The 140,559-nt window shown below is 37.4% G+C and overlaps 2 protein-coding genes across 10 annotated transcripts; one reads left to right on the top strand and one right to left on the bottom strand.

The window, feature by feature from the left end:
* Positions 1-7,676: 7,676 nt before the first annotated feature.
* clcn1a (chloride channel, voltage-sensitive 1a) lies at positions 7,677-49,164 on the top strand. Its single transcript, XM_066674803.1, has 23 exons — positions 7,677-7,873; positions 10,619-10,886; positions 12,068-12,199; positions 12,915-13,043; positions 13,691-13,824; positions 13,913-13,990; positions 15,142-15,220; positions 15,775-15,900; positions 16,323-16,407; positions 24,495-24,596; positions 25,396-25,480; positions 26,071-26,226; positions 27,595-27,664; positions 34,351-34,461; positions 37,771-37,984; positions 39,802-39,935; positions 40,473-40,660; positions 41,503-41,584; positions 41,774-41,859; positions 42,047-42,091; positions 42,844-42,948; positions 44,861-44,947; positions 48,214-49,164. The coding sequence occupies exons 1-23, from the start codon at positions 7,829-7,831 to the stop codon at positions 48,676-48,678; spliced, it is 3,006 nt and encodes a 1,001-aa protein (XP_066530900.1). The 5' UTR covers positions 7,677-7,828; the 3' UTR covers positions 48,679-49,164.
* A 5,357-nt stretch (positions 49,165-54,521) lies between these two features.
* On the bottom strand, positions 54,522-124,831 carry fam131ba (family with sequence similarity 131 member Ba). 9 transcript variants are annotated; one of them, XM_066674854.1, is made up of 9 exons: positions 124,680-124,831; positions 84,888-84,925; positions 80,481-80,516; positions 74,953-75,055; positions 73,398-73,616; positions 70,470-70,610; positions 60,261-60,559; positions 58,432-58,689; positions 54,522-57,385 (listed from the first exon to the last, which is right to left on the bottom strand). In XM_066674854.1, the coding sequence occupies exons 1-9, from the start codon at positions 124,705-124,707 to the stop codon at positions 57,146-57,148; spliced, it is 1,362 nt and encodes a 453-aa protein (XP_066530951.1). In that variant the 5' UTR covers positions 124,708-124,831; the 3' UTR covers positions 54,522-57,145. The 9 variants fall into 9 exon arrangements, with proteins under 9 accessions (XP_066530951.1, XP_066530953.1, XP_066530952.1 ...); XM_066674856.1 differs by having other exon boundaries at positions 74,962-75,055; XM_066674855.1 differs by having other exon boundaries at positions 80,481-80,513.
* Between the last annotated feature and the right edge of the window lie 15,728 nt (positions 124,832-140,559).

Below are 140,559 nucleotides of genomic sequence, written 5' to 3'. Positions count from 1 at the left end.
CCATATTCTCCAGCAGGATGAAAGGATGTGTAGATGTAAAGATGCTTTTGCTATGAACACAAAATAAGATTTTCAAACCAAAAGAGCAAATCTGAGAAATCAATGAAATGTAAGGCCTATTTGTATAAATTTGTAGTTGTCATTATTTGGGGACTGGTTCGCTGAATGGCAACAAGGTTCTAAATATCCTGAATTTGGATAATGGAACTATTTTACCTTGTAAACTGTTGATAAACACAATTTTTCCTGTCCTCTTCATCTTAAAAACTAAAAATAAACAGCAATAATGAAACTGTTTATAATAGCAATAATACACTCAAGGTTTGTGCTAAAATATGGGATATTGGCACTAGTGTACTTTTTGGTTAGCACTACCTCTTGTGTATTGTTGCTTAAATATATTATACTATAATTTAATACATTGCTGTTAAACATATAAGCCATACACTTTTCACAGACATCAGACATTCCCAACAGAGTTGGATGAGAGGTAGGTTTGGGCATTGTTGTAAACATGATATATCTTCATGTTGCATGATAACTCTATTTTGAATGTTTTCGTTTGCCATGGATTTATACATTCACCATTACTTTGTTTGTAAACTACTTCTGCCTTAAATGTACATTTGTTTGAGAGACAAATGGCTTTGTCTATTTTACCCCATCCTTTGTTATTATTATTATTATTATTATTTTAACATTTCTACATCGAATATATTACATTTTTAAACATACTATTTAACAGATCTGTGTTGTGTAGTGAACCTTTAGTACTGCTATAGCCATACCTTACATACTCTCCATAATACTATGCATTCTATGATTCTCCTCCTCATGATGCAGCATTTCTTTCAGTGATGCATCATTTCTCTCTAAAGTCCCAGTATACACATATGCAAGTAATTCATGCTGTGGGCACCTCCAAACCATGACAGATGTTAGCTTTTCATCTATCACTTAAAACAGTCTGGATCATCCATCTGATCTTTAGCAAAGAAAATTCAATGTTCATGTTTTCCAAAAACAAGCTAAAACGTGCACTTGTATGACCGCAGCACATTTTCAATGTCTTTCAGAAATGAACTTCCTATTTCCTAATGCATCAGTGGATTGTGTGACCATTTGAAAAAGGTTTTTCAAAGTACACCCAAACCCATGTAGATATATTGACAGCAATAGCATTAAAGTTGCAATGGCATTTGAGGCCTCAAGTGTTAAAGCTAATTTAGCAGTAGTGTCTGAGTTTGCCCTACACAGACTGAGATTTCTATGGATTTCCTGAATCTTTCACAATAATATGTATGGTAAAAGGCCTAAATTATTTGCAGTCTTGCATTGAGCATTTTTGTTTTCAATTTTTTAATTTTATTCACCTGCTTATAGTAACATGTTTTACATTATGTATATTGAAAAGTATATGAACTGTTATTCACTATTATTTTTGCCCACTTATTTGAGTGTTAATGCATCAAATTTCAAATATTTTTATAATCATAAAATACTATAATTTTTCTGATCCAAAACCTTTCTAGAAATGTGCTTTGTAACTGCACAATTTGAAGTAAATGCTGATATTAATATTAACTTTTAAAAAGTTCATAGTAGTATCTTAACAATTCCTTGTATTGTTTTAATATTCAGCCTTCAGATTATTAAATTGTTTATATTGGTTTAACTTTAATTTATAATATATTTTTTAACTTATATAATTCATAGGTATAATATGGATTCAAAAGCCTTTATATAATAATAATAATAATAATAATTCATATTATCTACAGAAGACTTTTCATCTACAGAGCATCTCAAGGTTTACAGTTGAAACATAAAGTTAAAAATATAAGCAAAACATACAATAACAAAAAAGCTAAAAATAAATAATAACAATTATACACTTAAATAAAATGAGAAGAAACAACTGAATTTTAATTAATAACTTAGTTGAAAAAATAATACACAATTAGTGGGAAAATCATTTTAAAAAGTTAGCGAGATCAGTGTATGATGAGAGCAAGAGTGAGCGTGAGAGAGAGAGAGAGGTGAGAGAGAGAGAGAGAGAGAGAGAGAGAGTCAGACAGACTAGGTGGGGAGGTGTATGCTGGGTCACACAGAATCTATTAATAGTTAGGCGGGTTGGGTTACAGAGAGTAAAGGGGTAGTTCCAATGAACAGAGGGTGGCAAGGGGAATGGGGGGGGTGTCCCGAATGGAGGTGTAGGGGCAGACGAGCAAGAGAGAAAAGAGGCGGGGGGTGAAATATGGAGAAAGTAAGGGATTAAATGTACTGTGGGAACGGGTCAAAGTAAGAGGATAGACCTTGAGGAATGAAAAGAGAGATGTGTTATGAGTGAGAGCGATACATGATAAACCTATCAGCGGACCAGTTACGATTCCACAGACGAAAGCTGAGAACCTAAATCCAACGTAACATCCCCTTGCAAATGTTTATAAGTATTAAAATAGATCAGGATTTCACTTCCATAAGCAGTTACTATATTGTGATTAATCTGCAAAAAGCATCAAAAACTTATCAGCATGTTTTATGTATGTAAGTTATGTACGTTGCCCATTAATTTAAAGTGGCTGGATTTGGCCTACCATATCTAAAGAAGCAAATTCAGCTTGCAGACATGTAATTACTCTACATTTTGTGTGATATTTAGCCCTGCTATAAATTGAAACTAAATGTCTTTATTCTAAAATATTATTGACAACTCATTGACAGATTTTTTTGTGTTGTTCTCTTGGGGCTTGAATATTTATTATTTGCTGAAATTTTTTGTGTTGATGTATTATTTTTGAAAAAATGTTTTTGTTGTTTTTATTAAACATTTATAGCCTATTGGAGCCAATTGTTCCTTCTAATATAGGATTGTGAATCACATAGGCATTCACAGCCCAATGACTGAGGAACCCTGATGTTCCTCCACTCAGTTATTCGGGCCTGTCCTTTAATTTGCCTCTGATCTATAGTTCAGATTCAAAAAATGGCTTCCTGTTTCTACACTACTAGTTAAACCTGCAAGGCTACATTTCCTAAAGTTGCTTCAAAAAAATGTAAGGAATTTGTCCATTGTTCCAGGAAACAACGCTGAAGCAGTCTTTCAGCTCATTTAATACAACAGTGCTGTGTGACTCAAGTGATACACAGGAATCATATGTGTAAATATATAGCTATTATTATTTTTTTTAAATAATTCAGTGTTTAATGAATTATGCAAATTATATAATGTCTATGAAAGAAATGACCTAAGCAGTTTAGATTATCTCATAAAAGTTGCTCAATTATGCATTGTAGTTACGCAATAATTAAAAGTATTTACTAAATAGTTTGATATAACAAATGAAAGACAGTTAATGTTACCCTCTGAATAATTTGAAGTAGTTAATGACTAACACATTCTTGACTAAGTGGCCTTAAAGGAGCAATCTGTAGGACATTTACTGTACTTGTAAATGTCCAGGGTGTGTGACCATAGCTTAATGACACAGTCAAAGCTAAAACACAGCTGTCTCAGCATTGCTAAAGCAGTATATTCTCATTGTGAAGTGCCCATTCCAGTGGGGAGCTCCTATGATCCCACCCTCCAAGGTCTTGCCTGTGATCCTGCCCTCTGTCCAGTCATTTTACAGTCCAACCTGTGGCTAGGTCTACAAACAGTGTCTCTCAGCCATGAAATGACCTAGTGAACATAGTTAATATTATATTTTACCGGACCCAAAAAGCCCCATTGCCCTTCTAAAAATCTCCATGACCACAGAGAGTAAAATGAAAGGGTAATATTGGCCTCATGTTTAAAAAGTGGAGGCAGTTTACAGTGTTTTGTGTGTTTTATACGATGAAAGTGAATAACAACATCTTGTTTGAAAGATACTGATGCAGATTTGTGTGTATTTCTCTGTGGTTTGTGTGTGTGTGTGTTTAAACAAATTAAGAATAAAAATTGTGTTTGAAAAGCCTCTCATATTCTATTTAAGGTGGAACAGAGAACTCAAGCTTGGTAGTACACAGCAAATATAAGCGTTTCTCTAGTAGGTAGATGTTTTTGGTGACATGATGCACACTTGGTCGTGCATCTTAAATGGATAAAACGGGAAATGTGTATCAAAACAAGTTTTGTTCATAAACCTAGCGCTAGCTTAAGGTTAGCATTAGTTTTTTAATGCCTAGTTGAAATATTATAGGTCGATTTGGACAATAAAGACAGGGAAATGGTGGCCGAATGTTCACTTTTTTACTTTATTGCTTTATATTTACACACTTTTCTGTGTAAATATGTTTTGGCACATTCTTCTTAGATATTATGGTCCAAGTTCTTTAACCTGTCTCTTGCTTGTTCGTTCAGTTTTCCTCAACTGGCAACCTGAGCTTTGTGTCTGGGGAGGAGGCAGACAGCTCTCTCCACTGTTTTGAAACTATTATAGTTCTGATTTTAAATGCTTGGTGTCAGTATTACATATTGCTCCTTTTTAAAATTATGTGTTTACCCTGATTAAAAATGTGTTTCGTAAATTTTTAACAAGAACTGCTTTGTTAGGAATATTATGAATAGAATGAATTCAGAGTTCTTGATGAAGCAAACTAACTCTAAGGGCTTAGTTTAAATGCCTTTTTCCAACCATGGTGGCAGGTTTAATGTCTGTCCCAACCTCTCCTTACACATGCCAGTCTTAAATACAGTTTTAATTAAAAAAAGAGGTTTTAAAAAAAGTTGAGGTGGGTCGATCGTTGAGCAGGAATACACTCTGGGGAGGGCGCTACACTGTAAAATCTAATTAGTTAACCTTACTTAAAAAAAGCTTGCAAACCGATTGCCTTAAAAAAACTAAGTAAATTGGAATAGGGACTGTATCTTGTATTAACAAATGCTTATGTAGTATAGTTTACTTACACTTAGGTTTAATTAACTTAAAAAAAACTGTATATACTACTTAATAATATGTTTCATGTGTACTTCAGATTTAGTATAGCCTACTCAGAATTACTATTTCAAACAGCTAAATAATTTCAATTAAAATGTACTATGTGTATATTCAAAATAACTCATTAATCAAAGTTGGGCTAACTACAGTGACATTTTCTGCAACTTAGAATTTATCAGTCGTGTTTACTTGAACAGCAATCTGAATTACTTATTAAAACCATGCAAACCGATTGCCTTAAAAAGACCAAGTAAGTATTACTTGTGTAACTTAAGTACTTTACACATCCATAAAACATGAATGAAAAGCAAATTCCGTACACTTTAAAATAAGCCCATTTACACAATAAATCAAGGTACTGAGATTTTAAAGTTCAATTATATGTGTTTTTATTTATTTATTTATTTTTTAGAATAAGAACAAAGGCTCAAGATGACAAGATGTGTACATACATGCCAGCAATTAAATAAATAAAATAAAACTACAAAATTAACATATACAGACATAAACATAAATTGCTGGTAAACCCGGGGCTGTTTATTTGAAAGGAGAGCCTTAATTTAGTTTAAACATTAGAAACGACATTAGAAAAAAAAAGAATCCACTTAAGTGAGCTGTCCTAGACTCACACTTGATTAGCCATTTAACTCAACAGGAGATTTTTAAGAGTTTGCAGCTTAGGTGGAAGTTTGTTCTCTCCCAAGCCAAGCATCACTCTTTGAATGAAATTGAACGTGTTTTTCATGGCTTTAGGGTAATCTAAGTGCAAAGCATATGCCAACCCAAACAAGAGGCACATGGCTTGAGGCAGATTCTGTAAATTGTCCATTACAATATCTCCCTCAACAATGATGGCAGTAGACACTGAGTCAAGGTGGAGATGATTTGGAGAGGGAGGCATATCTTCACTGATGACAGTCAGCACCCCAACAGACACTTGTGCCCAGGCCTCATCACTGTCAGAATCCTGTATAAAAAAAACAAACAAAAAATAACATTACATCAGGGAAATGTTGATAGGCATAGCCATTTCTCAAAATATAAACTGCCCTGCCTATACAGCCTTCCAGCCTTTCCCATGAAGTTGTCATAAGCAACAAAAAACAAATGTGAGGAAAGTATATCTGGTTATTTGTTTATTGAAGAATTTGATCCAATATATATATTTAACATAAAGTGGCAACTGTATTTGAGCATTTATTTTCAGTGGTATGACCCCCTTGTGCAAATCTGATGATAGTTTAGGTGAAAATTCTAAAAGGTTCAATCTTACCTTCAGTGTGATATGGCCAACTTCAAACCAGCTTTTCAGTGAATAGCTCACCAACAGCTGCCACATCCACTTCTGAGAAGGACAGAAAATGTTTTGGTTAAAACACACCACTTGTAGTGTTGTAATTTGTAGATTAGTAGAAATTTGTAGAAACATTCCTTGATATGTGCATGTTTTAAAAGTACTAGTGAAAAATAAATGTTTTGATATGAATGTATATTTTTTAAAATATCTATTCAAGGTCATAAAAAATTTAAAGTAGCATTTCACTTGTTTCACCAGTACACAAAAGTAACAGTTCAGGGAAAAAAGCAACATAAAAGTTAAAAATTAAACTTCTTATTTACATTTCAGATGCTAATTACGACCTTGCGACGCAGGTCGTAGATTACAGGAGAACTTTGGAAGTGTGGCTAACCAGTTTTAGAGTGGAACCCCCCCTACAGTGACTATTCGGGACGAATACACGTTGCGTTGTGAATAACTCTGAATACGTTGTGAAAAAACATTGCACCTCCCCATGGAAAACTCATTGAGCTTAAGCCTTACAGGTCTTCTCAGTCTATTTCCCTTGGCATATCTATAAGACCTGCTGTTGAAACTAAATTTAATACTGAAACTAAAATGTCTTTCATAGCTAAACGTACTCTAATCAGTGGCGGAGGGCGGCGGGTAAACAAGTTATAGGCGGCTAACGTTTAGTGAATTTACTATCACTAAGTCGCATATGTAAGAGCTTAAATTGTTTCGCTTTATAAGGTACAATATTCAATAATTTCCTAAAATATAGTAGATCTTATGTGAATAAGCGGATGCTGGAATCTAGTCTGTAAAGAATTTTAAAGCAGTTAAAAAAATGACCAACTTCACACAGTCTGGGGGAAGTTTTCCTTTAAATTTGGCTAAACGTATTCTCCGACTTGACTCCAGCATCTTATTCACAGGCAATCTACTATACTTAACTTTAAAATGTGTATTTTTCGTTTTATATTCTACAGTGCGACGATACGATAGCTAAACCCGTTTATGCTAGCTAACACATCCACGACTACCTAGATAGAGCTATGAGAGTATTCAGAAATAAAGTCACACAATTTTATTTCGTTAAATAAATGAAAATAAAATACATTTAAATTCGTTGCTTGCTTGACAACTTACCTTACTTCAAAAGACAAAAGCAGGCTCCACCGAAGTCATCCACCGGCCATTAAACCAGTTCTGGGCGGGAGACTGAACGTTGAGTCCTGCGCATGCTCACATCGCAGCCTTTATTACTACTTGATTGTTTTAAGCTGTCTGCACTCAAGACAATAATTGTTTTTTTGTCTCTACAATTAACTGTAACTTACAAAAAACTAGTAAGAAGTGCATTATCTTCATAACCAAGTAAAGTTAACTAATTAATTAAAGTCATCACGGCTATTACATTTTACAGTGTAGTCCTTCACAGGGCAACACACACACTTTTGTGAGTAGCCAATCCACCTACCTGCGTGGGTTTCGGACCAGGGAGGAAACCGGAGCACCCAGAGGAAACACTCATGGACACGGGGAGAATACACCAAACTCAAAATCAGTCATCCAGAGCGGGATTTGAACCCACAACCTCCAGGTCCCTGGAGAAAAAAAAGGCATGAACCAATATGTGGATGTTGCTCTATTTCTGCTCTACAAATGGGTAATACTGACTTTATTTTTGCTGTTTTGGATAACTTAAGATGGAATGGCCCCAAATGTGGGAGACAGTTAATGCATTAACAAAAGTGCTACAAAACTAAACAACTGAAGTTACAAATGAGATTCTGTGGTAATTCATACAGTGAATTAAAAACTTCACTTAAACATAAATTTCCACCTTAAAAAACGGGGAGCTTTTGAATGCAAACAAAGAGAACAGCATTTCCTTACCATCACAGATGTCCTCTTTAAATGCTAGCATACTTTTACTCCATTAACATTTACCTGTTTTCTCTCTCTCTCCCGCCTTCACTCCATCCTGACAAAAGTTGCTTCCTATTTGCATGAAAATGTATGTATGTCAGTATATATATGTGTGTGTGTGTGTTTGTGTGTTAGTTGGACATATTAGTGTGAGGAGACTGAATGTGAAGTGGGAGGCTATCTATTTCCCAGACGTCAGAATCCAGTCCAACTTGTACATCTAAATGGAATTGGATCCTCTTCCGCTCTTTGCTAATTTTCAACCATGTTTCACTTTAATTTTGAACTGCCCTTTTACTGTAACTTTAACTTTAAAATACAAACCAGATTCCAAAAAGTTGGGACACTAAACAAATTGTGAATAAAAACGGAATGTAATGATGTGGAGATAGCAAATGTCAATATTTTATTCATAATAGAACATAGATGACAGATCAAAAGTTTAATCTGAGTAAATGTAACATTTTAAAGGAAAAATATGTTGATTCAAAATTCCACAGTGTCAACAAATCTCAAAAAAGTTGGGACAAGTAGCAATAAGTGGCTGGAAAAAGGAAATTGAGCATATAACGAACAGCTGGAAGACCAATTAACACTAATTAGGTCAATTGACAACATGATTGGGTATAAAAAGAGCTTCTCAGAGTGTCAGTGTCTCTCTGAAGCCAAGATGGTAAGAGGATCACCAATTCCATCATTGTTGTGCAGAAAGATAGTGCAGCAATACCAGAATGGGGTTACCCAGCGTAAAATAGCAAAGACTTTTAATTTATCATCATCAACACTGCATAACATCATCAAAAGATTCAGAGAATCTGGAACAATTGCTGTGCGTAAGGGTCAAGGCCATAAAACTCCACTGGATGCTCGTGATCTCCGGGCCCTTAAACGTCACTGCACCTCAAACAGGAATGCCACTGTCAAGGAAATAACAGAATGGGCTCAGGAACACTTCCAGAAAGCATTGTCAGTGAACACAATCCACCGTGCCATTCGCCGTTGCCAGCTGAAACTCTACGGTGCAAAGAGGAAGCCATTTCTAAGCAAGCTCCAAAAGGTCAGACGTTTGCACTGGGCCAGGGATCTTTTAAAATGGAGTGTGGCAAAATGGAAGTTCTGTGGTCAGATGAGTCACGATTTGAAGTTCTTTATGAAACACTGGGACGCCATGTCATCTGGACCAGAGAGGACAAGGATAACCCAAGTTGTTATCAACGCTCCGTTCAGAAGCCTGCATCACTGATGGTATGGGGTTGCATGAGTGCTTGTGGCATGGGCAGCTTGCATTTCTGGAAAGGCACCATTAATGCAGAGAACTATGTTCAGGTTCTAGAACAACATATGCTCCCATCTAGACGTCATCTCTTTCAGGGAAGACCCTGCATTTTTCAACAAGATAATGCCAGACCACATTCTGCATCATGGCTACGTAGGAGAAGGATCCGGGTACTGAAATGGCCAGACTGCAGTCCAGATCTTTCACCTAGAGAGAACATTTGGCGCATCATAAAGAGGAAGGTGTGACAAAGAAGGCCCAAGACGATTGAACAGTTAGAGGCCTGTATTAGACATGAATGGGAGAGCATTCCTATTTCTAAACTTGAGAAACTGGTCTCCTCTGTACCCAGACGTCTGTTGTGTGTTGTAAGAAGAAGGGGGAATGCCACACAGTGGTAAAAAATGGCCTTGTCCCAACTTTTTTGGGATTTGTTGACGCCATGAAATTTTGAAACAACATATATTTCCCTTAAAATGATTCAACATCATTCAACATTCAAACATTCTCTCAGTTTAAACTTTTGATCTGTGATTTGTGTTCTATTCTGAATATAATATTAGATGTTGGCACCTCCACATCATTGCATTCAGTTTTCATTCACAATTTGTTTAGTGTCCCAACTTTTTTGGAATCCGGTTTGTAAATATAAATCCTCATGTAAAAGGAGGACTTGAGGTGTTGGTCCATCAAAAGTCTAAGGATACCATGGCTTACCTTGAAACATTTAGAATTTTCACTGTAAGTAAGATTTTGCATAAAGAAAGTTTAGTCAATGTACAAACAGAATAATTAAATGTGATGATAATGTGTAATGTAAAATAATTTAAAGAAAACATCAAAAAAAATTCTCAAAATTATTTCTGAAGCACAGAATGAAAGTATTTAGATGTAAGCATGGAGTAACTAATGTAATCCCGCTTAATGTATTGAGAAAAGCATTAATAACAATTTATGTTTCCATCATGTCAGTTCTGCAAATACAATGGTAAGATCTGGTAAATGTGAAACATTTAATATACTAGGGTATTACATAAATAAAAAGTTGCTAACAATTTAAATATTTAAAAAACATTTCGACAATCACAACACACATTCACTAGGAATTTCCATAATTGTGATAAATGTATTATAACACAAACAATGATTTTGCAGTTTGCATTTTTACAACTGTATTATCTTAAGATTTCTGTTATATTTGTCTAGCTTTATGGAGAGTACCGGGAGCACCCTGGAGGATCCCGTCGGCGAGAAGCCACCCGCTTGCTGACAGAGAGGCAGCTGAAGAAGCATGGTGGCCACCATCACGGACACCATCACCATGGCCATCATGGGCATCACAGTCGGAGTCACAGCCGCCACCACAGTCGCCACCATGAGGAGGTGGAGATAGGAAGTACGCATGATAGAGAAAAACCAGAGGAGACCCACACATCCTCTTTAAAGAAACAACGTTCATTCTCCAAGTGTAGAGGTTTGAGTCCATTAATAATCTTCTCTGAAATGACAAATAATAATAAGAGTGTAAGTTCAAAGCAGAGGGAATGTGAGCAAAAAGTGCCTCTGTAACAGTTTTTGATGTATTCATGTATTTGATGCCTGCAACATATTCCAAAAAAGTTGGGACAAGGGCATGTTTACCACTGTGTTACTTCACTGTTAATGTTCAGTAATAATTTGGAAACTATTTCAGCCTCTCAGTTGTCTTAGATTGAACTTTGTTATGTGCCACATTGTCAGTGAGAGACTGGTCGAAACTGCAAGCAGGCCAGTCTAGCAACAGCACTGTTGAGTTAGCTGAACTCTCTTAATACACATCCATAACGTGGTAACATGTAAACCATTTATCTTGCAATTGTCTTGCCAGGGACATCCCTGAAAAAGATGTTGTCTAGATGGCTATATACTGTATGCACCCCAGAAACCAGTGTAGGTGAAATTTCTTAATTTCTGGAAAGAATACATTGAAAAATGTTGTTCTTTTTCTAACTTCGCTCGGCGTTTCACTATGGGAATCGCCTTCGGCGTGACCAACTACGGAAGCTCCAATTGCATCACGTCTGTCCATGACAGACAGGTCGACTCGTAATGAGGCTCCGCCTCTGCCCCTTAGCCACAGTCGGCCTCCCTGAAAGGGTTATTCGCGCTTTCTTCCCGTGAAGGACTACAAGCTCCCTCAGCGCTCTAGGCAAGGCTGTGCTCGCTAAACAGTTCTTAGACGGGCCGTCATTAGACAATTGATCTTGGAATCTAGTAGGAAAATGTTTTTCACAAACTGACTCAAATTCAGTGATTAATTTTAATACCTTTACAAGACCACACTAAAATTCAGTGAGCTTATCAAAATGACACATTCTTTCACAAAATATTTGAAAGGTGGAGCACATGACTAGATCCTTGATTTTACACATCTGTGGCAAATGGCCTGAATATATATTAGGAGGTGTTCCCCCAATAGTTAATTCATAGAGTATTTGTGATGTTTTACAATATGTACAAGACACCTTAAAATAATTGATTATACTCATATGCAATATCTGCATTTTTTTTGTCTATTACATAAAGGTATTTACATATGTTGGTTTATATTTATCCTGCTAGACTGTCCCAAAACTAACTGTTACTAAGTTTAAACTCATGTTTTTGTTCATGCAGACTGTGTGGCTCGTGTACAAAGGTTTCTAGTAAATAAATTAGGAGAAGACTGGATCTTCCTAGTGCTCCTGGGTATTTCTATGGCATTAGTCAGTTGGACTATGGATTATGCCAGTGCTAAGAGCCTCCAAGGTATGAAAACATTCCGTTTCTAGACTTCCCAAATTAACATTCTCATTTGTCATCATCAGCAGCAGTGGAGTGCAGCACAAGATGATCCATGAAAGGGTGTGTTGGTATACAATTCCATGTGAATTAAGCAAGTATGCTGTTGGAATCAGACCTCAGATGCTACTTTATGCAGTGTAACTGCTGATATGTTGTCCCCAAGTGACACAGCAGCCTAAGCATTGGGTATAATACTGGGAGATCAATGGTTCAATCCCTGGTGATGCCTCAGCCTTTTGAGTGCACAGTTGGTCTCACTCTTGTGTGCGAAGTTTGGGATGCCTTCTCCTCTCTTCACATGCAAAATGTTTTCAGCTAGTGTGTCTGTTAGCTGCCATAGCAGATCTGGATATTTAGAATTCTCCTTCAAACATGTTAAGCATTAAAGAGCGTTGGGTTACCGGCAGTTTAAAAAAAAAAGAAGCTGTAGTTGGCTTTAGCTAATGGGAACTTTAGTTAGTTATTGGAACTGGCAGCAACTAACTTCTGCCAGTCAACTGCGTAAAAAAAGAAACGTTAAGGTTTTTCATATTGTCTTCATTTATTTTATTTGCTTAATGTTCTGTTCTATTTTGATATCTGTCTCCATTTGTCTGTCTTTACAGCCTGCAAAACTCCCACTTTGCACTTTTGCCATTACTTCTCTCTCTCTCTCTCTCTCTCTCTCTCTCTCTCCCAGCATATAAATGGTTTTATGGAGAGCTACATTGGAATGTGCCATTGCAATATTTGGTCTGGGTCTCCTATCCCATGGTGCTCATCATGTTCGCTTCCTTCTTCTGCCACTTGGTTGCTCCTCAAGCCATTGGTGTGTACATTTTGCCAATGCATTCTTTATTCCTACTGCTTTTTTTTGCTTTAATATGTATATATATGTATATATATATATATATATATATATATGAGAGAGAGAGCAAAAGTTAAGAGACACTTAATTTTCACATACCAACTTCATGTGACGCCAATGTTTTACAGATTTTAACACATGTAACCCAGCCTGCAAGGAGTTTGTTAATTAATTAAATAGAAATAATTAGTCTACAGTGTCACCAGGAATGGAACTGGAAATCCCTGTTTAAATTATATCCACTACAAACTGGCAAACTACAAATGAGTCTTCCTCTTTTTTTTCTTAATTGTGTGTCGTGATTGTACAGACCAATATAAGTTTTAGATGAATGCAGTCTGTCAGTGTTTGGATAAATCAAAGTAATCATGTCCAACCAAATTTACCATAAACAGATCAAGATAATACAGGACAATTGTTAATAAAGTATTTGGCACTCATATTTAAAGCATTGTGCATTTTTATTTTGAATGTTTCGTGATTTTATTCCATCCATATTATCTTTATTTGTGTTAATGAAATGTATTCATTATTTATCATCATTAATTTGGTTGGGTCAATCTTACAGCACAAATCTCTCCCCCTATATTTTCTGCTTATTCCCTGAGGTTCTGGTATCCCTGAGCTGAAGACCATCCTCAGAGGAGTTGTGCTGAAAGAGTATCTCACCCTCAAGGCATTTGCAGCCAAAGTAGTTGGACTAACTGCTGGACTAGGCAGTGGAATGCCAGTTGGCAAGGAAGTAAGGTTCTTGCCTCTAATCTTACCTCATGCTGGTTGTTGTGTGTGATATGTTATAACTTGTCTGACATTTTTCTTCTTGTTCTTAGGGTCCTTTTGTGCACATTGCCAGTATTTGTGCCGCTGTGCTTAGCAGGTTTATGTCCTTCTTTTCTGGAGTATATCAGGTAAGCATATATGTGTTTCAGCAATATATGTTTCAGATTATTATTATTATATATTATTATATTATTATTATTATATATTATATATTTAATAATTATATATTATTATATATTATATATGTCAGATATATGTTTCAGAATATATGTTTCAGACTAATAGTCTGAAGACATCATGAAAAAATGAGATTGCTTAGAATTGAGGCCTTTTTCTTATGTTTTGTACTGATGACACAACTGAGTTGTGTTGCCATACAGCTCACCACTAGAGGGGAGTGCTTATTCACTGTGTAGGTTAAAATGTTTTAGTTCAGTCATGGGTTATTGTTGTGGTTTATGGTGCAGTTTGTGGTCTTGACAGTGTGGTATTATAATGCATTTAAAGTCATTTTGTGGAAAATGAATTATGCAAGTATAATATATAGTGGCGCAGCAAGTAGTGTCGCACTCCGGGTGACTGTGAGGAGTTTGGTGTGTTCTCTCCGTGTTCGTGTGGGTTTCCCCACAGTCCGAAAACACACGTTGGTAGGTGGATTGGTTATTCAAAAAAGTGTCTGTAGGTTTGAGTGAACGTGTGTGCGTGTGAGACACCCTGTGAAGGACTGGCAACCCCTTTAGGGTGTGTTCCTGCTTTACGCCCTGTGATTCTGGGTAGGCTCTGGACCCAATGTGACCCTGAGCTGGATAAGCCTTTACAGACAGTGAATGAATATTATACACTGCAGTTTAATATAACCAGATATTATTTTTCAAGTGATTTTGATTAGTTTTTCATCTTTTCAAGCATCTTTATTTGAGCCATTTTAATCATGTCCATTCAGTAAGAATATTCACACAATATAAAATGCATCCAGTATTTTGAATTCATTTTTTTAGTACATAAAAAAAGAAAAAGAAAATTTGAAATAGTAGGGAGTAAATGTGTTATTCCTAATGTGAAGATTAGGTATTTCAAAATACAGTGGCAGTGATTAACAAAACCGCAGTATACTGATAGTTAATGTTTTTTGAGCTTTATAATATTGTTATGTAACAACAGTACAGAATACATCTTTAAAATATGAGAGTTTACCTGTGATATATATTTAGTATTTGACCATTGCCATTATGCCTGCTTTATCTGTAAAATCCTCCTTTTTGTTCTTCTGTGCCAGTAGAACCCATACTGCTATACAGACATCCTCACAGTTGGTTGTGCTGTGGGGGTCGGCTGCTGTTTTGGAACCCCCCTTGGAGGTAAAATTTTAAGTCCTTATATACAATGTAAAGATATGTAATAAAATAACAACAATAACAATAATAATAATGTATTATTATTATTATTAAGTGGCTAAATGTGCCACATCTAAGCTTGCTTCCTGTAAAATATAAAGTTACATTTTAAAGTACAGTCTACAAAAGTATATATTTGTAACTTAACCAGGTGTGTTCTTATTCATTACTATTACAAGTGTACTTATTATACATTAAATTATTTAGGTTAATTCACATGTTTTTTTATCTTTCACTGAAAAAACTGCATGGATTAAATTCAATGGATTTTAGTGTTTCTTTTAGGAGATGTACTGATGTGTTGACTGTAGTTGAATAACCATTATTTAAATTATGTGGAAATTATGAGCTCATCTGTATGAAGTCAATACATAACTTGTTTTTTTAATGATGCTGTCATGGCAACCAGTTGAATAACAGCTCACAGGACTGTACATCCTAAAACAACCTACACTGTGTATTTATATTAGGCATATTATAAGTAACCCTGATATTTTTTTTTATAACTTCTCTTCCAGGAGTACTGTTCAGCATTGAAGTAACATCAACATATTTTGCAGTGAGGAACTATTGGAGGGGCTACTTTGCTGCAACATTCAGTGCCTTCATATTCAGGGTCCTTTCAGTGTTCAATAAAGATGCAGGTGAGACATTACATCATGTTTTTCTATGTTTTAGACACCCTTTATAATTAATGCTGTTATAAGGCAAACCCATTGCTGACACAGGTCTACAATGTTGCATGCTTGTATAATCACCAAACAAAAACATGAAATAAAACAGGATGCTCTTGTTATGCCATCATTGTGTTCTCTGGAGTGAAGCTTTCAATAAATATTGATAGAGATGGAGAATAATTTGCGATATACACCCAACTTACATTATCTCATTAATGCTGTGGTAGCTGAGTTCCATAAAATCCTCACCGAAACATCTTCGTAAAGCCTTCTCAAAAAACTAGAACAACAAACTCCCTATAACTATCCTTCATTTCATTGTTGATACCTATTGTTTTTTTTCTTTCTTAAAATCCTCCATTCCTCATTTCCATTTTTTTTTTTACCAGTCACCATCACTGCTCTCTTCCGTACCAAGTTCCGCATGGACTTCCCTTTCGATCTGCAGGAGCTGCCAGCATTCGCCATCATTGGGTGAGAGTGCGGGGCAAGAGCGTGCTGTTCGTGGTGAGGGCACAATCCTGGAGCTATGTGTGCTGTAGTGTAACCCCAGTATAATCACGTTGACACAAATCCATTTCCAAAGCACACAGCAAAATCTTTGTGTAGTTTTGTCATATTTGCTTGTGGAAAGCCAAGTTTCTTAAAACCTTTAATTGCATTTAATTTGGTATTATTAATATGTTTTGCCTTGCATGTCTGTTTACTCATTTGTGTGAAATTAACACCTGGCTCATGAAAAAATGCTTCATTTTACAGCTCGTAAGGAAAAATATATTGGAAAAATATATTGATTATATATATTACAGAAATAATGTAAATTTGACATAACTTTTTCCCTTATATATATATATATATATAGAGGCGATTGCTCTAAGACTGCAAGAGAAGCTCGGCTTCCCCTAAAATGTCAAAAAATAAGTGATCAAATATATATTGTTGTGTGTATATTGAATAAATATGCACTACAACGCACTCAACTTTTGTTCAGAATCAGCTTCTTATCACTGGTAAAGACCCGGCTTTCCTCTCAATCATTCTCACAGTGCTTTAAACAGTGTGGATGCTCAGCATTCAATTGCGAAGCAGTGAAGTGCAGCGAAACGAGACAAGTCATTGGATAAATGCTGGGCTTTGTCCTGCCCATCGGACGTTCAGCGTCTCTGGGGGTCTATGGGGCAGTGGGCTGGCCTCGGCTGGCCCAGACGCTCAGCTTCTGCATGATGATTAGATGATCTGTCTGAGGCTTAATCCCTTTTTGATTGACAGCGAAATGAGCGAATCAGCGATCCTTTGGTGTAAAGCTCCGTGGGAGCATTACATTTTCATTCTGTTCCGAGTTGAACTGGAGACTTTCTTAAACCTCTTAGCAGCATTTTCTTTGTTAAAAACGACTAGCGTCAAATCGAGCTTCTATTTCTGGTGGGTTTTTGTAGCTCCTTGTGTTTGGAGACTGACTTCTATCACTCTTTCTGACTTCTATCGCAGTTTCTGTCCAGCGGGTGCTGCTGAGCCCCTCCACCATCACAAAGCACTCACAGGCGGACACACTTCACATGGGCCAAGGCCGTTTAAGCAGCTTAGCTCTGCTGGCCATTGAAAGGACACTAGTCAAGTCCCTGGAAAAAACGCCTTGTTGGTACAACAGGGTCACAGATCATTTTCTTGAAGAGGAACGGAGGGTAGAATTTACGTATAAATAAACCGACACATTTTATGATGTAGGCCGAAATTGAGCTTCCCCTCCTTGAAAGACCAGCATCCGCCACTGATATATATCCTGCGAATTCACACCCTTTCGGGGTGGCATTTGGCTCAGGAGTTGGACCTAAATGCTATAGAGAGAGATTAGTCTCAAAACACTTGACAAATGCATATATGTTAATCCACAAATTAAGTCACATGTTTAACTATTCACAAACAAATACATCAATCTGTGTCTCATGGTCTGCAGTTTGTACAAATACAGTTAAATTCATAAATACTTATTTTTGGTTTTCATAGATATATCAGCATTTTATGCAAAAATTACCTGCCAAAATAAAAAAATAAAATTGGAAATTATAAAACCAAAAAACAATTTGGGTGTTAATAATATAATTTGGGCAGCACCGTGGCCCTCCCAAATTACTTTATTTGTTTTTTGTTGTTTCTTTCATTTCAATTTTATTAATTAATTATTTATGTGTTGCAGTCTCACCTCTCCAGGATCCTGGGGTTGTGGGTTAAAGTCCCACTCTTGGTGACTGTCTGTGAGGAGATTGGTGTGTCTGCATTAGTAGGAGGATTGACGAATCTAATAGGTGTGTCCATAGGTGTGAGTGTGTGTCGCCCTGTGAAGGACTGGTGCCCCGTCCAGGGTGTGTTCCTGCCTTGCACCCTGTGATTCTGGGTAGGCTCTGGACCTGGGGTCATTCATTGTCTTTATCTGCTTATCCAGTTCAGGGTTGCAGTGGGTCCAGAGTGATCACTGGGCACAAAGCGGGAACACACCCAGGAGGGGGTGCCAGTCTTTCACAGGGCAACACACACACACACACACATGCACACACACACACACACACATTTACTCACACCTATGGACACTTTTGAGTTGCCAATCCACCTACCAATGTGCGCTTTTGGACAGTGGGAGCACCTGGAGGAAACCCACACAGACACAGGGAGAACACACCAAACTCCTCACAGACAGTATCCCGGAGTGGGGCTTGAACCCACAACCTCAATGTCCCTAGAGCTGTGTTACTGCGACATTATCCTGCTACGTCACCGTGCTGCCCTCGGACCTAGGGTGCGTTTCCCAAAATGTTCTTAATGCTGAGTACTTTGTAACCTCAGACTTAAGAACATTCTTAAAATTAAGAACATTTCCCGAAAGCATTCGTAACTAACATAGTACTTAAACTCGTTCGTAAATATAACAGTAGTCTGACCCACTCGTAACTCACTAAGTTCTTCTTAACTTGAAGTTCATGTGCAGTTCTCTCTTTAAATTCAGTTTTATTTCAGTGTTGAAAACAGTGTATTCACATGAAATAAACAATTGAAATTACTCAAAGTAAAATACATAATTTATTGATAAATACATATAAGAATGACATCAATTCAATTTTTTTCCAGTTTAACTTTAAGTATACATATTTTCTAAGCAATGGTTACAAATTGGCCTACTGAGCTTGTTAACCCTTAACCAAACAAACTGACTGATTAATTATGTACACATGTAAGTAATCAAGAGGAAGGCTGACAATTGTGCTTATATGATGAACATGGCGGCAGTATAAAGAATATTGTTCCTTAATCAGAGACACCATTAAAGAAGATGCTGTAATCTACAAGGACAGGCAGTTCCTCTGGACCAACTTGATCATCTTGATGACGTGCTGTGTGACAGATACCAGCTCCTTGCCATGGTATCTCCTTGGTCTAGAATGGAAGGAGTTGACAAGAGGCACTCAGTGTCTGTAACTGCCTATCCAGTTCAGGGTTGCGGTGGGTCCGGAGCTTACCCGGAATCACTGGGAACAAGGTGGGAACGCACACTGGAGGGGGCGCCAGTCCTTCACAGGGCGACACACATTCACTCACACCTACGGACACTTTTGAGTCACCTACCAATATGTGTTTTTGGATCATGGGAGGAAACCAGAGCACCCTGTGGAAACCCACGAGGACAGGGGGAGAACACACCAAATTCCTCATCCAGAGCGGGACTTGAACCCACAACCTCCATGTCACTAGAGCTGTGTGACCTGCTGCACCACCATGCCGCCCATTGACAACAGGCACCAGGAGATATTTTGCACTTAGTCCCACCATTCAGCTACTAACAGCTCTTCGTTTTTATGCCACTGGTGGATTTCTGCAGACTCTTGATGATGCCTATGGCCTAAGCAAAGCTGCTATATGTAAATGTGTGCATGCTTTCACTAAAGCTCTTCTGCACCAAGCACCAACATACATAACATTTCCACAAACAAGGGATGCATCGCAATTAACCAAAATAGGTGTTCATACAATTGGAAACATTCCTCGAATTGTTGGTGTGGTGGATGGTACACTTATCCCCATACACACTCACAGCCTCTTGAGCCATTCACCTGTCATAAAGGCTTCTCTGCACTGAATATTTAAGTGATATACAACCACCAAGGCCTCTTTATGGACATTGTGGCCAAGTGGACTGGATGTACTCATGACTCGGGCAAATTCTGGAGTGCGTCACATGGCCAGGGAGGGTGCATTTTCTCCAAAGCTTTTTACGTATTTCTGTCCTGAACCCCCAGACAGAGACTGAGGAGAGATATAGCATGGCACAATGAAGAACACACAGTGTTGTGGAAAGAGCTTTGGGCCTTTAGAAAACGCATTTTCTGTGCCTTCACAAGTCATCAGGGGGGCTTCAGTGTTCAGCAGACTGCAGCTGTATCATAATTGTTGCATGTGCTATGCTTCAGAACATTGCAGTGTAGGTTGGCATATAGCTTCCTGATGAGGAGAGAGGATGATGCGGAGAGAGAGGAAGGACACATTTCTGGTGCAATTGCTGCCTGCAAACCACAGGTCTGGTGCACACCAACACAGCATTTGAGCACAACTGTGAAACACACAGGTGGAAATGTCATGGTTTGGGGCTGATTGCTGCACCAGGGCCTGGCAAGCTCTCCATCATAGAATCTACTATGCATTCTTCACTTTATCAGAGGGTGCTTGAGGAAACTGTGAGAATATCTTTCCAAAAACTGAAACTGACCATGCAACATAACCATGACCCAAAACATTCCTGTAAATTCACAAGTAGTTGTTCAAAAGTAAGAAATTGAGTGTTCTTAAATGGCCAATTCAGAGCCCGGGTCTTAATCCTACTGAAATGCTGTGGGGTGATCTGTGCATTCAAGAAACCCCTCAAATATGGAGCAATGGGAAAACTTGCCCCAAATGTTGGAGTCTGGTAGATGGTTACAGGAAACATCTAATTGAGGTTATTTCAACCAAAGGGGGGGATACCAGCTATTAGGGTATAGGGTGTCCTAACTTTTTCCTCTCAAGAAATGTAATTTTTTGTGTTTATTACATTTTACAACTTATATTTATAAATAACTTCTTCCGTTTAATTTGTTTAATTATATAAGCTCAATCTAGGGTTAGGGTTATATGGTCAAATGTTTAAATATTTTCAAAAAGACATAGATTTCCATGGGGTGTCCTAACTTTTCATATGATTGTAGCTGCCAATTAAGGACATCTTTATTCATTAATGATGCCCCTCTGTAGTATTTGATGTAGTATTGGATGCAGGCAATTTGTTTCTTAATGCAAGTTTATTTGAAGTGTACACTGTGTAACAGTACTATCTAGGAAAATGTAAGTATTGGGATTGGGGCAAAAGATCGGGACACTATTTCTTAGACATACAGTTTGATAGTTACGGTTAGATAATGCAGCATGTTCTTTTTGGTGTAAAATGCTTTAACATTACATTTTCTTATGGTTTTCATAATATAGTATCGTATATCTCCAATTTTTTAGACATATCACGATATGAGTTTTTTGGTCATATCGCCCAGCCCTAGTTTCGTGGTTATGGGAGCATTTCTCCACTTTTTGAGCCGGCGCCATGCTGCCATATGTCCTCTTTTTGGAAAACCGAAATATGGTCAGACAACTTTGGAATATTTACAGCTTTAAGGCCTTTTCACACCAAGAACCGATGTTTGAGGCAGATGAAAAGATGCACGTCAGGTTTTGAAAACAAACAAATATATATTAACAGTGTCCTTCACACTGAAAGTGATGGACTGCGACTCTGCGTCAGATTTTGAATTACGATGCATTTACACTGCTCCCGCTCATTGACGCACAGCAACGAATCCCATTCTATTTCAAAGGGAATGTTGCTACCCGATTTGTGCCGCTGTCTGATTTGGACGGCGCTTATACAGAACATCATTCTTGTGTACACTTTACTGATGACTCCGATATTTTACTAATTTCTTCTTCAAGCATATTTTTAAAGAGACACTGCCCTCTTTGGTTGAACGTCATGTGTCCCACCTCGTTATTCATCATGTTTTGTTTAAACAGAAAACTACTTCAACACGGATATTATCAATTGTTGATGAACACACTTTGCAGGTTCTCCAGTTGTTTAAAACTAAGGGACAGTGAGGAAATGCTAAGTCATGTTGCACACATAGTTACTCACTCTTGAAGATAAAGCTCTCCTTTGCTTTGGAAAACAGCCTCCGCTGCTATAAGCTATATGCGTGAAGATCAGCGCATGCGCCATCCAAATCGGGTAGGTTGTGCAAATTGCCAATAACGGTAGCTCTACAGTCAGTACAGGCTACTTCACCACTCCCCCTTCTCACTCAAGCGAACCAAACGGAGTAGGGGAGGGCGGGACTAGTTTGTGAACAAAATGCTTCTCGAAATTCTATGTAAGATCTAGAAAAACAAAATCCCAGACGTTTGTGAAATTCCGCCCGGACATTTTTTTTAAGTCTAAAAAAGAGGACATGTCCGGGTAAAAGAGGACGTCTGGTCATCCTAGGCATACTTACATATTCATAATAAGGCTAACATCACACATTATATCTAACAACGAAACATAAATAAATGTGAACCTATACCCTACGTTTTTAATTATTCATAACATAGTGAACTAAGCAATGACCTACGGCTACTTCAAGCCCTATGTGAGCAGTGTTAAGGTAGCAACACTATGGCAAGCCATTTTAACCTTAAATCGCTTTCTCCTGACTATCTTTAATTAAATACTGGATATCTACCACAGAGTTTTGACTAGTAACAATTATATTTTGAATAGTCAGACTCACAATTTAAGGTATCTGCAATATTTCCAGTATTTAATTAAAGATTTAATGTAAATACGACTTGCAAGTGGCAAGTGGAAGTATATTTTTCAGAATAAAAGACACTGGCATTAAATACTTTAATATCTGTGAACATGCATATAATTATATAACTTCATTAAATGTCCTAAAGCATTTCATAATTTTGTATTAAACAAGCATCACTATCCTCTCACACTATGAGTATGAAACACCTTGAGGCGTAATGCATTCACATTAATAAATTATGTACATTATTTAAATGGCATACTCCCTAAACAATAGTGTCCACACAAAGCCATAGTGAAATGAACTTTCCAGATCCTCCTCTTTCTGAAAACATTTTTTATTAATTTATGTATATTTACTTCTATATATCCATTAAAAACATGAGAGGGTTATATCTAATAGAAAATGGAATTGAACAAAAATCTCAATAAATAATTTTTTTTCCAGCAGTGAATTCTGTGGTCATCTTTGCAGTGAGGGTGTTAAACACCATATCATACACCATAAATATATGTATGTGTGTGTTCATGATATATGAGATATATATAAAATACATTGCTCAGAACATTAAACACTGGAATTTTTATATTTAATATTATTCTGCGTGTTAACATTGAGAATTCAACATGCCCAACAGCGTTTTATATAAATGCAGCATTAGAATCCGTTCTACCTTTTGCATTTCTCTGAGGCGTTAAAAATTAGGACAACCAAACAGTACAGAGTAACTTTGTCATGGTTACAGACCCTACAAATGAGCAGGATGGTGGCGGCTGAACAGCATTTCTTGTTCATAGCAGAACACAAAAGCTAAGCATAACCAACATGCTGAGAACTAAATTGAGGAGGTTAAAGAAACTAAAATCCTATTTAATAAGAGGAGCAACACGCAAAAGCAGATCCTCAATCTCCCACAATAACCTTTGGAAACACTGCTAACCTCCCCGTTTTGTTCTGGAGACAGGAGCGGATTCAGAATTTGTGTTTACTTGCAGTGTTTAAAGCAAAATTATAAATTCATCATTGTTCCTACTCAATAAACACATTTATTCCTCCTCTTCCAGCGTCTTCCCCTGATTTCATAGCACTGAGACAAATATCGCATGTGAAGGTGCGTTAAAAATCACATCTGTTTTTGATGTGCGAAAAATCAATCGTACTCGGTGTGAAAAGGCCTTTTGGTTGTGGTTGTTAATGCTAGTTCTAAGATCCTGGAGAGTCTAGTTCCCACCTCATTATTCATTGGCATGTTCTTTAGTTTTAGTAGGTGTGGGGTGGTGAGCATGTTTCATGCAAGTTGGAACTAAATACTCCAGAAGGACTGTTGTGTGATCACTGACTTAGGCTAACTGATACAGGATAAATTTAATAAAGATTTTACTAGTGGGAATGGTGCTGTCTAAATGCTAATATTGATAACAGTGTATGGAAGCTGCCTAATGTAATTTGCAATATGCAAATTTGTGGCAAATCTCATTAATTTTTGGCAGCATTAGCTTTAGCAACATTTATGTATGTCATTTTATAGTCCACACCATTTCTTAATTTCAGTGTATTTGCACTTCATTTTGTACATCAGTTATGATGCCATTGTGTATCAATCACTATGTTAAAATCAATGTTTTCAATAACACATGATTCATTAAAGCTTTCTTTTACAACTGATCAGACGCTTGTATTTGTTGCTTTTCTACACAGAATTTCTTGTGGCTTTCTTGGAGCTTTTTTCGTCTACTTCAACCGGCAGGTTGTCCTGTTCATGAGAAGACCTAATGCCCTTACACGTTTCCTTACCAAACAGTAAGAAAGAAGAACAGTGGGAAGGGATGGTGGGCATAATCAAAGTGGTTTATACTCACAATGGTTTGTTTAACATAATGTAAAATGGATTGGGTTATTTTTTTGACAAATATAAATACAACAGTATAAATATAACAGTATTACATTTTTTTCTCAGTCACTTTGGAGCATTTCTCAGATCAGAACTGAATTTCCCAAAATGAATTGTTGAAACAAGATCAAGTTACTTGTGCATGTCATAAAAGCCATTTACATTCATTTTGTACATCCAATGTGATGTTGATGAGAATATGTGGCCCAACAGACAGGAGTGTCAGAGGTCTAGAAAGACTCCAGTGTAATTCCCCAGGCAGCCCTATATGTATATCTCTGCCTCAAGTGAGTTTCACATGTTTATATTTTTGATTTGTCAGATTTTATCACTTTGTGATAAACAATCTTGTCTTTCATTACTGTATCATAATGACATGGTCATTTATCTAGATTATGCATGAATATGAATATTGTAGTGCATTTCTGCTGTCATCAGAACATTTAGAAAACATTAAATGTTCATAGGTCTTGTTCATAATCAATGAAACAAGGTCTTGTCATTCGAATGGCAGTGACATGATCATTGACATAAATACTTAATTCTGTTTGTAAAAATGTTTTGGGAAATGCACATAATGCTGTGCAAATATTAATTATGATTTGAGAAATGCTCCAAAGTGACTGAGAAAAACTGTAAAACAGTATGATAAATGTCTTTACATAATTGTATTTCGAAACTGACATAATTATTATTTTTTCCTCACAGCCGACTGATTTTTCCAGGTGTTGTCACTTTTGTGATCACAACGTTAACATTCCCTCCAGGATTTGGTCAGTTCATGGCAGGAGAGGTTAGACAAAGACATATAACAATTAGTTCTACTCTGCATATTTTTGTTTGTATTTTTAAGATGATCATCATATGCTCCCACTTTGTGCCCAGTGATTCCTATTCATATAAAATATTATCAAATATTTAGCTGCATTTTTTTTTATTCATTGAAGTTCAAAAAGTATTATCTTTAGATAAAATCTCATTTTAATGGCCAAATTACTGGACTTAGTAATCCTTTTTTTCCCCAGTGTATAGTGTATTTAACTGAAATATCTTTATTATCCAGAATGTCCAGTTGCTCCTAGCATTCTATGTATATACTTTTTAATATTTAAAAATAAATATTGAATGTTCTTGACATTATACAGTCTTCTGCAGCTATTTAAATCTTTCTGGATACATCTACATTTTTTTTATTTTGTCAGCTCTATAGTATGCAAATAACTACTTGAATTTTGTGAAGTTGCTCTAGTGTAACTCATTGAATAATTTATGTACATTTATTGCAACCCTGAATTGGATAAGCGGTTACAGATAATGAATGAATGATTCTAACTTGAATGGAGATTGAGAATTTACATGATTCATTTACTTTTTCCAACACAGCTAATGCCTCGAGAGGCCATCAATTCTTTATTTGATAATTTCACCTGGACTAAGATTTGGGGCTCTCCTGCACCACCTGGGTTGGGAAAATCTTCTGCCTGGTTTCATCCTGATGTCAATGTCTTCATCATATTACTTCTCTTTTTTGTCATGAAGGTAAAACTTCTATCATTTGCAGTCACACTCAAATTTTTAAATCTACTTTTATGTAGAACTGTCAATGACTGTCAAATAATGATGTAATTTTTTGCACTCACATATTCCTGTATAGTAATAATAATAATAATATTAGTAATAATAGTAATAATCATGGGCGGCACAGAGGTGCATCAGGTAGTGTTGCAGTCACACAGCTCCAGGGTCCTGGGGTTTTGGGTTCAAGCCCCACACCAAGGAGTTTGGTATGTTCTCCCGTGTCTGCATGGGTTTCCTCCGGGTGCTCTGGTTTCTTCCTGCGGTCCAAAAACACACGTTTGTAGGTGGGTTGGCGACTCAAAAGTGTCTATAGGTGTGAGCATGTGAGTGAATGCGTGTGTGTGTTCTGCTCTGTGAATGACTGGCACCCCTCCAGGGTGTGTTCCCACCTTGTGCCCTGTGATTTGGGTAGGTTCCGGACCAACCACGACCCTGAACTGACTAACCTGTTGATGGTGTCAATCCATTACTGCTTTAACACCCAGCAGCAGTACTTCAAAATCTATCCTAAAAGACACTGGAAGTCTGTGCCATGATGCTTGAACTGGTGTGATTTTCTCTTGTGTGTTGCTGTTAACACCCTGGTTACAGCATTTTGGAGGAGCCGTAGTTTATCAATCATTTCTGTGACAGCCCAGTAAACAATGAGTTATATTAGTAAATTTGTGAATACATAAACGCTTGTGTATGTTTCTTAGCATTGTGTAGACTATGATATGGTTTAACACAAACAATGTTCCACAAGTTTAAAAGGCAGATTGAGTAACATTGTGCACTTTAAAACCTAGGTCAGAATCTAAAAGTACACAGAAATTTCTCACCACTGGTTAGTGAAACCAGACTTCTCAATTCTACATTTTAACTGGACCAAAACAGGAGAATTTCTGTTTCTTCTTCATTGGGTAAAGGACATTTCTGTTCATCCAGTTAACAATAGCCTAGTAGCTTCATCTTGTTTTTCAAATCACAAATGTGTTTGACACAGACCTATGCTGACAAAGCTAGTAAAGGATTATATGATCCATACACCAGATATCATCCTTCAAGAGACTTGCTGAGACTTGCACGTAGAGGATTACTCTATGCAGTAGCTGTTGTCCTTCGTAGGTGACTGGGGTCAGCCACAGTGAGCTACATGAGCCATTCTGCAACATCAGTGCCTGTAGACATAAGCTACAGTATTTAAAAATATATCATTTAGTAGTTTAGACATCTGACACTAATGCTGACACACAAAACAAGTGCAGTATGAGACATTTGGCAAACTGCTTCTATAAAAATTTTCTGTAAAAATATATTGAATCTAATACCATTTTTTCTATCTTATAGTTCTGGATGTCAGCAGTTTCAACAACAATGCCCATTCCCTCTGGAGCTTTCATGCCTGTGTTTGTACTTGGTAGGTGTACACCTGGTCTATTAAGGAAGAAATGGCCCTGTCTTACAATTGCAATTTTACAAGTCTGAAGTAGATCTTAGTGTGTACTGTTAGATTCATACATCATGCCAATTTTGACCTCTGTACAATGCTTATTTTCATAAACACATATTCTCAGCTCTTATGCACCACCTAATGACCTGCATGCACCTAAATCAGTGAGCTGCTTGAAAATCTATTCCTTTATTACTACAAAAAGGTTTGTTAAATTATTATTTTAGCATACCCTGTAAACCATGGTGTTCATCACATTTTTAATCCATTTAATCATTAAGCACTGAACCTGCATAAGACGTTTGATATAGATTTAGAAATGTATACTTATCTCACAATTTTACTGATAATATATGTAAATTTAAATATTCAGTTGTTTATAATATTTAGTAATCGTATATATTGACAAGTTCCAAAGCAGTTTTGAGTAATTTTCTTTAATGCAAGATTATTCAGATATATTTTAATTTGACCTAATTAAAAAAAAATTTTAATGTAGCACCCCCATGTGTTATTCAAGCTAATTCAGAACATTATGATACATTTCTGTTCAAGTTTAGCTAAAAATCCTAATGTAGTTAATTTTTTTATTTTGGATCATATCAATTTTGAATGCATTATATTTAGGCATTTATTAATATATTTTTTTTCTTTAATTGGTCTTTCATTTAGTTCACTGCATCAGTTCAAACTGTTCTTTAGACTTCTTTACAATTTTTTCTTAATTTTGATTGATTTCAATTTAACAGTTAATAGCAGATGATTGTCTCAGTTCCTCAGAATTTATCAGGAAAACATACCATTGAGCTGATGAGAAAAACTGCTCCAGAGGTCCTTGACCTATTAGTACTCTGTTAATCTCTTTGATCTTTTTACATTTCATATATTTTTTTGTTTATCTGCCAACCGTTTCCATATTTAGAGGAACTACAGTTGTTTCTGTTACTGTCTGAACATAAAAATACTTTGTAAAATTGACTAATATCTTACAACTATCTTCTCAGTTCAGCAGCAGCTATTTTTCTACCCTCAATACTGTAAACCAACAATATGTTTCACAGATTATTAAGCTCTCTAGGGCAACTTCCTTTTCCAACACAGCAGGTGAAAGCCTGTTCTCCATTTATCTGTCCTCTTATTACCAAGGTTATCAATGCTTCACTTAGTTCAGGAATGGTCCCAGCATCTTTGAAACTGGCAGCTATTACTCCAGTTCTCAAGAAGCCTGGCTTAGATCCTGAGAACCTCGCAAATTATAGGCCCATCTCTAATCTCCCTTTCCTTGCTAAACTGTTGGAGCGAACAGTAGCTACTCAGTTAACAGAACATATTCAATCATGTGATCTGTTTGAGGTCTTCTAATCAGGATTTAGGAAGAATCACAGCACTGAAACTGCTCTTGTTAGGGTTGTCAATGATTTGCTGATGTCAGCTGACCAAGGACTGCTGAGTCTTCTTGTACTATTGAACCTTACTGCAGCATTTGATACAGTGTGTCATAGCCTTTTGCTTACTCTGCTCAAAAACATTTTTGGCATAACTGGTACTGCATTAGTTAGTTTCAATCGTATCTTTCTGGTAGGCAGAAGTTTGTTTCACTGGGAAGTTTTCGATCTGACACATGCTCCTTGTCACATGGTGTCCCCCAGGGCTCTGTTCTTGGGCCCCTGCTTTTTATTTTGTACATCCTTCCTCTTGGAGACATCATTAGACATCATGGGCTGCAGTTTCACTGTTTTGCTGATGATGTCCAGATATACATTTGTACAAAACCATCTCACAGCTTGCCACCTAGTGCCTTGCTGAATTGCTTAACTGATGTGAAGGCTTGGACGATCAAGAACTTCCTGAGCCTAAATAATAAAAAATCTGAAGCCATCATAATTGCTTCTCCTGCAACAGTCAGGAGGCTTAGTGACACTGCTGTTTGTATCCCTGGTTTTGTTGTCTCTATCTCAACACTAGTGAGAAATCTCTGAGTAATTTTTGATTCTACATTATCATTTGAATCACATATTAACAACACATGTAGGACAACCTTCTACCATCTTAAAAATATCTCTAGGATTCGCCCTTTTCTCTCTTTCACTGCTGCCGAGACCATAGTTCATGCATTTGTTACTTCCAGACTTGGCTACTGCAATGCTCTGTTGTGTGGCCTCCCTGCTCGGGCTTTGAGCAGGTTGCAGTATGGGCAGAATTCTGCTGCTAGGGTGCTGACCCATACAAGATCATGGGAGCATATTACTCCAGTACTAAGTCGTCTTCATTGGCTTCCAGTGAAGTTCTGTATACAATACAATTTGCTTGTGTTGGTGTTTAAATGCTTGCATGACCTTGCCCCTTCTTACCTAAGTAGTTTACTTCAATCATACTCTCCAGTGCGTACTCTTCGGTCCTCAAGCCTCCATTTGCTTGAGATCCCACATTTTAAGCTAAGCACCATTGGAAATGGAGCATTTTGTGTTGCGGGTCCAAAGCTGTGGAATAGTCTTCCTGATGAACTGCGAGCTTGTTCATCTGTAGATGTTTTTAAAACCAGACTCAAAACTCATCTTTTTAAACTAGCATATGGATGATATTATGTATATGTCTTTATGGTTATGTATGTATTTGTGTGCATTTACCTTTTATTTACATTTTATTTTATTTTTAATTTTTTTTTATTTTTATTATCTATTGTACAGTGTCCTTGGGTCTCTTGAAAGGAACTTTCATATAAAAAATTATTATTATTATTATTATTATTAAATGTGTTTTGCTGCTGTAAAGAACAGTTTGATTTTTCTGACTATTTATTATATATAATTAGCATTTGACACACTACATTTGAATACACTACATCTATGAAATGGAACAAAAATTCGTTTTTTCTACATGTAACATCATTCAGATTGTCACACCCTTGTCCTGTCGTGTCTGTTTTCCCCGCCATGTGCTCACTTAGCACATGGCTCTGTTTGTTATTGTTCATGTCTCTGCCCTTGTCCCGCCTTGTTCCTCCTCCTCATCAGTGTCTCATTTGTAATCCGTCCCCCTCATTATCTGTTCCAGGTGTCTCTTGTCAGCTTTATGTATTTAAGTTCCCATGTCTCACTTCGTGTTGTCGGTCATTCGTTTCCTCTGTTGTTGTTTCATTTTCAATGTCATGTCATTTCCAAGTATGTCTGTTTCCTATGTCATGTTGCTCAGTCTAGTCTGTCTGTCCCCGCAGTTTCACCGTTTTTGTTCCGCTCCCTAGTCTGTGTCTTATCTGTCCCTCGCTTTGGTTTGCTCTCTTCTCGTTTCATTTCTCAGTCATCGTGTGGCCAAATCTGTCTGTCTCTGCTGATCCTCGTTTAGGTTTGTTTAATACTCCGTTTAGCTCTCTGTCCAGTGTTAGTCTGTTTATCTCTCTAGTCTGTCTGTCCCGTTTTCCCTGTTTAGCTCTCCGTATTCTAGTTTAGTCTGTTTAGCTCCCTTTGTCTAAGTCTTTGTTAGCTCCCTTCAGCATTCTGGTAGAGTCTCTCTGTATCTGTTTTGTTATTTATCTTTTGTTTAAATAAAGTTCGCTTTGTTTTAGTGAGTGCGTCCTCCTCCGCCAGTCCACCCCGCGATCCTGACATAGATCATACCTGGAATTGCTTCAGTTTAGCAAAAAAAAAAAATAAAGAATTATCAAAACAAAATCTTCCAGAATTTAATGTAAAAAAGTCACAAACTCATACTTATGATCAATTACTTACATCATTTTACATGGCCAGTCCACCAAATGTATTGTATTGTATTTTTTGACTGTGGGGGGAAACCAAAGTCTCTGGACCAACGGTGACCATAAACTGGATAGTGAATTCAGAAAATGAATTAATGCATGCTTTCAGTTTTAATCTTTTGTAAATTTTTTAAATTAACAAAATGTTTGGTCTGTGTTTAGCTTCATAAGTCTACCTCAAAACCATTTCACAAACATGCCTGAGAAGTTTTAGCAAAATTCACAAGTTGCATATGTTCAAGTAGAGTATGGAATCATTCATTAATTTATTCATTATCCGCTTATCCAGTTCAGGGTCACGGTGGGTCCAGAGCCTACCTGGAATCATTGGGCGCAAGGTGGGGATACACCTTGGAGGGGGCGCCATTCCTTCTCAGGGCAACACAGACACACACACACTTTTTGAGTCGCCAATCCACCTACCAATGTGTGTTTTTGGACTGTGGGAGGAAACTGGAGCACCCGGAGGTAACCCACGCGGACACGGGGAGAACACACCAAACTCCTCTCAGCCAGTCACCCGGAGTGGGAATCGAACCCACAACCTCCAGGTCCCTGGAGCTGTGTGACTGCGACTCTACCTACTGCGCCACCGTGCTGCTAGTATGGAATCAGGAAACTTGTTTTACTTTTGTTTACAACTGACTTTTAGAATCAAAGTAATTCTTTATACATAAAAATCACATTAGATAATAAGGTTAAAAATAATATTAAATTATGTATATGAACTGTTTGTGAAGACACCATTTGTTTATTTTGTTATTAAAAAAATTAAGCAGCAGCTTGGATGCAGGCAGTTTGTTTCTTAATGCGAGTTTAGTTGAAGTGTGCATTGTGTAACAGTACTAACTAGGAAAATCTATGTACAGTGGAACCTCTACTAACGAACGCCTATACTAACGATCTTTCCAAGATACGAACCAGGCATTTGAATATTTTTTGCCTCCACCAACGAACCATGACTCTAGAAACGAACCCGAGCCTCCGCCAAGCCGGCAGCTAGAAATGGTCACTGGCCCCAATAGGCGAGTCTCCCAGCGCGCCCAAACTTGAGTGAGCTTTTAAGATTAGCAAATTGTAGTTTTAGCAATTTAGCATTAGTGTAAATAGCAGACATCGAAATTCGTGCTAAGTTAAGCTGTATCTACACTTCGTCTCCCCACATTCACCCACCTACTCTCCATTATTCCACCCACCCCCCGTCATACAGCTGGTGCCTGGGTTACTCCTCCAGCCAGTCGTCACATCTTCAAGGTAGCGATATGTAACCACTTAAAACTTTTTTATTTCTTTTTTATTACTGTTTCCACTGTATTTCTTTTTTATTCTTAGTAATGCTACATGTATTTTTTTTTTACTAATTTGAAGGTTTTGTAAACATATATCAGTGCAAAAAGGGTGAATTTCGGGGTGGACTGGAATGCATTAATTGCTTTTTCATTATTTTAAATGGGGAAAATTGACTAGAGAAACAAACTTTTCTACTTACGAACCAGATCACGGAACGGATCAAGTTCGTAGGTAGAGGTTCCACTGTTTGGATTGGAGCAAAAAAAAAACTTGATCGGGACACTATTTCTTAGTCATACATTTTGATAATTATGGTTAGATAATGTTGCATGTTCTACTTGATGTTAAAAATAAACACTAATACTTTGACATTATATTTTGTTATGGTTTTCATAATATTTTATCTTATATAGCCTTTTTTTAGCCATATCGAGATAGGAGTTTTTTGGTCATATTGGCCAGCCCTAATCTGCACACATTTTGACACTGGATTTGTGAGAATCAGATAAGAATTCAGGGACTGCAGAATTATTAATGATAGACAACAGCAGAGAAGAAATGACACTTTGTAAGTTGTGACCATAAGGGAGTGTAAGCTTGTAAGGTTACTAATATAACACTGTTTCTCTGAATCTTGAGTGAGGTGATGCGCTATAACAAATGCCTTCTATGGCAGTATACCTGCCAGATGTTGGACAGACCACTTACAACAGTAAATCTGCCACCATACAACCCAGATATTATAGGTCATTTTAACACTGCAGGTGAATGTGTCCCAAATACAAATGTCTGACCAAATCTGGTATTTGTTATGCTCTTCACAGTATCTTTACAATGTGACAAATATTAAAAAGCCTTTATCTGTTTCTATTTTATTGTCATTTGTAGTCTAATTTGTAGTGTATTTTGAAGAAAGAACCAACATATTTTTTATTTCTGACAATGAAAGCTACCCTAAATGATATTCCTGAAGAAAGCTATTAGGTTGCACTCTCTTTACTCTGCCTTATACCTACTGGACATTTCCATACAAGCCTTGCAGCTTAATTCTGAGTAGAAATATTAATAAGAATAAGAAGTGATACTTTGTTAATGTACTGAGACTCATCATTTAATCAGTTTGTGGCAGTGAACAGGCAAATTAGTGAGCAATTTTTGCACACCCACACTTTGAGCCATGACATATCTGAGTGGTGGGCAACCAGCCATGGTGTCCCGTGAGCCTTTTAGAGTATTGTGCCTTCCACAAGGGCACTTCAGCCCAGGATGCTGATGGAGGAGAAATCTTAAACTCTATTTCTAGAAAATGCTGTTCCCTATAGTGTTGTCAACTTGGCTTGCCAGGTCCTTCTGGTACAAACAAGATAAATTCAGTTTTGCCTAACAAGATAATATGCTGACAGTGTTAATGAGGCTGTCCAGATGTTATACATCAGCACACAGACATCCATGCTAGTTTGAAATGTAGGAAGTGGTGGGGACTCTCAGCCCCCCCCCCCCCCCCCCTTGAGTATAACCTTATATTTATAGTCTTGCCTGATTGGCATTTTGTTCAAACTATAGTGCATGTGTCATTTAAATGCAGTAATATTTTGCCTTTGGTCTTTTTTAGGTGCTTCATTTGGTCGCATAGTAGGCGAGATCATGGCTGCGCTCTTCCCTCATGGCATTTTGTTTGATGGGATACTCTACCGCATCATCCCCGGAGGGTATGCTGTTATTGGTCAGTCTTCGCCTGTACTCTTATACTCTTGCTTTAATTTTTAGTTATGCCTTGAATAACAAAGTGCATTAAAATATACGCATTTAACAGTGGATTTAAACAAAAGGAGATTATTACTCAAAAATTATTATAGAGTTACTTTGGCTTTATCACCAGTAACAACCTAGATGCAACAGATGAGAGCTGATTAAATTGAGAGTGAGCATGATAAAAACTAGGTCATCAAACAATGAATATCCTGTTGTATCTCGTTTCTAAAATTTACCCCAGATTCCAGTCATCTTAGCAAAGCCTGAGCTAAAGAAATAGATGGTGAAATACCTAAGGATATATGGGAGGAAAGTCTCACCAGAATATTCGACTGCTCTATAAAGTCACGTTATTTACTAATTCAATTCAAAATATTGCATTGATTACACTATTCTAAAACTAAACTACACAAGATTTTTCTTGCTATCTCTCCAGTATGTGATGTGTTCAATAGGCATTCTGACTCATTTGTTTATTACATGCCCAGCTTTACAGCCCTTCTGGAATAATATTTTTAAACCACTTTCCAATGTTCTCAAAATTCCCTTGGAGCCAGATCCTATTCTCTTAATATGTGGCTGTTCTACTTCTTTGTCTATGTTTTCATATACAGTTCAACGTATAGTGATGGCCACCATGAGGGTAACTAAAAAAATTATCCTGTTACATTGGAAATCATCTTCAACTGCTTCTTTCAAAAATTGCCTAACGGAAATCTATACATTTATTTCAAAGGGTCAATTGCACACCCGGAAACTGCACTCTCAGGGGCATGTTATTAAATTTTGGGAACCCAAACTTCACCACCTTAAAGAATCTCAAGCATGAGAGAAATATAAAAGAAGTGCTCTCTCCCCCTCTCCTTTTCTTTTCTTTCTTTCTTTTTTTTTCTTTGTGTTTATTTATATGTAATACATGTATCTCCTTTTTCTTGAGAATGTTCTAAATGGATTGGGACAGGGATATGTCTGTTATGAGTATGTTTATGAAAAATTCAATAAAACAAAAAAACAATTATATATATATATATATATATAAAATGAGGTCATTTTAAAGTTATGACCATTTAAGACATGGACTCCAATTCAGATCTCTGAATGTGTTCTGTGGTGTCTGGCACCAAACTTTAGTAACAGATCTTTTAAGTCCTGTAAGTTGCAAGGTGATGCCTCTATGGATCAGTCTAGTTTTTTCCTCTATTTAGTCATTTGTTCCCTCTGTTTAGTAATTTGTCTCTGAATTTAAATTTGTCCCCTCAATTTAAAAATCTGACTGACATGACAGAGGCTATGTGTTCACACACATTTGATCTCTAGTGTTCATTCTTTATTTACATGTTACAACCACATTTTAATAGACTAAAACATTAATAGTTCAGGTAGAGGAAGGAATGAATATACAGCACCCTCCATAATTATTGGCACGCCTAGTTAAGAAGTGTTCTTTGGCTTCTAATAAATTCTTTTTAAAAAAAAATAATATAGGACAACAATGCAAAAAAAAGAGAAAAATCTAAGCTTTAATTCAAGTGCTTTTATTTGGTGGGGGGGGGGGGGGTCACACATTAACAAATAAATCTTTTGAATGAATCATTCAATTATTGGCACCCCTGGTGTTAGTATTTTGTGCAACCTCCTTTTGCCAACAACACAGCACTTAATCTTCACCTATAACTCTTCACAAGGTGGGAGAATACAGAAAGAGGGATCTTCGACTATTCCTATTTGCATAACCTCTCTAAATCATATAGAGTCCTGGGTCTTCTCCTATGCACTCTCCTGTCTGGGGACTGAGGTGGCCATGAGAGGAGCTTGATTTTGTGCCTTGTGAACCATTTTTGAGTAGATTTGGTCACATGTTTAGGGTCATTATTTTGCTGAAAAACCCAGTGACGACTTATCTTTAGCTTTCAGGCAGAGGCCAGATTCTGATTCAAAATGTCCTGATATTTCAAAGAGTTCATGATCCCATGTGTCCTTACAAGGTCCCCGGGTCCTTTGGAAGAGAAAAAGGCCCAAAGCATCACCGATCCTCCCCCATACTTAACAGTGGGTATGAGGTGTTTTCTGTGTACTAATCCTTGGTGTTACACCAGACCCACTTAGAGTTTTTTGGCAACAAACACTCTATCTTGGTCTCATCTGACCAAAGCACACAGTCCCAGTTAAAATCTCAGTACCGCTTGGCAAACTTCACCTGTTTACGCTTATGAGTATAACTCAGAAAAGGCTTTCTCTGTGCATGCCTCCCAAACAGCTTGTTGGCATGTAGATAGCGCCTGATGGTTGTTTGGAAGACCTCATAACTCAAAGATGCTACCATTTGATTAAATTCTCTTACAGTGAGCTTTGGAGAACTTTTTACTTCTCTTACCATCCTTCTCACTGTGCATAGTGGCAAGATACACTTCCGTCCTCTTCCATTATTATTTGTCACAGTTCCAGATGTTTTAAACTTTTTGATGATTGCTCTGACTATAGATATGGGCATCTGCAGGTGAGTGGCTATTTTCTTGTAACCATTGCCTGATTTATGAAGGTCAACGCACATCTGCCTTACTTGAATAGTGTGTTCTCTTGTCTTTCCCAAGTTTAAGGGTGAGTAAGAGAAATAGGCCTCTGTGTAATGCCATATTTATACCCCAGGGAAACAGGAATTGATGAATTACTAATTAAAGGTTCCTAGATACTTTGATCCACTTTATACACTACGGTAGAAATGACATAAATATTTCAAATACATTTATTTCCAAGAAATTGTTAAGGGTGCCAATAATTGTGGAACAGGTGATTTTATGGGCATTAATTGTTTTTTAGTCAAGTTTTTTTTCTTTATTTTTTTTCCACTTGAGTTGAAGGTTGCTAAAGGTTTTCTAAATTTTTTCAGAGTGAATTTATGCTTCTGCAATAAAAACAATAATTTATTTTAAGGCTTTTAACAATTGGATAGTGGACTCCTGTTGCGCATACACACTGTTAGTAGAAAAAAATGTTGACTTGTTTGGTCTGTAGTGATGTTTAGGTGGAACATGTCAAAGTAACATTCACATGAAGGCGAGTACCAAAGAACAATGCAAAAATATCAGATTTTCTTGTTTTGGGGCAGTTTTAGAAGGTAACAGCTGCATAGATGATGCATCACAAAAGTCATGACATTTTTTCAATTGCAGTATAATATATTCTTTCTTTCTTTTGACAGTTGCCACTGTAATCAGATAATCAAAGTTATTCACTTCACCACTTAGTGCTGTAATGTTTTGTATATATGATCCTCTTACAGGTGCAGCTGCGCTGACAGGGGCAGTCACTCACACAGTCTCCACAGCAGTGATTTGTTTTGAGCTGACTGGTCAGATCTCTCACATTTTGCCCATGATGGTAGCAGTTATTCTTGCCAACATGGTAGCCCAGGGGCTTCAACCTTCACTGTATGACTCCATAATTCAGGTCAAAAAGCTACCCTACCTTCCCGAGCTTGGGTTCGGCCATATCAGGTGAGATGACACGTCTGCACAAATGTACTGTTCAGAAACCTTTTTGCATGTCAGTGCAGGATGCATCAAATGCTATGTTCATATTAGTAGGCTAAAGTGGCACTAATACAGTTTATTTTTCTTAATGTGACACAGAGCAGACGGTTTCAGATCTGTGTGTTTTAGAAGTCAGATCCAATGCATTTTACTATGAGATTTCAGGAATTTGCCTGTAGCACTATTTAAGAACAAGCGGAACCCACAGATCATGATAACTATAACAACATGGTAAATGGAACATATCTGATGATCATTGTTGTATTATATGCCATATATTATAACATTTTTGTTGTGGTACCATAAGAATATTGAGCATTGTATAACTGTACAATGTTATACAGCTGTTACTGGCTGAAAAACAAAACCTTGATATATATAGTCAGGTTAAACATAAACACGTTAATGAGTTTTTTCCCCATAATTATATTGTCATGATCTTGCATTGTGGCTGTAAATTTTTAAATCTCCCTCCACCCATTGTTTAAAACTCTAAATTATTCATTAGAATTATATATTTAGATGTTGTTTGCAAGAAAATAAATCCCCTAATGCTTTAAAAGTAACTACACTTATGCCTTCATTCAACATATGCATATCTCTTACATAATAAATAGCTTGCAACCTAAATAATCTTTGAAATGATTTATGCTATTGTTGTTTGTGATTATGTGCTCTTGTTGCTTATAGATTATGCACTGAATGTGGGCAAGTGGGCCATTTAAGGTCTGCTCACACTGAAGACAAATGTGGGTTTAAAGCATGAATGTAAGCTGTCAAAACAGATGTACTGGGCTTGAACACTCAGTTCGAGATTTGAGAGTAAGGCTTGTAATGTGATGGTAGCCAGTGTGTAGGAGGCACCATCTGCTCAGAGGGCTACAGAGCACTTGTCACACATTATCACACCACCAGGATTTACACTTGTCATCAGCATATAATGATGCATGGCCTTGGAGCCCAGCCAGAAAGCACTGAGCAGCTGTACACATATTAGGCTTGTTTGTTTATTATTGTTTTTATTGGTATGCATGACCTTAGGGAAGGCTTGTATGTATGCTGTTAAGCACTACGCAGACACTAAGAAAGGTCTAATGTTTCTGCACTTTTTGCCAGGCAGGATTATATAGGGAATAGGACTGTAAAAACCACTAACTGCCATTTCCCCAGCCTGAAAGATATGCCTGTCTGCCTACCTATATTACCTGGCCACATGCACATGCATTGTATGTGCATTCATCCATGTATTCACAGATGAAATTCCCTGAAAATTCAAAGAGTTCACAACAAACTCTAGGACTATGATAATTTGAGGTGTTTTCTTACATGTGAATGAGACAATGAGGTAGTAATAGTGTTTGAAAAAGTGTTGTGCAGCTCTTTCCAACATTTTCTCCCTGTTACTAATCAAACCATGCCTGTTCATGTGTTTTAAGTAAGTGGCTTTTGAAGGAGCACTGAAAGTAAAGGGTAGGATGTTTTCAGGTTGGAGTTTTCAAAAACTGGCTTATATGTACTGGGTTCTACAAAATCCCATACTCCAACTGTAATAAATTAGACACAATCATTTCTACATATACAAAAGGTACATAATGTTAAACAGCTCTACTAAAAAAAAAAATTGGCATAAATTATATTAAATGACCCTAATATAAAGTGGGACATTGTATTGCGTTAAGAAATGTTCCTGCTTTGGCTATTTGTATTTTGTGCATGCATCTCTTAAGTGTTCTTAAATCTGTTTTGTTTAGAAGTACACTTTGTTTTCTCCTCTGTTACAGTCAATATAATATCTTTGTTGAAGACATCATGGTAAGAAAAGTGAAGTTTCTGTGCTCACAGTCCACATATCGAGAACTGCTTTATATACTTGAATCTACCTCCCTCAAAACAATCCCACTGGTGGATTCAAAAGGTGAGATACTGGGAGAAACACATAATGTTGTTTGACAGTTTGTATGGTCATATATCAAAATATTTATTCATATCTCTACAGTATTATAGGTGCTACAATTTAAATATAGTGTCAAAAAATGCAAACAGAAATAAAAAATAAATCACGTTGGCAAAATATTCCTTCAGTCCCTGCAGTTTTCTTTTGTCACTTTTAGTAATCAAATTCAAACTGAGAATCTAGGTTCATTGTTGCACAGCAAATAAGCCTTTTATGTTTACAATTATTGCGTTTGCCAGATATTTTTATCCCTGGAGCTGTATGACAGCGACACTGCAAGCTGTACCACCATGCTGCCCATTTACAATTCCAATTATTTTATTTTGGTATGCAAATCTAGTGTTTGGATTCTTGCCCAAGGATTCTTATTGGTATAGTGTAGTGTGCTTGTCTTGTAAACTCTAAGGTCCATTGAGCAATGACATAGAAGAACCACTCGGAAGAACCACAAGTGAATATGTTCTGAACCAACTCTCCCCCACCTGTCTCTCAACCAAGAATCAATGATCCTGTTGGGCAGCATTGACCGGTCTGAGCTTCTTGCACTCTGTGACTGGTGGTTGTCAGCAGAGAGGCGTATCCTAATGGAGGGACAGAATTTGCAAGATCAAGGGTTATGTACCAAGGCCAGCTGGGAAACCTTTGCCTTTGTGGATGAAGAAGGAGAAGAAAGTGGAGGTGAAAAGGTATGTGGAAAGAAAAGGGGTTTATTCTGTTTGTACAGACATTACATTATTTATGTCGCAACTACTAGAAACAGTGGTTTAGAATCTGCCTTTATTTCTCTTTACTAAGTTTTTGCATTTTGTGTACTTCCTTTACTGTTTTTTGTCTATTTTTTTAGATTTAGAATCTGCTTTTACTGTGACTTTTACCATTTTATGCAAATATACTTTCTTAAATCTAATATCAAAACATCGCTGGACAGCTTAATAACTTGTACACAATGGTCATGTGGGTTGTCAGCTGGAAATGTAATAATTGAAGTTATGTAATAACACAATTTTGGGAGTAGGACCATGCCCAAACTCCTCCTCTCAACCCTATATATACCCCGCAAACTCACGTCATTTCCACGTCGGACAAACTCGCTTCATTTAGTTCAAGAGACAGATCTCGACTTGACTGCTTCACTACGTCAGCTCGCTCCTCCGCGCTGGGACATTCCTGCTGATCCCCATATTCGGAGCCGTGTTCGGCCATTATCAAACCCACCGAGCCGACTGTTTTAAGAAAACTTGCTCCCAGCTCCACCCTTTTCTCATATTCATTTATCCAACGGGGGGGGTCCGGCTTCATATGCATTCATAAGCCACCCTGAACTCCTCCTCAAATACTTCTGAGTTCACCTCCCCATTTCAGCCTCTACGGGCGTGGTCTGTACTAGCAAAATGAAAGTTAGTTTAAATATCTGCTCAAAATAACATTTTGTGACAAACCTACCATGTCAGAACTCTACAGCATTGAAGAGTAAAGCTGTAATAGCTGTATTAAAGGACACAACCACTATTTTGTTTTTATGTGTTAGAGTACACCCGTACAAGAGGAAAGAAATGGCCCTTTACCTTCTTCCAAAGCACCAGAACCTTCAACAAAACACACCACTCCACGTAAGCTGATTTAATTGTTGTGAGATGAACATGATAAAATCAATATTATGCATAATTGGTCAGAAATATTGTGTTTTTTCTAAGCATTCAGTTTGATCTGGTGTGTACTAGAGTAGAATGTGTTGTCATGTTTCTACTGTCAGTACCACATATTTTCTTTGACTTTCTCACTTTTGTATTTTCCTCTAGAAAAAGGCCCGCTTCAGTCTTTCAGGAGAACTATACGCAATCTGTTCTCTTCCTCTTCAGAAAGTCAAACAGAGGATCAGTCACAGGTGCATAACCTTAAATTCACAAGTAATGTGAAGCAGGCATTATACTGTATTGAATTTTTATTGTGTATTACATTTTGTCTATTACCTTTCATTGCAGAAATGTGTTACAAATTCAGTAACAAATATTATTAATTTGGTGAGGGATTTTTAACATTTTGACCAATGATGTACCTTTCTTTCTTCACAGGAGTCAACCCCTCCACCTCTTACTGATACTATGACACGTGAAGAGGTTGTGGCTCTTTTTTAAATGCATTTTACCTTACAGCTAGGGCTGTTGCAATAACCACAATACGTTAGTACCGCACTATTAAACAACCAACTTCAAGGAATGGCATGAACCATCACCACCGCAGCGTATACATGTTTTCACTTTTATTGCATGGTCTTTCTCGTTTTGCACTTTGGTGTGTGTGTGTGTGTGTAATGAATGTTTTCCCAAATGTTGGCATCTGAACGGTTGAGTGTCAGTCTTCATTTTACAAAATGGACACAATAGCAGCAAGCCTAGTCATAAAACCAAATGCAACCGATAGGTTGGGAGCATTTCAGCATTCAACCAAATGAAAAGTGTGAGCCAGGCAATTCAGATGAGGCAATATGTAAAATCTGTACCAGAAAGCTCACTGTAAAACAGAGAAATCAGAAATTTGAGATTTCATCTAGATACCTATAATCCTGCTATTGAAGCCCAACTGCCTCCACAAGCACAGAGTCATGGAGAAGCCTCAGAAGGAACAATTCAGGCTGGTTCCATGTGGCAATTAGGAATGTAGCACTAGAATCAGGATGAATTAAGTAATTGGGGCAATAATATTTCATATCTCACTTTTGAACCATGTTAAAACATAGCACAAGAACATCTTTCAAAGCGAGAGCCCTACTTACAGCTAACTTGCTTGTGGTTTTGGAGGAATTTTTCATTTTTTGGAAATTAGTAGAAAATACATGACAGTATGAGCTCATATAATGTTGTTTAACCAGATAAAAGCATGGGAGGAGTCAGAGATGGATAAGTCACTGGACTTTGACCAGATCAGGATAGATCCTTCCCCTTTCCAGCTGGTGGAGAGAACGTCACTCCATAAGGTGAGCTGAACATTTATAGAATTTGGGTTTCTTTCCCTTTGAGTTGCAGTTGTCCTTTTATATATATATATATATATATATATAAAGATTAATACAGCCCGAACCGCTTAACATAACGTACAGACTCTGTTCAAATTGAATTTCGAAACTCTCGGCTCTGAGAAGTGTGCTTTGTATTTTTGGAGTCAATTGGATTTGTCCTTTTTAATAAAATTGCATTTAAAAATAAAAATCCTCCCATTGAGATGAATGGCCAAAATGTTCAGATTCAAATCTTAAATGCCATCGATGATGTCAATCACTCTAACTGCCACTGAGTCTCACAGACACACAGCTAGAAACAGTCACAGACACACACATGCATACATTCATTCTCTGAAACCGCTTATCCAATTCAAGGTCACGGTGGGGCCTTACCCAGAATCACTCGGCACAAGACGGGAACACCCTGGAGGGGGGCGCCAGTCCTTCACAGGGCAGCACAAACACACCTACGGACACTTTTGAGTCGCCAATCCACCTACCAACATGTGTTATTTATGATGATATGATGTGGGTGGTGGAGCATTATCAGCACTGCAGTGACATTGATGTGGTGGTGGTGGTGTTAGTTTATGTTGTACTGGTAGGTATGGATCAGACACAGCAGTGCTGCTAGTGTTTTTAAAACCCTCAGTGACACTGCTGGACTTGATGAACAACACACAATGTGCAGCAACAGAGGAGCTACTGTCTCTGACTTTACATCTACAAGGTGCTCCAATGAGCTTGAACTGCCTCGCAGAGCAGACAGTGAGTGGATACCGTATTGCACCAGGTGCATGGCTGTGTCTGATCCACTCATACCAGCACAACACACATTAACACACCACCACCACCACTTGCAGCGCTAAGAATGGTCCACCACCCAAATCATACCTGGTCTCTCACACACAATAACACACACACACACAGACTTCCAGCTCTATTCAAGCACTCTGAATTTTCTTCAGGAAATGCAAATCTAGTTGTTACATTGTCTTTCTGAATTCTTTAAAAGCTATGGATTTTACAAGGAAAGTGTCATTTTTCCCAGGAGACACACATAATTTGAAGGAAATCACCATCAGTTACATTTTTGACAACACAGTTCCATTCTTTGCATTAACCTTTGACTGTTTCAAATTATATTAAAATATTAATATAATTTGTGTTGTACAAAGCCCTGAGTGAAAGCAGGGGAGGAAGGAATTACTGATAGCTTAATTAACAAAACAAGAGTAGACATAAACTGAACTTAAAAACACAGGGTTGCACAGACACACAAACTCACAATGAACCACAGCAACAAACTGCACAGGCAGCTTATATAAAGAGACTAGAGAAGCAGCACCTGTGAGCTGCAGTCACATGACATGCTAAACAGCCCACAAGTACAGGGGTGTGGCTGTAAGCAACAGCAGGGAAAATAAGGCACAATGCAAATACAACACAAAAACAGAAAAACAAAACCAAAACCCATAGTGAGGGATGTTTAACCTAAAGCGTATGTAACTGGGTTGCACACTATATCTTAAGTTGATCCTTTTTACAATATTCACCTTTCAGTTCTATTATTTTGTCCACAATAAAAAGGTAAAGTTAATGGGCAGAACCAGAGTTACATTTACTGTTTTGAGTATGTGTCACATAAATAAGAAGCATCGTTTACCTGCATAGCTCTTTGGACATGTTCCTTCTAATAGAATTCACAGTTTTGCTTTTGGATCAGATAGTATGTATTTGGTTGTATGTTTTTTGTTTTGTTTTGTTTTGCACCATGACCCTGAACTGGATAAGTGGCTACAGATAATGAATGAATGAATAATGAATGAATGTTTTGTTTTGTTTTTGTTTTGCTGGTGACTTTTGAACTTTCTTTTTTCTACCACAGACTCATACATTGTTCTCCTTATTGGGTCTCAGTCATGCCTATGTGACCAGCATAGGCAAGTTGGTTGGAGTTGTGGCACTAAAAGAGGTATGAGAGCAAGTTACAACAAAGGAATATAAAAAAAGGAATATAAAAGGAATATAAAAGGAGTATATAAAAGGAACTTCCACCAAAAGCTCATATGCGCTTGAGATTATTGAAAACTATTATTATTATTTAACACTGTCCAGCATTGCAACAGGAAATGAAACCTATATACAGGTGCATCTCTATAAATGAGAATATAATCAAAAAGTTAATTTATTTCAGTAATTCAGTTCAAAAAGCAAAACTCATATAGATTCATTACAAAAAGAGTGATCTATTTCAAGTGTTTATTTCTTTTAATGTTGATGATTATGGATTACAGACAATGAAAACCCAAACGTATTCTCAGAAAATTATAATAATCAAAAGAAAACACCTGCAAACATTTCCTAAGGCTTTAACATGGTCCCTTAGTCTGGTTCAGTAGGCTACACAGTCATGGGGAAGACTGCTGACTTGACAGATGTCCAAAAGCCAGTCATTGACACCCTCCTGCTGTATTCAGGCATATTAATGGAAAGTTGAGTGGAAGGAAAGTACAGTAGAAAAAGGTGCACAATCAACAGGGATAACCACAGCCTTGATTGTCAAGAAAAGTCCATTAAAAATCTGGGGAGATTCACAAGGAGTGGACTGCTGCTGGGATCAGTGCTTCAAGAACCACCACACACAGACATATCCAGGTCGCATTCCTTGTGTCAAGCCACTCATGACCCAGAGACAACACCTTAAGCTTCTTATCTGGTCCAAGGATGAAAATGACTAGACTGTTGCTCAGTGGTCCAAAGTCTTGTTTTCAGATGAAAGTAAATTCTGCATTACATTTGGAAATCAAGGTCCCAGAGTCTGGTGGAAGAGTGGAGAGGCACACAATCCAAGCTGCTTGAGTCTAGTGTGAAGTTTCCACAATCAGTGATGGTTTGGAGAGTCGTGTCATCTGCTGGTGTTGGTCCACTGTGTTATATCAAGTCCAAAGTCAGCGTGGCTGTCTACCAGGAAATTTTAGTGCACTTCATGCTTCCCTCTGCTGACAAGCTTTATCGAGATGCAGATTTCATTTTCCAGCAGGACTTGGCACTCATCCACACTGCCAAAAGTACCAACACCTGGTTTAATAACTATATTATCACTGTTCTTGATTGGCCAGCAAACTCGCCTGACCTAAACCCCATAGATTTCGGTCAAGAGGAAGATGAGAGACACCAGACCCAATGATGCAGACAAGCTGAAGGCTGATATCAAAGCGACCTGGACTTTCATAACACCTCAGCAGTGCCACAGGCTGATCACATCCATGCCACGCCACATTGATGCAGTAATTCATGTAAAAGGATCCCTGACCGAGTACATATACTGTACATACTTTTCAGTAGGCCAACATTTCTGTATTAAAAATATTTTTTTAAATTGGTCTTATAAAATATTTAAATTTTCTGAGATAATGACTTTTGGGTTTTCATTGGCTGTAAGCCATAATTATCAACATTAAAAGAGATAAACGCTTGAAATAGATCACTCTGTAATAAATCTATATAATATGTTTTATTACTTTCCCTTTTCATACATATTACAAAGTGTAGAAATATAGGTGTCAATGAAATAATTTTTATAACGCCTTTCCCTCAACCCCCACCCCCCGCCCCCCTACCCCACTGGAGTCAGTGTAACATTAGAGCATACAAAAGAAAGGAAACAGGGCATGTCTGCTTTCCACCATACTTAACTTCTATAATATTATACAATTTTCATGTACTGTTCCCAAAATATATTTGCATGTAAAAGAGTATCGCCACTCCAGAAGCCTCAAGAATCCTGTAAATATTGCAGATATTTTCCCCACTTCCACCAATATATATCTAATTGCTCCATCATCCTATATGACAACTTCTCATATGCTGCAATTTTACTCAGCTCTGTAACTCAATCCTGAAATGGTGTTGATCCCACTGTTCTCCAACCCCTTAATATAATTCGTCTCTCAATCATTAAGCTGGTTTGAATCCAACTTTTTAAGTATTCGTCCTGAGTATTCAAGACCGAGTGGTCAGCTAATATAAACAGCCTAGGACATAACGGGATTTGACAACCCAGGATACCACATATATACAGTGCCTTGCGAAAGTATTCGGCCCCCTTGAACTTTTCAACCTTTTGCCACATTTCAGGCTTCAAACATAAAGATATAAAATTTTAATTTTTTGTGAAGAATCAACAACAAGTGGGACACAGTCGTGAAGCAGAATGATATTTATTGGATGTGTCAAACTTTTTAACAAATAAAAAACTGAAAAGTGGGGCGTGCAATATTATTCGGCCCCTTTACTTTCAGTGAAGCAAACTCACTCCAGAAGTTCAGTGAGGACCTCTGAATAATCCATTGTTGTCCCAAATGACGATTTCTGATGTATATATATACATTCTGTACAAGCTACAACAGTGCAGCTTCATAATCAAAGAATTAATGTATTTGACTCTGTGTTTCAGGCTCAAACTGAAATTAATTCATACACACCAAGCACAGTTTATTTGCTCAGTGTTATCTTTGGTTAGTTAGTTTTTATTTGGTCAGTTAATTCAGTGTGAGAGAATTCTTGTATTAATTGCATTTTATGAAATTTGCTTATAATTTAATCTCCTCAGGTTAAAGGCATCACTGATGATTCTGGGGAACTGCTGCTTTCCTCTGTTTTGTTTTACATTCAGAAGTTCTGCGTCTTTTATGGTGTTCCGGTATGTTTGAGGGAGAAAAAAAAACTGTTGTTTGAACGTGGCCGAAATGTAACTTCTCTGTAAATTACCACAGAAACTCATTTGTAACTCGAGTTTAGTTCAGCACTTGCTTTGCAAGCTTTGCTTGCTTTGTTTACTTTCATACAGGTAGTGCTCTTCTGAATAAGTGAGTTCCATCTTAAGTAATCTGAAAAAAAAAGTCAATATTACCCACCTATTGGGCATGATTAAAGCAATATACTCATCTTTTTTCACTGCCTTAATGGATCAATACTCTGTTTTTTTTTTACCCATTTACTGACACTGGGGCTTTGTAAACACATATTAGACCAGTTTCCAGTGCACAAACAGACTGGAGAGCAGCAAATGGTGAGGAAACTCCCTCTGAATTTTATAAAAGGTGCTTTTTGATTAAAATAGTGAAAACATATACTATACAAGAGGGTGCCAAATAGCAGTCAAACAAACTTTGATGCCTCATTAGAGCACTGTTTCTTATCAAGGATACACAGTGAAATCTTCTCTTCTTTTTTCAGCTTCAGAAAGCAATTGAGGGCTCCACAAGGAGTGGTGTCCGTTTGCGTCCCCCTCTGGCCAGTTTCCGCAACACTGTCCGCAAGTCCTCAAAGCCATCACAGACTTCACCAGCTCAATCCTCCCCCATCTCACCACCAGGCTCCCCCTCTTCTCCCATCCAGGCCCAAGTGGTCACTCCTCAAGTCTCCACTGCAGTACCTGTGACTCCAGCCCGGCAGCAAGAGGAGATGGAGGTCTGGATTGAAGGAGTGACACGGGAGGTAGTATTGCAGAACACCAGCAGTTCCACTACAGGAAGCAGCAGCAGTGAGTCTGGAAGTAGCAGCAGCAAGGAAGGAAGTCCCAACAGCAGCCCACAACTTCCCACTTCCTCTCCTCCACCCATCCCTCTCTCCACCCTTCCACCTACCCCTGGGGACAAGAGTGAGGGTGCAGAAGAATTTGATGACAAGGAACCCATTTAAGAGCTGTGAAAAGCGATTTTTTTATTTTTGTATATTTTCTGTTGGTTTTCTATGCCTTTTCTGAAAGTTTGATGTCTTTTGTTTTATTTAGTTTTTGCCTTCTTTTTTCAAAGCATCTGTGAATCTGTAAAAAATTATTTTGGTTTATTCTGTGAAAAGTTTTGTTTCAAGAAATAATATGGCATAAGAGCACACTATTGTATACATTAGGTTTAACAGTTCTTTTTTTCCCCACACTGAATGTTTTCAACAGCACAGACAAAAATAAGGATGTTTTGTCTTTTCATATTTTACAGTAAAAATTGAGAAATATGTTGCACTTGTTCCCAACATTTATGCCTTTTTTACCTACTAGAGCATATAATATTTATAGAAAAGTAAATGTTACTCCTGCTGTATTTTAGCATGAAATCAATTGCTCAAAATCATTAAAGTGGAAAGCATTTGCTAGATTTTATTGCTACATTCTTACAGTTTAACTTTTTTTCTGCACATTTATTGCCTCTTTAAATAATGAAGATGGGATCTACTGTCTTCAATTCATAAGCTGCAGCTTTTGCAATACAATAACATGGAATTACACGGAGAAGGTGTTGTGCTTGCATGTTTGTACAGAGACCACTTTATTTATTTTATTTGCAGTCATGATGGGGCGGCACGGTGGCGCAGCAGGTAGTGTCGCAGTCACACAGCTCCAGGGGCCTGGAGGTTGTGGGTTCGATTCCTGCTCCGGGTGACTGTCTGTGAGGAGTTGGTGTGTTCTCCCCGTGTCCGCGTGGGTTTCCTCTGGGTGCTCCGGTTTCCTCCCACAGTCCAAAAACACACGTTGCAGGTGGATTGGCGACTCGAAAGTGTCCGTAGGTGTGAGTGAATGTGTGTGTGTCTGTGTTGCCCTGTGAAGGACTGGCGTCCCCTCCAGGGTGTATTCCCGCCTTGCGCCCAATGATTCCAGGTAGGCTCTGGACCCCCCGCGACCCTAAATTGGATAAGCGGTTACAGATAATGGATGGATGGATGGATGGATGCAGTCATGATGGCCTTTATGTAGACATAATACATTTTCCAGGACCAGGAATAAAAATAGAAAACACAGATGCCTTGAAAATTTGATATATTATCATTCATTATCTGTAATCACTTATCCAGTTCAGCATCACGGTGGGTCCAGAGCCTACCTGGAATCACAGGGCACCTATGGATGCATTTGAGTAGCCAATCCACCTACCAACATGTGTTTTTGGACCATGGGAGGAAACCCACGCGGACACAGGGAGAACACACTAAACTCCTCACAGACAGTCACCCAGGGTGGGACTCGAACCCACAACCTCCAGGTCCCTGGAGCTGTGTGAGTGTGACACTACCTGCTGCACCAACGTGCCGCCCTCATATTTTAGCAGTTACTTGTATTTAGTATATCATCTCCTTTGCCTTACAGTTTCCATTCTTTTCAAGAGATTTGCTTTTCATTTTCCAAATAAATCTGCAGGGCTATTTTTCCACATCCCCAAATTCACAAATTATTTGCATTTGTGGGTTTGTATAATCCAAGCAGTCCTTTGACAATTCTGGGGTTCAACCAGATCTTCCACAATTCATTTATTTTGATAATTTTTGAAAATGTACTCTGTCCCTGGCTGTTTCCTGACTTTACCCTTCCTGCTTTGTCTTTGCCTGCAAATCAAATAAATAAAGGGTGGTCTCTGGGGCATCATAAATCAGAGTAATTAATTTAACGTGATCTTTTTCAAAGGCAAATATAATAAATTAAACAGAAGTTGTTTGTCAAAGACATGACAACAACATCTCCTGGGACATGTTTGACAAGTATGATTCAAGTTCCTTTTAAGGACCAGTCAAGCAATATACCCTCTCCCTTTTAGCTCTTTGAGTCTTGGGCTTCGTATTTCCAGCCACCAGGTGGTGCTCTAGGAACTCTCCTGCACTGGAACTTTCGCTTAAATTTAGGGTGTGTTCAAGTGCTGCAGTTGCACTGCAGATCCTGGAGTTTCCATACAATATGCATGCAGTATTTTCTGCTAATATTTATGTGGCAATCAGTGCGTCTTAGCAGATCTGCATGACATTTCCATTTCAATTGGGCCATTTATTCAGCCTCTTCTGACTCTTTCCCGTAATGATCCTATTATCATTAAGATTGATATGTATGACTTCTTTATATTTTCACACATATCTCCAACCACCTCATTTTTTTCATCCCCCCATCCCTCTCAGTCTCTCAGGTCGCTCTCATGTCTTTAAACCTTGGACACTAAGAAATAATAAGCATAGTCTAATTACATTTTATATGCTGCTATTGTTGATTTTATTTATGTATTTATTATTATTATTATTTATTTTTACTATTATTATTATTATTTGCAATGAAATATCTCAAGGATATAGTTTTAAACAGGACAAGTGTAAACAAGAATGAAATAAAAAATTAGCACTTGAAAATTATTACTTAATTTCTGTACTTATTTGATTCAATCTCCTACTATGTTAGGTACCAAACACACAGGTTTATTAATTGTTACTATTTCATAGACATGTAATTCATACTTTTTTTTTCCTTTTATTATTATTGTTATTTGTTTGACTATAATAATTACTGTAGTAACTAAAATGTGACATTTCGATTCACATTTAAGATGGAGATTTAGCTTGTAAAGATTTGTTGATCAGTTGAACTATGCAATAAATTATGACTGTTAAGCCTGGCTCTAAGGGTCTGGACATTGATAGTGCTGGAAGCTTCTTTGTTTGTTATAGATTAATCTCTTATTTTTGTTGAATTTCTTTTCGTTTAGAAATGTATTTTTTACAAGGCATCAGAAATGTTCCCAAATTGCTTTATGCAAGTCTAAGCCAAATCTCAGGTGTAAAAGTGTTGAGTCTCTAGTGTTATCAGTTTGAGGCAAATCTTGAGTTTGCTGTGAAAGTATGGAATCAGATTTGTGCCAAAAAGAATCAAACGTAAAACTTATAATTTTCAAACAAAATATCCAGCTCTGACCTTTGTGCTCCATGGTTTTAGTGCGTGAGCTCTGAGTTCTGCGCGCTCTCTGAGTTTTGTGCGCCTGATTCCCGAGTTTTGCGAGCAGTTTTGGCACAAAGCTCTCGCGTGGGCGGGACTTCTCGGTGGTGCCTTCCCATTGGCTAATGAGTTTTTGAGTGACAACTCAGTGCCCAAGGCATTCGCTCAGTAGTGGAGAGACAGGAAAGATTTCAACACTGTGAGAAATTTTACACAAACACGAATTCTCTTTGTACTTTACTGTTTAAAAACTATGAAATACCTGCAAACTCCGACAATAAATGTAGATATTGAGGTAATGTTCTGTCTAAATCAAAACATTAAAGATTTTACTGTGAAAACAAGCCTGTTTGTCTCTCGTTACCAGATACTGACGGTGTGTAAATGCACACCGATGTCTGTTTACTCAGCGTGAAACAGAATAAATGAGCATTTATTTGTAAAATATTATTTATGAGTGCTTGATTTTCTGTTCAGAAACCTATCGTGTACTAACATAGAGGGTCTTCCCTTTCCCCTAATCACTGTTAGACGGTTTAAATGCTCAAATTTTATTTTCAAGATCACAATTTGTTAATCTGTTTTTAACAAATGCCTTATGTGCATTTTGTTACAGGAGGTCTCAGAGAAAAGAGAAACATCACAGACAAGAGTGTTCCTGCTCCTTTAATGACTACAAATTTAATAAAGTTGTATCAAACTTTTGCAAATTGTTATTTTTGGATTTTGAGAGGAAATGTGAATAATTAATAAATCATTAATCATTATTAACCATAATGAATTATTAATAATAACAATGATTATTAATACTAATATTTATAAACAAGAAGTCAAAATGTTCTAACACTATACAGTTCAAGCAAAAGAACTATCTGTTTAAATATTATGAAAGAGGAAATTTTATCACAGCTATTCAGCGCGTAAATGCGTTATATTCTACAAAAGCGGAATCCAAAAGCCGAATACACACGCTTCCTGCACTGAGTCGTGAACAATGTTGAGGGCACTGAGTTGTCACTCAAAAACTCATTAGCCAATGGGAAGGCACCACTGAGAAGTCCCGCCCACGCGAGAGCTTTGTGCCAAAACTGCTCGCAAAACTCAGAGAGCACGCGCACAAAACTCAGAGAGCACGCGCAGAACTCAGAGCTCACGCACTAAAACCATGGAGCACAAAGGTCAGAGCTGGATATTTTGTTTGAAAATTATAAGTTTTATGTTTGAGATGAATTTTTTGTGCGATTCTTTTTGGCACAAATCTGATTCCATATGAAAGTCAAAGTTAACTTCTGAGTCCCAAATTTAGTTGACTCTCGAATCACTGGGGTGCGAATCTGATTAAATCTTGAAACACGTCAATTCTTGAATCCATAAAGTTAATGCCGGCTTTACACCATACAACTTTTCAAGCGATTTCACTGTCGCAGACAAATATCCAGTGTCAGAATATAACACACTCTTGCTAGAGTTGCAGTGCACTCCTGTCATCTCGATCGTTTGGTGTGAGTTGTTCAGGAGAGATGTCTTAGTCTTTTTTTTTTTCAGGTTTTGACGTTCTGACAAAAGCATTCATCCATTATCTGTAACCGCTTATCCAGTTCAGGGTCACAGTGGGTCCAGAGCCTACCTGGGCACAAGACAGGAACACACCCTGGAGGGGGCACCAGTCCTTCACAGGGCAACACACATACTCACACCTACGGACACTTTTGAGTCGCCCATCTACCACTACCTGCTGCGCCACCGTGCCTTCCCCTGCCAAAATCAGCCATGTTTAATATTATTTTTGTTTTTCGTATATGCTCATTCAAATTGTGACCCCAGAAGATTAACAAGACCTTTGCAAAATCACAGTCTGGGACTTAAAACTAATTATCTTTAAATTTAAGAGGGTATCAGATTTTAGTCTTATACAAGTCTTTGCAATGTCTTCTAGTGTATGTTTCATGCGTCTGTGGTGTGACTATGATTAGAGTCTGAAGTCTTTTGAAGATATTTGTTCAGTCTTGTTATTAGCTTCAGCCTTTGCATTGTACAAATGTGACCCCCTACTTAACAAGTACTCCCATAAAAAGTATTTTTTCAGTTTCAACATGGCTTCAAATGTGGTGGTTATTTTCAAGACAGCAAAAACCTAAAGGACAAGGTTGTTGTGTTATATGCAGTAAATTTGATGTATAATGTGACAAGCAAAGATGCCAAAAGGCCTGGTGTTTCTTTATTAAAATGCTAAAAATTATAAGTCATATGTAATCCTGCAAAGTCACACACATCATCTAAGAAAGAAGTGTTTTATATTATTGCATGAATTGGTTTTCTTTATTCATTCTGATGTTGAATTTTAAAAAATTATTAATTAATTAGCTACAGACACATCTACCAGGTAGTGGGGTCGAGCTGTAAGACTGTTATGAACAAATAAGAGTTGTGTTATGGACTAATTCAACGTAAGTTGTGAGTAACTTAAGTCAAGACAGTCAATTGATGATGCAGAGTTGAGCAATAACAAAGCCGATTCGTCATATGTTAGATATGGATGAATGTGTCAAGTTCAGAGTTATGTCAAGAAACTTGTCAGTAACTTGAATCTGAGTCACTGACTCAAGCCTTAATACATACAAATAAATTGTTTTTGTGTTGTTGTTGTTTTTTTTTTTGTTTTTTTGTTTTTTTGTATGTGTTTCGACAGGTTGATTTTGCTTTAGTCTGTTCTGAAGACTTCCAGCCATACAGATGCCATCCTCACAGTAAGTTTTTTATTTACACATAACACATGAAAGTACACACATATTGGATATGTGGCTACAATTTAGCATAATACTTTAACCCATAGTCCTTATCCATTGGACTGCAAATCTCTTTTGGACCGTATTTGTTCAATTCAAATTTAATGTTGAAGCACAATTGCAATGTTGGAACTATTCACCCCATTACAAGGCTGAGTCCATTCATTATATTATTGTTATAATTTTCATCAAAACTAAAACCAAGAAATATGGGAGTGGTACTGACTGTTTTTTGCCATTCGTTCATGTTAATTCTCATGTTTATAAAAAAAAAAATATGGACAAATACAGCTTCACCTTTTCCACCACCTTCTGACAAATATCAAGATAAGTGTTAAAGACAACTTAAATGAAACAGTTCAAATGTGTCTCTTTCCTTTCACAATAATGGCATGCTTGTGAGACCTTTTCCACCTTCTAAGACATTTACATATCATAGAATATATTAGGAATATAAAAATAAATGTTGCTCCAGTTGCATAATGTGTTTAAACACTGAAAAAGAAACTCATCCATTCTTGGTAAGATCATTAGAGAAAATTATTCAGAAAGTCAAAATCCACACCTAACCTTAAACAAACCTTTCACTCTGCATGACCCAAAAGCCTTAATTTAACCAAAATGTTTTTTGGAGATATTTACTAGCAATCTTCACATCAACTCATTTTAATAATCAGAGGAAAGCCAGCAAGCAAAAACGTAACAAGCATGTTCATTTCTCCTGTTCTCACTATGACGCCCACAGTCATGCAGACTGACAAGACATTGCACAAAATGTAAGTTATAGAGATCAAATCTCAATGCTGTGATCATCCTTATGTTTACAAATTATTACAAATACCCATATTTTCTAAGCAAATTCTGAATATGATTGCGTTTGTTGGAACTTTAAAAAAGATTTTGCTATGATTCACATCCACACCATGCTATGTGTAATATTAAGAGGCACCAAAGGAAACTTGTTATTTTATGGTTTGTGATATGAAATGCTCAGTGTTTACATAGTCCTCATTTGGTTATATATTTGTTATTATTACCAATTCCTTGTTTTATTTGTCACTGCCAGTTCTATCTACCAACTAGGTCTCCACATATCACATGATGCCACCAATCTGGGAGTGTGAGGGTTAGTATATTTTTGTTGTAAGAGAAAACATCATCTTATCTTTCAGTGGAAGTCTATGTAAAGTGTAAAGTTTTTTATTCCAAGACATTATGGAGAATTTCTATTGGTCCATTAATTATGAGATTTGATTTGACAATATGAAAGACAGCTGCTGTGCTCAAATGATGTAGTAAACTAAAATCTACAAAAATTAATAGACATGTTTTTCTTTGGACAGCAATTATATGCTTCCTCTGAAACCTGTGAAGCAAGCCACTGCTTCTTTTGAACTGCTACAGATGCTATATCAATGCACAGCTCAACACACTGGGAGGAGAGCACTAACTGCCTAGTTTTGTTGTTAGTGCACAGACACCTATGTTGGCTAGTGTCTTGCTAGGTGATGGGGGGGGATGAGGATCAACTGTACTCTCTTTAACTTCCATCAAGGCCTTGCATGACTATGGCATTAACACTTGGCATCCCTATAGCAGGACCAATACCTAGAAGCTGCACCACTTAGAAACCTCCTGTGATAATTGTGAAGATTGTTTGTCATGTCATCCTGCTCAATAGCACGGTGAGGCAAAATGAAATACGTAGACAAACTTGGGAAAAGTGCTGATGGAACAAGAAATGGAATCATCACTCAAAAAGACAATACATTCTTTTATGTCCATAATAGTGCATAATTCTTATAAATAGCAGTTCAGTATGGATATTGAACAGGGCAGCACTCTTTCCAGTTGGGCAGTATTGTGCTTGGTTATATAAAGAAGAAAAATAGATTTGTTTGTGAGTGTGTGTGTGTGTGTGTAAAAGAGAGAGAGAGAGAGAGAGACAAGAGTGCCTTTTTGTGTGCGTTTGTGTGTGTAGATGCTGGAGGTAAAATACATAGGAGACACTTCACACAACATTATTGCCAAATGGCGAATTGATAATAGGTTTTTTCCAGAATATACTTTTATACATACATACTGACATACGTTCATACATTCATACACATACATACATACTTATTGTACGTACATACAAATTACATACCATTTTATTGGCTTTTAGTTTTATTACAAAAATTAATGTATTTCTTATTACTATATGGATTACTGGTAGTTCAGTCACTTAAATATTCAAAATGCATGCACTTTCTTTTGGTTGTCTTGGTATCTTTGTATTGCACTCGTTATTTTCTGGGTTTTTTTTTTTTTTTTTGTCTTTTTTTTTTCTTTTTTGTATTTTTTAAGTGTCCTCAGCGTCTTTATCTGTCTCACTCTCTCACTGGCCATAAAACACCATTCTTCTCTGGAAACTTGTCACGAATTATCTCCACTTCATTGGAGCCTGTTCTAATATTATATCTTCCAGCACTCTTTAATAATGTATAAGTCAGTGCCTCTCTCGATGCCAAAAGTCCTTTGCAAGGTTTGTGGGGACAAAAAAGAAAATGAATACACCTCGGGACAGGGGTTGGGTATATGTTAGCTTAATTAGTTGATTATTTTGGTAAAGACAGTTTCCTTTCCATGATTCTAGCTGTCAATTGGTTGCAACGACAACAACAGTCCCATCCTCCACCACCTCTTCTTCCTTGTCCTCCAGTGATTGGACTATGCAGGATGTGACCTCAAAGGCCATGTGCTCAGCCATTGGCTCTGCTGGTGCCTGTGCTGGACTCACGCCGCCAGGTGGGGTGGGGTCCTCTCTTGGAGGTGGGGGAGTCAGGACAGGGGTTACGGATGCTGGCTCTGGTTCAAGTGTTAATGTGATGTCATCGTCCTTTAAGAGAAAGATGAAAGCAAATATTATCCAAGCGACAAGTGGATCAAATACCTAAGTTGTTGGAGATGATGGTATAAGAATATGATACTTTTGCCTACCAAATGACAGACTACAGTTTTGTTATGCAAGAAAACTATTATACCATTATGTGTCCTTTGGCAAGACTCCTAACATGGCATTACCCATCTTTGTAACGATTAAAATTGCAGGTTTTTCTGGATACAATTGTCTCCCAGAATGCATAAATATATGCCACGGTAAGAAATTAGAGCACGGACCCAAATATGATTGCCTTACCATGCTGCACTCAACAACATTATTATTATGACAAATGGTCCAGACCTGTTTGTCTCTCCCAAGATGGGGGGATAATTTGCCCTATTTCACGTATGAACAAGCAAAGCAGGAGGGGCCATGACATCTCACTGTGTGACCAGAGGGGGTAATCAATACTGAAGGAATTTTATTGGTGAGCAATCAACAGCCATCACAGACAAAGGGATCTATTCTAAACATGAAGGTGACAGAACTCAAAATATATTGAGTTCCTCATAGTCAGAGCTGGCCTTTACCCAGTGAAGTTACCTGAGTTACCAGAATAACAGCATGTAACTCATTCATTAATTCACATTTAGCAAAACATGTTACAAAAGGCACTATTTAGTGCTATTTAGTAGAGAAAGCCATGGCCTGGTGGTTAGGAAACTGGGCTTGTAACCGAAAGTTTGCCAGTTCGATCCCCATAGCTGACAGGTCATGACTTGAGTGTCCTTGAGCAAGGCACCAAACCCCCAACTGCTCCCCGTGTGTCATGGTTAGGGCTGCCCACCACTCTGGGCATGTGCTCACTGTCCCCTAGTGTTTATTAGTGTGTGTTTCACTGCACGAATTGGGTTAAATTCAGGGAACAAATTCCTCTGTGTGCAAGCACTGTGGCCAATAAAGTGATTCTAATTCACATCTGTGACATGTTATGTCTTTTTTACTTTTTATATTCATTCATTGTTTCATTTGAAGTCATTAAAAAAATATTGCAAACACACCTTGGCTTCCTCCTCCTCTTGTTGCTCAAGGATGCATTCATTTTCTGTAACAAACTCCTCCCCATATGATTCCGGCATTCCCATTTCTGCCAAGGTTACACCCATATGACCCATCATCTCCACCTGATGGGACTCCACCTGAGCTGCCGCCCACAAATCAGCCAATCGTGGGTGTGTGGGTGGGCCCAGGCTGTGAATGGTGCTGTTAGGTGTGGCTTGCAAGGAGTGGGAGGCGCTGTGTAGACGATGTTCCAGCGACTTGAAGAAATATAGTTGAAAGAGAAAAAATGCTTATTATTTTTCACTTAGTCAAAAATTTTTACGGAAGCCCTGAAGGGCCCGATGGAATTAAAAGAATGGTGAAAATCTTAGTTCCACATTATTTATTTTTTCTGCAGATGAAAAAACTTCAAGCTTCTCTTGTACAATTTTAGTTATCAAAAGCATAAAAAAATTCTTCCTCATTTTTTTTCTACTAATGAGGTACACCAAAATGGTAATAAAATTTTTAAATTGCTAACATTTATAAGGAGCTAGGTGCTAAGAACTGGCATGTTTGACCAGTTATGACCACAACAGACTGCCATTGCAGAGTAAGAGTATAGCCACAGATAAGATACATTGATCACCTTTTCTTTATTATTTATGACTTCTAAATTTGTAAATGAATTCAACTGAACTAGTTGTCCCTGTTACGATCAAAGTTGGAACACTGCAAATTTTTTATCACTTAGCTCCTCAGAAAAAAATCAAAACAAAACACCACTACCTGTTGGTCAAAACTCATATAGCACTCTAATGTAACCTCACTATTAGAAAAATTGAGGAAGAAAAAAAATTATGTTTTTGATTTTATTTGTACAAGTGATGCTAGAAATAGTTTTTCAACTATTAAGCTGTGTATAACAGGCAGAATATATAAATAATTGAAACTTTTTACTTTAAATTCTTTTTTTCTTTTTGTGGCCTTCGGGGCTTCTGTAAAATGATTGTTATGTAGTATTAAAAATACCTTCTATATTATTGCTTATATACCATTCTTAAAAGCTGTAGAAGTATAATGTGAATCAAATGTAAATGCATTTGTGTATTTCATTATGTTTCTAATACTGTAATTATGAAATTAAATTATATGATAATTTGATAATTTATTATTTAGATGTTAATTAGAACAAGCTCATCTAATTGTTATTATCAGTGTTAACATATAATTTGTCCCTCTTTACTGCAGTAACAGCATCTACAATTCTGGGAAGTCTTCACATAAGAAACAAAAACATTGTGGTGAGAATTTGATTGCCTTCAACCACAAGAACACTGGATGGTTAATTGTGGCCTGAAAATTGTTATTCAGTTCATAATATTAACTGGGTCTTAATAACTGCAGAGAATATAATTCCACTGCTTCACAGCATTAGACATCGTCAACAGAAAAATTCGTGACTGCACCAGAAATTCCATTTCTATTGTTCAGTGCTTTTGATGTAGATGTTGCACAAACTATTTCAAACATCTAATTCAGCAAAGAGTGCACCTAAAATGATCAGATATATCTAATTAGAAGGGTTTTTGACAAGTGTTAAGACAATCTACATTTGAAATATATATTGAAACAAGGGTTTTGGGGGACTTAAAGTAGTAATCTAACTAATATAGTTAAGTGTTACTGGAAAAGCACAGAAGCCGCTGGGACACACCAGTAAAGAAGTATTGTACAAAGGATAACATTTTATAAATCTGTACTAAATTAAAATTTTGCTACTTCCAATTTAACCCAAACAATTATGTTCATCCTGGTGATGCAAAATAACTAGTTGAAGTGTCCGAACCTGCTGTTGGTACTGAAATAGTTGCTGCTGCTGGTACTGCTGGAGCTGCTGCAGCTGCTGGAAGTGGCTTTGCTGTTGCAGTGTGAGCTGCTGTTGCTGGGACAGATAGTGGGCGGAGCCATCATAGCCCTCTCCCGAAGCCCCGCTCCCCATTATATACGAGCCCGCAGCAGGCGAGGCCATCCCTGAGGGCTCATTGCTGATTGGTTCCCAGGCGTCGGAGGAGGAGAGACAGTAAAGGCCTTGTGAGACGTATGTGTGTGGCCACACTTCTGCAGAGGAGTGATGCAGTGGCTGATCTGCAGCACAAAGAGAAGAGAATTATATCAAAAGATAAAACAAGTGAAATGATTCCAAACAGACATATTTATTACAATTTATGGTGTATTCTGAAAAAAGTGATGCAGTGAAAATGTGAAAATAAAAAGCAATTTTAATGTCACTTCTATACAGTTATATTTCATGCACAACCCCAGTTCCAATGAAGTTGGGACATTGTGTAAAACAAATAAAAACAGACCTATATTTAATTGAATATACTACAAAGACTAGACATTTAATGTTCTAACGGATAAACTTATTATTTTTTTGCAAATATTCAGTCATTTTGAATTGTGACCTGCAACACATTCCAAAAGATTTGGGACAGGGGCATGTTTACCACTGTGTTGCATCACCTTTCTTTTTAATAACACTCAATAACTGTTTGGTACCTGAGGACACTAATTGTTGAAGTTTTGTAGGTGGAATTCCTCCCATTCTTGCTTGATGTACTTCAGTTCAGTTGGTCAACAGTCTGGGGTCTATGTTGTCGTATTTTGCGCTTCATAATGCGACAGGTCTGGACTGCAGACAGGCCAGTCTAGTACCCACACTCTTTTACTACAAAGCCACGTTGTTGTAACACTTGCAGAATGTGGCTTGGCTTTGTCTTGCTGAAATAAGCAGGGACGTCCCTGAAAAAGCCTCACAGATGTGCAACCAAAACCTCACAGATGTGCAAGTTACCTATACCATGGGCACTAACATACCCCCATACCATCAGAGATACTGGCTTTTGAATTTGTGCTGAAAACAATCTGGGCAGTCCTTTCCCTCTTTGGCCCAGAGGACACGACGTTCAAGATTTCCAAAAACAATTTGAAATGTGGACTTGTCAGACCACAGGACACTTTTCCACTTTGCATCAGTCCATCTGAGATGAGCTCTGGCCCAGAGAAGCCAGCGGCATTTCTGGGTGTTGTTGATATATGGCTTTTGCTTTGCATGGTAGAGTTTTAACTTGCACTTTAGATGGACTGTGATGAACTATGCTCACTGACAAGGGTTTTCTGAGCCCATGTGGTAATATCCATTACAGAATGATGTCAGTTTTTAATGCAGTGCCGCCTGAGGGATCAAAGGTCACTGGCATTCAATGCTGGTTTTCAGCCTTGCTGCTTACTTGCAGAAATTTCTCTAGATTCTCTGAATCTTTTGATGATATTATGGACTGTAGATGATGATCACTAAATTCATTGCAATTTTATGTTGAGAAACGTTGTTCATAAACTGTTGGACAATTTGTTCACTCAGTTGTTCAAAGTGGTGAACCTCGCCTCATCTTTGCTTGTGAATGACTGAGCCCTTCAGGGATGCTCCCTTTACATCCAATCATGACACTCATCTGTTTACAATTAACCTGTTCACCTGTGGAATGTTCCAAACAGGTGTTTTTTGAGCATTCCTCAACCTCCCCAGTCTTTGTTGTCCCTGTCCCAACTTCAAAATGAGTGAATATTTGCAAAAAAACTAAATAAATATCTTGTCTTTGTAGTGTATTAAATTGAATATAGGTTGAAAAGGATTTGCAAATGTATGTTATTTAGGTTTTACACAACATCCCAAATTCATTTGAATTGGGGTTGTAAAACAAAAGTCTTTACGATAGTGCTATGTACTGTTAAAGATAAATCAAAATTTAGGATATATCTTTATATATTTCAAACTGTTATGACATTTCACATTTTGATAATACAAGCTAAAATATGCATTTTGTAAAATACATATACACATCATTTTACAAACAATAAGACATTTTCTACATTTAATAAACAGTAAGGTACAATTCATGGTATTTTTTTGGGAGGTAACCCAGGGTTTCTCAGCAAAACTTTGTCCAGAGCACTTCCCATAGTGCATCCTGTTCCATTACTTCCACAGGTGAACCCGCACACATACGATGATAGAAAAAAAAAACAGGATTAATTTAAATTAGTTGACCTTCTTCCATTGCTCCGAGGTCCAGTTTTCAAGTTTGCAGGCCCATTGTAGCTGATTTTGAAGGTGGACAGGCATCAGCATGGGTTGTCTGACTAGTTGGATTAGAATGTGATGCACTTTGTTTTGTGATACATTCATCCTGTGATTGTCATTAACAAGGACACACAGTATCATTGATGCAAAGCACTGAATAGCTCCCCCTGTGGACCATTCTGTGAAATGAGTTTAATTGGGTTAAAAAAAACAGTAACATAAGAGGATTCTCATCTAAAGTTTTTGGAGGTGCCACAGTAGACCTCTTATCTGTTCGGACCTGATGGATATCTCTGGTACCACGCTGGTGGAACGAGCTTCCAAGCACTATCAGAGCAACAGGAACCCTCTCCGCATTCAAGAAATCCTTGAAAACCCAGCTCTTCCGAGAGTATCTTTTGCACTGAATGTCTTTCTTTAATGCATTTATTACTTCCTGGCATATTGCACTTAATGTAAGGTATTATGTATAATTTGTGCTGTAGTTCGAATGTTAGATCCACTTTTGTAAGTCGCTTTGGATATGCCAAATGCATAAATGTAAATGGATAGATTTTGTTGCTCTTGTGCATCTATGAGATTTGGTGTCCAGTAGACTGATAACAGTTCATGATTTGTCTATTCTAAACACTGTATGTACTCACTACTGCTGATCAGGAGCAGTTCACAGGCATAGCATACTACATCAGCGGCCTGCTGTAAGATTTTAATTGGCCCGCGGGAGGGTGCAGATGTGTACAGTGCTTAGAAGTCACCATTCTCTGCGGAGAGGTGGAGAGGTTTTGCGGAGTTCCAAACCTCTTTTCGCTCTGACGCTGCTCAAGGCTATGCAAAAGCCACAGATTACGCCGCGAGGCTGCCACTACTCCAAGGGATAACAGCTGATACGACAAGGTACACTATACAGAGTCTGCAGGGTACGCCTAGCTGTGGACGTAGGATACATCATGACGAGGCCGCTACACCATCTGCGCTGCGTTCGGTCTGAAATGTCCCCGCTGCGTTGCATTGCTAGGCAGCTACGCTCACTGTGCTGGTCTAATCAACAGCTGTCCCACCGCTATGCTACCAACGCTGCCAGAAGAAATAAACTGAACAAAAATACCACCAAAGAAAGTCTGTAACATAACCAAAGAAGAAATAGAGGAGATCAGTAAAGTGGCTAAGAAGCAGTCCAAGATACTAGAACTATTGGACATAAAGCAACTAAAAATCCTTGTTGAAAGAGAACGAAAAATAATTGATGGACTTTAACGAAGAATTGAGGAAACAATATGCAAGGATGGAGGATTTAATTATAAGTGAATTAAAAAAATCACACACAGTACTTATGCAAGTAAAACTGCCGGACGCAAAGATGGTGAGGATATATGGAGGTATATTGTGCAAAACCCCTGAGCACCTGTGACAGTTACATTTTTTCTTCTCCCACAAATACAACTTAGCAGTTACACTTTTACAAATTCTTAATTCCAGTTGCACAAATCAGATTCTATACACACAAGTACAAAAATATCATGCTCACGGTTTTGCAGCAACGGTGAGTATGGTGCAAAACACATTCACACACTCTTATAAAACATGCACCAAAGTTGCATATTCGCAAACCAATATGTGAATCTGTGCATTGTGAGATACACACTTAAAGGGGATATTTGTCTTGCAAAAACACAATTTAATAACTACAACTGCTCAAATATGCGGCTACAAGACTCAAATGCTGTCTTTTTCGGTCACACATGACAACAAATAATTTCCTGTTTTCCATTTCATTTTCTACACAGACCCTCGGTCCTCTATGTTTTTTTTTCCCAGAAAAGGATTTTCAAAGGAGGCGCTCAGTCACAGAATCAGGAGACCTGATAGGCAAATAGCATTGCTTAACGAGTCCTCTGATTGGTGTTCGCTGATCTCTGAACAGTGCACGCCTGGCTCTACAGATGCACAAATTAGTTTTGCACCATACTGACTGAGATATTTGGTGCAAAAGTGAGAGCGTGTAGAAGTTGTTTTGTGTGAGCAAAATAGACTTTTGAGACTCATAGCCACAGATTTGTTACACAGAAGAACAGTTCAATATCAGTGTAAAATTGGAAGTTGTTCTATCAATAATACAGTTTAACAGCAGAAGCCTCTACAGAAACTTCACCAAAATTAAGGATTATTTTAATATATTTAACTAGTTTATTATCATAGCTGTATCTGAAACTTGGCTTGACAATGCTTATGTGTGCTTATATGTACAACTGGAAGAATTGAACATGTTCACGATCAACAGGATCAATAAAATAGGAGGAGCAACTATAGAAATTGAGGTAGAAAAATTTTAAATCTTCATTATCAGCTGTGTATAAAGAAATCCAGGAACCTGTATGGATACATTCAATGATAAATTAGCTGGTATGTTTGACAATTTGAATGACAGAAAGATACAAATTTTATGTGGTGATTTTAATATTGATTTGCTAAATCCAAAATGTGTGGATATGAAAAGACGACAGATTTTATACAATGTACAGCAACAGCTTATTTCCTGTGATTATTAAACCAACCAGAATAACAGCCAACACTGCAACATTGAAAGACAACATATTCACAAACAAAACTGATAGTAATATAGTTGTTGGACAACTTCTAAATGATATAAGTGACCACCTGCCAGTTTTTGCAAACTTTAAGAATTGTTTTAGTACAAAAAAAAGGAAGATGGGTAAAACAATTATAAAATGGTACGACAGAGGACAGGAGAAGCTATCACTGCCCTAAAGGTGTACCTAAGGAACTGAAGTGAGGTGTATGAAAATATTTTCTTTAAATCCTTTAAAGACACTTAAAAGAAGTTACAAACACAATGACAAAACATGGATTACTAAGGGGATAGTAAATGTCTGTAAAAAAATTTGTTTCATAGAGAAGATTTTTAAAACAAAGAACAAAAGAAACAGAAAGCAAATACAAGATATATAAAATAAATTAACAAGTATCATAAGATTTAGCAAAAAGCAGTATTATCACAAATTACTGGAGCAGAATAGGAATAATACTCAAGGAACATGGAAAGTGCTAAATAACAAATAAAATGTTACAGGAAGAGAAGGTAGTCCAAATTATTTTGTAAAAGACAACAATACAAATATAAATAAAACAAAAGAAATTGCAAATTAATTTAATGATTATTTTGTAAATGTTGGACACAATTTAATGAAAGAGCTAAAGTTATTCCCATTTATAACAGTGGTGACAAACACCAATTCTCCAATTATAGACCAGTTTCACTACTCTCAGTTCTCAAAAATTTTAGAAAAACTGTATACAGGCTGGACAATTTCATAGAAAAACATTAATTATTGAGTGTGCATCAGTTTGGCTTTAGAGCAAAGAGGTCCATAGCAGTGATGCAATTGAAGATATATCTACTGCAATAGGCAACAAGGAATATACTGTGGGGGTGTTTGTAGACTTAAAAAAAAAGCTCTTGACACCATTGATCATGGATTACTAATGAAGAAATTAGTGAGATATGGGCTCAGAGGGATCGCATACTCATGGTTAAAAAGTTACTTGGAAGATAGATATCAGTATGTGCAAGTTAATAAAGATAAATCTGATTTGTTGAAGATTAACTGTGGGGTTCCACAAAGTTCAGTACTTGAACCAAAATTGTTTATATTATATATAAATGATATTTGCAAAGTGACTAAATTGTTCAAATTAGTTTTATTTACGAATGATACTAATTTACATTGTTCTGGAGAAGGTTTGCAAAGTGGTTTGATATAAACAAGTTGTCTCTGAATTTAAACAAAAGAAAGTTTATAATATTTGGTAATCGACAAATTAAAAATCAAGTAAAAATTATGTTTCTTTGGGAGTGATGATCGATCATAAATTAATTTGGAAAAAAAATAATGTAAAAACAAAAATGTCTAAAATCATTGAAATACTGTATAAAACTAAAGATATAATGAACCAGAACTCACTATATATACACCATACTTTCATAATTCTATACATGACTTACTGTGTAGAGGGGTGGGGAAACATAAAACTAACACTAATTCAATATTCATGCTACAAAATAAAGCTATAAGAATTATAAATAGATCAGAATATTACAAACCCTAAAACTGCACAAATAATGTACAAAGCACAAAACAATTTACAACCTGACTGTATTCAGAAGTTTACTTAGTGCAAAGGTTTTAAAAGGAATAATTCACAGCTGTGTTAGAGCAGATATATGTATTAATAACAATGAGAAGTCTGCTATTTAGAGGGTGGTTCTAGTCTCACTTAAGGCTCTCACTATGAATTATATTAGTCAAATAATTTACAGACTGTAATTTATCAATGGTTTATTCTGACAAATTATCAAGATAAACAATGTCTTTAAAAATGCCAAACAATAAACATTGTTTGAATAGTAACAAAAACACAGAGCCGCACTAAAAACATTTATAAAAATTGTGAAGAAAACATGTAGGCTCTTTATTTCAGAAAAAAATTAAATGAAATATGCATCATTAAACAAACTGCACACTAATCACTGCTGATTCATTGAAGAGTTTTTCTAATTGACTAATCATCACTGTTCTAGTGTCAGTTCACTCTCTGCATGAACTGTGACTCAGAAAACTGCATCATTCTGATCTTGTGCCCCAAGCCCTGCAGCTGCAAACCCCACCCCCCAATTTTTTTTTAAGCTCTGCCACATCTCCATGCACTAAATAAAGCTATGTCAAACAGTGCCACACCTGTCAAAAGCACTGGATGCAGTATCAGTCAAAGCAAGGTAAACAATATAAATCACAACAGCAGATATATGAAACCCCACACAAGGGTAAAATATGAGAATGTGGTTTTGAGTTTGCTGACACTGGAGTCAGGGATTGATCAGAATTATGGAGTATGAAGCTTTGTTTACTACATAATGAGATTTTTGGCTCTCAAACTTGAATCAATACTTGTTGCATGTTGATTCATACCAGTCACTAGTGGATTTATGAAATAAGGGAAATACGTAAGCTTATGTTTAGCCTTCTTCAGTTTTGGTTGTTTGAAATGAAGCAGTACAATTAGGGTAAATGACGCAACAAGGGCATGAGACAACTGATACTTTTCAAATGTTGCTAAAAATATTTATTAAATTACATTAGATCAGCAACATACATACTAGACACAAACAGGATAAACAGTCAAACCCACTCAATTTATACCACTTGAGCCCACATTGAGCATGATGGCTAAGAATTATTTGTGGCTGCTTCAGAGCATCCCATTCAATTGTAAATACTTTATTACTTTGATCCATACACTCTAGGTGCACAGTTAAACATCAATGGAAAAATTGTCAATGGAAATCTATAATTTGAAAACTTTTGGATATACAGTGCATATATACGACGGGAAGAAGGGAAGATAAAAGTAAGCATTTAAAAAAAATCTTTTATATGTAATGTAAATCAATGCTATTATAATCATACACTGGGTAAGATAAAAAAAAAAAAACATATTCCAATCAATTAAAGCTTCACGCAGGGCCCACCCCACTCTCTTCCTACCTAAAACCACAACCTTCCTGTTATCTAACCCAAACTAATGGTTTTGCTGTGGCCATTTATGATCCGATCAGCCACCAGCTACCCTCAACACCGAAGCTTATTTACAGGCCTTGTGTATCTAATTTTAAGCCTGAGCCTACATTCAAACGTTTCAAATGATCATTCCTTATTGGCACTGTGTCCAAGATTAGACTTAGAAGCAGAAATCAAAATTAGAAAACTTAAATGTCAAAGTCACTGTTCATCCCAATTTAAAGTTAAATTGGTAACATAAGTTGCTAACGTAAGTTGAAAGGATATATGTGAAGGATATTTAAAAGTTTAAAAATTCTAAACAAAACTTTGCTATGGATCATACTGGATATTGAATAGACAATTAATTTACTATATTTAATTTAGTTTTGTCAGATGGGAATAATTATGTCTAACACTGAAAAACTAATACCAATATTTTTCATAACCTCCTCAATGGTTCCTCCCTTCCACACATGATTAAGATTCTCTTGAAGATAACTGGTGACAAAAAGATATCTAAGAAACCCACTATATGTACCTAATTTATTTAATTTGGAGCACAGCTATTTTTCAAATTACATATTTATGTTTATAAATTGTGATATTGTAATTACAAACATAACTTTAATACATTACAGTGTATTTGTTTGATATATTTCCGAATTAAGAATAAAATGCTTTTAGGCATATTTGGTTTCTGAACTGTTCTCTCCTTGTGGATTTGTACATCTTTTTGTCCCATTCCCATCTTGATTTTTCCACTTATGTTGACCTAACAGTATTATTAGGTGTCAGATCAGTGTCAATATCAGATCATTTTAGTCCATACAAAATATTAAAACTGTAGGCATTTTAAAAGCATGTCACAAAGGTAGTTCAACATGCACAAGGTCTGCTTTTCTAGATTCACTGAATAACACATTTCCCCATCACACTTAATCAGTGTCATGAAGGCAGACACTCATTAGTCAAGCCAGCTTAGCTTTAGAACAGAATATTCCTTTTTTCTGGCAGAGAAGATTCTTTGGTGGAATAGTTAGCTGTGGCACAAGTAAAACTCCTGCAACAGCTGCTTGAGATGAATCATGGGTTGATTTGTTATTTAGGTCAACATTTATATGACTTTATAAAATTAAACATTTCATTTTTTTTACTGAATTACTGAAATGCACATTTTAGAGTGGCCTTTTATTGTGGCCAGCCTAAAGCACACCTCTTCAATAATCATGTTGTCCAATCAGCATCCTGATATGCCACACCTGTGAGGTGGAGCTCACTAACACAGATTTAGACAAAACTGTGAACAATATTTGAAACAACCAGGCCTTTTGTGTACATAGAAAATGTCTTAGAACTCTGAGGTCAGCTCATAAAAAATGGGAGCAAAAAAAATTGTTGCGTTCATATTTTTGTTCAATATATACAGGTTTCACTGAAACACGAGAAATGGTCTTTGCGATAGCTCTGTTGGTTATTGTAATGGTCTTTTAACAGGACCAATAAAAAATACCATTTAAAAAGCTTCAGCTGATCCAAAATGGGGCGCCAAGGTTTCTCACTAGGAGTAGAAGATAAGAGCACATCACTGCTGTTCTTAAAGCCTTACATTGGATACCAGTCTGTTACAGAATACCTATCAAAGTATTGATACTGGTCTCTTAATGGTGTAGGACCTGCATATTTATCAGGATCCAAGCATTTCTCTCAGACTTAAGACTTACGTTTTATATTCAGGCTGAAAATTGTCCTATTTAGGCAGGCCTTTTGCTCAGTTTGAAATAGTGTTCACATTGTATTCTGTAATGAGCCTTTCGTACTTAGATTCATTTGTATTCTTTTGTAGTTTACTGCCTATTTTTTTTTATTGCACTCTTTTGTTTTAAATGTCATTAATGTTTTAATTATTATTCATAACTGATTTGTTCTCAATTATTTGTTTCTGTTAAGGCCTGTTAAGGCCTTTGTGTATGGAAGGTGCTCTATAAATAAACTTGCCTTGCCTACAATTATAATATTCTTTAGCCAGAAATAAATTCTCACCAGTGTGGGTGCTTTTGGACAGTTTTTGATATTAAAACGTGTGTAGCTAAATATCTGCTTGAAAAAACTGATTCAGATAGCTACAAATTGATCCACTCCCAATGGCATATTAAACCCTCAGATAAGGTCAGAGTTAGCCAGAGATAACCCAGCTTTATTTTCAAAGGCATGCCTTCCTGTCAAATGAATAATTTTTCAAATATAATCTGATGTGAGAGTTGAACGAGGTGAAACTAATTCTGTATGTCAGTCATCTTCGCTGGACATTTGCCGGACATGCTTGCATTTGTGATTTTACCTCTGCTGGTGATGCTCTCTTGGTTTACTTCACTGAGGTGAGCCACACTGCCCTGGTTGGAGTCAGCACAGAGACTTTCACCATCCATAGAGTTCCAGGCCAGCAGTGTGGCTTCGGAGATTGCAAACTGCTGCATCACTCCTGTGAAAAACATACAAAACTAAATGAACCAAGTAAAGAACCAGCGGAACCTAATGTACAATGGGGGAAAACAACCTCATGGCACACTCTCAGAAAAAAGGTACGGTAAAGGTATATTAGTAGTCACTAAAGGTACAATCAGTGTAAATATACATTTAAAATATACAGCAGTGGTGTTAAAATCTAGTTGTATTCCCTAAAAGTTAATTGCATTCTTTTCTCCAGAAAGTGAGATTTGTAATCTTTCATTATAGATTTGTGTAAAATAAAAGAACAAATTATAGGTCCTGGAGATGAAATGGGGTGTATGAAATCAACACCATTTTAAAATTATGTTCCCTAACAAAAGGTACTACCCCAGTTACAGTTTTTTTTGACAGTGTAAAACTGTATGATAGTCCAAGATCTAATCTAATCACATTTACACAATGGCTGGATGCCATGGCAGCAACAAGTATTTTCACTGCCAAAGAGCTCCACGGTTTTGGGGTTGTTGGTTTAAAACCTTACTCGGGCCAGTATCTGTGAGGATTTTGGTGCTCTACTTCTCTAACATTGTCAAAAACTCAGGTTTATAAGTCAGTTGGTTGTGTAAAATTGCCTACAGACGCAAGTGAGGCGTGGACTTGTGCCCTGTCCATTGTGTGTGCTTGCTTTGCACCCAATGATTCCATGTAGGCAATTGACTCACCACAACCCTTAAAAGGATGAAGCAGGATGAATAAATGACCAATGCAACAGGAATTTAATAAACTAGGTTACAGAGAGGTCAAAATTCAACATTTAAAATTCCTTAAATGTATGTTGAAAGGTGTATGACTTACAAAATGTGAAGTGTGTTGTCATAAATTAGCACTTATAAAATATTAAATATTTTAAATTAAAATTTGTATAGTGACTGCTGTATAGATTTTTTCATATTACAATATATTAGTTCTCATTAGTCTCCTTCCTCCTCCCCTTTAGCCTCTTATTGAGTGCCAGGACCTCAACACTGACACATTGCATAAAATCCGAGTCAGCAGAGTCCCAATTAATCTCACAGGACAAGATATAAAAATATTTAATTTGGTTATATAAATTAAAAATATTGTACTTGATTTCCATTCTGATGGTGGGATGGCCAAAAAGCAGAGAGATTATAGAAAATTTAGACTTATTCAACAAATAGTCAAAACAAACAAACACCATGATAAGAGGCAAAAGGCCCCAATAATATATTACTGGTAAAATATGATTTAGTTATTAACATAGATTTTGGTCATATTGACACAAAATCGTTCTGCAATCTGATTATTTTTTTCTAAGCAGGGAATCAAGCCCTATTAATCAGTTCTTATGAATCTGTTCTTCTCCTAATCAGGATTTGAATCCTAGTTGTCGAAAAAGAAGGATGTTAATTAGTTAGAAGCAGACCAATCTCTAAAATGTGCGGGGCAGTTGTTCCAACTGGTGAATGAACTGGTGTCAGAGCTGGTCCTGCGCCGTGAACAGAACTAGACTCATTTTTTGATCGCACTGCACACTGGCCTTTCTTATACAGAGCAGGCAACATTTTAAAAACTTTTTACTGCATACTGCTGCTTTGATCCATGTTGGATTGGAATTAACCAGCAATCAAATGCCCTCCTCTATGAGTGCCAAACCATGGGACAATGCAAAACAGTAAAGTGCAGTACTACATACCACCACACAATTTTCATATTTGACACATGTAATCTTTTTTCTGAATAACCTAAGTGGATAATAAACATACATAAAAAGGCAAAAAGAGACTGGTTATATTTTTTACTGATATAAGTGCAACCTGATATTACACCCACATTCTATACTGCCAAGATTTAGACTGCATCTTTTTTGCTTGATATATGTGCCCAAAATGTTTATTTCCACAAACAAGAGTTTATGCAACAATAGCATTCATTAAATACATTTTTTGTCAAAAGTTTATGTACATGGGGCAAATATAAATTCACCTTTTTAACAGGTAGGAATGCAACTTTAAAAGATAAACATTTCTGTGTTGTGAAAGCAAAAACCCATAACAGTTTTGTTCAGGTTGGAAATGTTCAGGTTTTATTCTACTTTAAACTAAGCCCATTCATGAATATTATATATATTAGACATGATAATGTTCTTAATGGGAACATCAATGATTGTGGGGAAATGCTGTTCTTGCATTTGTTTATGTTCAGAAGCTCAGCTTGGAAAGGTATGCTTGAGGGGGGAAAAACACTGCATATGGCTGATGTTTAACTTTTCTGTAAGTATTTGTTCACTTTTTGAAATACCACAGAAACTCATTTGTTGCTCGAATTGTTAAATTTTAGCACTTTCTGTCATGAAGTTAGAGCTCTCCCAAATTTAGAGTAATTTCCAGCAAAATAAGTCAATATTACCCACCTATGGAGCAGGAATACAGAAAAATCCTTATCTCAATTCATGCTCAATTCAATTCAATGTCTGGAGGTCTCTTCGTTGTCTAAAAACCTCCAAAATGCTGTTTTCCTTCCATGAGCAGAGAGAGAGAAAGAAACCTAGCATACAGGACCATGATCCTTTGGTTGTTTTACCCATTTACAGACACTGAGGTTTTATAAACACAATAGACTGGTTTTGAGCACACAAATCAATTGGAGAGCTAGCGAATGGTGAGGAAACTTCCTCAGAACTTTATGAAAACTGAATGCCACCTATAAGAACAACAACATCTGACTGAAAGCTCATTTAAATTTCAGCATTTCGATATACAGCATTGTTCTGAAATTTAAACTCTTATAACTGTACCGGCTGCCATTCGCGCCTCCTTCTCTCCGTCACTTAGGTCACTGTAGGCATCATTCTCCATTCTCCTTTCTCTCTCACGGTGCAGGTTAGAGTGACCTGCTCCTCCTATTGGTCCAGCAGATGGCTTACCCCAACTCTGCCACTCAATCATATGGGCTACACGTCCTTGAGCCATAGCAGTTGGTTTAGTCACTTTGTCTTTCATGGACCTGGTCACACCTATAGGAAGGAAGTCAGAGGATTCAGTATGGTTTTAGTAGTGGCTGTGTCCGAATTGTCTACTACATATGGCTTCCTATTAGTGTATAATTCTCATTGTTTCATCACTGATGTCTGCATGGTGTAAATAATTTTATGTTTACCTTCTGAGAAAAGCCAACTAGTAGGATGTATTGTAGTGTGTGGAATTCGGACACAGCCCATACATCTGCATGCAAGTGCAGAATGGAAGGTAATGAGGGTAGCAAGGCAATGCACTAGAGGTAATGAAGTTTCTTTTCCTTCATCTAGTTATTTTTGTTCAATAAGGATAGATTTTAAGGCAGTAGGTGTCAGTGTGCCTAGCAACAGAATTGGAGAAAGTCTTTTAACTCAATCAATTTTACAGAGAAGCACAGAGGATAAACTGTTTTCAGACACATTATTCATAAGAATTCAGACCCATTACTCACAAGGCTAATTTGTTACGCTACATCCATTTGACTGTATGGTTTGTTTGTTTTTTGTTTTTTTTGGATAATAAGAGCTTGGAGAGAAACATTTAAAGAGTTTCTTTATACTAAAATGGCTCTTGTGTAGGCAAATATCAGCTACACATTAGTCCAAAATATAACAAGGGGTAAAACAATGTGAACCAAAAAAGAAAATAAGTGCTGATACCGCCATATTAAGGCATGTGATCTTACACTTCCAAACCCAAAAAAGAGAAAGGAAACTATTAAATATGATGGTGCATCCAGATTTCTTTAGAAACATTGATAAATTAACTTTTTTTGTGAGGAAGTTACAGTGGAATTTTTGCACTGCGTATTCACAGAGTGAAAGAAAAAAAAAAAAAGGATATACCTACTGTTCCAACCTGTTATGTTAATGAGTGAGATTTATTCATGCATACATAATATATATAAACAGAAACACATAAATCAAAACACACACATACACAACACAATGTTCACCAACAATTTACTGAGCACAACACTGCAGATCTCACACCTGCACACGGGACAAAACCCACAAAAAGCACTACATTAACACTATTCACCACATAACCACTGAACATCCAAAAGACTACAGTTCCCAGCAGCAATCCTGTGGTGATGAGTTTATTGCACTTACGTCAACCATTTGTTTGTGCTCTTGTTGGATCTGATTGGTCTTTCATCAATGGCAGCAGTAGCCATTGACAGGCACGAAATTAATGGTGGCAGGAAGTGAAACTGGAAGGGGGTGGGGGGTGGGAGGGGTCCCACAGGGGCGGCCATGTTGGCTCCAATCTCCAGCTCCTCCTCTGGAGCCAACATGGGGGCGGTTACCAGCTACCGGGACAGACACACACCTGACACACCTGACAGAGAGGACTTAGCCAGAGCTCCAATCCCATAGGCGTTGGAGTTCCGCTTCAGACGAGGCAAGATGGAGGTGGTGTCCTCCATAGACAGCTGACAGAAATAAATGTCATGAGGAGAGAATAGGCATTGAAGACAGGATAGATGGAAAGAAAGAAAAAGAAAGAAAAAAGGAAGGAAAGAAAGGAATAAGACACAATTAATAATATGCCGCTGTTAACCCAGACCCCAAATTTCCCTTAGGCTTAATTTTGTGCTTTTACACAAAAGAAAGATAAAAACAAACAAACAAAACAAAAACAACAAAACCAAACAAACAAAAAACACCCACATCAACAAGAAAATTTTACATTGAAATCCCTTAATAGTGTCAAATAGTGTTAACATTTTAAATACAGAGGTTGACTTCTGTTCACAGTGTCTAAAATGAAGTGAAATATTATTTAGGTATAAATATAATACATAAAATTATATATAATTTTAATAAATTCATTTGATACTACATCCTGTGGTCAGTTTCCCTTTTGGAGGCTTTAGATTTATTTAGACGGTCACTAATGTTCTGAGAACAGCCCTCCCACCAAAAATATCCATGCCACAACAATCTTATCCTCTAGTTCTTCCAAGCAGGTAATGAGTGAGGAAATGGCAAAAACCTTACTAATCATTCACACACTGAGTATTTGAGCAGATATTACTGATTTTACATGGAGCATATTTTATTATCCTTGATTCCACATAAAAATGAGATGGACAAAATCAAAGATAACACAGCAAGGCCTCCTCAGAGGCAGTAAACAGTGGTGGACAAAATACACAAACCTTATATTAGTTTAATTGGTTTAAATATTACCCCCAATAAAAGTAGAAGTCCTCGTTGTAGATCTCCACTTGAGTAAAAGTACAAAGGTATTTACCTTCAAATTTACTTACGTACTGAAAATAAATGTACCATGACATATTATCGCCCTATGTCCTATTCTAATTTTTAACACTTTGTAGGTGAAAAGACACTAGTGTCAGTCTTGGTCCCCCAGTCTTTTTATAGAATCTCATTATTAGTCTGACATGGATAAACACAGCAGAAGTGGCCAAAGATTATATACAATGAATGATGTTTTATCATTACATACACCCAAGGTGCTGCCCCTCCAAACCAACAGGGGTCGCTGTCTCCTGAGTATTAAGCCAAATTATGCTTCTGTACATATGCTGTAGGCAACGCAGTCTGATGCGCACCTCTCCACAAATGTAACTCGTCACATTTGTGCAGATCACAACAACTGTGAATGGTCTGCAGTCTGACGAACATGGTTCAAGTTGCTCAAGTCAAGAAGTCCAGAAATATAGTTCCTCTACACTACACTCCCTAAAGAGCACATTTTAACAGTTCATAAAACTAATACTACTACACCAATACACTGTGTACCATGTAGGGATGTATTAGTGTTGCTTTAAGCTCTCTGTTTTGTCTACATAGATGCAGAGTATCCATCCATCCATTATCTGTAACCGCTTATCCAATTTTAGGGTCGCGGGGGGTCCAGAGCCTACCTGGAATCATCGGGCGCAAGGCGGGAATACACCCTGGAGGGGACGCCAGTCCTTCACAGGGCAACACAGACACACACACACACACACACATTCACACCTACGGACACTTTCGAGTCGCCAATCCACCTGCAACGTGTGTTTTTGGACTGTGGGAGGAAACCGGAGCACCCGGAGGAAACCCACGCGGACACGGGGAGAACACACCAACTCCTCACAGACAGTCACCCGGAGCTGGAATCGAACCCACAACCTCCTGCGACACTACCTGCTGCGCCTTTTGCCCGTTACTCATTTTTGTCTTTTGGACTGATTTTTGGGTTTTTGAATATTTATTTTGATTTTGACTACACTTCAAATATTGTGTTTAATAAATCTCCAACTGCCACTCACCCTCGGTGAGTGATTTGTGACATCTACAGATACGTAAACCATGTATATGAATGAATAGTAGTTACTGATGCCTCAAATACAGCCAAATACTAAACCGTACAAACTAATTGATTCATTGTCTGTAACCGCTTATCCTGTTCTCCGCTGTGGCTCCGGAGCCTACACGAAATCACTGGGCACAAGGCACGAACAAACACTTGAGGGGGCGCCAGTCCTTCACAGGGCGACACACACTCACACACACCTATGGACACATTTAAGTCACCAATCCACCCACCAAAGTTTGTTTGTGGACCGTGGGAGGAAACCGGAGCCCCCGGAGTAAACCGACACTGGTAGCGGGACTTGGACCCATAACCTCTAGGTCCCAGGAGCTGTGTGACTGTGACACTACCTGCTGCGCCACCATGCTGCCCTAAATTTTAACGGTTCTAAGAACTGAAAGTGATTATTACAGTCCCAAGTTAGCACAACAGTTGATAAAAAACAAACAAAAATGTCTGCCTTTGGTATTATTGGTATTTATTGGTATTAATGTACTATAGATATTATTTCTTTGGTATTATTGGTATTTAGGCAGAGAAACATTTTAACATGCTTTAGCATGGTGACTGTGTTAGTTTGTCTCCTAGTAACGGTTCTGCTGTGTGTCACAGGGAGATTTGTTCAGGCATGTTACAATTTTATTCACACATAAACCAAAAAGAATGACAGATTTTCATAATGTAGTGGAGTAAAAAGTATATTTGACTTTGATATGTAGTGGAATTAAAGTAAAAATGGAAATATTTCAGTATAGATACAAAAAAAAAGTACTTAGGTACACTAACGAATTACATTTACTTCATTACTGTGCACCAATGGCAGTATATACACTACAGGAAAGCAAAAGGTCCCACAGACAGTAGCAATAAGTCCATCCATCCATTATCTGTAACCGCTTATCCAATTTAGGGTCGCGGGGGTCCAGCGCCTACCTGGAATCATCGGGCGCAAGGCGGGAATACACCCTGGGAATACACGCCAGTCCTTCACAGGGCAACACAGCACACACACACCTACGGACACTTTCGAGTCGCCAATCCACCTGCAACGTGTGTTTTTGGACTGTGGGAGGAAACCGGAGCACCCGGAGGAAACCCACGGGGACACGGGGAGAACACACCAACTCAGTCACCCGGAGCTGGAATCGAACCCACAACCTCCAGGCCCCTGGAGCTGCGTGACTGCGACACTACCTGCTGCGCCACCGTGCCGCAGTAGCAATAAGTACAGGTGTTAATGACAAGATTTAAACGAAGGAGTTCTCAAATGACTCAAGTAATAACAACAAGGCATTCTCAGTATATGTATAAATTTCCGTATAAAAGTTTCAATTATTGTTTCATATATTCAGTTGGGGCTAATCCAAGTTTGCAATGTTTACAGCTTTTAAAAAAAGATATTATAATGCAAAAACATAAAATATGGTACATAAAGTGCCCTATATGCAGTGGTTTTATCCATGTTTGATTTTTATTTTAAAAACTACATACTGAACATCGAAACATGCTCAAGGTGAAAACAAATGAAAACAACATGGACACTGAATACAATTAAATAAGTCATTTTAACCCGTTTTTTATTTTTATTTGTTTGGGTTTTTTTCTGTCCATGGTGGACACATCAGACTCTGACTTGACCAAAATTGTCATTACAGAATGCCAGCAAATCCTCACAGGTATGTCCCAAAAAATGTATCTAAAGAGTCATCAGAATAATACAAACTGTTGCTGTTGAAAAGTGGGGCACTAATCATTTCAGAGGAAAGATTTTGGACATATAGTGTAAGTTCTTGAAAGTAGGTAACTTAAGTCTTTTTGATAAGAATGTGGTTGGCTAAACAGATTGGTATTATTTTGTACCTATTTTAAATGGGCCACAAATCAAGCAGCTTCTTGCAAAACCAACTGTGCTGGTTTTAAGCATGCTAATGCACTGCTGATTTTGAATGAGGACTCCATCTGTCATTAGGACAAATGGAGTTGGGATATTCCCTAATCTCACCAACAACAGGAGGTGAGCATGGAAGCCAAGGCTAATTAGCAAGAAATTGATAATGTGCTAACACACATAACCAACACCTTGGGCCAGCTCACAGCAAAATCCCAACAAGCTCTTTTCCACGATTACTGGCACAGTAGTGATCCCCAACACTAACCCCCTTCCCCCAATGTATAATTACATACAGGGTTTATATTGTGTAGTTATTAATTATATTGTATTATTACAAGTATTATTGTCTGTTTGGTTATGTTTTTAAGAAACAGCATTTCTGAATTTAAAATATTTGATATTCCATTTGATAACCTACATAATTTCTTCAGAAGACTCTTTAAAAATTGAGTTCTGCTATTTTACTGTGCACCAATCATGGACACATGTTTAGCTCTGCATAGGTAAATGGGAACAAAAAATAATTGTGCTCTGCTGCGACCATCTTGAATAATTATATATATATATATGTAATTATGATATATATATAAATATATATATATATATATATATATATATAATTATTCAAGATGGTCGCAGCAGAGCACAATTATTTTTTGTTCCCATTTACCTATGCAGAGCTAAACATGTGTCCATGATTGGTGCATAATATAATATATATAATATATCATCCCTTTACATAGTGTATATGCACTGGTACTGATCTAAATGTTTTTATGTTCCTGTTGTGTTGTTTTTGCTGTTGCATGTTTCTGTTAGCCAGCCTTCCAAAGGGCCAATGATAAATTTCCATTTTATTTAGATTTACTGGACAATAAATTTTATCTATCTGCCATTGTATAATTCCTATAGAAAATGAAATAAGATAATTTGGAGTGGCTCACAGCACAGAGGTGTGGAGCACTGGATGCTCAAAACCATGCATAATTCTTTCATTTTTATATCAACTCTTGAACCAGTAGAAATTCCTTGTGCAAAATATACTTGACGAATAAAAGCTTCTGATTCTGATTCTAAAGAAGAATCTGAAACCAGGATTGAGAACCACTGCAACATAGTATGTGACTGACATCTAGAGTTATGAGAATTTTAAGATAGATGAACATGCATGTCATCTGCATCTAACCATATTTAAAATATGACCAAATAAAACTGACCAAATGACACAGAAGAAATAAGTGTCAAAAGTCAGAAACCCTTCATTCCTCATTCAGCTAGGAGGTGAGAAATGATGTGGAAAATATTTACTCCTGTTGAATTTGCTGCTGCATTTTTAGAAAACAGAGTTCCTTTAAAAATTTGATTCATATATGGGTATCATATTATAGCCATTTAAAGCTGAATTTAACATGATGGGGCAAAAAACAAGAAAATGCCCTTAGACCTCACTGGAATAATGTTATTTTATTTTATTGTACATTTTGGCATTTGTTCAAGAACAGCTAAAAACCACTGCTTTTCATAAGAATGATACTTGTGTTGAAGAAGCATTTGTAACCATTTCTTAAGAGAGAAAAAGGACCAAAAATAAGAGAAAACCAAAGAGGGGAGAAGAAAGAAGTAGTAACTCCTCACTTACATTGATTCCTTCCCAGGAAAACTCGGCACGTCCCTGCTGAGGAGTAAGGCAGACAACAAGGAGGAAGAGGAGTATAGCAGTTGAGGGAGAGATTCTGGTTAATGTATAGCATAAAATTAAGTATAATCAAGAGAAATTTCACCCAATTTCAGCCTTAAAAGAGGAAATAAGTTGTTCTATTTTTATTTCTATTTTCTCTAAACACATAGGATATCAGTGACAACCAAATGTAATACAAAAAAGAGAGAGCTAGCGAGAGAGTGTGCATGAGAGAAAGAGCGAAACATGTATGGCACTGTGTGTTACATATATTACCCTACATTACTGCCTTAATACAGATGGATTAAATAAAAAAAATTATATGTGAATAAGGTTCATTGTGGGTTAATGAGAAATATTTTATTTTAAGACAAACTTATTCAGAATTGCACACATGGTGCTGAGAAAAAAGCTACATTTAATAAGAATTTAATGCTACACTAAAAGTAAAAAAAAAGTAGTCAAATCCAACTCATCCAAAGTTTCTTCTGAAATGAAAGATTTAAAATTGAGTTAGTTCCAACACGCGTAGAATCAACCTCTAATGTCACACATCAGTAAATAGGAGAACACCAGATTATTTCCAGCCTATATTTAGTAGGGGTCATTAAAGCTTTCGCTACATAATAAATGAGCACTGATTTTTTATTTTATTTTATTTTAATGTTTGTTTAACTGAATAGGTAAGTCCTAATATCAAGAAGGAGGGGGTGGCTTTGTACATTCTTAAAAATAAAAGTGCTATAAAGGGTTCCTTGCGCTATGCCATAGAAGAACCACATGTTACCATAAAGCCTCATTTGTTTAAGAGAAGTGTGAGACTGTAGCAGCTTTTAAAAGGTTTAAAAATCTTCAGTTGAAGGAGGAGGACACCAGAGCAGAATGTAGTGGCGTTTTGGGACAAACAGGGATAAAATAAGAAAACTAAATGGAGAAATGTAGTGAGGTTAAAAATTAAAACCACCAAACTCAAGTCACCAGGAACAACAGCACTACCACTTCACCACACATTGGTGACTGTGGTCAGAGTAGGGCCCATCTACAACATGGTGATGGGAAAAGACAAGAAATGCAAACCAATGAAACACTCAAACAAAGGGGTAAAAATTCACTGGTCACTTAGGATTAAACCACTCTGTATGATTGTTTATATCCCAATGACTGAATTCTGCAGAAAATCAGAAAAACTCCTGGAAATGTACATTTTAAGGCCTAACTCAGACCTTCTGGGCCAAGTATTGAAGTAAAGCATTTGGGGGAGAGAAAAAACGTATTGGACAAATATTCTGTATAGCATTCAGGCAACAGCTGTAAGGTGGGAGTGGCCTTCAAGTGAGACTGTAAGCTCACTGTCAAGACATGACAAGATAAAAATACAGTCAGATATTGATTGCTTATATATTGTACCTACAACAGTGAGAGAAACACTGTTGGCAGTAGAAACAGCAAGAGCCTTTCAGTGTTCATTAGGATGGATCAATATTAAAGGTCAAGCAGAGGTCAACTTACAGAAGCAGAGCTGTGGGTGAGTTGCCCACTCTGAGTATGAAACTGACTTTAATGGTCAGATCCTCAGAGTCCATTGATCAGACGTTTTCACCTTTAGCACTTAAAATGCTTTCCTGTTACATATACATTTTGCCTTGAATCCTAATAGCCTTCTTAACAGCCCCACAGTACAGTAACCATAATTACTGCAGCCAAACACACAACAGCAGGCGAAAAGTGAACCTGGAGTAAATTTACAACACCAGATTATTTCCAGCCTACACTTCAGATGGGGTAATTAAAGCTTTCGGTACATAATAAATGAGCATGGGTTTTTAAAATTTTATTTTAATGTTTGTTTAACTGCACAGGCAAGTCCTAAAATTAAGAGGGAGGGGTGGCCTTGTACATTCTTAAAAATAAAGGTGCTATAAAGGGTTCTTTGCGCAATGCCATAGAACCACGTTTCCATAAAGAACCTCATTTGTTTAAGAGATGTGCAAGTCTGTAGCACATTTTTTAAAGGTTTAAAAATGTTTACTTGATATAAAGGCTTTTTACCACTTTAAAGGTTATTAGTTTCTTCTATGACTTCGCTCAAAGAAACCTTTGTAACAACTTTGTTTTTAACAGTGTGCCATCCTCCAGAAGGTTCCTAGTGAAGTTTCTGGAGTGCTGAGACCTGGGTAACAGAGACAGAGGCTTTGTTCTTATTACAGGTCAGTGGATCATCACAGTGACTTTCAAGCTGTAATATCAATGTAAAATACTACCTCGTGTTTCAACTGAAATGTTTTTTTAAGCTGTTAGAAATATCATGAAATTTCAAATCCAAATTAAACTGTTGAAGTGGAGCTAAATTTGCACGCTTCATTTAAGCTTATTCCAGCAGGTTCTGATGTCATGTCTCATTTGAAAGTGACGCCTTCATAAATGTCTACATAAATTTATGCCATTTGTGATGAAAGGTTTATGTAGGTTTGGTGATGCCATGGATGACATTGTTGATACCCTTTCAAACAGCTGCTTGAAAAGGGAATCAGAATCCAAAATGGCTGATTTTGAGCCAATTTTATCTATGTGTGGGGGAGCCAATAGAGCCTGGAGCTGTTGCCCTTGCAGAAGGAAGGTAGAGAGGCAGTGGAACAGAAAGATGGATGGGTTTGTGTCTCCCAGGAGAGAAAGCCCGTTTATATGCCTGTACTTTACAGTAATGGAGGGCCTCTGGAGGCCAGCTACTGTGGCCTTGGTGAGAAATTCAATAGTCTCTCTCCCCTGGAGAAGCATTATGTTATCTGGGCGTTGGCTTACATGAGCCGACCACTTGTAAATAAGGTACAGCAGGCAACTGGTGTCTGAGATTTCTTTAAGCCACTGAGATAAAAATTATAATACTACTGATATTTTAATAATCCTGCATAATTTAATGGTTCAGATGTGGTAAAATAATGATTCAGAGTGCTTTGATATGAAATTAAGTGGTAATGTGTTGTGAAAGAAAAGCAACCTGAAAGAAAGCTGCCTGATGTCTAAACCATGGGACAATTTTGAATATTTTGGATGTCTTTGGGCTTTTTTTATGCACTTTGACATTGCAAGGAAAGTAACCAAAATATCATATTTCAGATGTATGATTATTACATTTAAATATATGTTAGAATATATTTTTGCTGACAGATTTTGCAACTGGTGGTTTCTAACACCATCAATGTAATAAAGGTTGTAGGCGTCTATATATTTAACCAGTTCACGTCAAACCAATCTGAATGACATATTCACATCTTAACTATTTAATTCTGCAGGAATTTTGGAAATTGATGGAATCCTAACATATTTTGATTTGCATACACGTGCAACCTGTAAGCTTATTAGCATACTACAAATATTCATTAATAGGGATGCATAAATACCATTTTTTCCAACCAAATACGAGTACAACAGTGGCGATTGCTCTGAGACTGCAAGGGAAGCTCAGCTTCCCCTAAAATGTAAAAAAATAAGTGATCAAATATATACTGTTGTGTGTACATGTCACTGAATAAATATGCACTACAACGCGCTCAACGTTTGTTCAGAATCAGCTTCTTATCACTGGTAAAGACGCGGCTTTCCTCTCAATCATTCCCGCAGCTTCACAGTGCTTTAAATAGTGTGGACGCTCAGTGTCCACAAAGTTCAATAGCGAAGTGCAGCGAAACGAGACGAGTCATTGGATAAATGCTGGGCTTTGTCCCGCCCATCGGACGCTCAGCGTCTCTGGGGGTCTATGGGGCAGTGGGCTGGCCTCGGCTGGCCCGGACGCTCAGCTTCTGCATGATGATTGGATGATCTGTCTGAGGCTGAATCCCTTTTTGATTGACAGCTAAATGAGCGAATCAGTGATCCTTTGGTATAAAGATCCATGGGAGCATAGGCGGACACACTTCACATGGGCCAAGGCAGTTTAAGCAGCCTAGCTCTGCTGGCCATTGAGAGGACACTAGTCAAGTCCCTGGAAAAGACGCCTTGTTGGTAAGACAGGGTCACAGATCATTTTCTTTAAAAGGAACTGAGGGTAGAATTTACGTATAAATAAACCGACACATTTTATGATGTAGGCCGAAATTGAGCTTCCCCTCCTTGAAAGACCAGCATCCGCCACTGGAGTACAAGTATGTATATTTTTGATCTTGCTGATACAGGTGCTGATACTTACTTAGAATTAAGCAGTTATGAGTATTGGTATTTATGCCTCTCTATTAACAGACAGATTTAGTTATATTTAATTATTAGGAAGAGTAGAAACTTCATGGTGAATTATAGTCTGGTCTTCAATTTGTAATGAGCCAAAACAATCACAGTCTGATTGCAACATCAGAATTGTTTAACAGGATTTCCTACCTGCTCTCCATCTTTCCTTACAGGAACTGCATCTGCCGCTGAAAAAGAAAGAGGGAGGAGGGGAAGATAAATGAGGAGGACAAGCTTACATAACCTCTGTGACTCAAGCTAAGTTGAGCTGACAGCCTTGTGCTGCAATTTTGCTGACATTCACACAAAGAGCTAAAATTAGGTTAATTATCTTCGCCAAACTGCCAGCCCCCTGAGAGGAATGAGGGTCTTCTTACATCATGGTAAAATATCACACCAGGCTAGAAATGATGAAAAGATTAGGCAATTAGGCTGCCTGACATGATTACATGAATAATACTACTTGCGAAAATTCAGCATTGTTGAGATAGATTTCAATGTTCAGTAAGAACTTAAAACTTAAAATAGACCTAAAAATAGATTATAATGGGCAGAAATTCAGTGTATCTGAGAATTCATGTAATTTATATTTAGGAAAATCACACAAGCTGTTATTCACATATTGTAAGTCCTGTGTTGACTTTTTAGAGTGTGGTCCCAATAACTGTACTACTACAGTAATTGTACAGGACCAATCACACATGGTATAGCTCATTGTTGAAACATGACTCCTAGAGGTATGCGTTAATTCCAAAACTCCAAAAAAATGAAAACAAAACATCTGACAAAACATTCTGATTGAATTACACAGATCAAGCAATCACTCATATCCACAGTGACCAAATCTAGAATATCCAGAAGATCTGGGATAGTGGGTTTTGAGTTTTTTACCCCTGAAAACTGAGCCCACATATTGCACATAAAAATAAGATTGGTTATGCCTACCTAATTGTGTAAGTGGTTAATCTAACATGTTAATCCTTCAGTTTAGTTTATGAAGGCCTAAATAATCAGAAGACTAGCTTGTATTGACTGGACACTAAAAAGCAAAAACTTCAAGAATGTACCTGAATTGTTTCCAATCAAAACTTAATAAAATAATAGCATTGCTATAAATACTTTTTCCAGAAAAGTTGGGATTTTTCTAAAAAGCAACATGAATTGTTCATTTGTTATTCCTCTTGAAATTTTACCAAGTTCACAAACATACAAAAAAAATCCAATGTTTTGGTTGACCAATTTGATTTTATTTTGTAATAGATTCATTTTTTATATACCACAATTAGTTCCAACCCTGAGAGACATTCCAGGAATGCCAATATTACATGATGTTGGTACTGTGACCAAAGCTCTTCAGGTAACACTCCGCAGAATACATGTAACCTAGCAATGACCCCAGCACTTACAAGATTGTGCCTGGACTTTTTCACCCTTTCGCGCCCATTATTTTAAACACAGTTTAAAGTCAAAGTGTCTTTTTTTCTGCTGCTTGAACAGAGAGAACTAAGCATCGTTTAGTGTATGATATATATCATTACAATCTGAATCCGCTGTAATCAGTGGTTAAAACATGACATTTTATTGACTTAATGTGTTTATCTATGCTTCTGTCCTGACTTAGACAAAGAGCAGGTCTGAATAATGCAGCCTTGTTTCCCAACAAATCTGGTGTGAACACAGACTGACTCACTGGAGAGCACCAAAGTTAAAAAACCTTGGACATGTCCAAAATCACACTAGATCCAGAGTTCATTGAAAAAAAGCAAAAATGAATGTGTGATGGAATGAAACTATTATTCCTTGTGGAAGGTTGATAAACAAGCAAATAATTTATATGGCCTTCTTTATCTTAAAACCTAATAATAAACAGCGATAACAAAATCTGCTATAATCTCTTTAATAAACTCGAGGTTTGTGCTATAACATGAAATATTGACACTGGTATATTGATCTTCAACTGCCAATATCTCATGTTATAACGTGTATTTTTGCTTAATTGATGCCTGAAACACACTCAAAATAGATGGAACAGAAACAAAATAATCAAAGATAGGACAGAATATTCATGTTACACTGTTTCACAACACTCCACTATAAGCAGTTGAATACAAAAGGTAAACAAACAAACAAACAAACAAACAAACAAAAAAAGCATTCAGCAAAGGGTCAGCCATAGTCCACCACTTTGTGCCAAACTTCATGAGACACAATTCAAAAACAGCTCAAAAAGAACATTTCTCAGTGAAAGAATGCATGGAATTAGTTTACCATACATATTGTAAATATATTTAGTAAATCTGTGTAGAGCAAGGCCAGAAACCCACATGGCCTTTGAACTCTGAGAACATTGCATAAAATAACAATATTAAAATGTCATTTTTGTTGCCCACCGAGATGCACATAAACTACATCTAACTTCCAAGTCTGGTGTCTGTACCACCTACGGTCTCTTCCACACAACAACTTTTACAGGAGAAAAATCATAATAATAAGAAGAAAAATCCTTTAAAAAACAACAACAGGGTTCTACCTGCTTGATCCTTAATAATCATGCTGTTCTGATAGAGCCTTACACTTTAGAAAGCAGTTGTCAATTAACAAGATCTGCTGCTGCATCAAGAACTGCAACCCTAAACTAATTCACAAGCAGTAAGCTAGTCATTCAATCTATTCTTAAATGGTTTGAAAGAAAGTAGAAACGTGTGAGCATACACATACAGATCAGTTCATGACGTAGCTTTGGGCATATTCTGGCATAACAGACATCAAATTTTCTGTGCCAAAAACAAAAAGGGATTATATACATTTTATTAATGATGAGTTCAAAACCAAACATCTGCCAGGATATGAAGATACATCAGTGCCCAGAGCATTGGTGACTTGTATTGTTTGAAGGTACTATATTAGACAAACATCAGGATTTCAGAAAGACATTTGCTGCCATCGAGGTGGCATACTTTCCCAAGAAAGTCCATGGTTATTTCAGCAAAGTAACGCAAGGCAACTTCATTCTAGATGTCTTCTGTTTATATTCACAAAATACAATCGTTGGTTAGTGAAAACACTGGTATGGTTTTCTTTGCACTATTTTCAGTGCAGTCTTTTTGCTATTGTTATAGTGTGCTTTATTTCTTGTTTTATTGCATCTTTTATATAAATGCAGTTTGTGCCATGCTAAAAGAGGTTAAATGTAAGTTGATGAGTATAACGCATAAACATTATTTAAATAATAAAATACAGCAGAATAATAATAATAATACATCTTTATTTGCATTGCAAAGAGCTTTACAGAAACTGTAAACTGTATTGTCAAAGTGTAAATGGCATAATTAAACTACTGCAATATGATTAAAAATTTGTGGTGTCGCAGTCACACAGCTCCAGGGATCTGGAGGTTGTGGGTTCGATTCACGGTCTGTGAGGTGTTGGTGGAAACCTTGCAATTGGAAACCTTGAGCCCAATGTTTCCGGGTAGGCTCTGGACCCACCGCGACCCTGAACTGGATAAGCGCTTACAGACAATGAATGAATGAATATTAAAACCAAGATTAAAAGATGGATTATACTCAAGTCTGGAGTTTTCCTGCACACTAAGTGAGGATCAGCACCTCTAAGCTGTTAACCAATCTTTAGGATACCAAGTGGTAGCAAATTTTAAAACGTTCAAGGGTTCATAAAGCTTAGGAGAAAATTTTCTCAAGTCATTTCCAGTACCCTGAGGAAAAGCACTTAAATTATTGCTTTCACTTAATGCACAGCAGCAGTAACTGAATAATATCTTATTTTGAAGTAATACCCAGCTGTAAGCTGTTAACCAATTCTTGGGATTTCCATAATCATCAATAGCAAAATGTTGTCATGAAAAGGCATATTAAAAACTTTCATTCTTGGTGTCACTTTATAGACACCAAAAATAGCTCATTTGTGCTCACTGGGGAGCTATCAATCAGTGATTTAAAAACTTGAAATTTAAAATGATTTCAGATAAATGTTTGTTATAGTCAATGTTGCATTTTTATGTAGTAACTGCAACTTGCTCACGGAAAGAGAAAGAAATCCAAGTTGAGGAACGCAAGTTCTAAAGAATGCTTCATTCTTTGCTTCTCAATTTCTCTTTCTCTCAGTCTAATTTGGACCTCTCAGTATGCTTAATTGCTGCTCTGAGCATGTGTATATGTGTGCATGCTTGAGTGTGTGTGTGTTAATTGCTGGGCTCTTTCTCTGTAAGTACAGTGGAGCCTCTGAGCCTCAGGGCCATTTCCTCAATCAGATTCTCTCACCCTGGGGAAAGAGAGAGAGATAGAGAGAGAGAGAGAGAGAGAGAGAGAGAAATAGGAACCAAAGACGAATGAAGGAGGAGGTGAAGGTGGAACCAAAGGAGACACAGATAGGGATTTACACTCTGATAAGTTCAGACCTCATATTGTGATTTTCTAAATTTATTTTATATACACTTTTGTTATAGACTTAAACGACATTTAATTCCTTTATATATAGAGAGATTTGTATTTAAAAAGGTACAGTCAGAACTAGTGTCACACCATATTAAAGCTGACAAATCAAAATATAGAAACAAATAGGATGGGCCAGTATTAAGGTCAGTATTAAATATAGTTTGGAATATTCCCTATGTCTAGATTCTTCAAGTTAATATTAGACCAGTCCATGTATGATCCCACCTAGTACTGAATCCAAGCTGATTCAACTCCCAATCCCATTTAAAAGTTAAGTCTAACAGAATAAAATTTCTATAACAAAGCATTATAGATAAGAGAAACTACTCTTTGTTTGCAAATAGGATCTAAACCACTCTACCATGGCAGGTGACAAGAATGGATTCTCCACTTGGCTGATTAGAGTCTAAGTAGTCTCGCATTGCCAGAGTCTCTAGGGAGAGTCTGGTGCCTTTCACCACTTAATGTGGCCAAGTTAAGTTCTACTATTGCAGGAAAGGAAATTTGACTGGTATGCAAAAGAACCAATCACAAGTCTGCTATTTTGGCATGACTTGTAGGAGGCAGTGATTCACTTGGGACCAATACCAGTACACAACGATACTCAGAAGCACATATATGTGGATGTACAGATCCATTCAGAGCCAACAAGAATGCAGCTGGCAGAATCCTAACAGTGAGGCCAGACAAGTACCAGTAGTCAACATCTGAGTGGAGCATCTGTGGCTGAAACTAGAGTACATAATATATATAAGAAAAAGTATTAGAAGCAGATATTATATTTGTGTGCATAGACAAGAGTCACTGAAATTGTATATACCCTTCCCTTTCCAGTGTGCCACAATAGTGTAGTAACGCCAAGATTTACCACCAAATCTCCAGGCCCTTGTAATATGTCCAAATATGAGAAGGGTTTCCTTCTGACCAGTACAAGTGTTGGTTGAGTTTTGTAATATATGAGTTTGGATTAATGAAACACCAAGGAGCTCAAGTCAGTGTTTGACCAAGTATAGAAATCCCTCAGCCTCTGTATTTGCCATAGAAATAAGAGTTTAGAGATTAAAAATGGCTTGATTAAAGTTTAACGAGACAGAGGCATCTCTGATTTTCTTCTTAATTGGGGAGTAAGTTGTCAGCAGAATTAAAAAAATTAACAGATTTCCAAACATGCATCACTGAAAACACTTCCACTTATCTAATATCCAACTAAAATTATTAGACCATAATCAATGATTTCAATATGAACTCTAAACAATACTGAAACTGTAAGCAATATGCTGAAATCAGTATAAAGACCATTCTCACGTCTCACATTTCCATTCTTTATCACTGTCCAAAGAGTAACATGTATCCCCATTTTTGTCACTATTTTGTTTACTACATCATTTGAGCATCTTTCCTCCACATGGTGTGAAACTTCTTGATGAAATTACCAATAGAAATGTTCCAAATGTACATAGAATAAAGTATTTTTATATTGACATCCACTGTAAGTTTTTTTTATCCTTCTCCTATAAAAGGTTCAAATTTTGGAGATACATGTTTTTATTTGGACAGCGACAATATTTAGTCTCCTGATGCTAAATTCCTAGTTTATTATCACAACAAAAATAGGTATAGGCAAGAGTAGCTTGTGTTAACAAGAGGTCACCTAGTGGTAATTATACACAGGATAAGATGTAATATATCCTATGTCATTCCATTTGAGTTTCACATAGGGCCCAGTCCACTCTCTTCCTACCAGCAACCACATTTCTGCTATCATCTATCACTAAATATTTAAGTGAAATGTATCCTACAACAAAACACTAAGAATGCTGTAGCCGTTTTTGAAAATTATAACTGTAGAGATACACCAAATAATGTTAATATTTTATTATCATTATATAAAATATTGTGGCAATCAGCATGGGGTCTGTGAAATCGTAGCGTACCAAGACCAAATACTGCATTCCTCACTTTTTCTTGTTCCCTACATCCTATTTAGGTATTAATAAAAGGCAGCATGAGCCAAATATTTATCAGAATATACATGCACTGTATGTAATTTACACAAATCTGCAAGGAAAGTATACTAGATCTATGTAAATATACATTTTGATGATCCTGCCCAGATATGTATAGCCTGTATAGCCTGCCCAGGAAAAAACTTTGAAAGGAGAGATATGTATCTCTCCATAGCTACTCCAGATTTTCTTGGCCCTGGTTGCCCCCACATGAACTCTGACCCCCCCAGTTCACCTCAATTTTGTCGTATTCAGCTGCTGAACTATTCAAATACAGGTTTTCTCATCGTCTTTCCAAGCACTATGATGCTGCCACCTGTAGAGCTGGTATACTCAACCGGTGACGTTATGTTACGTTACGACTAAACTGCAACAGATTTCTTCATTTTACTGATGGTACTAATATGTGTTCATTTTGGATTCTGTTTCGTCCACCACCTAATTCTACAAAACGCTCTTCAAATTTCCCTCAAATGTCTGTTCACTTACTAACAAATCATATCTGTTGCAAGAAGTAATATCTGAAAATGCCCTTGATCTCCTTTTCTTAATAGAAACTTGGAAACAACTTGATGATTACTACTCTCTTAACCAGGCAACCCCACCCAATTTTAATTTTGTGCATAAATCATGTTCCTCTGGCCGTGGGGGTGGTCTGGCTGTAATTGTTAACAACAAATTCAGAATTAATGAACTTATATTTTCATCTCCCATCACTTTTGATTATCTTGCAATCAAACCACCAGGCTCTATTACTGTATTACTGGTATATCGCCCTCCTAGACCTAATCCATTTGTTTTCTCTGAATTCTCTGAGCTATTCACTCTTGGTAGCTCTTCTTCCTCAACTGTAGTTACTTGCCATTGTCAATAAACATGTCAATGCTATTGACACCAAGTTTGTAACTGATTTTCTGTCACTCCTTGACCTGTCGCTCCTCACTCAACATGTTGACTTTCCTACTCATGACAAAGGTCATACACTTGATCTAGTCTGTTCTTCTGTTCTGGTTCATGACCGTCATCCTTTTTTGTTTCCACTCGCCGACCCTAAGCTCCTTCTGTTCTCTGTCCCTATGACTGTAACCTACCAGTCAGCTAAAAGTCTCATCTCCTTCCGCAATATTAAATCTGTAGATCCCTGTTCCTTTATTCAGTCTATTAACACAAGTTTTCCTTTTCATGCTGCTCCCTCCTCTCTTGAAGAACATGCCATACTGTTGAATTCGGCTCTGTCAGAAATCCTTAATTCAGTTGTCCCTGTTAAAAAAAAATGATTTCCTTCACCACCCCCGTACCATGGTTCACCACTGCATTGCAAACTATGAACCAGGCCGGTCCTCAGTTGGAAAGGCTGCATAAAAAATCCAAACTTACAGTGCATGCTGATGCTTATAAAAAAAACAGGTACAAGATTACAGAGACTCCCTACATGCAGCTAAGTCTAGGTATCTTTCAGGAATTATAAACAGGCCTAATACTAACTCTCATAGTCACTTGTTCTCTTGATCCCATACCCACACCACTAACTAAAGCTTGTATAACTGCTTTGGTCCCTAATCTCACTTCTATCATTAACCAGTCATTTCTTTGCAGTCATGTCCTTTCCATCCTACCAAACAGCTGCAGTCACCCCAATCCTTAAAAAACCTGGCCTCAACCCAGCAACTCTAAATAACTACCATCCAATATCAAATCTCGTGTTTTTTTCTAACATCCTTGAGCGTGTTGTATAATCTACTTAACTCATTTTAGTCCGGTTTTCGCCCACAACACAGTACTGAAATTGCATTGGTTAAAGTTATCAATAACCTGCTGGTAGCAGCCGACAATGGTGCCTTAAGCTTGATTTAAGCACTGCCTTTGACAATGTAAATCATTTCATTCTCCTTTCAAAATTGCATGAGCTTGGTGTCACTGGTGTTGCCCTTGACTGGTTTCTCTCTTACTTAACAGACAGGAAACAATTTGTCACACTCTCTGGCCATAATTCAACCATTTCCACCATCACACAAGGGGGCCCGCAAGGCTCTGTGCTCAGCCCAGAGAAGCTCAAACAATACTATTCATTGTTTACATACTACCCCTCAGCCAGATTATTCATAAATTCAACTGTTAAATTGTAAATTTAATTATTCATAAATATTATTTTTACTGTTATGCTGACAACACACAGATTTACCTCTGGACCAATTCTATCAGTAACCCACCACTCTCCAATTTTGAGCTCTGTCTCTCAAGAATCAGGCAGTGGGTGACACAATTCACTAATGCTTAACAGTAATAAAACTGATCTCAACCTCTTTGGCTATAAATCAACCCTCACAAAAAAAAAAACAGTTCTCTCACACTCTCAACTGATGATGTTGCTCTGTCCCCCTCACCTCTGGTTCATAACTGTGGTGTCATCCTTGACACTACACTTACTTTTGACTCATATATGAGCTGTTATTAAAACCTCCTTCTATCACCTTCGTAATATCACAAAAATTCATCCGTCTCTTTCTCAGTCCACTGCCGAATATCTCATCCATGCACTTGTCTCCAGCTGTCTAGATTACTGTAACTCACTTTTTTTCTAGCATTAGCTCCTCACTACTCCATAAACTGCAGATGGTCCAGTACTCTGCTGCTCCTCTCCTAACCTACACCTGATCCCACCACCACATCACCCCAGTTCTCCAAAACCTCCACTGACTCCTGGTTAAATATCGTATTTAGTTCAAAATACTCCTGCTCACATACAAAGTGCTCAATAATTTAGCTTCTTCTTATTTATCTGACCTTTTTCAACCTTACACACCTAAGCGCGCACTCAGATCTTCCTCAGCCGGTTTACTCAACAATCCCCTTCCAACCTGGGCAGTCTTAGTGACCGAGACTTCTCCAGTTCTGCTCCACACCTTTGGAACTCCCTCCCTCCAGAAATTCCACTTTCTCCCTCTTTATAACTATTCAAATCCAACCTAAAAAACACACCTGTTTACTGTTGGCTGTAATCTCTGCATTTCCTGAAACCTATCTTAGGCCAACCCATGCTATTATTCCTGCTGTTTTTTTTGTACTGTGTCACATATAATTTGTTCCTTTCATTCGGTTACTGTCAAACTGTAATTGTCTTTTCCACGTCCTCCTATTGTAACAGCAACTTTGGGTTATTGAAATGTGGTTTATAAATGTCATTCATTAATATTATTATTATTATTGTTATAAAAGTGATGACCAATGAGAAGCACATTCTCTGTTTAGGAGCGAATCTGCCCCTCCCTCCGGCTGAGCGAGAGCAGCGTGTCTCAAACAATTCGCGGTCTTTTGGAATTAAAGCTTCGCCACTGGTTTCATTTTTGTCCTTTGTTGACTTACTCACGGTTATCAGAGAGGTGGACCTGAGTGCGCATGATATATATGCTGAGAACTGCTCGAGCGACATACACGATCAATGGCAGGATCAGCGTGGTGTGAGCGTCTGTGTGCGCACAGCGGTAGGAGAGAGAGAAAAACACGAGCTGAACTGTGCACTGTTTTAAATGTACTCAGATGAAAACCCGTGTGTCCTCGGCATAACGAATATTGTCATTTTCAAAATCGTATAAAAATACTATGGAATGTATGGATATTGATATCTACCCAACTCTAGCTTGGGCTCAAGTCACGATCACGGGCCTGCGTTTGAAAGTTCGTGCTCACGTCACAATATCGCGATATGGCAAAAGCCTTGTCTCAGTGATTCTCAAACTTTTTCTGTCATTCCCCACCTCAGACGACAGATTCCTATGTAGATAAGGCAGTAAAATACTGCATTTATAATTATGTGGAACCGCCTTTGATTAACATTTCCGTTAGAGAGTGAGACTGTCCCAAACCACACACTAAGGAACTTCACATACTACACTACGGAAACACTGCTAAGGGTGGCATATATGTTTTTATTTCATACTATTCAGTGCAGCAGTGTGCAGTTTGGGACACGGCCTAACGGACTAACGTTAACTTGCCGCTTTCTCACAATCTGAACGCAGCTAATATTAACGTTAACTAACTCTCAGATCCTCCTGTTTCCCTAATAGTTATACACAAGCCGATTTATAACTGTAATTAACAGTCATTGCTATCTGTTACTGGCCTCAAGCCCAGAGCTGGTGAAAACTAATTTTTATAAACCGGAGGGGGGGGTGCGAGTACTGATGTGCAAACTGACCAATTAAATGTTTACAGAGAAGGTTATGACCAATAACGTTAGTTCTACAGTCAGACCGTCCAATCCGAAGATTTTAGGCTACTTCACCACGCCTCCTTCTCACTCAAGCGAACCAATCGGAGTAGGGGAGGGCGGGACTAGTTTGTGAACGAAATGCTTCTCGAAATTTTATGTAAGATCTAGAAAAACAAAATCCCGGACATTTTTTTTAAGTCTAAAAAAGAGGACATGTCTGGGTAAAAGAGGAAGTCTGGTCATCTTAGCCTTAACGGGTAAGACCCGCAGCCAAAACGCATTAGTCTCGCTGCCGGATTTTCAACATAAAGGTTTGTGAATAAAATCATATTTTGGTTCCAGGCAAGCTATGTTTATCTGGAGTCCCTTCTAATGCTCTTTTATTATGTTTAAGAGCTATTAATCAATCCATTGTTTGTGAGTGCTTTTTACTGAGTAAGCTTTATAAGCAAAACAGAAAGGCATTTAAAATGACGGGCTCATTAATAAAGAAACGATCATTTCTTTAGATTCCTTGCCCCCCCCCCCCCCCCCCCCCCACACACACACACTGTTAATAAGTAAACTAAGTAACTTTTACTGATGGTACTAATATGTGTTCATTTTGGATTCTAAATAAATAATGAGTACATTTCAAATGCCCTATTTCTTTTACTTGAGTACATTTGTATACTGGTAATTTTATTTGTACTTGAGTAAAATGTCATCAAAGTAACAGTACTTTTACTTGAGTAGAATATTTTAGTACTTTTTCCACCTTTGGAAGTAGTGCACTTCTTATGCAAGGCTTGCATCGCATTTTGTGTGCAGCAGTAGAACGGAGCATAGCAGTGTGTCACTGCCAGAAACCACAAGGAAGAACAAATGGGCCACATGACAATCGGCCCTGACACATCTTGTGGCCCAGAAAGCACAGGAGCCATCATCCACCTTTGTGCGTTGGTCCTAAGGCAGAGGACGTAGCAATATGTGGCGGGGGGACTGAGGGAAAGAGAGAGGTGGGAGAGAGAGAGAGAGAGAGAGAGAGAGAGACTGTCTCACAGGAGGAGTGTGTCACACATTGAAGCTCACAGTGATTCTTATTAAGGACGAAGTCCAAAAGGCTGACTCACCTTTAGTACAGAGCGAGCCAGCCAACACTGAGGCAACCATGTTAACCAGGCTGAAGCAGTGGTGCGATATACAACAGAAAAATGGAGATAGGGAAGAAATGAATAAGATCTGGAACACATGGGTGAAGTCATGGTAAATGGGTCATTCTACCACTGGTGGCAAATTCTGGCAACTTTACAATGAGCCTTGACAATGAGCACAGAATATAAATAAATCATAGAATGTGAATGTCTACTATATATAATAATAAATAATAGGGCCAAATAAACACACACACACACACACCTAGGGACATTTCTGAATCTCCAGTTCACCTACCACAACGTGTTTCGGACTGTGTGAGAAAACCCGAGCACCCAGAGAAAAACCCACACAGACACAGAGAACAGACCAAGCTCCTCACAGAGAATGACCCAAGTCAGGGCTTGAACCCACAACCACAGAGCCCTGGAGATGTATGACAGCGACACTACCTGTTGTGCCAGCGTGCAGCCATATTTAAAAGCATACATTTTTTAAATTTTACATTAAACAAAAACATTCTATTATTAAAGTTTATAAAGCAAATAGACGCTTGAATTATACAGAAAAATCTGAGAAGTTGGTGCCATCTCTTTTCAGTAGTTTTGGCTAAAATACCAATCAAGTTGCACCACAAAAAATAATTGTATATTGACTGAACATTAAGTGTATTGATAAATCTCTAAATGTAAATCAAATGTAAATGACTTTGGCTATCATATTCAACAGACAGTGATGTATAATCTACACTTCATATTTTATTTAGATTTTCATATATAATTTATAATTCCATATGTTGTTTTGTCAGAGAAGGCAAGGTGTGTGGTATTTACTGATGATATTCTACTAATGTTCTTTTACCTTAATGACATGTAAATCAACATCCATCTGGTTTAGCACTACAGTGTAAATATGACTAATATACACCTGTGTGGTAGGTAGGCTACACTTGTACTTACACTCTCAAATTCCTACAATATTTTTGCAATTAATAGGTGTACAATCACTGACTATATCTCATCTGTTGCTGTACAATTCATCAGCCCCTCCCTTCCCTCTTCATTAAAGAAAAGGGGTCACCACAGGACCACCAGATGCTCAGCTATTATTATAATATTTCCTGCGCAGCAGTGACTCCAGCATGTAAGTGGGGTGGGGCAGATATGAGCATATCAGGCACAGCTGTGTTTCAAGACTTTACACTGTCCACTCTATTACACACACCAATCTTGTTGGTCCCACTTTTAGATGTCAAGGTACAGACAATAGCTCATCTGTTGCTATGCAGTTTGTGTTCATCAGTGTCAAGACCCTGCTTGCTTGGATATTTTTGTTTGGCTGACAGTCCTCAGCAGGATGTGAGGTGTTTAAAACATTAACAGCGTCAACGTGCCTTAAATACCCACATAAATAGCACAACACGCTTTAAAATCCAACTATAATTCTGGTGCCAGTACAGTACAGAGAAAGGTCCAAAGGGCAAAAGACATTTAAAATACCTTTTTCTATTGAAAACAGATGTGCTTCAGTCAGTTTGATGAATTAATAGAGTAAACGATCACTGTATTAGGAAAACCTACCTTGTATCTAGTTATATTCCATTTGTAGCTCAACAAGAGCAGGTATGATTTGAGTGGTGACTCATTCTCAGCATCTCAGTGACACTAACATGATGGTTGTACTGGTATAAGTGGATCAAACACAGCACATATGCTGGAGTTTTTAAAACATTGTCCACTCACTGTCCACTCTGTTAGACTTACCTACCTTGTTGGTCCACCTTGTAGATGTAAAGTCAGATACAGTCCTCCTGTCCTAATACTTGTACTTGTGCCCTCGCACCCCTCATTTGCGCATGCCCATCAAACTGTGCAAGGTTGTAGGATGTCCCTATTCTTATTTTCCTGCACAAGGGTGCTCACAAGCACCCCCAATGCGCACTTGACGTACCCCCTCATATGTCCACATCAGACAATACCTTTATGAAGGGAATTACCCGTGACCCTCTGCGGGCCTGTGACCTTCCTCACGACAAATAGATGCCTCCGAAAACTAGAATCTTTTAAGACCTGTGTGGTTTGAGTCATGTTTTTAAAATGCTGAAGGGGAAACCCCTGTTTAACTGTAGGGATGTAAATGTAAATAAACGTGAGGCCGTTCATATTAACAATGTTATTTTATAGTTACTAAATGCAAGATCCTTTGTATGTTATGAAACAGAAGTAATATATACTCTAATAAAAAGCACACCGCTGGTAACATAACATCCATCCATCCATTATCTGTAACCGCTTATCCAATTTAGGGTCGCAGGGGGTCCAGAGCCTACCTGGAATCATCGGGCGCAAGGTGGGAATACACCCTGGAGGGGACGCCAGTCCTTCACAGGGCAACACAGACACATTCACTCACACCTACGGACACTTTTGAATCGCCAATCCACCTGCAACGTGTGTTTTTGGACTGTGGGAGGAAACCGGAGCACCCAGAGGAAACCCACGCGGACACGGGGAGAACACACCAACTCCTCACAGACAGTCACCCGGAGCGGGAATCAAACCCACAACCTCCAGGCCCCTGGAGCTGTGTGACTGCGACACTACCTGCTGCGCCACCGTGCCGCCCGTAACATAACATTTCTGCACAAATTTTAACATTTTTGTTAAAAAGACTGGTGTTGTGGCTTTAATAATCTGAATATTTAGTTTTCGTTACAGAAAATCTGCGGTGTACTCATCAGAAAGGCCGTATGTCTAATGTATTAGAGAGAATTAAAGGGAGAGACGAGATGATTTAAAAGAGCAGAAAGTGCACAAGTGTCTCATTCTGCTCTTAATACTCCCACCCCTTGAACACTAGAACTCTCGCACCCCGTTTCGTCACCCTTCGACAATCATCAAAGTGCACACTTCCAGGAATGCCTTAGGGCAATAACTGGGACAGGGGGAGTAGCTCATCTGTGTAACAGTGATGGCTTATCATCAGGCTTTGGAGTTTAAGACAGGTTAGTCACCACAGGTTTGAAAGATAGGATCCTAGTGCTAAGCAAAAAGGAAGGATAACTAAATAATAATGCTTACAATATTTATAGAACCCAGGTTATACTGGTGCTGTTCCTGTGTCTACCAAAGCACTACGAGAGCCACAGGAAAGCCCTTGTGAAAAAACGTACTTCAAAAGGAGATGCCTGAAAATGGGTGGAAACCAAAGGCACCTGTTGTTGTCTTAGCTGGGAAAAAGGACGGCTATCACCAAAAAATGGTAAAAGAAAGAAGTGAACAACCTTAACGAAAGGGGCACAGAAAGAAAAAAAAGGAGAAAGGTAAGTGCCATTCCTTGGATCTGAGCTGTTTTAGTGCTTGTGCAAGTTGGGACAGAAAGAACCCAGAGAGAAATCATCAGAGGCTTGAAAGGAAGATAAGGGAAGAGTACAAAACTCTCAGCCCTTTTACCAAATTACTGGCCATATCATATGACCTGCACTTGAGAAAAGGACACAGCAAAATGTGTCTTCATCTGAGCTCTTATAAAGCCCTCTGCCCTGGTGTAGAATGATCCACCAGCCCAATATTTTTTCATTGAGGAGGGTGAAATGGGGATACGAAACTATGCAGAGAAACAGGTGATCTGTAACTGTAGAACTACAAAGTGCTCCTGTATGGTCAGTGAAGCTGATAAAATGAACAATGAATGAAGGTACAAGGTAGGTGTTTCTAATCCAGTGATCCTTCAGTGTAAAGGTACAAGATACACCAAAACATCATGAAAAGCTGCTCCTACATCATTACCAACCTTTCTGTACAGTAACAGCTTCAACATAAAATGCTTGATCATTACTGCGAGGAATCAGACGGTGAAGTCTGCTAAAATCTGAAAAGAATATCAAAGGAAAATATAAAGTAGTAACATAACTATGAACTAAATAAATAATATAGCTGATGGGTCAAAATGAAACAAGCTAAAATTATTGTGACTATAACTGTAGTTGGCACAATATTGTGGGTTTTAGCCAATTTCCCACTGAAAATCCATTTAAAATGTTTAAATGCATAGATTTCATTATATGCTTCATTTTTCAGAAGTAAATTTTCTGTTATGTGAATATGAATAAACACTAGGTTGGTGTGGGATTTGGTTTAAAAAAAAACTTTGAGATAATTCTTGAGAAGAGAATTTGGTCACATTGTCTCTCTGTCCTTTGCTTTCTATCCTAGTTTTCTGCTTTCTATTGTTGATTTCCCACCATGTGCTCGGAATTTGTTTGTCTAAGCATGTGCTTGTGATTAGTGGTTGACCGATGAGGGTTTTTTAATGGCCGATACTGATATTTAAAGAGCAGGGTGACTGATGGCAGATATATAATGCCAATATCATAATGTTGTTTTCTTTGTTTGTTTGATTTACCAATAATAACAATAATAATAAAATGGGTATTTATTTAGCACTATTATTTTCTTCACTGTCTTTGCTATATTTAATATAATAACTTTTATTTAATATATTAACTATATTTAATATATTAATAATATTAAAAGCTTCTTTCGTTTCTTACATAATACCATGAATTATTGTACATCTGATATATTGTAACCTCCACAAGCCACTCCACATTTTTGAAGCAAATTCCTCCACCTCAGAGCCACTTTCCACTGTACTTCACTGTGACTAAATGACTCATGTAAAGACTGTATGCTGTGTTATGGTTGACTGCATGAAGTCATTATGTAAACAAGTCTGAATATCACTAATATCACAATATTGATTTTTTTTATCATTTAAAAAATTATGACGATATGGCACAGCTCTATCTTGCAGTCTGATATACATGGTTTACTTAGCCAGTAACATGTTGCTTTAAATGGAATTTGTGTTAATTAATGAAATAGAGAAATGCATCCAGGTATTTAAGGGAGAATAGGGTTTGGTATGTCAGAAATCACATCATTCAACTGCATTACTCTATATAGAACATTAATTCATTCATTATCTGTAACCGCTTATCCAGTTCAGGGTTGAGGTGGGTCCAGATCCTACCTGGAATCATTGGGCGCAAGGTGGGAATGCACCCTGGAGGGGGCGCCAGTCCTTCACAGGGCAACACACATTCACTCACACCTACGGACACTTTTGAATCGCCAATCCACCTACCAACGTGTGTTTTTGGACTGTGGGAGGAAACTGGAGCACCCAGAGGAAACCCATGTGGACACGGGGAGAACACACCAACTCCTCACAGAAAGTCACCCAGAGCGGGAATTAAACCCACAACCTCCAGGTCCCTGGAGCTGTATGACTGCGACACTACCTGCTGCGCCACCGTGCCGCCCTATATGGAACATGATATTATATATATTTAATACTAACCACAAATTATTTTAGGTTAGATTTGCTGTCCTTGAGGACGAGAGAAACACATTAACATTTAGAAAAGACAGTGGTAACTGAGGAAATTTGGGGTGACACATACTTCTGTATTTATGTTCAGGTTTATTTACAGATCCGATTAAAAGCCGAATAGCAAAGTGATAAAATACAATAAAAATAAAAACTTTATATAGAAAGCCTGCTCATATCATCTAACAAATGACTAGAGGTGACAATAATGTATCTCAAATAGCTAAGCTAACTATTCCAACACACACACGCACGCACGCACACACACACAGGCATACGTGCAAAATGCAGAAACTGTATGTATAATGTTACATAACGTTTCCCCAAACGTTTTCTACTGTTGGCAAGTTGATAATGTTAACGCTAGCTTTCAGACCGTTAATGTAAGACAACAACTTAAATCTCCCGTTAGCAAATGCAACTGACTGTAAGTAAGATCAATCACAGTCATAAGTTTATGTTAACAGACTGTAAAGCTTGTTAGCTAGTTTTGCTGGTTAAGGGCTTGCTAAGACTACAATTCCCAAATAACAGTTGCAATTTCTCACTAAATGCCCAGAATCAATCTGAGATAGTAAACATTAGATAGTACATGTTATTAAGGCTTATTCTGTTCGCTCAGGAAACATTTCCAGGCACATTTCATATGATCCACTAACCTCTGCATATAGAATGGAAAAATGAACAGAAGGGGGAGCTCTAACATCACTCCACAGTAGCCTGAGTGACGGGGTTTCTGCGGCTGTGCCTGTAGGCATTTTTAGATAATCGGTCTCGCAAGCTGAGGCATCGTCCTATGCTGATTATCCCAAAATGGCATTAATCGGCCTGATTAATCGGTTGACCTCTACTTGTGACCTCTCATGTGATCTCTTGCAACACCCTCTTCTATGTCTTGTGAATGTTGTCTCTCCTGATTTCTTGCCACTCCTCATTTGTATCAAATGACTGTTGCTGTCAAGAGTCTGTCATTTCCCTCTCTGTATATAAGCCCTGTTCCTTGGTCTTTTTGGTCATTTTATATGCTTTTCTTGGTCTTGGTGTTTCTAGTTTACTCTAGTTCATTATTGATTCTCTGTCTTTGGCCTGTGTTTATTTCTAAGTTCTCTTTTGTCTGTTTTATCTTATTAAGCTCCACTATGCACCTGCACCTGCCTCGTGTCAAACATCCCAAGAATTATGTTTGTTTTCAATTTTAATATCCTTGGCTATTACAACTAACAATTTTCACCACATAACTATCGTTTATTATTGTAAGACATTTAATCACTAAACACATTACACAAGAATCTTTCAACATCAAAATAAAGGCATTACCATTAAAAAGCCAAAATGCCTCTAACAGTGTCGTTCATCATTAAAATGCCTGAAATTCCATGTTTGTTCTGAATTATTAAAGTAGAAAAGCAACAGTATTTATGCTATTGGCAACTTTCAGTCATGTAGCAACTGGCAAAACTGTAAAATTGTCTAAATGAACAAACATTTGTAAAACACTCCTTACAGTTAGTGAATTCAGTTACTTTAAGGTGCACGCACTGTGAACAAAATTTCAGCAGCAAGGCATGAAATTAAATAGAATGCAATAACTAAGCACCCAACAACAGGACCTGACCTCACTGATTTTCTTGTGGCCGAATTCCATAACAATAATGTCCTCACAACAATGTTACAGCAACAAGTCTAAAGCTTACAGAGACTGAAAAGCAGATACTGTTTTCAGAGCAAAAAAAAACTTTCACATGGATCCAGATATTTTTTTATAAGAAGTTATTTTCTTCTCATCCATAGTAGCTGTTCTTGATCAAAACCTGGTAGTGTTGGAATTTTAAAGCTGCTAAAATTTTTGATGCTAATTATGTGTAGATTATATAAAGCCAGCACTACATACAGATGAACAGTTGCTGTTGCAGCTAAATCATTGAATTATTGAATGTACCACTCCTGATATGTACCTTCACCTAGACAGGCCCTCCTAACAACAAATCACAAGAAAGCAACTATAAGCTTCAGTCAATGCTGCCAGTATTGACTTCCAGTAGCTCCAGGACATGGATAAACCAGCACTGAGAGACGATCCAGGGTTCTAAGAGAGTGTGTGTGTGTGAGACAGAGACTGAAGTGTGCAATATCCTGTAATGCAGCGTAAGTCAAAAGTCTCAAGACTCCCTTTTATTTCAGAATCTGAAGGGAAAATGACATATTTGAATACCCCAGCAATTAATGGGTGAGGGGACCTATCTTTTAGGCTATGTCCACAACATGGTCACCGTCTTGACAACAGCCATACTGGATCATGGGCAAATTTTTCCAATGGGAAGGTGATCATGTTACATATCAAAGACCATCATTTTCTCATATATCAATTGCCAAAATCAGATTCAGACAGATTCACAATCAGACGATATATATGAGTCTTTTGACCAGTGGCTGATGCTGGTCTTTCAAGCTCAATTTCTGCCTACATCATAAAATGTGTCGGTTTATTTATACGTAAATTCTACCCTCCGTTCCTTTTTAAGAAAATGATGTGACCCTGTCGTACCAACAAGGCGTCTTTTCCAGGGACTTGACTAGTGTCCTCTCAATGGCCAGCAAAGCTAGGCTGCTTAAACGGCCTTGGCCCATGTGAAGTGTGTCTGCCTGGATCGCTGATTCGCTCATTTCGCTGTCAATCAAAAAGGGATTCAGCCTAAGACAGATCATCCAATCATCACGCAGAAGCTGAGCGTCCGGGCCAGCCGAGGCCAGCCCACTGCCCCATAGACCCCCAGAGACTCTGAGCGTCCGATGGGTGGGACAAAGCCCAGCATTTATCCAATGACTCGTCTCGTTTTGCTGCACTTCGCTGCTTTGCTATTGAACTCTGTGGACGCTGTTTAAAGCACTGTGAAGCTGCGGGAATGATTGAGAGGAAAACCGCGTCTTTACCAGTGATAAGAAGCTGATTCTGAACAAAAGTTGAGCGCGTTGTAGTGCATATTTATTCAAAGACATGTACACACAACAGTATATATTTGATCACTTATTTTTTTACATTTTAGTGGAAGCTGAGCTTCCCTTGCAGTCTTAGAGCAATCGCCTCTGCTTTTGACTCACCCTGTAGAGGTGCACATGTGATGTGAATATACAGTCATGAACAAACAAGTTAAGAAAACCTAGGGAGTGAAAATGTTAGAAATTTTTTTACATTTTATCTCGTCTGTTGGCGCAGCAGGTAGTGTCGCAGTCACACAGCTCCAGGGGCCTGGAGGTTGTGGGTTCGATTCCCGCTCCGGGTGAATGTCTGTGAGGAGTTGGTGTGTTCTCCCTGTGTCTGCGTGGGTTTCCTCCGGGTGCTCCGGTTTCCTCCCACAGTCCAAAAACACACGTTGCAGGTGGATTGGCAACTCGAAAGTGTCCGTAGGTGTGAGTGAATGTGTGTTTGTCTGTGTTGCCCTGTGAAGGACTGGCGTCCCCTCCAGGGTGTATTCCCGCCTTGCGCCCGATGATTCCAGGTAGGCTCTGGACCCACCGCGACCCTAAAATTGGATAAGCGGTTACAGATAATGGATGGATGGATCTCGTCTGTTTGCACACTTTCCTTCTGAGAAATACTTTGCAGAACTTTGGGGCTGTTAAAATGAACTGGAAGTCAGGTGCTTCCTGATTTAAACTTTTTCAAGCCAACGAAATTACCACTACAGCTCCTCCATTTATGTTCCTCAGGAATACTCTCTCCATATGTGCAAATGTGTTTTTAATGAAGGTTTTAGAGACTCATTACTCACTGAAATATTGTGCTGAGCTTCTTGCTGCATATTTGCAATATCACACTCACAACCCCAATTCCAAAATTGGCGGGATGCTGTTTAAAATGTAAATATATCTAAATAAAAACAGTATGATTTGCAAATCTCATAGAGCCATATTTTATTCACAATAGAACATAAGGCATGCCAGATATTGAAAAAGATATTACATATATCACATATTACAGTTTTATGAAAAATATGACTGTTTTATAAATGCACACACAGACAGACACAAATTAAGTTGAAGTTCAAAGAGACCAGAGAGTCACATTTTTCCATTTTGTCATTGTGTTGATTGTGATATCTTTGTTTAGTAAGGGTAACATATTGGAACACTGCCATTTATTACATGCATTTACATTTAATAATATAACAGTATCTTATTCCATACATGACCAACAGATGTGTAGTATACACATTAAATTATACACAAGTATACCCAAACACTCAAACCTATCCAATCCACATAACAGCATGTGTTTTTGGACAGCGGGAGGAAATTAAAACCCTAACCTGAAGCTTGATTATTGCTTTCTATCACTTGTGACTTGTTTTTTTTTATAATGCTAAGAGTCACAATGACTGGTGAGAAACTTTTTACAGACAATTTGCTCATCTTCTTCTCTGAGTTCCACCAAAGACTATGCCTCTAGCTCAAAACAATATGTCCAACCGCAGTTCTCAGAGCTACTCTATCAAGAGAGATAGCTTTGCTTGCTGCCACCATGGGAGGCTCTCGTGGGAGGTTGTAACCACAGTTATCTACCTGCTGAGCTGAGCAATTTAACAGAGGCAAACTGTTCCCAAACAGGATACATCATGTCCTTGCCCAGTTCGAGCTCAGTGGTATGCATCATTTTCCTTTTCCCTAGAATATAGAAGGCACTGTTTAACTGGTGTCCAGTACATCAAATATTAAATGTCTGTTGTAGCTGTATTAGTTTTCCTTTATGTGAAATGTGCTTATATTTCTTATTTTAATTCAGCATAAATCAATCATTTTAACATTTTGAAGGGTCCATCACATGATCAAACTTTTGAGCTTTTTTTTTTTTTTTTTACATCTTCCATCACACTCTTAATTCATGGGATCATTTCCCAGACAGGAATTAAGCCTAGTCATGGACTACACAGCATTTTGTAAGGGGATTTTCCATTGAAATGAGCATAGGACTTGGCTTAATCCCTGTCTGGGAAACCAGCCCTATGTGTAGACAAACTTCTTCCAAAATATTTTGGCCATTATGCGATGGGCATCTATCATTCAGTAAATTCCTGCAATCTTTGCCTGCTGTTCCATTACATCTTTCAAATATCAACTGATTTCCTGGCTTCTGTTAGCTTTTACACACATAAAGGTATTTTAGATATAAACTGAATGATCACTGGATTTGGAACACCTACTATGTATCTACATTCACTCTCCAGTTTATCAGCTCCAGTGTCCATACAGGGGCACATTGTTGTTCTACAATTACAGAATATAGTCCACCTGTTCCTCTACGTTCTTATCCCCATTTCACCCTGTTCTTCAATGGTCAGGACCTCCATAGGACCACCACAGAGCAGATATGAATTGGGTGATGGATTTTTTTCAGTGTGTGTTTCTAATCCACGGATTGTTCAGTGTATAACTCTTTGTCAGTGGCATTAAGTAATAAACACTGAAACACTATTATGCAATGTGAAAATCATAATTCAGTTCTTTGCAAAAATGCCACTGAGGACGACCAGCACAAAGACTTTCTAGAGGTTTTTGAGCAACAGACAAGTTTTCCATGATCATAAACTGTTCTGAACTGTATAATGTTAACATTATATCACTATGGCAAGTTAGACAGAGCTTTTCCCCAAACGTCAGTATATGTAAAAAAAATAAAATAAAATAAAAAAAATTAAAAAAAAAAGGAACTGTACAGAATGACACTCGTTTACACAAAAATTATCTGAACATTTATACATTTCTGGTATATATCCCTCTGTGGACAATTACTTTTCCTGAGAAGCCCGTTGGTTGATATCTGGCCTAGATCTGTATTTTTATGATCTGAATGTGTAAGAATTCACTTCACTTATGGGTTTGACTTTTAAAATCAAACCATTTCACCACCTCAAAATTTCAAGTTTAAACATTTAGATAAAAACATTTTAAATAATAAAAATTAACATTTAAATACTTATGCTAATCATTTAGCACCATAGATTCCACTCCTGGGTGGAATGGGGTGTTGCATCAGTAACCTAGGCATGGGTGTTTTGCATATGTTTGAAAGTATCATTATTATGGAGGCATATATTGAGAGTTTAGAGACATAAGCTGCCATCAGGGTGACCTCTTTTCCCAGGATGTCCCAGGAATTGGTATTTCTGCATATTGTCCGTGTCCAATTAAAAACATGCATATCCACTTTTGTCGATTTTTAATTTACTACTACATTTTAGTTTACTTGCATGGACAGATAAGAAATTTTTTCCTTCTCCTTTAAAGTTAATATTTCCAGATTCAATATCACAGAAAATAAAAATCACAGATTCTTGTTTTCAAATTTTCTGGAAATGCGGTTTGGAAAAGTAAAAAATAAAAAAACCATGCAATAGACAAAACCATGCAACTTGATGTTATTGTGTGCAACATATCACATATCACTGATCTGTAAATTTGACATATAACAATTCAAGCCAGTCTGTCTATGGTTAGGTCATAATAATTATGCTGACGGTGTTTCCCATATGAATCAGAATGAAATATTTCACTGGTAAAAATAAATCAGCTATTAGCTTAATATGCTGAAAATATCTGATGTGGGTTTTTTGTCTGTTATTCCAAAGTTGATGGAAAGATTCCATTTTCTGCATGAATGAAGGAGACTGATATTAATCTTTCATACTATATCTGCAAAATATAAATAATATTAGGAAGAAACCAAAGAAGAAAACCAAAATCATGAAAAACAAGGCAAGCAGAGATATATTTGAAAGCATTTGTGACTAGTCAACCGGGCGGCACAGTGGTGCAGCAGGTAGTGTCACACACAGCTCCAGGGTCCTGGGGTTGTGGGTTCAAGCACCACTGAGTCTGTGCGGAGTTTGGTGTGTTCAGGGTGGTTTTCCTCCGGGTTTTCTCCCACGGTCAAAAAACACACGTTGGAAGGTGGATTGGCAGCTCAAAAACTATCGATAGGTGTGTGTGAGTGAATGTGTGAGCATGTGTCGCCCTGTGAAGGACTTGCATCCCCTCCAGGGTGTGTTCCTGCCTTGTTCCCAGTGATTCTGGGTAGGCTTCTGACCCACTGTGACCCTGAACAGACAATGAATGAATGCATGTAAATAGTCACAGAGGGTTAATATAGGTTCGTTTTTCCATTGAATAAAGAGGAGGCTTGAAACTCAAGAGGTTGCAACTACAGAGACAACAGTTACACTAGAGCAAACTGATGCCTTGGTAGACTGCTATGTCAGGTTTTATTACACAAGGTTTCGTCTTCTCAGTGGATGATGTGACAAGACTAGTTTATTGAGCCTAGATATAAAACACAGAAATATCGTTTACAGTGTTTTGGTTGTAGCTAGTACCTGTCCATAGTGAGTCTAGTTATGGTTCCATTCATCCTTGATAAAATTACAACAATCATTTTAACAAAAACTATCTTTGATCAAATTTCAAGCTACACTGTCACATTTTTCAGTTGACTTTAAAACTTAAAAGTGCTTCCCATAATTGCATGAATTTTATTGTAAATAAATCTGTCTGTTTGTGTGTTTGTGTACTGTAAAATATTGAGAGATGGGTACATCTGCCATGAAAACTAAAAATCTAAAAATATGTATTGCAAGCAAAACTGCCAAATAGAGCATTGCATCTCTGAGAGAACAATCCTGCTCAATCCCATCACTAGCTATATAACGTGACTGAGTATCCCTCATACAGTTTGTCGTTGCTCATTTTCTCTTGTTGAAGAACCACTCTCTCTACATCTGCTGAGCAGGGAGGCACTGGTCAAATCATGTACAGTTCAAGTACAGTGACCCAATTTTCATCTCAGATCTAATATTAGATCTAGTATTGGAACAAAGTACTGAAAATCCAATGAAACAAAACAGTACTGTAAAATACGGCAAATTATACAGGATTTTCTGTTTTTGGTTTGCACAGGTGGAATATAGGTAAAATACATAACAGTGGTAAATGACATAGACCAAGTGAAGGTCAAACATTTTTACAAGCTCATAAAAAGGGTTGCAACCTATTGGTTATGAGAGGCATTAGAAGTATCAGTGAGAAATTAGTATTATCTTTCTTACATTGCTAGCCGGGAAATGTATTTTTTTTATACCTCTGCTGGTCAAAGTTGGAACAGCATGCTAATTTTAGTACCTAGCTCCTCAGATTTCTTTTCTCTCTCTTTTTTAAATGAATCCTTAAGGGATAACCAAAAAATATATAGCTGCCTCCTGCTGTGTATATATAGCTTTATCTGCTGGTAAAAACACTGTGTTAACCATTAAAAAAATACATTTTTAACCCTTCTGGCTCAATTCACTAATATGGAAAAAACTTGAAGAAATATTTATTGCTTTTGATCGCTAAAATTGAAACTGTGATGTTTCAAAAAATGTTTCAACCCTTCTGGGTCTGTACAACAGGCAGAACATATTTTTATTTTCATCGTGTCCTTCAGGGCTTACGTAGCTTACACAAGAAACTAAATACAAATAAAAATAACCCTGTTTTGAAGTGTAATCCAAGCTTTTGTAAGTAAATGTAAGTTTTAGCTGTTGGTGAAGAAACTGTATGTTGACTACAACAGATGACAGCAGAAAAAACCTGATACCTTGAAATGCAGTTAAAGAGGTAAAAGAAGTAGGCAGTTATGGCTAGTTGTTTAATTTTGCTTGCATTAGTTTCTGTTATAAATTCTATATAATGTGAAGCTGTTGTCAATGTGTTATGTTTTCTCCTTCCTGGCAACATGGACTGAAGCAGTACACCCTGTGGCTACTGCCCAATTTGGACGGCGCATGCGCAGAACATCATGCTTTCCTGATGGCTCTGATACTTTATTCATTTCTTCTTCAAGCTTATTTGTAAATAGACACAGCCCTTTTTAGGTGAACAGCATGTCCCACATTATTATTCATCATGCTTTGTTTAAACAGAAGAATACCTCATTGTATCTACACAGATATCATCAGAGAAGGAATATACTGTATGTTTTAAGCAATGCCGTTTTAAAAATTTCTACAAACAAAATTCAGTCACTGAGACTACTCATTTACAATCCTGTTCTGAACAAAATCGTAAGGCAGTCTGGTGGGATTGAGGAATCTAGAAAAACCTACTGACCCAATTTTCTTCAGAGTTGTAACAGGAATGTGTTGAAACAATCTCAACAAAAGCAAATGTTGCTATTTTGCTATCAAATGATTATCAATGTCTTTATAATGATTTTATATAAATGAGTTACACTGACCAATTAGTAGAAATCTTAAATTTTCTATGAGAAACATTCTAACCATGCTCTTATTGACAATAACAGCACTTTTTTTTCACAACTCCACTGAGCTGCTGCTTACAACTCTATTTATGGTGCAGCTTTCCTTATTACATTTTTCACAACTAAATAAGCTGTACTCAGTTTACTTCAAGTTCATACACTGCTACTATTCCAGATATAAATCATTTAACAATTATACTCATTTTCACTGTTATAAACACACACATTTAACATAAGACATAGAAATAAGACATTAATTAATGTAGTTTTAAATGAAAAAATATAAGGAACCAAGTAGAGAATGGTCATCAGAAATGCAGCTGCTGTAACATTCCTTTCTGCAATGTCTCAAATCATTTTCCATTCCCTACACAGTGCACTAAAATTGCATGTAAACCATATCTGTGGGTTTAAAACCAAGCAGAATGTTTAAAATTAAGTAATGTATATATGCCTGTCCAAAATGAATGTACAGTAATCCCTCGTTTTTCGCGGGGGATGTGTTCCAAGACCACCCACGAAAAACGAATTTCCGCGAAGTAGAGGAAAGATATTTTTTATGTATTTAACGAGTATTTGGACCTTAACCCTCCCTGTGCTGTTAACAACCCACCCTTTGCATTAAACAGTCATTCTATAATGTTTTTCAGCTGGAACTGCATGTGATATCCTACCAGTTTCTTTAATAGAGTAATTCCTAAGCTGTGATTTAGCGTAAGTAAATTTGGACATGAACAATACATGTACTGTACATAAGAAATACTTGTAAATGATAAATTTTGTCATACACAGGCCTAGTCTAATACATGTAAATAATAAAAAAGCCCCCTTGAAAAAACCCACGAAGTAGCGAATCCGCGAAAGATGAACCACGAAGTAGCGAGGGATTACTGTATTTAAACGATGGAAAAAAACATGCCTGTTTAGGCCTCAAAGGTCATCATCGTAATTCTGCAAAAATCGAGAAACAATAGCAGTATTTTCACTGAATTACAACCCTGGTCTAGCTTGGATCTCACTTTCCATTTATATCACAATGTTTCAGAGTTCAATATTAATTCCCTTCTTGCAACACATTCTCCCCTCCCTTATTAATTTCTCTCCTTTAAAATCCTGTCTTCCAGTATCTTCTTATGCATCACTCTTTCTTTCCCCATCCCTCCCAATCTCCTTCCTCTCCTCTGACTCATTCTTTGCAGTCTGGTCCCTCTCTCTCAGGTTGGTTTGCACAGCCCTCTCCTACCCATCCTCATTTTGCATCATGTGCTCAGTAGAAGCATGCCCGTCAATCATGTTATCGACCAGTCACCTTGGGCAGTGTCAGTTACAGTGTACAACGAATCATGCAATCACAGCACTAGCATCAGTGGAGGGGTGAGTGAAGAGGGAGGATATACATAGTTGTGGATTTTTAGTTTACTACATCATTTGAACAAAACAGCTATCCTTCACTGTGTGAAAGGACCAAAAGTAATGTTCCATTATTTACATGGATAAAAACCCTCTTTACATTGACTTCCACTGCAAGATAAGGTTTTTCTTTTTCCTGTAAAGATACTATAATGGGAGATATATGTTTATGTTGGACATCAGCAATATATTAACTGAAGGATAAGTGTAGCATTGTATATAAACCTCTAATAAGGCTTATATTAAGGCCTTTATATAAATTAATTAATTAAAATTTATTATTTTTAATATATTTTATATATACTACCCTGCGTGTGTGTGTATGTGTGTGTGTGTTTGTGTGTGGGCGCACGCAGTATATTTCGTATACCCTACTAAATATGTAATTTTAACAGAGATGAGTTTTTAGTTTGAGAAGAAACTTTGAATGATCAAGTCACTCACATCGAGTGATGTTTACAAAAGTAGCGAACGGCTCTCGGGGCTCCAACTGATGTTGAGCCGGGGAAAGTGTGTAATCAAATAAAATAATGTTGACTACATGATAAAACCCATATATAGCTCATAATACACACTGGACCATGTTATTACAACCAAAAGGGTAACTTTGGTGTTGCACTAGCCGTTATAAACACAGCAACCCATAGTAAAACACTTAATGGGGTGTAACATTTAGAAACCACTGCTGCTGCTAGTTTGGAACCTATTTTGGATTAATAAAGCACTAGCAAACAAGTTCATCATAGTTTTTCATGACTTCAAGCAGGCAATTTAAGATTTGAACAGATTCTCACAGCTGGATTTTGACAATAAAAATTAGACCACGAGGTCTACCAGTTATTAACTAAATAATAACTATACATATTTTCATAAAATGCAATAAAAAAGAATCTGTAATTTGGTACCAAAGTTATCTTGAAATTTTATCTGAAAAAAGTACAACTAAAATATTTCCAATGGTTTCACTGACCAATTGTGGACTGACCAACTGTACTCTATTCTCTTCAAATATAAATGAATTCTGAATTTGGTGCTTGCACACATTCAAAAAAGTTGGGACAGGGCCATGTTTACCACCGTGTTACATCAGCTCTCCTTTAAATCACACTTTTGAATAATTTAAAAGCGGTTACAGATAATGAATGAATGAATGAATGAATGAATGAATGAAAATTGAATATGAAAAACTTTTGCAAGTACACTCATCAGCTGCTAGTAAGACTTTGTGATGTGCCAGAGGAGACAAATCTAGACTGCAGACAGAACACCCAAACACACACACACTCTGTCAGTGAAGGCAAGTTATTATAACTTGCATGGAATGAGGTCTGAAACTGTCTTGTGGAGATAAGAGTGGACAAACACATCTCTTTAAGGTGTACTGCTAACGTTAGCATTAGCAAACCTATCCAATGCCAGAGAATGGATACCACAACAAAGAAGATTTTTTTTGAAAAATCAGTTTTTGCAATCAGTTTTATTTTTGAGATAAAATGTTGAATCATTAAACAGGATCCAAAATAATCAGAAGGATCAGCTCTGTACACTTTTCTTTTAATCAGAACAATGGGATCAGCTTGTGCTTTATCACAGTCCCTGTAACATCCAACATCATGGCACAAATTTTTCTGCAGTCTGAACAAATTTATAGTTGCATATACTGCTTAAACAATAAACTAAATAAAAATAAAATAAAAATGCTTGGAGGATTCATTAAACACATTAAATAGAAATCAGTGTTGCATATGCAAATCCCACTGTTCTGATTAAAAGACAAATGGATCTTTATGCACACAACTTTTATGCTTATGGTGGTTTGTTTCTCATAACATGGCACTTCCTAAAGATTCCAATATATATTTTTGCTTGCAATATATCACAATATACTGAATTGTAACCACTATCATGATATGTATCGTATCAGTAGGTTCTTGCCAATGCACAGCCCTAACAGCACTGCCTTACAGCTTTCTTTCTCAGGATTTCCTAAATATTTTCTCAATACATTATATAACCTACGTTTGCAATCTTGCACTGAGAAAATTTGAACTGACAATTCTCTCATGAAGTTTTCAATATGCTGTATATCATAACCCATGTTTGACGGCAAAGACTGAGGCATTCAACTGCTTATAATAGGGGCGGCACGGTGGCGCAGCAAGTAGTGTCGCAGTCACACAGCTCCAGGGGCCTGGAGGTTGTGGGTTCGATTTCCGCTCCGGGTGACTGTCTGTGAGAAGTTGGTGTGTTCTCCCCGTGTCCGCGTGGGTTTCCTCCGGGAGCTCCGGTTTCCTCCCACAGTCCAAAAACACACGTTGCAGGTGGATTGGCGACTCGAAAGTGTGTGAGTGAATGTGTCTGTGTTGCCCTGTGAGGGACTGCCGTCCCCTCCAGGGTGTATTCCCGCCTTGCGCCCGATGATTCCAGGTAGGCTCTGGACCCCCCGCGACCCTAAATTGGATAAGCGGTTACAGATAATGGATGGATGCTTATAATAGTAAAATGATTATTCTGTAAAACTTTTATAATTTTTACTTAGACACCTCATTTGTGTGTGTGTGTGTGTTGCAGAAATTATTTCTAAATGTGTTCATATTTTTCAATATTACATAAATTTTCTTCGCTAACATTGGAAATTTAAAAAAAAAAAACATTCAATTAACGAATAATTTTATAAATTGTACTTCCTTCTTAATTTGTGTACAGGAACACAAACTCCTTTTCTCCACACACCTCCTCAGACATGGTGTGGGCTTCAGGGATGAATAAAAATGTTGAACCAAGGAAAAATACATAGGTCTCTGGGGAAAAATAACTCAACAAGTAGCAATACCACGCAGGAAAAATGTGACGGTTTTGTACTAGTTCGTTTCTTGGCATCTCAAATAAACTGTACTCTGACCCAATCAACCATCTACCCCCAAAATAGTGCACTTTAAAGACTTAAAGACATACACTGTCAGGAACTGACAAGATAAACTATTTTTATGATTTGTTATTATTGTTTAAGTTGAATGGAAAGGAATATTATCTGTCCATAAAGACGTGTTTATCTGCCCCAAGCATCCTGTTTTTTGGAAACCAAAATACGGTCAACCAACAGATGAGCTATTGTTTCTAATTTGTCACCTACATGGGAAATTAAAAAGGTCAGCGTGTCTATTAGATTGCACAGTTAAAGGACAGTGTTTTAAAACTCTATTAACAATGCTGAGTGTGTATGTGATCCCCTTGAACAGTTTTTCCGTTAAACATGGGAAACTGCACTGACACCTCTGAGGCTAGTCTGAGATGTAATTATGTTTTTAAAGTGCCTTTTGACACAACATTTTATTATTTTAGTAAAGTTTTGAATGCTTATGGTTTTCTGCACTACTCGTCTTTAAAATGATGGCCTAGCAAATAAATGGGCCCTCATCCTATCAGGACTGTTTAAGAACAACACCATATATATATATACATCGATCAGACATAACATTATGACCCCCTCGTTATTTTTATACACACATTTTATTCTCATTTTATATTTTAGCTCCAATGACCATACAGGAGCACTGTGTAGCTCTACAATTACAGACAGTAGTCCATCTGTAGCTATGCATACACAGTTTGCCCACTTTCACCGTGTTTTTCAATGGTCAGAACCCCTACAGGATCAATACAGAGGAGGTATAACTGAGGTTAAAAAAAACAAAAACTCGAGTAGCACTGCTGTGTCTGATACACAACACATGCTACCACACCGTAGAAACATCCTTTACCACAGCAGATGGTTCTCTGTGGTGGTCCTGAGCACTAAAGAACAGGGTGAAAGGGGTTAAGTCTGCCAAGCAAAGAATTTACTTCAGTCTGTAATTGCAGAATTACAAAAATGCACCTATATGGTAACTGAAACTAATAAACTTGGACAGTGTAGGAGTGTTCAGAAAAGGAGGTTATTTTTAATGTTGTGGCTGACTGGTGATTGGTGTATAACTTCTATTCTATTCTATAAAATCTATTCTACCATAATTCTTTGGTTAGAAAATGTGTGATGAGTGTTCTCACCTATGCTACGTGATGTGTTCTTAGACCTAAAAGTTCTAATCACACTAAATCAGCTATGTCACAGCAGGAAAAACACTAAATTGTGCAGCTTGCAGTTTAAGGCCCTACTGAGAAATTAAGTTAATCATAGATTTATTCTGCTATTTAACAAATGAATAAATACATAAATGATGGATGTTGAGCAATTACAGTTAGCCAACAGCTGTCTGTTCTTTAAGCTCCCTGTTACTTTTACAGTAACAAATGCAAATATTTACCATTATCTTCTTCTATGGCAAATCCAGCTTAAGATATTAATTAATATGATTTGGTGAGCATTTACATACCTAATATATCAAACATATAATATGTGTGTGTATATATATATATATATATATATATATATATATATATATATATATATATATATATATATATATATATATATATATATATATATATATATATATATATATATATATAAACAATAAAAGCCGTTATCATTGAAGTGTCTCCAATAATCCATGTAATGCCTAGATGGCATTACATCTGAACTAGTGTTCCACAATAAGTGCACAGTCAATGTGGTACACTGAATATTTACCAGGAAACCTTGAGGATGTGCATTTGAAAATACTCTATGATATAAACAGTATGGGTAAATCCCATTTCACCCCTTGTCCCTACCACTTAGCCCTACACCTCTGTTTTGCCTAGAGGTAGGGGTTCTCAATTCTCGTTAGGAAAGAGGGATAAGGCCAAGGGGAGGGCTACATACTTCTTGAAACAGAGATTTTTTAAGGCTAGGTGGTGGCGCAAGCGACCAAAGACAGCCACAAATGTTTTATTTATGTTTTTCATGTTTTTTTTTACTGTAAAAATTATGATAACCACTGTATTATCTTAGTTTAATGTAATTTCAGTGCATTGTGTCCTTTTATTTCATAATAAGCATAAAACATCATGTATGCTAATGTCTCAGAATTTCCACTTCCACCATAATTGCTGAATTACAGTCTAGCACCTGTTGCTACTGCAGCAAATGGAACTGGAAGTTTCTAACAAAAAGCCGCCACCGTTGAATTTAGCTTTATAACACAGAGATTAGGAATGGGTGATAATATAGGACTGTGGAAAGCTTTTAAAAGAATGATGCCCTAAATTCCAGAGGCTCTAATATTGCTGTAGAATGGCAGCAAAGCACTGCTGAAGCACTGCTCTTTTGTGTGTTCAGATGATATATGAGGCTCCATTCCATAGGGGAACATTTTAACCACTGCACCATGTAAATCAGCTGCAAGGGGCAAGATAACACTTGAAAACAAAGTGTAGGGGTAAAATTAAGAAATAGGATTTTAAAAGTTTTTAGAATCCCCTTAAAAATAGAGAATTCAGCTATTTTAAGGTACACGTATTGTAGACACTGATGTTCCATTGTGCACAGATTTCATAGAATAGTATGACATAAAATAGCATGCTGTATATAAGCCTAAGGTCCTCATGCCTAGTGTTAAGCAGTGGTTAGAAGCGTATGAAGCCCTCCAGCTTAGGGGTACTGAGCAGTGGAACTGTGTCCTCTGAAGAGATAGCAATATTAGTGCCTTTCGTTTGAATTAGTGTATCATCTTAGTAATATTCTCATTGGTGAATCCCATCAAATGCTCACAAAAATGCTACAAACCCTACTGTAAAACCTATTTGAAGTGTAGAGGTTTTTATTGCAGCAAAGGTGGGATGACAACAAATACCATTTTGAAGAATTTAAATGGTACACCCATTTAATTTTAGGTAGAATTCTGGAAAAGGAATATGACAGAGAAAAGGCCTGAGTGAAGAGACCTATGTTGTTCTGACTGATGACCTTATATCCAGTGATGAAATACTTCTATGTTAGTGGGAGTGGTCTAAAACAGGAAGACAATTCTCCCATCCACAGGACACCAAGGACACAGAACTGTTTACTGAGTATGGAAATGATGTAAATCATATGGTATGACCTTCATAGGCAGCAGCGCTCAATCCAGTTGAACACCTAAGGGAGATTTTGAACTGGCAAATTAAAAACACTATAATCAAACCACCAATTCAAGCCAACCCTTGTATGGACAGTTCTAGAGATTGCAAAATCTAACGCAATGCATTCTGGCAGCTTGCTGTGGCCTAACATTTTTGTAAGACACTTTTTGTTGTTCCTTTTTCGTGCGTTCATGTACTGAATTTTGTCCATATTGAAAAAAATCCTTGAAATAAAACTATAATTTCCCTTACTTTTCATCAAAATGGAAACATGAACTTGAAAAATAATATCTGATATTCTATTAGAGATGTGCTAAAAGGAAATACGTTACATTAAACAATGAACATTAACATACATATCATTTGACATTATGTGGCTAGCCCATTATTATTGTTATGCTACTATATGGCAGTTTTGCCAATAGCTAGTCATGGTATATGCATTCAAACTGCCACTTTATAAGGAAACAGTTGGAGATCACTCATTAGATAGAGTAGAATGTTTTCTCCCTGTCTTATATTTTGTTGTCTGCCAATAATAAATTGCATTTAGTGCCAGCCCTGGATTGGACCTATATTTTTGGGTGGTATACTATATATTAACAGTGCCACAAACTTACCATCAGAGGCATTTTCTTCAATACATAAATTATATATTTATAAAAAATATATTTTTGTAACTTAATTGGGTTGTATTTTAGCATCTATTTTAGTATAAACACATACACTGTAAACTAAGGTTCAATATGCACTCACAACTAGTAGCTTAATTTTTGTCATGCACAACCCTTACCTTATTCATTGTTGGTCAGTTTCAGCTAACAACATTGCTGTTGGCCAGGTATATTAGACCTAATCCTCCACAACATTTTGATTAGATTAAGGTCAAGACTTTGACTTGGCCATTCCAAAAGATTAACTTTATTATGTTCTGCCATTGTTTGGTAGAAAGACTCGTGAGCTAAGGGTCATCGCCTCACCACATGACTCACGTTCTCTTGAGATTCAGTCCACGAGCAGATGTCCTGAAATTTTCCTTTAGAATGTGCCAGTGTAATTTATTGTTCCATAAATTATGGCAAGCAATCCTGGCCCAGGTTAAGCAAAACAGGGTTAAAAACATAATACTTTAATTTAAATGAAGGTCAATACAGAGAGACTGTATTCAAAATATTTTTGGAGCATTTCTACTGATCCATTCATCATATAATTTTCACACAATGTGAAGGACAGCTGCTGAATTCAAATGATGTAGTAAACTAAAATCAATAAAAATGGGTATATATGTTTTTCTTTGGACAGTGACAATATGAAATATTGAATCATTTTCCTCAAAAAAAATAAATGAAACAGTATTATAATTTTTGTCTGAAATGTTTTATCTATATTTATGGTGTGGAAATCTATGTGTATGAAAATGTATGCACAAATAAACAAGCCCCACGTAATGATGTACAAATCATTTAAACCCTATAAAGATGAAAAATTCACCACTCTGTCAAAAATGGTGCAGGCAAATAATGATTAAGTTCTTTGGGAATTCATCATCTACCTTAGTACATAACATCATTAAAATATTCAGAGAATCTGGAAATCTCTAAATGCAAAGAGCACAACCAATACTGGCTGATTGTGTTCTTTAGACCCTGAAGTGGCACTGCATTAAAAATAGACATGATTCTGTAGTAGAAATCACTTCATGAGCCCAGAAACCTTTCCTAAAACCAGTGTCTGAACACAGTTCCTTTCTGCACTCACAAATGTAATTTAAAACTCAAATATTCAAAGACAAACAATGCTTTGAATATGATCCAACAACACAGCCACCTACACTGGGTAAATGCTTCAAGATTCCAAAAGGACTGATATAAATTGGGAAAGTGTCCTATGATCTGACAAATCAAATCAAAATTTCTAATTCTTTTTTAGGGATCATTTATTAGCACAGTTAAATTGCCAGCATCTTTAATGCACATGGCATGGGTGACCTGCACATTTGTGAAGGCACTGTTAATGCTGTATGATATATATAGGATTTGACATGTTGCTTTCCAGACCATGGCTTTTTCCAGGAAGGCCTTGCTTATTTAGGCATGACAAGACCAATACACATACTGTATTGGTGCTATGTTAGTCCAGACTTATCACCCACTGACCACTGGTGCAACATAAAATGTAAAAAATAAATAAATAAATCATCAGCTAAATTCATAAAACAAGCAAGATTATTTTTAAATTAACTACAGCAGCATGTCTCCTCAGTTCTGAAACACATGCAGAGTGTTGTTCAAAGAAGAGTTGATTCAACACAGTGGTAAACATTCCCTTGTCTCAAAATTTATGGAACATGTTTCTGACTTTTTTTTTTTTTTTTTAGAATTCTAAATTCTAAAGTGTTCCTAAATATTCCGGCTCTGCTTAAAAAATGGGCCACTAACTTGAGGTAAGTCCTTAAAAAGCTTAATGAGAACATTAACATTGATGAGCACTTCAGTGTGCTTTATTTTACATGGAAATAGCCTTTGTTTTTAATGATATCCCTCTCACAACATAACAGACCATTTGGACTGTTGTATGGGAAGCACTTGACCCACATTGCGCACATCTCCACTCCTCTCTTCACCATGGTCACTGTAAACCAGAATCTATTTATAGAAAGCTGAGCTAAATATGACAGCCAGGCTCCTCCTAAAAAAAGCAGCAAAAAATTTCCTAAACAAATTCCAGACCTGAATGGGAAGCCACCCTCAGTACAGTTCTGCTGGGAAATGCGACCCAAAAACTTACACTGAGAAATCCCTCCATTTAAACTTTTAATAATAAATAAGAAAAACATTGAATAGCAAATAAGTAAAACACTATCAAAATAATTTAGCCTTTCAGTTTGCATACTTTTGGCAACGTGATATAATACATTTTATTCACGTGCATATGCACACACAGAAAAAAAGTACCTTAAATAAATTTGCCCAATTTTCTGCCCCACTTCGCCATGTACTCTGTTGTAGGGTAACAAACGTGCCCTGTTTTTTCTTTTTTTTCCTCCTGGGAAAAGAACCCCCACTTTCTCTCCACTGAGCCCTGTCTGCGCCTCTCACACTGCCTCAATGACAATCAAAGGTCAAACACAGCACCAATTATTTATTTCACCCCACCCCCACCCCGGGCTTTGTTTTGATAGGCTACTGCACTCCTACTCATTCAGCTGTCACCCAGAATTGGCCCTGGCAAATCAGCATTGCTTAATATACTCTTATGACTAAATAAAGCAATGCTAATTTTAAGATGACCACCTTGTTCCTACACTCACTCTCCATTATATCTGCTCCACTTACAATACTGTTGCACTTTGTAGCTCTATAATTAAAGACTGGAGAACATCTGTTGCACTGCATACCATACAGCTCCCGTCAACCCTCTTCTTCAAAGCTCAAGACCCCTGCAACACCACCACAGAGCAGGTAATATGAGTGCTGGACAATGCTCAGCACTGCAGTGCACTCTGACGTGGTGGTGGTGTGTTAAGTGTGTAGTGCGTTAGTACGAGTGGCCCAGGCATTGCAATGATGCTAGAATTTTTAAGCACCACTGGTGCTCACCAGCCACTGCATTAGACACACTTGATTTGCTGGTCCACCTTGTAGCTGTAAAGTCAGAGACCTCTCTTCTTGTTGCACAGTTTGGTTTAGTCAGCCCCTTGTGCTTCATCAGAGGCCACAGAATGCTGCTCACAGGCTATATATATGCTATATATGGTATGCTGGAGGAGAATTTTCAGTACAGCAGGGACAATGGGGTTTTAAAAAAACTCAAGCAGCACTGCTGTGTCTGATCCACTTGTACTGGCACAACACACACACTATCATGCCACCATATCATGAACACTGCAGTGCTGAGAATGATTAACCACCCGAATAATACTTACATAATTGGAGATCCTGACCATATAAGGACATGATGAAAGGGGACAGAAAATAATTCAGAGTCACACATAGGCTATGTAATTTTAGACTACAAATTAAATACAGATATATGCTCAGTGGAGCTGATAACATAGACATTGAATGTAGAAATAAGAGGTTACTTTCAAACAGATTAAACCAAACATACTTCTGTAATCATAGCTGCATTTATACCCTTAAAAATGCAAGGTCTGATGCCCAGGTAGTGCAAAACAAGCTGCTGCATTTTTAATTCTGTCCTCTAACTGGCTCGTCTCACTGCAGACTGTTATAGAATAGGGGGATTGTCTGCATCCACAACAGCATACTATAGTACTGTAAATACTTTACTAATGAATATCCAACTTAAAGTGGTGCACTACTTTTGAAAGGCATGCAGGAGAAATGGGGATATTTAATGTTCTTCATGTACAGGTCTGCTTATGACTGTTACATATATATACACAGTGGAAACTCTGACTATTTTGAATGTACAGAAAATCAACACATTTTTATAGCATCGCAAAAGCTTTAAAATTAATAAAATGCGGATTTTTCAGCTATTAGTGTTGAAAAACAAGTGTGGCCATTTCAGGTTGCTGACTAACCAACACTCACAGACTAACCCAGAGATGGGTTTCCCAAAATCCCCATCTTAATACAATGAAGCTTCTTAAGAGGCAGAGTGAGCATCACACTGAACACTCACTCACTCTCTCTGTTTAGATTATCTTAACCCTAAGATGTTTTTGGGAAACAGGGCCCTGGTAAGTTTTGCTTCGATTTTGAGAATTAGCTGATAAATCAGGATGTTACGCTGTCCAAATAAAACATATATCTTAGGCTAATCATGTTTTCAGGCAGACTTAACCATGCAAATACATATTCATTGCTGACCAGTGAGTTATATTGTCACTTGAATGCCCAGTCAACATTCTTGGCCATAATATAGACAATCTGAAAACAGGCGTTTCAGACATATTTTCAGACAAAGATAGACATACCTTTGTCTACCAACATACCTAGCTTGACCATGCTAATGTTTTTTTTTTGTTCAATCTCCATCCATCCATCCATCCAGCTATCACTAAACTAACTAGCAAAACTAATCTTAGCAGGATATTCAGTCAATACTGATAGGCAGTTTCGACATACTGTGGGGCCTGCATATTGTTTTAGACACAGGCAGTGGGATTTCTCCTGAGAGTTGGAGTTAGAAGTGAGGATGTTTAGGATGTCTCATGTTTAGCGGAACCGCCGTCATGCTTCAAGTGGCCACAGGCACTGTTGACTTAGCACAATTTGACCTAGTGTAGCCTACACCCGCCGGCTCTATGTCACACCTGAGCTTCAGTGTGTGTGTTTGTATATGTAGGCCACATCACAGGTGCGTGTGTTTTTTTTTTACGTGCTTTCGTCTTTTACCACTTAACCTGAAATGCACCGCGAGCCCCCCTGTGCATCTCTGTGACGCATGCACACGTGCGCGCACACAGACGGACGGGCGCGCGCGCGCGCATACGCGCCACAATGCAGATCCGTAAATGGCTGGTATTTTTTTTCCTACCTTGACCTCGGCGTTACTTATCCATGTCATGGACATGGCTCTTCAACTCTCTCCATATTTCACATTTCCCTGCCCTTTTATTCACCCACCCATTGGTATTTCGTTCTTTCTTTTGCCTCTATCCCCTGCATCACCTCACGCCGTGCCATACCTCTCTTTCATCCGCCCTTCTGTCTTTCTGCACTCTTTCATCCCTCTCCCTGTCCCCCTCCTCCCAGCCTCCTGCTATCTCTGCTGTCAATGCCGGTCGAAACCCCCTCGTTTTCTCCCCTTATTTTCCTCCAGTGTACCCATTCGCCCACCATGCTGGAAGATGGTCTGAGAGCTTCGAAAGCTAAACTGTCTTTTTAAGCAAAAGGTTTCCATAGAAACGCACACATACAAATACATTTCCTTGGGAGGTTTGGGGGGGGGGGGGGTGTCTCTGAGCATCTTGCACTTCCCCAACCATCGGTGTAGCGGAAAAACGTGGAATAAATAACGAAAGCTTACTGATAGTGCGGGAGCCGATACAGCCCATGATGTCTCAGCGAGGGCCGGTAAGTGCACGAGCGAGAAGAAAAGGCGCCTTTTCAGCAGACATTGCTCTTTTCCTTCTCCTTATCTCTCCTTCTCGCTCTCCTCTTCCTCTTCGAGTCTCTCACTCTCTCGTTCTCCCTCAACGACACTACGTGTTCGCCTCTCTCTCTCTCTCTCTCTCTCTCTCTCTCTCTCTCTCTCTCTCTCTCTCTCTCTCTCTCTCTCTCTCTCTCTCTCTCTCTCGTCTCCCCCCACTTTCTCTGTGGCGTGCTGTGAGATTTGAGTCAGTAAGTCAGTGTGTCTGAGAGTTAGATTTAGTTTCTTCTTTTTCATTTTCACAAACTAATTCAGTTTACGCCACAACATTCGCGCCGTAGGCCATTATGCATTAAAGAGTTAAAAGGAAATTCTCATATTTTCTTTAATTCTGCAAAAATCACTAAGATATAAACAATTCCTGAGTGTTTTGACAGAAACGCTGCAGTGTAATTACACCGTGGTGATAGGAACAGGTCGCGTTGCAGTAATCATTCAACCATGAAAACAAAGTCAAGGGCCAGTATGTTAGTGTCATTGATTTATAATTTTACTTGAATATATATTACAGTCTTTTCTTTTCAACTCTAAGATACTGCAGGGAATTTCTCACGGCAGAACATGGGTCTAATACAAAATATTGTTTATATTAGCCAGCTTGCAGACAGCTACTGTTTGAGAGCATATTAAAGACAGACCACATTACTTGGTCCAGATAGATATGTTCTGTTTTCAATCTTTTTTTTTTTTTTTTTTTTTTTTTGGCAAAGTCCATTTGTAAAAAAATATATAATAATTAAATAATAATAATAAGTCATACAAAGACTATGTTCTTTTTGAAGTTTCATAAATAAGCCTTTGTTTTAGTGGGCCAAGTGAACTCAACGAAATAAGGTTGCCTTTTGGGGAAACCTGGTTATATTTGACCAGTGAACAGAGGCGTAACACTATACAAAAATATAATGTGCATCATGGACATCACCATCTTGACATATGCATGCAGTTTATAATGTCCTCCTTATGTTGTTTGAACCCCAGACATTGCAATCATAATGAAAAAATAGACCCCTGAAAACCAGAAAGTAAATTCTCAAAAGCCAAACAGCTTTACAGAGTTCTTCAGCAGTTCATTTGTCCAGTGCAGAAGCCCAGGTGCATTGTGGCTGACAATGACATGTGGCTGTTGTCTGTCAGTAATGAGGGATTTCAGCTTTTAGTCCTTGCTAATATGTAAATGCCTGCACTTTAGTTGCATTGTCCTTTCATTGCTGTAGACTGTGCTTGTAAATCATCTCTCTGTCTCTCTCTCTCTCTCTCTCTCTCTCTCTCTCTCTCTCTCTCTCTCTCTCTCTCTCTCTCTGAAAAATACCAAAAGCAGTTGGTTTAGACATGGCATACTTGTTACAATATAAAGTTATGTCCCTCATATTTTCTCTCATTTTTTGCAGGAATAAATTATTATTTTTTATAAAAAAGAAAAACAACAACATAATAATGAATAAATACATATATAATGATAATACAAAAAAGCAATTTTTTTACATTGCCAAACAGATGCAATGTTACAATGAACAAGGAAATAACCAGAGTCAACAGCCTGAAATAAGTAAGGAGCCAGCCATTTATTCAGATGATCCTGCTGGCTGCTGTGTATGCAGTATTTGAGGACATCACAGTTGATGCCTGTAAACGCGGGATAAGACATTCAAAAAGATTCTTTCTGTGGGGCATTGCAAGGAAGCTATCCAATGTGGTGTTGATGAGAATCTGTGGCCCGACAGACCGGAGTATCAGAGGTCTTAATGAAAAACACTTTTATAAAGTTCTGAGGTTGTTACCTCATCATTTGCTAGCTCTAAAGTCTAAAGTTTGTGTGCTCAGAACACAAATGCCTAATGTGTTTAAAATGCCCCAGTGTCTGTAAATGGGTAAAAAAACAAAGGCTCTCTGTCCGGTATGCTTGGCTTTTGCTCTCTCTCTTTGCTCACTTTGCTTTTGAGACGGTGAACTCCAAACACTGAAAATGAACACTGAAATGAAGATGAGAATTTTGCTCAATTCCTGATCCATAGGTTGGCAATACTGACATATTTACGTTGTTTCAGATTATTTATGGTGGAAATGTCTCCAAATTCAAGAGATTTTTAATTGCATTACTGCAAAATGCTACAAAGTTAAACTCGAGTTCAAATTAGTTTCTGTGATAATTAAAACTGTGAATAAAATCTTACAGACAAGTTCAACTTCAGCCATGTACAAACACTAGTTTTTTCACCCCTCAAACATACTGTTCCACCTTAAGACACGGAGCTTCTGAACTGAAACAAACCAGAAGGAACAGCGTATCCCCACATCATAAATCATAAACATCTTCTTTAAAGAATATTACAATATATGAACATGAAAATATGTTTACATACTTCTGGTTCTATAAGAGTAGAAGGGCCACTGAGTGAGTCCCTATCAAGGGTCTGAAAGGATCAACTTTGTCATGTAGTAGGGGGAACTCACTTAATGCAAATCTGTAAAGAAAGAAAAAATGTTCATTAAAGTTAGCTACCAGAACAGTCAATATATGGCCATAAAAATGTAGGTAAATATATGTGTGTGTATAATGTAAATAGGATGATGGTGATTGTGAACATTTAAATAGTCTTCACCTGTGATTAATGGAACCTGGGGTAATGGTCTAGCACAGTGGTTCTCAAACTGTGGTACATGAAGCAGCAAGAGGTGGTACGCCAAATTACCTTGAAAAATGTATTACTTAATTAAGGAATTTATTCATAACTGAAAATCTAAAGTTTGAATGTGCAAATGACATATTGTTTCACAGTGTTCATAATTATGCCCCAATGAAGTTCATTTGTGTTATAGAAAAGTACAACGTGCTACGCATACACCTTAGTTGATTATGTCTCTAAGGGAATGGTTGGTGCATTCCTTCACATTTTTTCCAGGAAGGAGGAGTTTTTCCTTGCAACTGTTGCCCCTGGCTTGATCATAGGAGGCTTGGACCCGGATCTCTCTAAAGCTGCTTTGTGATGACTTTTTGTTGTGAAAAGCACTATATAAATAAAATTTGATTGATTGATTGATTGATTGAGCAAAAACAGGAAAAACAAGCTGAGACCAAGCCCGAGAAATACTCCGAAGCCCTGAACTAAACCCAGAGGCAAAAATAGAGAAAAACTAAGCCAGAAATCTGTACACGTGAAGATAAAATAGAAGGAAACACTCGGCTGAAAGAAATCATGACCATTCTTCACATCGTAACAGCCCTAACACAAGGTTTAACACAGCGCTGCCCCTCCTTCACCTACTGATACAAGCGCAGAGAGCCGCTGTGAGCACCTGCCCCAAGCACCACGCTGTTTTCACCTGTATCCTATTAAAGCACATAATTGATATTAAATTGACCTCTTCTCGTTTTTTATTTCTTTCAAAACGCTTATTGACTATAAAGTTTATACGTTCTCATAAATGTATAACTGTTTTTAAAACATTCAGTTTAGGCCTAGCCCTGTGAAGGACTAGCACCCCCTCCAGGGTGTATTCCTGCATGGCGCCCACCGCGACCCTTAACTGGATAAGTGGTTACAGATAATGAATGAATGAGTTTAGGCCTAGTTATTTGTATTCTCACAAATTTTTTGTAATTATTTGAGATAATTTGATGTTAAGCATGTACATTTCAAATACATGAAAAGCAACAAAACCATGCAAAAATTCAAGCAAGATTTCCTTATACCCCCAGAACAAAGGAAGAACCAGAGGTGCACATATTTCTGTGGCAAAAGTCCTAGGTGGTACTGGAGGTTTTGCTTTGATAATGGGTACTTGGTTTAAAAAGTTTGAGAAACACTGATTTAGCCAATCAGCAGCCGAAATTTTCAATCCATCTGTCCATAGATAATTTCATATAGATTAACAATAACATTAACAAACTACTATTAGAGTATAAGACAAACAGTCCTAAAAAAGCAATTCATTCTATGACTTTTTGACTGGAAGTATGTAATGAGTACTTGCACTCTTTCACTTCAGATCTTATTGTAGTTAATGAACAATTTGAAGTAATAGTTATTTTAAACTGGTAATAAAGTATTTGCAAAATACATGGACAGATTCTGCTTTGACATTTTTTTGCCACTGATGGCAGTTGGCTTAATAAATGTCTGAAAACATATGTTTTATCCATTTTAGCTACAGTCGAAACAGAAGTGCATACTGGTCCCCCGCCTCTGCGCTCTCTTTTGATTTCAGATAGCTGGCAACCCTACACACACGGTGTATGCGAGAAGATGTTGTAGTGAGTTTCCTGACAGTGAGTGTTATTTCAAGACAAACATAAAGAAAAACATTAATTAATCACATTGAAAAGCCATGGATGCACTACTTACATTATGCAGCAGAGGAAACCTGATTATTGATGAATGTAAAGTAAGCCTGCTGAAAAAGCCAGTTAAAATGTTCATGCATTAAACACTGCAGTATTTAAGGCAGACTGAACTGATGTTTATGTTCTTTCCTGGTGTTATGACAGTATGTATTGCTGATACCTGTATATTATGAGTAGTTGTTCACAGTGAAGGACAGTAAACTGCAACAGAGCAGTATGGGGACAGGGACAAATATAACTTATTGTTTCTTGTTCAAAGAAAGGAGCTTTTTAACTGTGTTGGGGTTGAGGCAATTCCTTTTTTTTTTTGATACAATCTCCCCAGCTATAGAGAATACCCTTTCACATAGCATTGAGTGCATAAAATGTCAGTGATGGCTGATATAAATATGAATAAAACCCACAAAGTACCACAAAGCTCAAACCCTCTATACAGTAGCGACCTTTTTGCTTGACTCAAACACCTCGCTTCACAGGTCACATGTGAATAAAATTTGTACTGTACAACATTTGGTGGATGCGACCCTTCTTTCTCAGGAGGCTGCTCAGTCTTCATTCATTTCAAAGCTTGACTACTGCAAGTCACTCCTGGCTGGTCATACTCTGCGGTCCATCAGACTCTTCAGCTGATCCAGAATGCAGCTGCACGGCTTGTCTTCAATTTTCCAAAAATCACCCACTGCGCTCTCTTCACTGGCTTCCTGCAGCTGCCCACATCAGGTTTAAAAATCTCATGCTTGCTTACAAAGCCAAGAACGTGCCAGCCCCTCCCTACCTTATAGTAATAGTCAAGAGTCAGACTGCACCTCAAGCCCTTCGAGCTTCAAGTACAGCTCGACTTGACCTGTCATCCCTAAAATCACATGGAGAACTAGTGTCAAGACTCTTCTCAGTCCTGGTGATCAGATGATGGAACGAATGTCCACTGGTTGTCCAAACAATGGACTTACTTATGGTCTTCAAATGCAGACTGAAGACCCATCTCTATGTGACCCACTTAAGTGAGCACTAATCTAGTGCTCACCAAAACAGATTGTTTTTTCACTTATTCACTTATACGGCACTTAACTCCTTTCTTTCTAAGTTTGAGCACTGGCCCTGTTCTGGCAAGCGTATGAGCTCAAAGGGAGTGTGGACTCTAACCTATTTGTACTAGCTAGAGTTACATTCAAGATACACATTCTGTCTGAACAGCACTTTGGTGAGTTGCTGTCGATTAGAACGTATGAAAAGAAAGTAAATGTATATAAAGGTTCATGCGCAGTCTTTGTGTGCACACAAACCCACTTGCTGGTCAAAACCTTCATCATCATTTCAGCTCTGTGTGAAGGCCTCTTGGCTGTCTTGCCACAGTGTCAGCATGGCAGTAATCACTGTCAAGTATAGAAATAAAACACCTTAATTTGATTCTGTGTGGTTTATTAATTCATTCATCTAATCAGATTTTAATGTATGGGTAATTGCAAAAGAGGTCTATTCATTTAATAAAAAAACAAAAGAAAAAATTGTCATATTTATGTTAAATTTGTTGATGTGCTTTCCAAAGATGGGACAGTGATTGTGCCATACCAGGGTGATGGGGGAAGGGTGAACAAGCTCTTCTAGTTCACAGGCAAATCAGTGAAACTTCAGAACGAACACTAAAATTGCAAATTTTGCGGGGATCCATTTTTCATAAATTATGCCACCACTTCAACAACTTCCTGAGGCTTCAGACATCATCAGTGACATCACTTGCCCTAAACCCTAAAAATGCAGTTATTCTCATCCTCGTCTTCGATGCCAGTGCTACAATACATAGCATTGTAGCATAGCACTGGGGATGCTAATTTAGCAAATCAATTTTTTATAATAGGCATAAATTAATAAATAAATTAGGCTATGGAGCTGTCCACTTTCTTTGCAATTTAGACACAAAACATTATTGACAACAGCAAAACACAAGCCTAAAAGCTTGCGTCATATTTTAAATCCACAGCATAGTGCCTGCAGCTCAGTCAAAAATGTGGGCTCTGGTATAGAGCATGTGCATGTCTTCAGCAAAGGGTTATCTCAGTCAGGGTAGAAGCCAAAAGATTTTTTCTCCCTCCATTTTTTTTCTGACAATGCAGTACATCTGTTCTCCATGCCCCTCCCTTTTTTGCCCCTCCCTCTTCCAATATTTCTTTCTTTCATCTTTGAGGCACAATCTGCAGACTGTGAACATATAAACACATTTTTTCCCTGTTCTTTTCTGTCTCATCCCCACATGTTTTCTTATGTTACAGTCACATTATATTGGTAGTGGTGGGGGTAAGAGGTGTGTGTATCTGTATAGTATGTGTGTGTCATGTCCAGTCTGTCTGCACAGCTCCATAACCTTGAACGCACCCAGGCATGTGTGTGCAGATCTGACCGCATCAATGTGCACACGCCCACTGCCTCCAGCTAGAGGAAGATGCACTGTTTCAGGCTCAGATTGCACTGTGGGGAGCAGAGAGAAAGGAGGAAGAGATATATTAGTATTCTGGAAGAAGGTGGGGAGAGAGAGGCTGAGAGACAAGTAAAAAAAAAATTGAGAGAAAGAGACAGAGACTGCATGTTTGTGTGTGTGTTGGTATTACAGGAAAGCTGTTGGAACAAACATCAGGCTTGGCTGCCCATCCACAAAGAACACACAGATTTTTCAAATTGCTGTCTAGACCCTGGACCAACACTTTCTTGGGAGCATAATTATATTTAACATTTGTGTTAATATCATTCAGAAATCTGGTCAAGCTTACAGAAGCTGAGAGGATGATTTTCAACCAAAAAAAAGTGTTAAAAGTGTAATTTTAACGTACTTTACCCTTAAAGAGAAGTGCTTTTTTTCAGATGTGTATTTTTATAACTAATAGGAGATGGAAACACTTTCATAAATAAATCCAAACAATCATAGAACACCTTTTATTAAATGTCCCATAGTAGCTTATAAACTGTAACCAGGCCTGAGAAACTCTGACAAGCTTACAGAATAACAAAAGGCTATAACTTTGGATGTTTTTTGTATGAGTTTTATTATTATTATTATTTAGATTTTTACATAATACTTTCCCAAATTTGTAATCATTCTATCCATTAACTATGATTCAAGTCCCCATAACTGATGCTCACATCTGATTTTACAGCTTGGCTATAAATTTAAGCCCAAAGTCCAAAATCAAGCTTGACCGCTTGGAAAAGAGCTGGGAGATGTACTTATTGGACAATTCCTAATTTTGTGCTAAATTTATCTGGCTGACTAAGTAATCCTCTGACGAGGAAAACCCCCCTGTTTATGAAAATATATGTATTTTGAACTGTTGTTAATGTTTTCCTGCTCACATTACGATATATATACGTTTGGGTTGTAAAGCCCTAGGTACACACATGAATCCACAACAAAATTTGATTGTCATAAACAATATTTAGATTATTTTAATTCATTGATTAATGTTCTGTAATTGCTGTATTCAGGCTCACAGTGAATCCAGAGCCCACACGGAATCACTTGGTGCGATGTATGAAAAAATTCTCAATGCCAGTCTATTACAAGGATGATAAAAATATTCACATATTAAATATAAGCAAATATACACCAGTCTACCATAACATTATGACCGCCTCCTTGTTTCTACACTCACAGTCCATTCTCTAGTTGGAGTTCTACAATTACAGACTGTAGTCCATCTTTTGCACTGCATATATGTTGCTTTCACCCTGTTCTTCAATGGTCAGGACCCACACAGTGCAGGTATGATTTAGATGGTGGATCATTTTAAGTGCTGCAGTGCCACTGACGTGGTGGTGTTGTGTTAGTGTGTTGCACTAATATGAAGGGATCTGACACAGCAGCACTGGAGTTTTTAAACCTCTCTGTGTCATTGCTGGACTGAGAATAAAAATATCCAGCCAACCGCGTTCTGTGTCCACTGATTAAGGACTAGAGGACGGCCAACACAAACTGTGCAGCAACAGATGAGCTATAGTCTCTGATTTTATATCTACAAGGTGGACCAACAAGATAGATTCGTCTAACACAGTGGACAGTGAGTTGACACAGATGCACTGCTGTATCCGATCCGCATGTACCTACACGTCAGTGTCACTGCAGCACTGAGAATGACCCACCACACAAATCATACCTGTTCTGTGGTGGGCCTTACCATTGAAGAACGGTAAAATGGGATAAGAATATATGCAGAGGAACAAACGTATGTACAAATTAGGCATATCCAGTAATCTAGGTAACAAACATGGTGTTTAGTGGTTATAATGAAGTTATTTTGACTTAATGACATGTGAGTAGAAAATTGCTCCACCGTCAGCTGAAGGCACATAAGACCTGTATGTCTGGCTGCACACTTCTTCTTGTGCTCCTTATGCAGCTTTAGCAGATTCAAAAGCCCAAAAGTGCAGACAAATCATACTTCATTCCAGACAGATGATGTGTGGCGAATCAATGCCTCAGTTGCACCTCTCACAACTGAGGGAAAAGTATCCCTGACCCTGAGGGATGGAGAAGGAGAGAGATGCCTCATCTTGCCATTATAAAAACCCACACTAGGATCCCGCACCATCATTTATTTATGCGTCTGACGTGCTTGCCTGAAGTTACAGGAGGTTTTCTCAAAGGGTGAGTCATCCTTTTCCTCACCTTTTCTCTCTCTCTCTCTCTCTTTCCCTCCTTCGCTCTCTCTCTGTTTTATTCTAACAGCTACAGACAATTAAAATCCTTTTTTTGTTCATTATTTTTGTTTATGAGAATGTGTGTCTGTGTAAGAATGTATTACTTTTCTCTGCATCTTGTGTTTCTATAGCACTCTTACAGTGAGTATTTCCTGTTGAATAATCTTCGGCAACTTATTATTTATGCCTCCATTTCATTTGTACACTTTAAGGTCATGGCTTACAGATAGCCTTCCATCTCTGATTCATCATGCATAAAAACTGTTGTTTTTTATTTATTTATTTTTTTAATATGGCAGCAGTTACTGTCTATTTCATGCAATTTGCGGTCTCCCGAATTTGGAGTCAGATTCTACTTAACTAATGTTAGCTAAGCAAAGATAAACAGCAAAGATAGGGCAATATAACCCACCTATAGAGCACAAATAAAGCAACACCCATTCCACTTCAAGCTTTTCATCATTCTGGATCTCCACTCCATCCAAATGCCTCCAGATGCTGTTTCTCATGACTCAGTCAGTGACACACAAAGAAAATGCCTGAGCCATTTTGGACGGAGCCCCATGTTTTTTCCCCTCTTCATTTACCAAGCTAGGGCTTTGGAAACCACAACAACAGTGGCTGTAATGTTAAGTGTTGTTCACTTGAGGATTCCCATGGTGTTGTGTTTGTAAGAAATTACAGCATGGGCCCAAATGTGACTGGCTTACCTCGCTGCAATCAACAATATTAATATCATAAGAAAAGTTGGCAAAACAGGTGACAGAACTCCAGAACTCCGCTATTGTCAATCTATATATGTTGTATTTTTCTACTACTCAATGTTCAGTCCAGCTCTGCTAAATCCATGGTACATCATTGTATGTTGCTAAAGCTTGTTGTAATAAATGTTTTCAATTTTTGAGGGACTTCCCGTTTTTCCTACATGTTTTAGAACTGAACCCTATGTCCCAGTTCACATAGATCCGTATAGTTTTTTCATTTGTTGTTGCTCCGTCCAACTTTCGTTGGAGTCTTTCTTCATCCATATATTTAAGGAGAGTTTGTAACTTTTTCAAAGCCACAGCAAAATTTAACGAGTTGCAGTTGAGTTGAATAAAACAAATGTGATCACTACTGTAGTGTGGAGATTTTACACCTAGTTGTGCTGGATGTCTGCATTTCTTTGTGTCTGACAAGTCTCTATGGCCAATCAACGCTCCATAAAGTTTACATGTTAGTGAGCTTGAAACAATAAGCCAGCAGAGACTAAAAAAGTACCTGTTCCAGGTACCAAATTTGCATAGTTGAAAAGCAAAAAAGCTGAGTAGAGCCCAGCTAATCTGAGTTGGTACCATGCAGTGGAAAAGGGCCATAGTACTAGCAAGACTAATAAACAAGAGCCCAGGCTAGCCTCAAGGTCTCTTCACAGAGGCATTGACTTTTTGAACTAATTTGACTATTAGTTCTGTTAGCCATTAACTACTGACTCGCTGCCATGGTGATACCACTGTCAATCATTCTGAGATTTGACCTACCCTCACAGTTCACAGCAGGCACCAGAAAGGGATTTTTAGAGCCTTTTAGGGAATATAGTAGGGCTAGGCAATTAATCAAAAATGAATTGAAATTGACATTCAGAACTTCTAATCGACATAATCTTGTCTATATCAGTTATATTGATTAATTTTATTCTGTTATGTCCCCACCTAAATGCTGATGCTGACCAACCGATTCAAGCAGCTGGTACCAAAGAAAAACATACCACCTGTGGTTTGGATGTGCTGTGTTTTGACTATAATTAAGATGACACTGAACAAAATGAAGTCAAATGTAAACACTGAGAAAAAACAAAGTACAATCATACACCAAATATACACAGTGTTCAAAAAACAAGAGAGGAAGAAGCTTCCAGCAACATTAGACAAAATATCCCAGATTTAATACTGGAGCATATTTATAGTACAAGCCTCATCACTGAACTGTTAGAAAAAATACAAAACAAAATAATTCATTAATCATAATCATGGTAAAATGTACAATTAATCGTGATATTGATCTGCGCTCATATTGCCCAGCACTAGAATATAGCATGGGAAAATGCTTATTTTGTGACAAATCTTTAAGATTAACAGACATTTATATTTCATTTTATATTAAACACTGGACAATAGCTTGGACAAAAATTTCAATATACAGCAGTTGTTTTAAGAGTTTATTGCTGTGGATGCATTAGTAATAGTTTTGTGAACCCTACGAACCATCCAAGGTGCAACTAACATCTGCAACCTTCCAACTGTGATCCCTGAAGAATGTTTAAAGTAAATACACCTTTGGGCAGGTTCAGCAAAGTCTTGCTGCTTCAAATCTTATGAAAACTGTATTTTTATATGATGCTATTTTTAATAGACAGTGCCTGAGTTATGAGGGCTAACAAGCTTTGCTCTCATTTGTGTACTCTCTGATCTTCCGCTTGTTGATGCATGACTAAGGATGTGTGACCTGCTTGTCACCTTCAATTTATACCCCAGTGAAACAGAAGGTCGAAGGTAAACACTCAAGAGCGCCTAAATACAAAAGTGTATTCAAATGGTACAACATGTGGCAATGTGTGTCAAGATTTTGCATATATATTTTGAGTCTGAAGCTTACTTAAAATAATTTATTGAGACATTTTTTTTTTATTTTCAATTTAAATGACAGCGTTTAAAAGAAAGACATTTTATAATCTGTTGTCATCTTTATCAAGGGTACCTGGAGGGCATAGTAAATTATGTTATTAAGTTAGAGCAATGAACTTCCTGTTTGCATTTGAAGTGTAATTTCCCACATATTCATAAATATATTATTTTTTTCATATTTATATTTAGTGTAAACTTTTCTTGTTCCTGTTAATAATGCATTAAAGGATATGCATTCAAGAAACAAAAATGCACATAAGGACCATGGTGATAACAATGGATAAACTGTGAAAAATCATCTTAGGGTCAACATTGATTTACTATGATAATTGGGAGAGAACAGAGAAGTAAACCAGACCCAATATGTTTTGGAGGATATATCAAATTTCTGCCAATTTTGCAATGACCGTTTCTAGGCCTCCCAGCTTTTCTTGTTATTTTATATATTTATATTTTTACACTTATATAGCATCTTTCTACGCTGGCGCAACAGGTAGTGTTGCAGTCACACAGCTCCAGGGACCTGGAGGTTGTGGGTTCGAGTCCTGCTCTGGGTGACTGTGAGGAGTTTGGTGTGTTCTCTCCTTGTTTCCTCCGGGAGCACTGGTTTCCTCCCAAGGTCCAAAAATGCACGTTGGTAGGTGGATTGGCGACTCTGAAGATTGTCCATTGGTGTTTGTATGTACCTAACCACAAGAATGCCAGTCCCAAAGCCCGGATAAATACGGAGGGTTGTGTCAGAAAGGGCATCCAGTGCAAAAACTCTGCCATATCGACAGTGCGGATCGCGGTTGATCTGCTATGGTGACCCTGGACGGAAGCAGCCAGATGAAGAAGATATAGTGTATTTATATATAGATATAGTGTATTCCAAGAACGCTTTACAATCAACACACACATACAGTCATTCACATACACACTCATTCATTCACACCAGGACAGATTTTTAGAGAAGTTAGTTCACTTAACCTCCATGTTTATGGACTGTAGGAGGAAACCAGAGAACCCAGAAGAAGCCTACCCAGACACAGTGTTATACAGATACAAATATTTATTTATTCTATTTTAACTATAAATATTTTTAGATTGTTGTTACATTTTTCATTTCATAAAAAAGCAAAGAGGAAAATTTAGACTTTAATTTTAGGGAATGCAAATTTGAAAATTGTTAGATAATCAACACCTCTTCACAAGAAGTAAGCTGAGAACCCATGTTATATGTGACATTGATGTCTGCACACTTCTATTATAGGATCTCTAAATTGAGCTGAATGAGCCTATCAGCACTAATTAATTATGCAGGTGGTTCATTTGATGAAGACAATGGCCATAATGAAAGCTCTGTTGAACACACATAATATGTGTCTTGTAGCGTACAACTGGAGGTGTGTGACAAAAAAGACAAGCCGATATATATATATATATATATATATATATATATATATATATATATATATATATATATATATATATATATATATTAGATTAAAACCACAATGTGGAAATGTGAGCTTTGGGAATCAGCCAGTATGACCAAGTAGCATCAGACATGATTAAGCAGTAGCAGTGCTACATTTAATGACTGTTGTACATGTACATTACTTTTATATTCTTCAAGTAATACGAGTAATGTTACTAGATCCTAGTATTAACTGGACAGGTGGTAAAAGTGATTTGGAAATCGCTGGAAATATGCCACTGTTGAAAACCTGTGCATAACTGGAGACACTGTAATAAAGGAAAAAAGTTAGTACTTAAATAAACTGATAACACTCAACATTGTGTCTATTACAGGGAAAAACAAGCCCTTCGGTATAGTATATGTTGTGAAGACATATGCATGCCAGAATTCTAGCCCTAGTTGCCAAAACAAGTACAATTGCTATTTTTGAATTATTTGGATCAAAAACAAACTCTCAGCCATAACATTACGATCAACACTTTGTTTCTAAACTCACTGTCCATTATCTCAGCTCCACTGACTAGACAGGAACACTTTGTAGCACTACAGTTACAGATTATAATCCATCTCTTGCCTGGCATACTTTGATTGTTCCCTTTCACCATGTTCTTCAAAGGTCAGGACAACCACAGAACAGGTATGATTTGGTGGTGTATCATTCTCAGCATTACAGTGACATGGTGGTGTGTTAGTGTGTGTTGCCCTGATAAAAGTGCATCAAACAAGTATTCAGAGCAAGAGACAGAATACAGTCTGTAATTGTAGAACTACAAAGTGCTCCTGGGAGGTCAGTAAAACTGAGAGAATAATATGAAGTAATAATGTTATGGTTGATCAGTGTAGGTCTCGTCATTCAAAGAGATAGGAACCTGGTCTTGTATGTGTTGAAATAACTGCATATATATATTATGCATCATCGGAAACAAGTTTATATATACTCACCAAATGCAGGTAGTATTAGCTTCATTTTCTTTCAGTGAGGCAAAATAAACTTTTATCTGATGATGCAAAAATAAAAGTATGAACAAAGGGACTTTCGGATGCATATCTGGTCGCAATTACCGCCTACAAACTCTTGTTGAAGACTTGAAGGCAGAATTTGTTACAATTTAAAATGGTCGCTGATGAGTAGGCACAGTTTGATTGTGTCTGAAAATATATTAAAGGACTTTAAATACCCAGCATGGCTGCAGAGTTTTGCATGCAGCTTTCAATATAAATGTAAAAATTATGTGTTATTTATTACAATCAAAATACATAATAATGAAATGTCTATATTATCAAAGCAATAAAAACTAAAAACAAATAAATAAAATAAAATGTATTAACCGGATGTGGTTGTGTTTACATTGCCATGGTTACAATAATCAAGCCTTCTGAAATGCTCACAGTCTTGATCAGGTGAAGCCAGGAATTTTTATTGCTTTTAGCTCTAAGTCTGTCATTACATTTTGAATGAAATCACATACAGTTTTGATATTTGCAGTCCAAGTTTCCTCTCTCCCCCTGCATCCCTTTAAAAGGTTCTGGCTTCAAAGAGCTACAGCAGCCAATAATGTTGCTTCTTTCACCCATTTAAAAGGGTGAGCGTAGGTGGCCTTATGCAGCTATAAAAAACAAAACAAAACAGAAAAAACCTTCCTTAGACGGAGAGCTTTGCTCCCACTACATTACTTTGCTACCCTTGGCTAAGATCGATAAGGGCTAGTAATTCAGCAGAGTTTTATTCACTCCAAGCATTGCTTTTCTCTTTTGTGAAAGCAAGTTTCCTGCAGGGACAAAACAGCTCTCTCCTCTGGCACATTTTACTTTTAAGAGGTCTGAACGCTACCTTGTACTTTCTTGCTGTTAGAGGCAGGAAGGTTTGTTTAGACCTGTGTTTAGGTGTTCTCTGTTTTTGTTGTTTATTTATTTTGGATCTCCTGAGGTGTATATGACCAATATGAAAAATAAATGTAGTGGTGAGTAAGTACGTGAGTGTAACACTGGGTGTAAGAGATGAGGAAGCAAATAAGTGGATGCAAAAGTGTAGGCGTGAGAAACTATTTAACACAACAGTGAAGACGAAACCACAAAAGACTAAAAGGTAGGAATAGATAAAAGACCTCAGGCCAAGTCCACTTTTACATGTGTATTTTTACAAAAGGGTGTTTTCCTAGTTTGTTTTTAAAAATCATCCTGTCCTTCTGGATTAAACTTTTGGCATGCTACTATATTGTTTACAAATGATTATTTATGCTGCTGATGTTTAGCCTCATATTTTATTGTGTATTATTTATTTATTGAATTATTAAATTAATCAAAGGGAACTTCTATGATTGTGGAGAAGTTCCCTTTGATTTTCTGATTTGTTTATGCTCAAAATCTCCATGTTTTGTAAGGTGGAAAAGTGCTTTTTTGTGCGTGGCTCAAATTTAACTTGTCTGTGCGTTTTACTGTTTGAATTTGCACAAAAACTCATTTGTAACTCAAGTTGGTACGTTTTCTAGTAATTCTGGTCTGTTCACGTTCATGCCATTAGCAGTCTCACTAATTTGCTAATATTTCCGCCTTAAACAATATGAAACAGAGAATTATACTCATCTCGGTTTGTGATTTTCTACATTT

This window comes from Hoplias malabaricus, chromosome 6 (assembly GCF_029633855.1).
Source record: "Hoplias malabaricus isolate fHopMal1 chromosome 6, fHopMal1.hap1, whole genome shotgun sequence".
NCBI lineage: Eukaryota > Metazoa > Chordata > Actinopteri > Characiformes > Erythrinidae > Hoplias > Hoplias malabaricus.
This window is presented reverse-complemented; position numbering and strand designations above follow the sequence as displayed.

Bases quoted from the DNA above. Each gene is read 5' to 3' on its own strand.
- clcn1a (XM_066674803.1), top strand. From the start codon at position 7,829: ATGAACCAATATGTGGATGTTGCTCTATTTCTGCTCTACAAATGG. The intron at 13,044-13,690 runs GTGTGTACATTT...TTATTCCCTGAG, and splicing joins GGTTGCTCCTCAAGCCATTG to GTTCTGGTATCCCTGAGCTG. The intron at 41,860-42,046 runs GTGCATAACCTT...CTTTCTTCACAG, and splicing joins AAACAGAGGATCAGTCACAG to GAGTCAACCCCTCCACCTCT.
- fam131ba (XM_066674854.1), bottom strand. From the start codon at position 124,707: ATGGGCTGTATCGGCTCCCGCACTATCA. The intron at 60,560-70,469 runs GTAAAATCACAA...TTTGTGCTGCAG, and splicing joins AGAGAGCATCACCAGCAGAG to ATCAGCCACTGCATCACTCC. The intron at 58,690-60,260 runs GTTCGGACACTT...TATTTCTTCAAG, and splicing joins TATTTCAGTACCAACAGCAG to TCGCTGGAACATCGTCTACA.